This window comes from Pipistrellus hanaki (assembly GCF_964339955.1).
Source record: "Pipistrellus hanaki genome assembly, chromosome: 3".
NCBI classification, from domain to species: Eukaryota; Metazoa; Chordata; class Mammalia; order Chiroptera; family Vespertilionidae; genus Pipistrellus; species Pipistrellus hanaki.
Window position 1 is genome coordinate 85,886,293 of NC_140505.1, and position 144,179 is coordinate 86,030,471.

The 144,179-nt window shown below is 40.2% G+C and overlaps 1 protein-coding gene across 3 annotated transcripts; it reads left to right on the plus strand.

Annotated features, from left to right (window-relative positions):
- Positions 1-45,065: 45,065 nt before the first annotated feature.
- RFC3 (replication factor C subunit 3) lies at positions 45,066-97,862 on the plus strand. 3 transcript variants are annotated; one of them, XM_084879450.1, is made up of 9 exons: positions 45,066-45,087; positions 77,541-77,678; positions 79,829-79,896; positions 83,145-83,242; positions 90,664-90,845; positions 92,795-92,931; positions 93,019-93,117; positions 95,660-95,729; positions 97,573-97,862. In XM_084879450.1, exons 2-9 carry the CDS (start codon positions 77,610-77,612, stop codon positions 97,762-97,764), a joined length of 915 nt encoding a protein of 304 aa, XP_084735576.1. In that variant the 5' UTR covers positions 45,066-45,087; positions 77,541-77,609; the 3' UTR covers positions 97,765-97,862. The 3 variants fall into 3 exon arrangements, with proteins under 3 accessions (XP_084735576.1, XP_084735574.1, XP_084735575.1); XM_084879448.1 differs by lacking the exon at positions 45,066-45,087 and adding an exon at positions 73,752-73,927; XM_084879449.1 differs by lacking the exons at positions 45,066-45,087; positions 77,541-77,678 and adding an exon at positions 73,752-73,927.
- Positions 97,863-144,179: the final 46,317 nt, after the last annotated feature.

Sequence of the window (144,179 nt, forward strand, 5' to 3'; positions counted from 1 at the left end):
AGGCTGTGAGTGAAAGAATAAAGAAAATGACCCTTAAATAACAAAATGAGAGAAAAGACACTGCAAAGTTTTTCTTCTTTTGTTTCGTTTTGTTTTTTGCATTATGTATCATAACTAGAGGCCCAATGCAAGAAATTCGTGCACGGGATCGAGGGGGGGGGGGGGCGGGCGTGGGTATCCCTCAGCCCAGCCTGCACCCTCTCCAATATGGGAACTCTTGAGGGATGTTTAACAGCCTGATTATGCCCGATCGGGATTGAACCTAAACGAGCGGTCAGATATTCCTCTCACAATCCAGGACTGCTGGCTCCCAACCGCTCATCTGCCTCTGCCTGATTGCCCCTAACCACTCCCCTGTCAGCCTGATCAATGCTTAACTGTTCTCTGGCCGGCCTGATTATACCTAACTGCCCTCCCCTCCTGGCCTGGTCATCCCTAACTGCCCTCCCTGCTGGCCTGATCACCCACAACTTCCCTCTCCTGCACACCTGGTCTCCCCCAACTGCCCTCCCCTGCAGGCCTGGGTTCCCCCTACTGGCCTGGTTCTCCCCAACTGCCCTCCCCTGCTGTCCTGGTCTCCCCCAACTGCCCTTGTCTGCTGGCCCAGTTACCCCTAACTGCCCCCCCGCCCCAGCTGCCCACAATTGCCCTTCCCTGCAGGCCATCTTGTGTCCACATGGGGCCAGCCATCTTGTCTTGGAGTGAGGGTCAATTTGCATATTACTCTTTTATTAGATAGGATGTTCTTCCTTGGTGACAAATTGTACTGCAAATTATAGATTTTACAGAGCAGAGGGTGGAAGATTTTTCTACAGCCTTTTCTCTATAGTTGGCAGAGTTAAACCCTGGCACTTGAGGTGAGTTTTCTTCACTCCATATTCAGCCCTTGGCTATGGCATTGAAAGTTAGCATAGTATTAGAGTAGACAGCTAGGAGTTAACAAAAGAGAAAGCTAGACTGGCTGGGACTGATTGAATCTGGAAGTCACACAATCAGGCTTAAGTCTGGAAGTTACAGCTTCAGATACCCCACGGGATAGCTGAAACCCCACCAAGAGGCTTAAATCCCTTCCCGCCCACCCCCATAGGGAGGAAGAATCAACCTGGTAGTTAGAGTAATGGGGAGGAGGAATAAACAATAAAGGGGAAATTCCTTTACTGGGTGCATGCAGAGTAGAAGCCAAAATGGATACATAAAGGGGAGGTATGTAGCCTGGGAAAAGACTGGTTGGATAGGAAGAGAACCCAGCACAAGCCTGCCAAGAATCAGAAGAGATATTCGTTAGTTTTAAAGAAAGCTGTTCCCTTTCCAAGCCCGAGGTAATATAATCAATGTTTAACAAAGGCCGCTCTTCCTTAGACCATTTGTTCACCCATTTGCATGCATTCTCTCTCCACAGCATCAGTGGGGCTCCAAGCACTGTCCATTGCAACCCTGAGGCCCTGGCAGCTGTGCAGGCCTGGGCTGGCTCCAAAGCACAGTCTTGGATGCAGCAGCACGGAGCCAGCTGGAGTTCAGGGAGATGGAGACTGAGCCAGCTGGATGGGAACAGAGACTGAGCTGGACTAAGCTTTGGCGTAGACTAACCTGAACTACAACAGCTTTGGATGCTCTGCCAATGCTGTAATGGCATGATATATCCGGACTCTAGTCCTTCTTCTGGGTTTGGTGAAAACAGCTGGACTTCTTCCACAGTAGGGCAAAACTAAGCCACTTGGTCGTGGATGAGACACTGGAGACAGTCCTTTGTTTTTACTCCAGCTCCAATGGGTCCCTAAAATGCTTTTCGAGAGACTCCATGGAAGAACTGCTTCACTGCAACAATAGTACCTTCCTGACTAAATAGAATCAAATTTATTTCAGAGCACGGCAGGACATTACATACTAATACCTTTCTGGGAAAAAAGATTTAGTCATTTCTATTCACCAGTCCTAACTGAAAGTGCAAATACCTTACCAAGAAAGGAATACACTTCAGAACTTCAACTTTCCTTTATGTTATACATAAATGTTAACCATTGAACCATAGATTTTTCTGGCACATTCTTCTTACACTTTAATTTTTCCCAGTTTTTTTTTTTATTTAGCCTTATTTTTCTCCTCTCTTCCCTGCTCTGTGTCCTTCATCATATAGTGTATATTTGATGTAGCATCTCAGAATTTCTCTAATATGCCACTTCAGTTGAATTTGAAAAACACTGAGGTGATTATTAATTTATCACTGTCTTCTGCTAAGTGCTTAATGCAAGCTTAATAAAAATCAATAACTGTGTGTCTCTTCATTGCAGAAATATGCTTCTGATATATGACTAGGGTGGGTTGTTGTCAGATAATTTATTGAAAATCTTCTAAGATAATCTACCACCTCCATTTTATTGGTATCATGAAAAATGTTAATGGTCATGTAAGTGGAAGTAGAAACAGGGAGCAGATGGGGAAGAGCAGTACTATACACCCTCTTCAAAAGGCTCACTGTGAGCAGAGGCTAATAGTGGGGAATGGGGGCATCTTGCCTGATTTGAATAATATCCCAAAGGAATTAGAATGCTAAATGCATTTCCAACCAAAAGGCCATGGCTCTAACTTATGAAGCCATCAGCATTTATCTCCTACCCCCAAAATCATCACTGGTAACAAAGAAGGACTTGTCATTGGATTCGCCATCTGCAGTACCCACTCAGAACACTTGACTTCCTGCCCCCTGTTGGAAGACAGTCTTCCTCTACAAAAGGGGACCCCTTGTAAGGAATTGTTAAACTGTCTGCTTGCACTGAAAGAACTAGACTCCTTCAACAAAATAATTTCAACGTGTTTTTTTTTCCCCAACTATCCTTCCAAACAGTGTGGCATAATGGAGTCACAAACTGCCTGAGTCAATCTTTTTCTAGATTCAGACAGAATAGTCCCCTGGCAGAGAGTCTCGGCAATCTGCACTCAACACAAGACTGGACATCTCCCTGCTCCAACCCAAAACATCAGCAGAACAGTATGTTATCAGCTAAAGGAAGAATTTCATTTTCTTTACTTCTAGAAATTTTCCAATTCTTCCTAGCCATGCTTTCTCAACTCCAGCTGCTCTGAATTATGAATGCCTAGTAAATTTTCAGTGTTTAATGAGTTTTTTACAGAGAGAGGTTCTTTAACTTGCTATTCTGACCACTATTTCAATGCATTTCTGCTAGTGACTTTCCATATGACACCTCTAAGGTCTCAAGGTCCTGGCAGTGTGTTCTGCTGGCATGCATTTCAGCAATGACAAGGCTGATTTATATTTGAAAAAACATAAGGGAGGTGAAGAGTCTCCTATTTTCAGGGTCAACTTAAGAGAGCACTTGATTTCAGCAGGCATAGTCAGAGATGGGATTCTTTGAGAGAAAATGTTTTGAACAGTTAATCCAAATAATAAATATAGGTTCATAAATCTAAAACTAAATATTATCAAACATTCATAAATACCCATAATAATAAAAGTGTAATTTGCTAATTAGACCAGACAGCCAAACAACCTTCCGATGAAGTCTGGGCTGCGAGGGCTAGGTCTCTTGCATGAATTTCATGTATTGGGCCTCAAGTGTTAAAATAATATCTTATGTTAAAGGAAATCATGTAAGAACTAGAAAATAATCATGAGAATTATTTTATAATCTAGGTATGGGGAAGAGCTTTCTAATTTTGACCAAAATTCCACATACAATAAGATTGGTAAATTCAACTCAAACATTCAATTAATCACAACTAAAACAAATGTTTACATAGCAAAAACTTCATAAGTAATGACAAAAACATATAACAAACTAACAGAAAATATTGGCAGCACATATTACAGATAAAAGACTAATATCCCTAATACATAGAAAACTTTCAAAACTTGAAAGTAGTAAAAGATCAAAACTTGATTTTAAAATGGGGAAAAAGCATGAACAACAATTCACAAATAAACTTAAAATACAAAAGAGCCATTGTACATATGTAAGATGCTCATCTTCACTCATAATAAGAGAATGTAAATTTAAAGTATCTCTTACCACTTACCAGACTAGCTAAATTAAAGTCCTGATCATATATTCAGTTGGTGAGGCTGTAGGGAATAAGCGCTTCCAAATATGGCTAGTGTGGATGGAAAATGGATACAAAGCTTTGGACCAAGCAATACCACTTGTAGAAGTACCACACACACAAAAAAAAATGCATGTGCAAGATCATGAATTTTAACATGATTTGTTTTTACAAAATGTTCAAAATTACCTAAATGTCCCAAACATATGAGATAGGTTTTTTAAACCATGGACTACAGACACAATGGAGTGATATATAGCTATTGAAAAAAAAGATTGAAGATTCTCCTGACACTGATAAGGAGTGTTTTCCAGGAAATATTTATTAAGTGATAGAAGAAAGATTTTTAAAAATGCAAAACAGCATAAATAAAATGTTAAGTTCATGTATAAAAATGATTAAGCCAGGAAATAAAATGTTTGCTTAGTTTGACAAAAACAAACAGGATGAGTTAAACCAGAGAAAGTCAAATAATAAAACAAATGGGGGAAAATGTTAAAAAATAATAAAATATTAAAAATTGCTATGTTCAGGTGACAATTATACAGATAAATATGGATAAAGAGTGTCCTGGAGTTTTTTGTTTGTTTGTTTGGTTGGTTGTTTTTTTTGTTTGTTTGTTTGTTTTTAACTATTTTTGCAATTTTGTTTGTAAGTTGGAAATTTTTTTTAGAAAAACAAGAATTTTATTAATGTTAACATAATCCGATCTAATAAAAGAGTAATATGCAAAATGACCGTCACTCCAAGACACAAGATGGCAACCCCCATGTGGTCAAAAATGGCCACCACAAGATGGCCTGCAGGGGAAGGCAGTTGTGGGCAGTTAGGAATGACCAGGCTAGCAAGGGAGGGCAGTTAGAGGGGTCCAAGGCCTGTAGGGGAGGGCAGTTGTGGGCTATCAAGCCAACAGGGGAGGGCAGTTAGGGGTGACCAGGCCAGCAGAGGAGGGCAATTGGGAGGGCAGGCCTGCAGGGGAGAGCAGTTGGGGGGAACCCAGACCTGCAGGGGAGGGAAATTGGGGGACCAGGTTTGCAGGGGAGGACAGTTTGGGGGGGCAGGGAGGGACCAGGCCTGTAGTGGAGGACAGTTGGGGGTCAGGTCTGCAAGGGAAAGGTCTGCAGTGGAGGGCAGTTGGGAGGGACCCAGGCCTACAGATGAGGGCAGTTGGGGGGTACAGGCTAGCAGGGGAGGGCAGTTGGGGGGAACCAGGCCTGCAGGGGAGGACAGTTGTGGGTGATCAGGCCAGCAGTTAGAGAAGTTAGGGGTGACCAGGCCAGCAGGCGAGGACAGTTAAGGGCGATCCGGCCAGCCAGGGAGCAGTTAGGCATCAATCAGGCTGGGAGAGGGTGATCAGGATGGCAGGCAGAAGTGGTTAGGGGCAATTAGGCAGAGGCAGGAGAGCGGTTGGGAGCCAGCAGTCCTGGATTATGAGAGGGATGTCCTACTGGCCATTTAGGCCCGGTAGGATTAGGCCTAAATGGGTGGTCCCAGATTGGAGAGGGTGCAGGCTGGGCTGAGGGATACTCCACCCCTTGTGCACAAATTTCGTGCACCAGGCCTCTAGTAATAATTATAATAGATTATGACCAATGAAGTTATTCCTAGGTGTGCAGGAATGGTCTAAATCACATGTGTCAAACACAAGGCCCGCGGGCCAAATCCAGCCCGCCAGGCCTTGCAATGTGGCCCACACCGCGCTGTCATCACTGCACTCCGCTGTCAGTTTATGACATTGTCAGTTTATGACTGTTCAGTAAACCATTCGGCCCGCGATTTAGGCTGGATTTTAGATTTTGGCCCCTTCTCTGATTGAGTTCGATACCCCTAGTCTAAATTGTAAAATAAAAATTTAAAAATTATAAAACCAACTAACTAAAGATAAAAATGTTAATATATTAATATATATGAAAGATCATTTGATAAAATGAGAATATGTAACCATTAATTAGTAATTATAGATAAGGTAAGAAAAAAGTCATTAAAATTTGATGAAGACTATCAAAACTTAACAGAACACTTATTCTAAAAAAAGTGAAACACACTTAAATTATTTCAGCCAAATCATAATTTACTTGGGGATTTCTGCAATCCCTAAGTAATGATGATGTTGGGAAATTTGGACAGATATGTGCAATAAAATAAAACTAGACCACTTTCTTACACCACACACATAATAAGCTCAAAATAGATTAAGGACTTAAATGTGAGACTCAGAACTGTAAAAATCCTAGACGGAATCATAGGCAGTAAAATTAGACATTTCTTGTAGCATTATTTTTTCTGATATATGTGCTTGGACAAGAAGGAAAAAAAAAAAAAAGAAAAAAGAAACAAATGGGACTACATCAAACTAAAAATATTTTGCACAGCAAAAGAAATCATCAACAAAATTAAAACAACAAACCACTGAATGGGAGAACATATTCACCAATAATATATCTGCTAAAAGGTTAGTAACTAAAATATACAAAAAACTTATAAAATGCAATGCCATGTAAACAAACAATCTAATTCAACAACAGGAAAAGAATCTGAACAGACACTTCTCCAAAGAGGACATACTGATGGCCAATAAACATATGAAAAGATGCTCAATGTAACTAATCATCAGATAAATGAAAGTCAAAACCACAATGACATTTCACTTTATGCCTGTCAGAATGGCTATCATCAATAAATCAATGAACCACAAGTGTTGGTGAGGATGTGGAGAAAGGGCAACCCTCATGCACTGTTAGTAGGAATGTAGATTGATGCAGCCACCGTGGAAAACAGTATGGAGTTTACTCAAAACATTTAAAATGGAACTGTCTTATGACTCAGCTATTCCACTGCTGAAAATTTATTCAAAGAAACACGAAACCCTAATTCAAAGCATATATGAACCCTATCTGTATTACAGTGTTATTCACAATAGCCAAGATTTGGTACCATCTCAAGGCCATCAGTAGATGATTATATATTCTATCTAATTAAATATATATGCAAATTAACCATCACTCTGCTACACCCACAAGCCATGCCACCAGACAATCAGGAGCAAGTATGCAAATTAACCCCAACCAAGATGGCTGTGGCCACGGAAAGTGCAGGAGGCTTAGGTTTCCCTGGCGATGGAGGAAGCCAAGTTTCCGCAGCCCTGGCCTGCCTTGGCCTCCTCCATTCAAGGCTACAAAGATCCAATTATAGAAAATAAATAAATCACAACGAAAAATGGCTGTGGCCACAGAGCTGGAGAGAGCAGGAGGCTTGATTTTCCCCAGCAATGTAGGAAGCCAAGCTTTCCACACACCCTGGCCAGCCTAGGCCTCCACTCAACACTACAATGTTTTCAATTATAGAAGATACATAAATCCAAGATACCAGGGCTTTCACTTGGGTCACCAAGGGGTGTGGCCAGCCTTCAAACCACCACAGGCCCCTCACCCAGGCTGCCCCACGCCCCAAGGGAATGCCCACCCTGATTTGGGACACCCTTCAGGGCAAACCAGCTGGCCCCCACCCATGCACCAGGCTTCTATCCTATCTAATAAAAGAATAATATGCAAATTGACCGTCATTCCAAAACACAAAATGGTTTCCCCATGTGGACACAATATGGCCACCACAAGAAGGCCAGCAGGGGAGGGCAGTTGGGAGGCACCAGCCCTGCAAAGGAAGGCAGTTGTGGGCAATCAGGCCTGCAGGGAAAGGCAGTTGTGGGGGACCCAGGCCTGCAGGGGAGGGCAGTTAGGGGTGACCAGGACTGCAGGGGATGGTAGTTAGGGGCAAACAGGCTGGCAGGGCAGCAATTAGGCATCAATCAGGCTGGCAGGGGAGTGGTTAGTGGGTGATCAGGCTGGCAGGCAGAAGCAGTTAGGGGCAATCAGGAAGGCAGGCAGGCAAGCAGTTGGGAGCCAGCCCGAGACTACTGGGATTGGGCCTAAACGGGCAGTCAGACATCCCTCAAGGGGTCCCAGATTGGAGAGGGTGCAAGCTGAGCTGAGAGATACACCGCCTTGTGCATGAATTTTGTGCACCAGGTTTCGTGTGTGTGTGTGTGTGTGTGTGTGTGTGTGTGTGTGTGTGTGTTTTAAAGCTGTGATACAGAAGAGAGAAAAAACTGGCAGCCAAACAGGCAGAGGTGTCTCGAACCTTATTCTGGAGCAGATAGAAGGATCATCTAAATTGAATAACATCCACACTGAATTGGCGAAGTAGACACAGATGGTGAGACAATTTGCATTTGGGAAGGGCAGAAGATGCCTGGAAAATGGTAGAATTGGAGATCTGGGCTGGAAAGAGTCACAAGACCTCTAAGCCCAGAGGGTCGGAAGGAAGCTGCACAGCACCAGGGCCGTGTCCTTTGGGGACAAGTGTAACATCAAACTGTGGAAAGGAAGTCCAAGGGCTGCTGGTGGCAGGGGATTCTATATCTAAGTCCGCAGCCATGAGAGCCTGAGCCCAGAGGGGCAGCCTGAAGAACTGCCCGAGCTGCATGGTGCCACAGGGTGGGAGGGAGGAGGGGGAACTAGCAGTACCATGGTTTATTTGTCTCAGTTTGGTCTTTGCTTTTATTTGCTAAATCCAGTTCATAGGACCTTTCAATACAAACACTCACCTGTGGCTGAAGTGCAGGTAAAGGAGCAGATTTGTAGTCTGGGGAGAGGCTGTGGAGGAGAGCAGGTCAGAGAGAAGAGACCAGAAGTGGGGATGCCCGACTGCCCGTTTAGACCCGATCCCACCAAGGGGCCCCAGGTTGGAGAGGGTGCAGGCTGGAGGATGAAGGACACCCCCTCCACCCTGTGCACAAATTTTGTGCATGGGCCTCTAGTAAATAAATAAAAGAGAAATAAAATAAAATAAAATAAAATAAAATAAAATAAAATAAAATAAAATAAAATAAAATAAAATAAAATAAAATAAAATAAAATAAAATAAAATAATGAAGTTTTACCCTCAGAACCTAAGCAGCATTTTTCTCCTGAGGAGACAGCATTTTCCAGTAACCTCAAAGCATTTATTACAGCCACATCAAGACTACACCCTGAGCGGTACAAAGGACACAAAAAACCTGAATAGCCCCAAAGAGCCCTCAGGGACTGAGTTGAAGAGAGACCTTTCAGTCCCAGAATGAGATACAACATCCTCTCTACCTATAGCCCTGTTAGAATAGCCTCCGGAGAGATTAATATTGACAGTAGGCAAACAGGCTAAGGGGGCAGATTGGTCCCACCTGCTTGCAGTCAAGGCTATGGAGATGGACACAACAGGAGAGTGGTGGATTGCTTGGAACTTCAACATGGTGCTGACTACCTGACAAGAAACTGAGAAATGGCAGATAGAACAGAAGAGTGGGATCTTAAGCCCTCATGGGGCATTAAAATTTTGTTGAAACAAACAAATACTTCATTATTTTATTTTATTTTATTTATCTTTCATTTATTTACTAGAGGCCCGGTGCACAAAATTTGTGCACAGGGTGGAGGGGGTGTCCGTCATCCCAGCCTGCACCCTCTCCAATCTGGGGCCCCTTGGTGGGATCGGGTCTAAACAGGCAGTCGGGCATCCCTCTCACATCCCTGCTGGCTCCCAACTGCTCACTGCCTGCCTTCCTCATTGCCCCTAACCGCTTCTGCCTGCCCAGCCTGGCCACCCCTTAACCACACCATGCCAGCCTGATTGATGTCTAACTGCCCTCCCCTGCCACTGTTTGCCCCCAACTTCCCTCCTCTGCCGGCCTGGTCACCCCTAACTGCCCTCCCCTACAGGATTGATCTCTCTTGCAGACCTGGTCCCTCTCAACTGCTCTCCCTTGCAGGCCTGGTGCCTCCCAACTGCCCTCCCCTGCTGGCCTTCTTATGGTGGCCATCTTGTGTCCACATGGGGGCAGGATCTTTGACCACATGAGGCAGCCATCTTGTGTGTTGGAGTGATGATCAATCTGCATATTACTCTTTTATTAGATAGGATAGAGGCCTGGTGCATGGGTGGGGGCCATCTGGTTTGCCCTGAAGGATGTCCCAGATCAGGGTGGGGGTTCCCTTGAGGCATGGGGAGGCCTGGGCAAGGGGCTTGTGGTGGTTTTCTGACCGGCCACACCCCAGCAACCCAAGGGGAGGCCCTGGTATCTGGAATTTATTTACCTTTTACAATTGAAACTTTGTAGCCTGGAGCAGAGCCAAGCCTCCTGCTCACTCAGTGGCTGACAGCCATTTCTGTTTGAATTTGTTTACCTTCTATAACTGAAACTTTGTATCCTTGAGTGGAGGCCTAGGCCAGCCAGGGTGTGTGGAAAGCTTGGCTTCCTCTATTGCTGGGGAAACCCAAGCCTCTGTCTACTGCCCTTTGTGGCTGCAGCCATCTTGGTCAGGGTTAATTTGCATACTCGCTTTGATTGGCTGATGGGCATGGGTGGTGGGCATGGCTTGAGCAGGGTCATGGTTAATTTGCATATTATTCTTTTATAAGGAAGGATTTTTTATTTTCTTTGTTTTATAAAAACGTGTTGCACAAACCGGTTTGGCTCATTGGATAGAGCATCAGCCTGTGGACTAAAAGGTCTCAGTTTCAATTCCAGTCAAGGGCATGTACCTTGGATGTTTCTCTTTCATCAATGTTTCTAACTCTATCCCTCTCCCTTCCTCTCTGTAAAAAATCAATAAAATATCTTTTTTTTAAGTTCAATAATTAAAAAAAAAAAATTTCTTTGCACTATTTTATCTTCAAACTGTTTTTATTTTTTATTGTTATTTTATTTTTTTAGTAGAGGCCTGGTGCACAAAATTTGTGCACTTGGGGGTGTCCCAGTCTGCACCCTTTCCAATTTGGGATCCCTCTCACAATCCAGGACTCCTGGCTCCCAACTACTCACCTGCCTGCCTGCCTGATTGCTCTTAACTGCCTCTTCCTGCCAGCCTGATTGCCCCCAGCTGCCCTCCCCTGCCAACCTGGTCACCCCCAACTGCCCTGCCCTGCAGGCCTGGTTGCCTCTCAGTGTCCTCCCCTGCTGACCTGATTGCCCACAACTGCCCGCCCCTGCTGGCCATCTAGTGATAACCATCTTGTGACCACATTGGAGTGGCATCTTGTGCAAGGTCATGATGGTCAATTTGAATATTACCTCTTTATTATATAGGATTGTTATTTTATTTTTAATATTATTTCTTTCTTTACTTCTTTTTTTTCAATTTTTAAAAATTGATTATGGTATTACATATGTGTCTATATCCACCCATTGCCCCCCCTCCCCCCACCCACTCCCATGCAAGGCCTTACCCCCTGCTGTCTCTGTCCATTGGTTATGTGCATACCAGTCTTTTGGTTGATCTCACCCTCTTACCCCCACCCTCCCCTACCTTCCCTCTGAGATTTGAGCATCTGATCAATGCTTCTCTATCTCTAGATCTGTTTTTGTTCATCAGTTTATGTTGTTCATTATAATCTGCAAATGAGTGAGATCATGTGATATGTATCTTTCTCTGACTGGCTTATTTCATTTAGCATAATGCTCTCCAGCTCCATCCATGCTGTTGCAAATGGTAGGAGTTCCTTCCTTTTTACAGCAGCATAGTATTCCATTGTGTAGATGTGCCACAGTTTTCTAATCCACTCATCTGCTGATGGGCACTTAGGCTGTTTCCAAATCTTAACTATTGTAAATTGTGCTGCTATAAACTTAGGGGTGCTTAAATCCTTTCTGATTGGTGTTTCTGGTTTCTTGGGTTATCAACTCATTTGCTTTCTACCTCTTCTATACTGAACCAAGGTCCTCCCCATAATCATTCAATTCCTTAACCGTACTATCTGTATATAAGCTCTGCCTCTACAAATTCTCCACCCTTTTTTTTCTGGGTGTTTGCTATTTGCATTTTTTTGTTGTTTGTTTATCTGTTTGTTCTGTGGTGTTTTCTCTTCACATATATTTTTCCTTCCTTCTTCTTCTTTTTCTATTCTCTCTTACCTTTTTTTTCTTTTCTTTTCTTGATACCATTTTTTTTCTTTCTTTTATCTCTCCTAAACCTCATTTCCTTGGAGTTATTGGTGTTATAAGTATATTGTGTTTTGTTCCTTTTGTGTTGTGTCTTGTTGAGTTGAATTTTATGATCTTCTATAGAAGTGGTAGAGAGGGAGCCACATAACCAGACACCCTGAGAGGAGACTCCATACAAGAATTGGACAATAAAGCTCAAGACTGAACTAGACTAAGAGAAACCAAATATCCCAAGTAGGGATCATCCCAAGAACACCCAGCTCAGAAGTCCAAAGAGATTGCATCACTGGGTCCCAAAAAATATCTACTATATAAGACAAACTCAAAAATTCTGGGTGGCATAGCAGTTTCAACTAATAGATAGAAATAATCACAAAGTAACAGCAAAAAGGGGAGACAAAGAAACAACTTGCATTGAAAAGAAAAGAGGAGTCATTAGAAAGAAAATATCTGAGACAAAGGCAAGAAATTTGTCAGAGAAAGAATTCAGAACAATGGTTATAAGGGCACTGAAAAGGATGGAAGACAAATATACCATGTGTAAGAATTAAGAGGAAATGAAGTAAAAAAAAAAAAAAAAAAGAGGAAATGAAGAATGACATAGCTGCAATTAATAACCAATGGAAGATTTCAAAAGTAAACTAGAAGAAGCTGAAAACCACATCAGCAATTTTGAACACAAGGTAGAAAAAAACACCCAAGCACAGTAGCAACTGGAAAGAAAATTTAAAGAGCAGGAGGAAAGGCCAGGGGAGCTTTGGAATAACACAAAACAATACAACATCCATACAATGGGGGTGCCATAAAAAAAGCAAGTGGAGCAAGAAATAGAAAACCTGTTTGAAAAAATAATTACAGAAAGCTTCCCTGCTGTTGGGAATAAAAAAGCCACAGAAGTCCAAGAAGCACACAGAATCCCAAACAAGATGAACCCAAAAACAGTGATACTAAAACACATAATAATTAAATTGGCAAACATCAACAACAAAGTAAAAATCTTAAAGGCTGCCAGAGAGAGACAGAATGTTACCTACAAGGGATATCCCATTAGACTATCAACTTATTTCTCAACAGAAACACATCAGGCCACAAATTATAGCGGGAATGTTAGGGAGATATGGGGGAGATAAGAGATCAACTGAAAGACTTGTATGCATGCATATAAGCATAACCAATGGACACAAAACTCTGGGGGCTGAAGGCATGTACAGGAGGGGGGGGGGCAATGGTAAGATATGTATGCATATAATACCTTAATTTTAAAAAATGAAGAAAAAAGAAAGAAAGAAACACATCAGGCCAGACAGGAACACAATGAAATATACAAAGTGAGGCAAAACAATGGACTGAATTTAATAATACTATACCCAGCAAGGCTAGCATTCAAAATCAAAGGTGAAATCAGGAGCATCACAAAAAAAAGGGGAAAAAAAGAAAAAATAATAAAAAAATAAAAGGCTAAGGAAATGTATTAACACCAAGTCAAGAATGCAAAAAATGCTAAAGAAACTGCTGTAAAAAAAAGAAACAAAAAGGAAGGGAGGAAAACTGGCATAAAGAATAAAAATGGTGAAAAACAAGTACTTATCAATAATAACCTTAAAGGTAAATGGGTGAAATGCTCCAATCAAAAGACAGAGAGTACCTGAGTGGATAAGAAAACACGACCCACATATTTGCTGTCTACAAGAAACCCACTTCAGAAAAAAAGGACTCACACAGTCTGATAGTGAAGGGATGGGAAAAAATTTTACAGGCAAATGGAAATGAGAAAAAAGCTGGGGTAACAATACTTATATCAGACAAATTAGACCTCAAATTGAGGCCATAACAAGGGATAAGGAAGGTCACTTCATAATATTAAAGGAAGCAATTCAACAGGAAGCTACAACTCTGGCAAACATATATGCACCCAATATAGGAACACACAAATACATTTAAAAAAAAATAAAACCTTCTGGATTATATCAAGGAAAAGATTGACAGCAAGATAGTCAAAGAAGGGGATTCTAATACCTCATTGTCACCACTGGATAAATCCTGTAAACAAAAATCAGCAAAGAAACAGCATTCCTAAATTACTGATTAGATCAGATGGAACTTCTTGACATCTTCAGAACATATCACCCCAAAGGTACAGAATATACATCCTTCTCAAGTGAACACAAAACATTTTCAAAGAGAGACCACATATTGGGACCCAGGCAAAGTCTCTTCAAATTCAAGAAGATAGAAATCATATCAAACATCTTCTTAGATCACAATGGCATAAAATTAGAAATAAACTACAATAAAAACAATGAAAAAATCAAACACTTGAAGGCTAAATAGCAGGCTATTGAGCAATGATTGGGTTATCAAAAAGATCAAATAAGAAATATAAAGCATCCTGGAAACAAATGACAATGAAAAGAAAACAATCCAAAATCTATAGGACACAGTGAAAGCAGTCTTGTGAGGGGAGTTCATAGCTTTACAGAACTACCTAAAAAACACACACACACACACACACAAAAACACACCAACAAACAAAACATGGTAATGAATTATCTAATCCTACAAATCAAAGAGTTAGAAAAAGAGCAACAAGAAAAGCTCAGATTAAGCAGAGGTAGAAAATAATAAAGATCAGAGTGCAAATAAATGACAGAGACAAACACACACACACACACACACACACACACACACACACACACAAGATTAATAAAAGCAAGAGTAGGTTCTTTGAAAGGATAAATGAGATCGATGAATCTCTAGCCAGGCTAAGTAAGAAACAAAGAGAGAGGACCCAAATAAACAAAATCAGAAATGAAAGAGGTGAAGTAACAACCAACACCACAGACATACAAAGGATTACAAAAAAATATTACAAACAACTCTATTCCAATAAATTGGGAAACCTAGATGAAATGGACAAATTCCTAGAAAAATACAAGCATCCAAAACTCAATCAGGAAGAATTAAAAAACTGAATAGGCTGATAACTACTGACGAAACTGAAATAGTAATTAAAGGACTTCCAGCAAACAAAATCCCTGAGCTGGATGGCTTCAAAGGGGAGTTTTATCAAACATTCAAAGAAGAATGAAAACCCATCCTTCTAAAACTATTTTTAAAAATTCAAGAGGAATGCACAATTCCAAGCTCTTTCTATGAAGCCAGCATTACCCTAATTCCAAAACCAGATAAAGAAACTACAAGGAGAGAGAATTACAGGCCAATATCTCTGATGCACATAGATGCTAAAGTTCTCAACAAAATTCTAGCAAGTCGGATCCAGCATTACATTTGAAAGTTCATACACCATGACCAAGTGGGGTTTATTCCAGGGATGTAAGGCTCATACAATATTTACAAATAAATAAACATTATATATCACATAAACAAGTTGAGAGAAAAATCATATCATATCAATTGTTGCAGAAAAAGCATTTGACAAAATCCAACACTCTTTCCTGATAAAAACTCTCAGCAAACTGGGAATAGAGGGATCATACCTCAACATAATAAAAGCTTTAAATGACCAACCTATAGCCAATATTATACTTGTTGGGCAAAAACTAAAACCAATTCCCCTAAGAACAGGAACAAGACAGGGATGCTCACTTTCACCACTCTTGTTCAACACACTACTGGAAGTGCTAGCCATAGAAATCAGACAAAAAGAAGAAATAAAAGGCATCCAAATTGGAAAAGAAGAAGTAAAACAGACATTATTCGCAGATGACATGATACTGAACATAGAAAACACTACAAACTCCATAAAAAAACTACTAGGCTTAATAAATGAATTTGGCAATGCAGCAGCATACAGAATTGACACCCAGAAATCTATGGCTTTTTTATATATCAACTAGAGGCCTGGCACACAAAATTTGTGCACTGAAGGGCGAGGTATCCCTTAGCCCAGCTTGTACCCTCTCCAATCTGGGATCCCTCTCACAATCCAGGACTGCTGGCTCTTATCCACTCTCTTGCCTGCCTACCTGCCTGATTTTCCCCTAACTGCTTCTACCTGCCAGCCTCATTCCCCCTAACCACTCCCCTGCTGGCCTGATTAATGCCTAACTGCTACCCCGCCAGCCTAATTGGCCCCAACTGCCTGCCCCTGATGGCAGATCACCCCCAACTCTCTCCCCTGCTAGCTTGGTCACCCACAACTGCCCTCCACTACAGGCCTGGTCACCCCAAACTGCTCTCACTTGCTGGCCATCTTGTGGTGGCCATCTTGTGGCAGTCATCTTCGTGGCAACCATCTTATGATGACTTGAGGGCATTGTGTGAGGGCACAAGGGCCACTTAGGCTTTTATTAGTATAGATCAGTATAGATAATGAACTCACAGAAAGAATAACTAAAAAATATTCCCATTTATCATTGTACCAAAAAAATTAAGATTCCTAGGAATAAACTTAATTGAAGTGGTAAAGACCTATACTCAGAAAATTATAGAATGTTAAAAAAAAAAAAAAACATAGAGGAAGACATAAACAAATGGAAGAATATACTTTCTTCATGGATTGGTAGAATCAACATCATTAAAACATCCATACTATCAAAGTATAGATTTAATGCAATCCCATTAAAATGCCAACAGGATATTTAATAGACCTAGAACTCTCCAAAAATTCTAATGGAATTAAAAAAAAAAAAAAAAGGCCTCAAGCAGCAACAGCAATACTGAGAAGGAACAAAGTTGGAGGGATAACAATACCAGATATCAAGCTATATTACAAAGCCTCTGTTCTCAAAATTGCCTGGTTCTGGCATAAGAACAGACATATAAACCAATGGAACAGAACAGAGAACCCAGAAATCAACCCAAGCCATGCCTCCTGTTCACTCAGTGGTTGCTGCCATTTCTGTTGAAATTATTTTTCTTCTATCATTGAAAATTTGTACTCTTGAGTGGAGGCCTGGGCCCACCAGGGTGTGTGGACAGCTTGGCTTCCTACATTACCAGGAAAACCCAAGCAACCCTCCTGCTTGCTCAGTGGCCACAGCTATCTTGGTTGGGGTTAATTTGCATACTTGCTCTGATTGGCTGGTGGGTGTGGCTTGCTGGTGGGTGTGGCAGAGTGATTAATTTGAATATTTCTCTTTTATTAGATAGGATGCTTTCATTTCATCTAGACCAGTGGTTCTCAATCTTTTTAATGCCATGAACCTTTAATACAGTTCCTCATGTTGTGGTGACCCTCAACCATAAAATTATCTTTGTTGCTACTTCATAGCTGTAATTTTGCTACTGTTAATGAATCATAATGTAAATATCTGTGTTTTCTGATGGTCTTAGGCTCTACAGTAGCCAAATAACAACCAAACAGCCAAGCTCTAGGCATGAATGCTGGGGTAGACTGCCAGCAAAGATAGCTACCAATAACTCTACTCTGCCTCCTTTGGGGTAATTTATTGCACAGGAATAGATACATGGGACATATTTATAGTTATGTAAATGTTTGTAAAGAAAAGGGAATGCTGTGAACAAAAACTTACTATTAAAAGTGATTGCTTAGCAGTGGCAGCAAGAATAAGACAGCTTTAAAGCTGATGCTCTCCATCCACCTCCCAGCAGTGAAGGCTGCAGGTTGTTGCAGGTGCTGAAGTGCTTGTTGAAGTCTCCACTCCAGAGCCTCTCACAGCAGTGAGTCCACGTGCCAGGAGGCAGCGCAGTGGAGGCGCCACACTCCTTTCAGAAGAAACTGAGGATTGATTGGAGCCTGCTGGCTGGGGGAGGTACCAGGAGGTCTGCCTCGTGCCCATTTGCCAGTCAGTCCCTGGTCCTGCTCCGCTGCCACCCAGCCTGGTGACCCTTGGTTCTCCATTGGCCATCCAGCAATGGGAGCCTGTGGGCAGAGGGCAGGGAGTGACTGAGAGGTGCTCCATGCACCTCTTGGTGACCAGTCGTTTGGTCATTTTGGTTGTGATGCCTCTGGCCTTTTAGTATTATGATAGTTTTTATGGTGGGGTCTTCTGGGTTTTTGTATACAGAATCATGTCATCTGCAACAGTGACACTTTTACATCTTCCTTCCCAATTTGGATGCCTTTTATTTCTTTCTCTTGCATCATTGCTTTGGTTAGCACTTCCAGAACTATGATGAATAAGAATGGTGTAAGTGGGCATGTGCCTTGTTTCTGATTTTAGAGGAAAAACGTTCAGTTTTTCATCATTGAGAATACTACTAGCTGAGAATTTGTCTCATAAGGCCTTTATTATGTTGAGGTACTTTCCTTCTATACACACTTTATTGAGTGTTTTAATCATAATTGAATGATGTATCTTATCAAATGCTTTTACTACATCTATAGATAAGATCATATGATTTTCATCTTTCTCTTTTTTGTTTGTTAAAATTGTATATTACAGTGATTGATTTGTGTATGTTTAATCATCTCTATGCCCTTGGAATGAACCTCGTTTGTTATTGATGTATTGCTTTTTTTTTGTATTTTATTTGCTAGTATTTTATTTAAGAACTTTGCATCTGTATTCATCAGAGATACTGGTCTGTAGTTTTCTTTTGGTGTGTTGCTCTTGCCAGGTTTTAACATCAGGGTTATATTTCTCTCATAAAATTTGTTAGGATGCATTGCCTCTTCTTCAATTTTTTGAAAGAGTTTGAGAAGAATAAGTATGAAATATTATTTGAATATTTGGTATAATTCATAGTGAAGTCATCTAGTTCTAAACGCTTATTTTGGATGAGCTTTCTGACGGTTGTTTCAATTTTCTCACTGTTTATCAATCTATTTAGATTTCCCGTTTCTTTATGATACAGTCTAGGAAGGTTATATGTTTCTCAGAACTTATCTATTTATTCTGGGTTATTTATTGAATTTGTTGACATGCAGACTTTCATAGTATTCTAGTATGATCCTTTGTATATCTGTGATGTCTATGGTAACTTCTCCTCTTTTATTTCTGATTTTGTTTATATGAGTCTTTTCTCTTTTTTTCCCTAGTTAGTCTAGCCAGCAGTTTGTCAATTTTATTAATATTTTCAAAGAACTAGCTCTTTGTTTTATTAATTTTTGTATAGTCTTTTTGTTCTCTATTTCATTAAATTCTACTCTAATTTTTATTATTTCTTTTATTCTGCTGACTTTGGACTGATTTTGTTCTTTTCTCTAGTTTTTTTAATGGAATATTTGGATTATTTGGGATTTACTAGTATCTTGTTTCTTGATATAGGTCTGCAATCTCTCAGGTGTATTTATGCATTGAACAGGGAATCTTTAAAAAATCAATGTATCTGATAAAGCCTTTTTGTTCCTTATTTACGTTGCTTAGTAAAAAGAACCTAAGCATTAGGTCACACCAGCTATTTTGAACCAGTATGCTAGAAGAGGTATACACTGCCATGCCACAATTTTTTTTTAAATATACTTTATTGATTTTTTACAGAGAGGGATAGAGAGTTAGAAACATTGATGAGAGAGAAACATCGATCAACTGCTTCCTGCACACCCTCTATTGGGTATGTGCTCACAACCAAGGTACATGTCCTTGACCAGAATTGAACCCGGAACCTTTCAGTTCGCAGGCCGATGCTCTATCCACTGAACCAAACCAGTTTGGCCCACAAAAAAAATTTTTTAAACATGCAATACTTGATGATTTAGTCAGGGGCAGACAGCTTTTTCCTTAGATTATTAAATTTAAGAATGACAACAGCCAAAACAACAAGAGTCATTCAGTATTAATGAATCAAAGTTATACTTCCATTTTTTTGTTAGATTGTCAAAAAATATATTTTGGTGTTCTGAAATGAAATGAAAAGGGTAAAAAATCCTTGGGTTAGACAGACTCAACTCCTGTCTTGTTAGATGTCAGCTTTATCACCATTGCCCCTAGAAAGCCTGGTAGCATTGCTGGTAAATGTTTCTGTGGATTCCTTTACTTCCTCTCAAATCATTTGTTTCACATTATTATTAAGATTTATTTAATAGGTAGCTTTTATGTTAAATTGTAAGCTTTATGAGAGCAAAGGTGAGTTCTAATTTACTACCATGCACTTAGCAGTGTCTGAAACAGTGAGTACTCAATAAATCTTTGTTGAATAAACAAGTAAATTCTTGTATCCATGTATTTCTGTACCTATATTTTCCATAAAGCTATCAGTTTTAAGTGACATTTACAGCTACCATACCAAAGAGCAGAAAAGCAATTTTTTTAAAAAGCCAGAAACAATCTAAGATGTCTGCTGATGGGACAGCAGGCTGCAAGATAGTGTGTGAGTGAGATAGTGTGTGGACATATGAGGAGTATCTGTATTTGTGAGTCAGGGACAGCTATATTCCCCAGGATTGTTGGGTACTGGAAGACCAGAATCCTCTGGCCAGGCAGCCTCTACTACTGCTGAAATCTCTCCTGGAATGGCCTGCTTTGCTGCAGAGACCATGCCATAATGAAGGGAAGATCAGCTGTGATTGGAAGTCCAGCCTTACCTATAATTGGGGAGACCTTGGATACATTCCAGGACCCTACAACAATAACACCCAGGGACCAGCTGCCTCAGCTGCAAACCTATGAACACCAGAACTCTACCCTCTCTGACTGAGGGTGCCTAAAAAGTCTGCCCAGCAGGGGACAAAGTGGCACCAAATATGTGTATGGGCCTTGCACCTTCACACAGAGTAGATAAAAGAAACAGCTAAATTGAATAACATCCACCTGGAATTGGTGACTTAAACATAGCTGGTGAGGCAATCCCTGGATGGAAAGATAAGATATTACCTAGAGAAAGTTCTGTCTCCTCAGATTCATCTGGATGTTTGTTTTTTGGGTGTTTGTTTTTTGCATTTTTTTTGGGGGGGGATTAGTTGTTGTTTGGAATTTCTTCCCATATACATATATTTTCCATCCTCTTTTTTCTTCTATTTTTTTTTTCTCTCTTACATTTTTTCCTTTTCTCAATATTAATTTTGGGCTCTTTTCTATCCCCTAATTCTTATTTTTTTTATTTTTATTTTTTGTCACCATAATTTGGGGTTATTAGTATTGTGACTACATTTGTGTTTGGTGCTCTGTGTGTTGTGTCATGTTGTATTTTGTGCCTTTAAGTCAATGCAGGAGAGAAAGAGCTACATAACTAGAAACACTGAGATGAACAATCATGGGGAGACACAGAAACAGCCCACATTCAAAAGAAAAGGATGAATCACCGAAAAGGAAGAAAATGAAATGGAGGCAAGCTATATGTCAGAGAATAAATTCAGAGCAATGGTCATAAGGACACTAAAAAGGATGAAAGACAAATTCAACAATCTGTGTAACAGCCAATAGGAAATGAAGAAGATCCAAGAAGAAATGAAAAATGACATTGCTGCAATAAAGAACTCAATAGAAAGCATTGATAGTAGGCTAGAACAAGTAGAGGACTGCATCACTGAGCTAGAAGACAAAGAAGGAAAAAAATACCCATGCAGAGCAGCATCTAGAAAGAAAAAAAAAACTTAAAAAAACAGGAGGAGAGCCTAAGAGAACTTTGGGACAACACAAAATGAAACAACATCTGCATAATAGGTATACCAGAAGGAGAATGAACCTGAGCAGGGAATAGAAAACCTGTTTGAAGATATAATGATGGAAAACTTCACTGATATTGGAAAGAAGAAATGTCCAAGAAGCTCACATATGTCCAAGAAGCTCACAGAGTCCCAAACAAGATGAACCCAAAAAAATCAACACCAAGACACATTATAATGAAATTGGCAAACACCAACAACAAAGTAAAAAAGCGTAAAGGCTGCCAGAGAGAGACAAAAAGTTACCTATAAGGATTCTCATACTATCAACTGATTTCTCAATAGAAACTCATCAGGCGAGAAGGGAATGGAATGAAATATAAAAAGTTATCCAAAGCAAAGGTCTGAATTCAAAAATACTGTACCCAACAAGGCTATAAATCAACATTGAAGGTGAAATCAGGTGCTTCACAGACAAAAAATGTCTAAGAGAGTTTATTACCACCAAACCAGAAATATAAGAAATGCTAAAGGGTCTGCTAAAAAAAAAGAAGAAATAGAAAAGGAAGAAGAAACTCAGGCATAAAGAATAAAAATGGCAACAAACAAGTACCTATCCTATATAATAAAGATGTAATATGCAAATTTACCTCACACCCTTGTGTCACAAGATGGCCACCCCCACATTGTCAGAAGATGGCTGGCAGGGGAGGGCAGTTTGGGGACCAGGACTGGAGGGAAAGGCAGTTGGGGGTGATCAGGCCTGTAGGAAAGGGCAATTGGAGGTGATCAGGCCAGCAAGGGATCAGTTAGGTGTCAATATGCCAGCAAAGGAGGGGTTAGGTATCAATCGGGTCTGCAGGGGAGCGATTATGGCGCTAGCAGTTTGGCAGGCAGAGTGGTTAGGAGCAATCAGGCAGCCAGGCATGCGAGTGGTTAGGATCCAGCATTCCTGGGTTTTAAGAGAGATTTCCCCCAAGGGGTGACAGATTGCAGGAGGTACAGGCTGGGCTGAGGGACACCACTACCCTCCCCTCCCCCCCCAGTGCATGAATTTCATGTACTGGGCCTCTAGTCAATAATAATTTTAAATATAAGTAGATTAAATGCCCCAATAAAAAACACGACCCATATATCTGCTGTCTACAAGAGACCCACCTCAGAACAAAGGACTCACACAGACTGATGGTGAAGGGATGGGAAAAGATTTTTTTAGGTAAATGGAAATGGAAAAAAAAAAAAAAGCTGTGGTAGCAGTACTTGTATCTGAAAAATTAGACCTCAAAGTGAAGGCCACAACAAGAGATAAGGATGGTCACTTCATAATACTAAGGGGAGCAATTCCACAAGAAGATATAACTTTGATAAATATATATGCAACTAATAGAGGAACACCAAGCTACATTTAAAAATTCTGGAGGATATCAAGGGAGAGATTGACAGAAATACAGTCATAGTAGAGGAACTTAATACACAACTAACACCACTGGACAAATTCTCTAAACAAAAATTCAGCAAAGAGACCTCAATTATAACTCACTAGATAAGATGAAATTGACATCTTTAGAATATTTCACCCCCAATCCAGAGAATATACATTCTTCTTAAGGGCAAATGAGACATTTTCAAATACAGACCACATATGAGGACACAGGCAAAGTCTCTTCAAATTCAAAAAAGATAGAAATCATATCAAGCATCTTCTCAGATTACAAAAGCATAAAATTATAAATCAACAACAATAAGAACAATCAAAAAAATCAAAGATCTAGAGTAGGGGTGTCGAACTCAATCAGAGAAGGGGCCAAAATCTAAAATCCAGCCTAAATCGCGGGCCGAATGGTTGACTGAACAGTCATAAACTGACAATGTCATAAACTGACAGCGGAGTGCAGTGATGACAGCGCGGTGCGGGCCACATTGCAAGGCCTGGCGGGCTGGATTTGGCCCGCGGGCCTTGTGTTTGACACATGTGATCTAGAGGCTAAATAGCATGCAATTAAACAATGATTGGGTTAATCAATTAATCAATGATTGGGTTACCAATGAGATAAAAAAGAAAAGAAATAAAAAGCATCATGGCAAAAAACAACAACAATGAAAACACAACAATCCAAAATCTATAGGACAGGGTGAAAGCAGTCTTGAGAGGGAAGTTCATAGCTCTACTGCAGTTTTTCCCAAAGTGTGGTATGCGTACCCCCAGGGGTACGGGAAGAGTTTGGTGGGGGTACACGTTGCACCGGGGTTTGGTGGGGATATGCACTGCACCGTGCTTAGCTGCGCCTAATTCTACGTTCTCATGAGTACGAGGGGTACTAAGCATTATGAAAATTATAGAAGGGGTACACATATGTCAAAAGTTTGGGAAACACTGCTCTTCAGGTTTACCTCAAAAAACAAGAAAAAATGGTAATAAATTACCTAAGCCAACAACTGAAAGAGTTAGAAAGAGATCAACAAGAACAGCACAGCATTAGCAGAAGGAGGAAATAATAAAGATCAGAGTAGAAATAAATGACATAGAGACCAAAAATATACTACAAAAGATCAACAAAACCAAGAGCTGGTTCTTTGGAAAGATAATCAAGATTAATGAACCTCTAGCCAGGCTCACCAAGAAGCAAAGAGAGAGGACCCAAATAAACAAAATCAGAAATGAAAGAAGTGAAATAACAACTGACCCCACAGAAATACAAACGATTATGAAAAAATACTATGAACAATTTTATTTCAACAAAATGGACAACTTAGATGAAATGGACATATTTTTAGAAAAAATACAAGCTCCCAAAACTCAATCAATAAGAATAAAAAAAAACCTGAATAGACTGGTAACTACCAAAAAAATAAATAAAAAATGAAGCAGCAATAAAAAATCTTCCAGCAGACAAAAGCCCTGGTCCAGATGGCTTTACAGGGGAGTTTTACCAAGCATTCAAAGAACTAAAACCTATTCTGCTCAGATTATTCCAAAAAAATTCAAGAGGAAGACATACTTCCTCTTGTGTGTCCCTCAGCCCAGCCTGCACCCTCTCCATTCTGGGATCCTAGTAGGATCGGGCCTAAATGGGCAGCGGGACATCCCTCTCACAATCCAGGACTGCTGGCTCCCAACCGCTTGTCTGCCTAACTTTCTGATTGTCAGCCTGATCACCCCCTAACCATTTCCCTGCCAGCCGGATTGATGCCTAACTGCGCCCCTACCAGCCTGATTACCCCTAACTGCCCTTCCCTGCAGGTCTGGTCACCTTTAACTGTCCTCCCCTGCAGGCTTGATCACTCCCAATTGCCCTCCCTTGCAGGCCTGGTCCTTCCCAACAGCCCTATGTTGCTGGCCTTATCACCCACAACTGCCCTCCCCTACATGCCTGATCTTTTCCAACTGTTCTCCCCTGTTGGCCATCTAGTGGTGGCCATTTTGTGTCCACATGGGGGCAGCCATCTTGTGTGTTGGAGTGATGGTCAATCTGCATATTACTCTTTTATTAGATAGGATAGAGGCCTGGTGCATGGGTGGGGGTGTCTGGTTTGCCCTGGAGGGTGTCCTGGATCAAGGTGGGTGTTCCCTTGGGGCATGGGGCAGCCTGGGCAAGGAGCCTGTAGTGGTTTGTAGGCTGGCCACACACCCCAGTGACCCAAGCGGAGGCTCTGGGATCTGGAATTTGTCTTCTATAATTGAAACTTTGTAGCCTTAAGCAAAGGCCAGGGCTGGCCAGGAAGTTTGGCTTCCTTCATCACTGCAGAAACCCAAGCCTCCTGCTGGCTCTGTGGCTACAGCCTTTTTGTTGGGATTTATTTATCTTCTATAATTGAAACTTTGTAGCCTTGAGCAGAAGCCTGGGCCAGCCAGGATGTGCAGGAAGCTTGGCTTCCTCTGTTGCTGGGGAACCGCAAGCCTCCCGCTCGCTCTGTGGCCACAGCCATCTTGGTTGGGTTAATTTGCATACTCACTCCTGATTGGCTGGTGGGCATTGCTTTAGGAATAGCCAAGGTACAATCAATTTGCATATTACTCTTTTATTAGATAGGATTATTCAAAAGTTTCTTCATTTCTGTATTTTGTGACAATAAATTTTAAAAATGCTATCCTTGTGGTAATTCTCAAATAATCATTGCTATGTATACATATTAATCCTAAAATATTAAACTTCACTGATATAATAATCATTGACTATTTTCTCCTCTACACAATTAAACCATGACTTAGGATTGCAAACTAATAATCATCCAAAAACCCAAGGGAGCTTTTGAGGTAGATTTTTAGTAATCTTGGAGAAGAGAGAAAAATCCTCACTGGGTTATTTCTATTTGTTCAGTATAACTAATATGTGTGTAGTTTCCAGAAATTAGGAGTTTGACTTTTTTATTTTATCCACATTTGAAGGCCTCCTAAAACCCATTGTACAGTCAGCTATTTAATTAGATGTAGTCTGTCAAGATAAATAAAATAACATAAAGGGCATGTTTCTCTAGAATTACCAAAGCAACATTTCATGACTGTGTCACTAAGCTTTAATTATGTCCTTGTTGAGAAACAACTGAGGACTGAGAAACATTCACCTACCAGAGAGACAAAGACAGCCTATGATTTCTTTTTGGAAAGATTTAAAGAAAGAGGAAAGTGTCCCATCTTGTGTCTGGCATTCAAGGTTCTTCATTACCTGACTCTAATCTCATCACCTTAATTCTCCATCTTCTCCAATAAAGGGCCTATGTCTCTAAAAGCTTGTGCCACCTTATCCCTCAAACAGCAATCCATTCCTCATTCAATCTTTGCTCATTATGTTCCTTATCCCCCTTTTCTCCTCTTGGCCCATTCAAATTGTGACCAAACCTTGAGACACAGATCATAGTGCCTCCCCCACTCCCTGTGGAGATTAGTTAGCTCCATCCCACAGCCATCCTTTCAGCACTAGTATTAATCAGGTGGCATTAAGGACCCATTCTCTTTGCCTGCTCTCTGTACAGATCAATCTCTCAAATCTTACTGAAAATCCCTGGTCACAGGTCTTCCTAACTTTCATTAAAGTGCTCAGCTGCATTTAGTACCATGTATACAATTGGTGTTTAATAAAGAGTGGTTGGATACCTGTGCTCATTTTCCCTAGGGCAGGCACATGCTGAGCATGAGTCCCATACTGATCACAATTCAGCACCTTCTCTTTCAGAGATTGAAGATTAGCAGTGGGGTCAGCATTTGTCCAGTTGACAAGATGGAGAAACTCACATGAGGTAGAAAGTGGTCAGTGCTCTAGATTTCTGAAGTGGGATTCAAAAGAGGAAGACTCTACCCTGTCTTTTCAATTGTGCATTCTTAGTACCTAATGGCTGGCACATAGTGAGTGCTCAAATATTTGTGAACTATATTGTCAAGGAAGGCTTGAAAGAAAGATATTTTATTAAGATTTATAGTTCCCTCTTCCTAATCTTTGTCCAAATTTCATATAAAAAGAGGTTTAAAAATTTCTAAGATATTTACATTTAAGAGATAAAAGACTAAGAAAGGCATTCTTGATTCCAGATCTGAGAAATGAAGGGCCTTCTATCTTTTCATATTCCTATTGCTGGACACAATGATAACTACCATTTATTAGGTCTTAACTATATTCAATGTAGGGAAAGCAAGCATCTGCTTAAATTCGGATCTCAGTTGTTTTGCTTACTATTCTGTGACCTGAAAATTTTATTATATTTTCAGTGTTTCTGCTGTCTCATGGATTAAAATAGGGAATATTAATAGATCCTACTCACAGAGTTTTATTACTTCCCGCTTTATATGTTGGCTCATTTTTTACCCAAGATATTGTCAGAACTTCAGGACATCAGAGTTCTGTGTTATATTTTCTATGAGAGCTATGACTTTCTGATGGGTCAAATACTGCAAAAAACAAAACAAAACAAAACAAAAAAACAAATACAAACAACTTCACCAGAGACCCAACATGAATAGACAAAGAAGAAAGTTAATTCCATGCTGGTGGAAGAACCCAAAATGTCTCTTCCAAATCCCATAATGTGATCCACTGAAGATGGATAAAGAAGTGACAGAATAAAATGTGAGATGTACAAACACAGAGGACTCAGGATGGCACACAGTTCTACTTAACAGGGTGACTTATAAGAAAGCTTTTGCAATCTTCTAATTTTATTTTTCCATAGTTGATTTAGGTATCTTTAACAAATGGCTTCCTTAGGCAAAGTTATCTTTGAAGCAAGTCAATTCCTGTCTCTTCTCATTCATTCATCCATTCATACATCAATATGCAAGCACTATCAAAGCACAAAGAAAACAAAAATAATATATTTTTTGAAAAGCTCTAGTTTAGGAAGAAAAGATCATGTGGACAGATAATATTACACGAAGTAAGCCAAAGAACAAAATGAAACAGAAACACAATCAAAAGAGCAAATTCTGCCTGAGGAAAAGAAGAGTGCATAGATTATATAACTTTTAAACTGAGTTTGGAGGAAAGAATAATAGTTCAGGGAAGAGAACCCCAAAAGCATGAAAGCACAAAAAGAATATAGCATGTTCAAAAAATAGTGAGAATTTTTATCTAACTCCATCTGATGGGGCCTAGGTAATGGCAGTAAATGATGTATGAAGTTAATGGAAGCCTCCAGATAAGAAGCTACATATTAATGAGTTTGACTTTTCTCTGTAGATAACGAAAACCCTGTGAATATTTATTGTATTTTACAACTGAGAATGCTAAAAATGCAGGAACACTATATAAATATCAAAGTTTTAAATATACATAGTCATCAGCATCCCAACAATTATTTGAGCTCAAATCTCCCTAACTTTGATCCCTCCCTTTTACTGTGAATGCTTTATCAATACAATATTTTTACTGTAAAACAGATATAAAAAAGCATACAAAAGAGATGCATGAACTAATGTATTACCCCAAACTGAACAATCTTATAACCACAATTAGATCAAGAAGTAAAGTTTTCCAGAACTTTCCCCCAGTCCACTGTCTCTCCTCTCACCAAACTCCCTCTGTGTACTACATTCTTTTTTTAAAAAATATATTTTATTGATTTTTTTTTTTTTACAAAGAGGAAAGGAGAGGGATAGAGAGTTAGAAACATGGATGAGAGAGAAACATTGATCAGCTGCCTCCTGCACACCCCCTACTGGGGATGTACCTGCAACCAAGGTACATGCCCTTGATCGGAATCGAATCTGGGACCCTTCAGTTTGCTGGCCAAAACCCTATCCACTGAGCCAAACCAGTTAGAGCTGCAATCTCATTCTTTCCATGAGGAAAAATTACCCTTTATAGTAATTATCTCCTTACATTTGTAATACTTGTATTATTCAAATGTATATCTTTAGGTGCTCATTTCCCTTTATTTATAACTTTTGATATATCTTTGAAGTCTCTAAATCTAATTTATTTTACTGCAACTTATCTGTTGAAAACTAAACCCAAGTTTTTCTGTAGTTTTTCACTGAATTTTTTAAATTGCATGTTCAATAGTACATTTCAACTTGTTTGTCTTGTTTTTTTGAAAATCAGTAGTTAAATCATATACACACACACACACACACACACACACACACACACACACACACACACTAGAGGCCTGTTGTAGGTAGATTCCTGCAATAGGGCTTCCTGCTGCGGTCGCCACCCCTTCTGCTTCCCTCCCTTCTCCCCCGCCCCACCTGTTTGCTTCTCAGCAGCTTCACTCCCTTCTGCAGGGCTTGGCTTCTTTTTATGCTGTCTTCAGTCTTTGCTCTGTCCTGGATATGCAAATTAACCACCATCTTGGTTGGGCTAATTTGCATAATCGCCCTGATTGTCTGGTGGGCATGGTTTGTGGGTAGAGTGAAGGTATGGTCAATTTGCATGTTTCTCTTTTATTAGATAGAATATATATATGCAGTAGTTAAATCACTGTGGCATGACTTATAGGTAACATTGAGTACTTCCACAAGCCATTGAGTACTTCCACAAGAGATATATGTCTGATCAACTTCTTTTTTATAACATTAACAGCCATTGGTGCTAAATATCTATATTTATACATGGGGGGAGGGGGCAAGGAGAGGCTGGTTAGAACACAATGACATTGTATTTTTTTAATTTATAAATTACAATATATTTATACAGAGATATTTCCACTCATTTAATACTTGTTTGACTAGTGTTATACAGTTCACATAAAAAAGCAAAGCAGAATAAATGTTTACATCTTTCACTTTATTTATTAGTTAAGATAATGAATTGGTTCCCTAAATCCTCCAAAAGAGATGGATCAGTTAGATTTTTAAAAATCATCATTCTGCACTCAGGATTTAAATATATTTGATGAGTTTCAACCCATTTACATTATACTAATTGAAGTTAAAATTGTCCTATATTTGACCAGTGGGAGCCTTTTCAAAGTGGCTTGTGAGACCCTAGTAATGTTTAATAGTTTCCTTACCACTTTATGACAACCTCTTCTAAGCTCATATTACATATTTCCTCCCCTAAACATAGAATTAGAAATTTCTTCAAGAAAAATAAGCATTGATCAGACTGTCAAACCTCAGAGGGAAGACAGGGAAGGGTGTGGGGAAGGGAGAAAGATCAACCAAAAGACTTGTACGCATGTATATAAGCACAACCAATTGACAAAGACACTAGGGGGGTGGTGAGGGCAAAAGCAGGGGGGTGGGGACAATGGGGGGATAAGGACACATATATAATACCTTAACCAATAAAAAAGAATAATTTGGTTTCTTTTAATGAGGAAACATATTTTAAGAATATGATTTGTATACAAATCAAAACAACAATGCAGTACCATCTCACACCTGTCAAAATGGCTATTATCAACAAGTCAACAACCGACAAGTGCTGGTGTGGATGCGGGGGGAAAAAAGGAACCCTTGTGCACTGCAGGTGGGAATGCAAACTGATGTAGCCACTATGGAGAACAGTATGGAGTTTCCTCAAAAAAACTAAAAATGGAGCTCCCATTTGACCCAGTGATCCCACTTCTAGGACTATATCCCAAGAAACTGGAAACATCATTCAGAAAGGATATATGCACTTCTATGTTCATAGTGCACAATTCACCATAGCTAAAATTTGGAATCAGCCTAAGTGCCCATCAACAGATGAGTGGATTAAAAAATTGTGGTACATCTACACAATAGAATGCTACGCTGTGGTAAAAAAAAAAAAAAAAAAAGGGGGGGGGGGCTCTGACCATTTGCAACAACATGGATGGATATGGAGAAGATTATGCTTAGTAGAATAGCCAGGCAGAGAAAGATAAATATCACAAGATATCACTCATTTGTGGAGTATAATTAACAACATAAACTTATGGGGGGGGGGGGGATAGATCCAGAGACAGAACTTCAAACCTCAGGGAAGAAATTGTGAGGTAACCAGAAACCCAAGAATGCCTGAGAACACCTTTCTAGCATTGCTAGGAATCATTAGATGTATGGTAATATTACCTGGGGCAAATGGAGAAGTATTTTGGACTTATGCTCCTGACCCTTCATGGGTAAGACCCCTTACGTGGGCTGATCCCCTGCCTAATGTAGTCACCAATAATACCAAACACCTTGGTCATCCAGGAGAACCATAGGTAGAGCAAGAAAATATAATTACACAGGGTCTCCACCCAGCTTCCCTTTTGTATGATACAAAATCAAAACACTGTCCTGTTGTGTGTAAAATTACAGAGAGGTTTCTGGCTTGTGTGGACACCAAAGAAAGGGTGTCACTACTAGCATTACTTGCCCCTGGAAGAGGCGCAGAAATGTAACTAAGACCTTGTTTATACAAAAAGAAATTGGCAGCCAGTTTAAAATGGAATTGCCATGGCCTAGAGCAGTGTTTCCCAAAGTGTGGTACGCGTACCCTCAGGGGTACGGGAAGAGTTTGGTGGGGGTACACATTGCACCGGAGTTTGGTGGGAATATGCACTGCACTGTGCTTAGCTGCGCCTAATTCTACGTTCTCATGAGTACGAGAGGTACTCAGCGTTATGAAAATTATAGAAGGGGTACACATACGTCAAAAGTTTGGGAAACACTGGGCTAGAGCGAAGAATACCCTTACATGATATTATTCTACAATGTCATTAAAAATTTTCCCAGATTGTGTTACCCCCATTACTTATTATAGTATCTGGAACCCTTGGGGTTCAATAAAAAATAATCTTTTTGGTGCTTGGAGACAAAGGTAACACATCTCTTGATATTTTAGAATTAAAACAGCAAATATACAGCTATCCAGAGCAAACTTACAAACTAATTCTTTGAATGTCTGGCAGCAATTTTAAAAGGACATGAAAGGATTTAATCCCTTCCATTGTGTAGAAAGCCTCCTGGGAAGGCACAAGATCATTCTATATTGGTCCCTCTTGCCCTTTTGGCCAAGAGGGACCCTCTACTCACAATCCAATTGCCCACAGCTGTTGCCTGAGCTTTCTGTTCATGTCGAGGTTGAAGACTCGTGATGACTGGTACCATGGATGTCTCTCGCCCTGTAGGGCAAGCTGGGCCCTCCCTGGAGAAGAAACCCTGGTTCCCCAAGATATGTGATCAGTACTGGGGCCCTGCCAGCAGGTGAGGGGATCCCAAGGCAGGTGTTGGGCATGAAGGAAATGGGGGCATAGGATACCAAGGAGACAGAACTGAACCTCACATCACCCTGCTTGGCCCCAGTGGATGGCTGGTTAGCCAGAGACCAGTAACATTCCTCAGGGAAGGAACAACCTAATACAGGCACAGTCACAAAGGGGCCATCAGGAGAGATCTTGGGGGTCAACAGAGGTGGGGCACAGACCCTCATCCCCCAACTTTGCAGGGGCCTGAACAGGAGACTTCTAAGGGAAATCTCCTGCCACCATGGCTGCTTAACTTCCCATGCCCAGCTCAAATAGGACCCAGGTAAGAGATAGAGACTTGGCTAACAGCAGCTGCCCTCTCACTGCAACAAGACTTGTTTGAGTTGTCTTGTACCCATCATGTGGGGAAGTGGGTTTTTGATATCTAAATCCAGCCTACCACCAGGAATGCTCAGGGCCTACTCAAGAAGGCAAATAATCCTTTCCACTAATATTTACAGGATAAAATAAGATTGTTGTTAGAGTAATAAATTTGACAGTAAAATAATAGTCAAGTTTTCAGGCTAATTGAAATTAGCTAATTGAAATAAGCGAATATTCTAGAAAAATTAATCATACTGGACAAAAAGCAGTTCCTAAAGTGTTAACTAAAATTTTTATTGGTAGATAATTTCATGATAAAATTGTGTAACATGTAATGAACCTAAAGCAGTCATATTATTGTGCAAAAAAGTAAAATGTAAAAGCTATCAAGACTACATTATAAAATTTCCAAAAGTCTCTTAATATTTAAATTTAAAAAATGGGGGTGATAGAAGAATATCATGTAAGGAAAAATATCCTGTATGTAAATTACATCTAGAAAATTTGTACTTTAGAAAATTAATAGTAATACTAACAGCAAGACACCCATGAAAAACACACAGGGTGTCAAAACAAGCCAAAGGAAAATCATTTGGGCAAAATATGAAAAAAGATCCCAAGTCAAATTTATAGAAAATATTCCTTTATTAACTTTTGGTCAAGAATATGTTTGTATATTTTCAGAAAACAACTCCAAGACCATGTGGATTCCAATAACAGAGAGGAATTGACAGGACTGCTCCAGCCATGAAGACAGAAGAGAAGCAGTACAAAGATGGAAAACGCTGACATTGCCTTGCCATACTAGCAGTCAGCATCTGTGTGTCACTGCAGGTTGGCCAGGACCAAACCAGAGAGGGTTGGACCTGCATTACCATCATTTGTCCACCATCCAGAACTGAAATATCATTGCTGACATGTACACATAAGGAACTGTTTGACATTGAAATTGGGTCTCAAAAGAACTGTTGGCTCAGAAAGAAACTCACTACAGACTGATTCATTTGCCTTTCAGCATAACCATTATTGTTTGTCTCATTTTTGGTTCTTATAAGTGTATTTCTAGTAAGACATAAGCTCACTCATTTAGGGGAAATGATGAACAATATAAACTGATGAACAAGAACAGACCCAGAGACAGGGAGGCATGGATCAGCTGTTGGTCCTCAGAGGGAAGGTAGGGGGGTGGGGACATTAAAGGGGAGAGATAGACTAAAGGACTTGTGTACATACATATGAGTCTAATCAGTGGTCAAGGACAACAGGGGGGTGAGGCATGCATGGGGAGGGGTGTGGGATGGGAATGGGAGGATAAGTACAAATATGTGATAACTTAATCAATAAAGAAATTTAAACAAACAAAAAAAGAATATGATTTGTGACAATCATTGCTACTGGGTTGGTTATTGTTTTCACTTGAGGGAATGTTTCCTTTAAAACCCAGTAACTGTACACTAGAATGTCTTGATATAACCAGCCATCCGGGGTTGATAGTTTTTAGCATTTTCTTCTGGTCCCTAGATTTAATTTTTTTCTTTTTTGATGGCTTGTGCTTTTTTTTTTTTAAGTCCCTTTTTGGAAATTCTTCTATCTCACAGTCATAAGAGCATTCTAAAAGTTTTAAAGCTTTGACTTTATATCTTAACCTATTAATACACCTGGAATTGAGTTTTTTTGTATAATGTGATGTGTAGGAAATTCTTTTCATGAAAACTGATAAATTTATCTTATAGTTTATCAAAAATGTTGTACTTCTCAGCAATTGTTTATTAGTATCTCATGGAATTATGAATTAGTCTAATTCATATCTGGTTCTTGATTCAGACATGAGGAATATAAAAATTTAGCAACAGCCATGCTGGCTTAAGGCAGTAGAGCAGAAAGAGCCATGTTAGGAGCTAACTGTATTTCTACACACAACCAAGCCAAGGAACAAACGGCAAATGGTTCAATCAAGAAGTCTCCTAAAAAGTATTATACTTTGTTGAAGAGATATACTCCAAAGAGAGAGCCACTTAAATGGGTAATGGGACTCCAACGACAATTAAAAAATCTTGGTGAGGTGAACACATTAGTTGCTCTCATCTAAGTATTGGCTGACATTCTAAATGGCCACTCAGAAAAAAAAAAAAAAGACCAGTTGAATAATGTAATTAGAAATTCCAGGCAAGGAATGTAGAGATCCATGAGTGGGGAGAGGTTAACCTGGGAAATTTCTATACATACTAGAGGCCCGATGCATGAAATTCATGCACAGGTGGAGGGGACTGTTCCTCAGCTCAGCCTGCACCTTTTCCAACCCAGGACTCATTGAGGGATGTCCAACGGCTGGTTGGGATCAGGCCTAAACTAGCAGTCAGACATCCTCTTGCAATCTGGGACCTCTGGCTCCTAATCATTCACCTGACTGCCTGATCGCCCCTAATCACTCTGCCTGCAGCCTGATCTCCCTTAACCACCTCTGCCTACCTCCCTGATCACCCTAACTGCTCTTCCCTGCCAGCCTGCTCACCCAACTGTCCTGCCCTGCCAGCCTGCTCACCCCAACTGTCCTGCCCTGCCTGCCTGATCACCCCCAAATGCCCCCTCTGCCGGCCTGCTTGCCCCAATTCCCCCCTCACCCGTCCCCCCCCCCCTTCCCTGCCGACTGGCCTGATCACCCCTAACTGCCTGTGCCTCAGCCCTGCTACCATGACTTTGTCCAGAAGGTCTCCAGTCTAATTAATATATTACCCTTTTATTAGTATAGATTATTTTGGAGTATCAGACTTTTGGAATAAGAGTATATTCTTTGGAATACCACTCAAGTTCAATGAGATGACAAAGCAATGAGATGCTCTGCTATGCGTAAAGTTGCCTCCTAGCAGTGAAAGAGTATTTGCACAAAACAAGGAAAACAGTCAGTAAAAATGATTAGAGAAAAGCATGCAATCTCTTAGAGGGGGCATTTGGGGGTGATCAGGCAGGCAGGGCAGGACAGTTGGGGTGAGCAGGCTGGCAGGGCAGGACAGTTGGGTGAGCAGGCTGGCAGGGAAGAGCAGTTAGGGTGATCAGGGAGGTAGGCAGAGGTGGTTAAGGGAGATCAGGCTGCAGGCAGAGTGATTAGGGGCGATCAGGCAGTCAGGTGAATGATTAGGAGCCAGAGGTCCCAGATTGCAAGAGGATGTCTGACTGCTAGTTTAGGCCTGGATACACATGTAATTCCACAGATAGGCTTTTGCTTTTTTAATTACTTGCCATGTAACTTTTGTTTTAAAGATATTTGAAACCAGATGTCTAATTCTTTTCATGCAGCTTTATGCCTGCATTTTGTGATCTTAGGCATTGTTATTTAGGAGAAAAAGAACATTTTCTTTTTTAATATATTTCATTTATACATAGAATCCACTGTTGAAATGCTACTAAAAATGGTCTTTGGATACCTTCTAAATCTAGTCACTAAATGCCTATTATAATTACTACTAGGGGCCCATTGACAGGAAGATTCTGCCACAGCTGCCGCCCCCCCCCCCCCCCCCCCCCGCCGCGCTTTCCCTCTGGTAGCCTCTTTGCTTTCCCCTTTCCCTCCCTCTTCCTTCTACCCTGTTTCCCCGAAAATAAGACAGTCTCTTATATTAATTTTTGCTCCCAAAGATGCGCTAGGTCTTATTTTCAGGGGATGTCTTATTTTTCCATGAAGAAGAATACGGTACACATTTATTGTTAAATAAAAATAAAGGAAATTTATTACCTGTATATGGTACGGTAGTACGGTAGTTGTCAACACAAACCAGACAAACTGTGAATCCTACAGTATCAAGAATTTACTCATTTATTCAATGACAATCATGTCATCGTCTTCTGGAACATCATCATAACATCCAATTCCTGAATTTCCTGGTGAATTTCTTGTGACTCCATTTCTTTCAGAATCAGTGGACCAAATCTCTCATGTTTAGCCTAGGGGGGCCTTATTTTTGGGGGGATGCCTTATATTTCACTCAGAAGGAAACCTGTAAGTAGGTCTTATTTTCGGAGAATGTCTTATTTTCAGGGAAACACGGTATGCTGTCTTCAGTCTTCACTCCTCCCTCCCTCAGCTTATACAAATTAACCACCATCTTTGTTGGGTTAATTTGCATACTCACTCTGTATGGTCAATTTTTCTCTTTTATTAGTGTAGATAAAGGAAGGAATTGTCTGTTCTAACATATACATGTGTATATATGTGTGCATATATATACATATATACATATATATGTGTGCATATATATATACATATATACGTATATATGTATGTGTACACACACACACACACACACACACACACACATAAAAGGCTAATATGAAAGATGTCCCTGCAGGACTCTGACTGGGAGACTGGGAGTTCTATCGCTCACTATGATGTGCGCTAACCACCAGGAGATGGCGCGGAACAAAGGAAGGCCCTGGCCAGCAGCCAGGGAAAGGAGGCCCCGGCCGGCAGTCAGAAGGCTCTAATCAACCCTGATCGCCAGCTAGGCCTAGGGACCCTACCCGTGCATGAATTTCGTGCACTGGGAGGCCTGATCCATGAGATTTGTACACGAGTAGGCCTTCCTTCCCCAGGCTTCCAGCATCGGCTTTTCCCTCTGGTACCCAGGACCCAGGCTTCTCTTGTAGCCCCGGCTTCATCCAGAAGGACATCTGGTCTAATTAGCATATTACACTTTTATTATTATAGATGTTATTGCATTATATTGTAACTTATGATCTTCTATCATGAAAACTATTCATCACAAATGAAATACTACCCCAAAGAGGGATAGTAGGAAAAACTAACATGACGTATTTTCTTGATGAAAGAAGGCAGTAATTGGAAATTTTAGCCTCAAGTCTTTATGTGAATGTTGATATTGATGATTCAAAAATAGTGTAGCATAGATGATTAAATGCTGATGATTTAAAAACAGTTCAGGAAGAGTTACATCAAATTATTTTTGAACTATAACAATTTCAAATTAATATATTTAAGTAAAAAACAATTCATATTTTAAGTTTTATTACAGAAAACCAAAGGCAATCGATTAAGAATAGTATTTTTTATTAATTTAAAATAGAAATCAAGAAGCATATAATTTAAAGAGAAAATGTCAATTTATGGTTTTAATTTTAAACATAACCCAACATGAATCAAAGAGATGAGACAAAGACATTATCCAAAGTGGGGAAGGGGGTAGTTCTTATCAGTTACTTTGTACTAATTTTGTACTAACATTAATTTTATCATGAACATATAAACTTATATTCTTTCTCTTATCACAAAAGCTCAAGTAAATGCATTCCAGCCCTCAATATGATTATTTGTGTTTTGGGGATAAAAGGAATTCTGCACCCTTATTTATGGCTTCTTCCTTCTCTACAATAGCCCCATTCAGGGAAATAAAAGGCACATTTGTTTCACTGATCTCATCTAAGCACATTCTAAAAAGCTAGATGACTGCCAGTCAAAAAATCTATACTTAAACTTATTGGAATGTAATAGGGCTGAGCAATTCCTTATAGAACACAGAGAGGTCAGATTTAACACTCCAGCTTGACCTTATCATGATCTAGAATAAGAGCATTTAGTGATTTTTAAGACATTAATAGAGCAGGGTTATGGGAAAGGTACTCTAGATTTGACACTTCATTTTTTGGTGTGTGCACAAAAGTGAATTCAACATATGACTGTTTCAAAAGAAATATGTAAAAGTCAAGTTTATCCAGTTACAGAATAGATACAATTAAATGTCAAACCCTAGTGATACAATTAGAAAACTACTAACTCAAAACAAGATGGTGAATAAAGATAGAAATGAATAAGATGACTAAATTGTATTGTCATTACATATTTTAATATCTATATTAATAAAAGTATAATATGCTAATTAGGGCAGATGTCTTCTGAACATCCATCCAGATGTCTATCTGGACAAAGTTACAGTGGCTGCGAGGGCCTAGGGCCATTTCCATGTGAGAGGGGCAGGAGGGTCTGGCGCTCAGTCGCCATGCCTCCCCAGAAGCTGAATGGGGTGCAACCTGCTGTGCCTCAACCTTCCACAGCCCCTCCCCCAGCTGGCCTGGCCCCAGATTGCCTCCCACCCACCAGCTGGCGAGGGGTGGGGCCAGTGCTAAGAAGCCAGGGTTGATGGAGGCAGTGCCTTCCCCTGATCAGCCCAGTCACCTCCCGCAGAGGACATCCCCTGAGGGCTCCTGGACTGTAAGAGGGACAGGCCGGGTTGAGGGACGAATTTTCTTGCACCAGGCCTCTAGTGTATTTATAAAAAAGGAAATAATCAGTGCAATATAATCTGGATCATTTTATGATAAATACTCTGATAATTTATTTTATCTGTTCCAAGCTACATTTGTTCATTCTATCAGTAGGAAAATTAAAACACCAAATAATACAGGAAATGAGCCCTCCAAAACAGAATATTCCATTTTGAAAGGTTTTCTTATCATGGCAGAATTTCTTACTATATCTGAGAATGCTATAAAATTATTCATTGCATATTTACTGCCTGATTATTATGTTCCTTGGTAGGATAGGAATTAGGTAGACATTAGGGAGGTGTATGAGAGTAGACATAATAAGAACTAAAGACAACTGTTTGTATTAGAACAATCAGAAGAGGAGTGTTAAAAGGGAAAAGCTGGCAGATAGTTCTTTTAGTGAATATTTAACTACAAAACAAACTGGTTTTCCTCTTTAAAAAAAGAATAAAGCCCTCTGTCAGCACAACAAACAGAATTTCCCTGTAATGTCTGATAAGAGCATATCTTCCAATCTCTGGACAAGTCATGCTAATTACTAATACCCTACAGCAGAGCTTGGGTTCTATTTTGTTATACAGTCTTTTAAGTGAAGCTGCCTCACTACACTGTTCCATTGGTTTGTTAGTAATAAAAATCCCTTGGAAATCATTCTTATTAGAGCTGTTCTTTATCAAATTTTATTCTAGGTTATTCTATTATAGTAAATTTCATTCTAGGTAACAAACACTATTTCAGGATTTATTAAATAGCAGCAAGAGAACAAAGAACACTATGGTTAATGAAAACTGTTTAGAATAATTCTGACCTTGGTTTTCAATAAAATGGATCAGCTACATCTATATAGCTGTGAGACAAGTTGATTCATTGCTTTTTCATCCTAGTGTATTAAGGTAGTGTTCAGTATTAAATAGGGTCTCAATTCATGTTTATCGAATAAAGAAAACTTTATTTAGAAGAGATCTTGAAATATTATGGGTTCTGAGATACTGTTGCCATGTGAACAAGTTATGGCTGATGCATTTCCCTTGAAGTTAAAATTGCCTTTCTACATAAATAATAGAATCTATCATGGATCAGACACTACAATCTTTTTTAAGCCCAACAACCACTCTGGAAAATAGATATATTTTTTCAAATTAGTGAAACTGAGGCTTAGAAAACGTAAATACCTTGCTCAATTTCACTTATATAAGAAGTAGGATATCAAGTATGATGTCCTGCTCCTTTTGAACTTTCTATAGCACGCCTATGAATGGTGGACAATGTTGTATATACTTACTGCTAAAAATAACAATAAGAAATCAAATCCATTCTGTCTGGGGTGCATGTACTAGTATTTATTGATGTCTATAAAATATAGAAGGATGTATTTCTTCCTGCCTGACTGGAAGATATGCTTATATTATAGAAGTACCAAAGGTGACAGATTGAATTTACAGCTACAGCGTGGTAAGATTTGGTTTGGGTGGAAACAGAACTTTCCTGGTCCCCCAGAAACAGAAGAAGAGGGCACAAAACAAGAACTAAGGGTATTTCTTAGGAACCTATCTGCGGCAAGAGAATATCCCTTCCAAGAGGGCCCAAAGACACCTCCAGAAGTAAGACAGAAAGCCACTGGCATGTCTCCTGGGTTATTTCTGGTGTTTGAGGAAAAGAAGTGGTGACAATGGTATAGGAAAAGGGCACTACCTTTATTAGCAACACTGAGACTCCCATATTAAGAAGGACTTCCATTTTTGTCAATGATGGACTTTTTTTTTTTTTTTTTTTTTTTTTTTTTTTTTGCCTTTTAACTGTGAAGAATTAGAAAAGCTGGGTAAAAACACAAAAAAGATCTTTTTATGTCATCTTGACAGGTAAGATCTGAAGAAAAAGTGCAGAAAAGTTTGCCCATAATCAACTCTGTTTTCCCCCTTGACATATTTGGAAGTTTTCTAGAAGCTGAGCAATCACTCAGAAAGTGGCAGCTAAGAAGCAGTGAAGTCTAAAAGAACTTTCAGGAATCCCACAGTTCACTCACATTGATGTTTCTCTCTCTATGCCTCACTTCCCTTCCACTCTCTCTAAAAATCAATGGAAAAACATCCTCAAGAGAAAATTAACAAAAAAATAAATTACTTGCTACAAGCTTTTTACTTGGGACACATAAAAAGGCCACCCTAGAAATAAGAACAAACCTGAAATAGAATAGATAGAACAGTCTGAAAATCATATAGATTAAGATGCTTTACTCCTGGTCTAGTTTCTCAACAAAAGTAAAATACTTTATTGGAAGTAAAAAAAAAAAAAAAAAGCACTTGTAGCATAATTTTTTCATAAACAAAGAATTTCCATTAAGAATAGCTGGGCCCCGACGCCGGCGCTCCTCCTAGTCCCGTGGCTTCCACCCCCAGGCCCCTCCTTTCCCTCCCACCACAGCCACCTGACCAAGTAAATGGAGGAAGCTTCCAGAACATGAGCCAGAATGCTAGTTCTGCAGGGAATGCGCAACCTCATAAACTGTCCGAGTCCCCAGACCATAAAGCACAGCTCCATTCCTGTCTTTAAAACTGGGGTATGTTCACAATAGCAAACAAAAAGCTACTGTTACATGTTCCAGTAACTTTGTACATACTTTTCTCGTACCAGAGTTATTATGCAGCCCTCATTTGGGCTGGTTTTATCATTTTGCACTGTGAAATAGTTTTACAGTGCATCACTACAGCCAGAACATACATATATATGTATGTTTAAAGATATATTGGATAGTTGTATACAAATGAGTAAGGTATTTGTTGCAACTTACTACATAAACCCAAGATGACTAAAGAAAACAGCTGGCATCAGTGTGCAGCAGGTTTGTTCTTTTGGTTTCATCACTAAGAGAAGTGCCTCATCATAAAAATCTATTTGGTCTTTAGGGTGCCATATTGTTAAAATTAGATGACTTACATGGAACTAATGAGTGCGTTTTAAGGGTAACAAATTTCATTAGATTTACCAGTTTTAACACTGTTAGATACAGAACTTCCATTCTTTAGTCATTCAAGGTGGATCTGTTTTATATTCAAATTTTAATACAGTTTTTGAGTTTTGTGTGATTTGAATTTTTAATCTTTCTGTAAAATACGTAACTTAAATGATCATATAATATGTGTATCTTTTCTTCAGATACCAGATTTGATATAAATGTTGTAACATAGGTGTGTAGATAGTCGCCTGAATGGAACTGTCTTCTTTACTGAGAAGAATATAATTCTGCATGTGGACTTAATGATCCCAACTGTGTCATTCATGCCTGTGTGCATACCCAATTAAACACTGGAAATAAAAATTGTTTTGGTGAGAAAAAAAAAAAAAGAATATCTGGGCATACCAGGATACAGGCATAAGAAAATTACAATAGAAACAAGATCCACAGATGATTTAAATATTGGAGTTATAGGCACAGATTTCAGAAATTCACAAGAGAAGCACAATGTATAAATAACAACCAAATGAAAATTCTAAACTGAAAACTATGATTTAATAAGTTGGAAATTTGAATTTTAAAAATTAATTTATGGCTCTATCTGGGTAGCTAGGTTGGTTAGTGTTATCTCAACAAACAAGGTTGCAGGTTTGATCTCTGGTCAAGGCACATACAAGAGTCAACCAATGAATGAAGCAACAAATTGATGTCTCTCACACATCAATAATTTTTAAAAATTGTTTTTCATTAAAGATGTATTTATAATAAATTAAAAAACATAAAATACTTAGGAATAATTTTAATAATATATATGTAAGACCTGTATGATGAAAATTACAATGAGAAAAAGTTGGATAAGTTGGCATAAGGATAGATATATAATTATCAATAAGCCTGAATAGAGATTCTAAAAACTTGGTAATTTTCAACTAAGGTGCCAAGGTAATTTAATGGAGTAAAAGAGACTTTTCCACAAATGCTGCTGGAATAACTGAATTCTCTTTTTTAAAAAATAGGAATACTAACTCCAAGTGTTATACCATACAGAAAAATTAACCTTCAATGGATTATAGGTCTAAATGTAACACACTGTGAATATTAAAAGGACATAAGAAGATTTTATGTAGGACTTCATGCTAATTAACTTTAAGATGTAGATATGTTCAAATCCCTAGAAAAACCCAACTTAAAAATTGCTCTTCAAAGTATTCAAAGGCCACAAACTTGGAGAAAAATATTTACAACACACACCCTGACTAAAACATGTACATAGGGGAAGGGGAAATGGTATTAGTCAAAAGGTACAAAGTTTGCTCTACAAAATGTATTTGCAGGGAAGTGATTTAACTGCCACTATCTGTGAATACATAAATATGGTATAAATAAATAAACTGTGAAGAGCTATCTTAGTGTAATTTAGTGGTATAATGGTGGTAAAAAAAAAAAGGAACAGAAAATGTATAGAAAGTCAAAATAAGCAGCTAAATGTGATATATCAAGAGCTGAGACATCTAATGATGAAAATAATTTATTCCTTATTCTGCACATTAATTTTGTGGTCTAAAAGCTATTTTTTCTTATATTCCAAATCAGCCTTTCCATCTCAAATTACATCTTTAGCTCTGGCTTCTCTTTCATGTTTTCTAATATCTTCTATTACATTCTTCTCCCTGGAAATCTCACCTCTTGGTCAGTCTAATGATATGACATTGCCTACATTTCCTTCTGGCTTTCACATAAACATATGCAATGGCTTTCAAGGCAGATAACTTCTTAACATTGTACCAAGACCACAACAGGTTTTACAAAAAAACAGTAAAATGCCTTCATTTGGCTACTCCATACCATCTACCTTTCTTCTACAGTACTGCCAGTTCACTTGTTTCTCTTGCTTTAAGTCTATTCCTTTTACTCCTGCTTTCACAAGCAATCAGTTTTTATGTAGGCCACAGACTGGAAAGAACTCTTAAACACAAAAAAAGAGTATTTACCAAGGCTGGAAAAATTTTTTCAGAGAATGTAGCTCCTTGCAGCTGACACTTTTAGAATTACAGCATAAATTAAAAGTGGGTGGATACAGATGCACAGGTTTCATTTTTGCAAGAACTGTTTTGCTTCATGCTGCCATTAAAAACAAAATAAAGCCATTGCACCCTGAGTTCCCTCTATCTTGTAAAAATGGAAAAGGGGCAGAACTTTCCTTTGGAATGTTTTGTACAAGAGGCCTTTCTATGGTTAACAAATTTTTATAAGAACTAAGACCAGACCACACAAAATGTATATTCTGACAAAAACGGTAAAATAAAGTACAGGAACTCCTGAAATTCTTGAGAAGCGTTGCTAAAAAGCCAGACACGCTTCCTTAACTGAAAAATGTTTCGTTCCACAGGAAGTCTATTTGCCCGCGTCCCTTTCCTTGATGACATCCTTAGCGCCTCCGGACTGGAGCTTAGAAACAGGGCGGGTGGAGCCGGTTCAGGGAGATGTTTGGAGGGAAAGGCTGGGACTGGGACGGCGCCCAGCAAGCATTGGGATCCCTATGAGTCAGAGGAAAATACGGCGCGAGCTAGTAGTATCACACACTACTAACTTTCCACAAAGATGTCCAGAAACCTGACTCACAGCCAGGAACTCCAACCCTGTGGGCGGGAAAAAAAGAAAAAAACATACGCCACCATTTCGGCCTTGTGGGGCCTGCAATCACGCAAACAGCGAGCAGACGCGCGGGCGAGCGGCGCTGACGTCGCCAAAGTGCGCGCGCGTGCGCGCGCGCGCGCGCGGCGAGACCCCGCCCCCTCCGCTTCCGCCAACGCGGGGCGCGCGCCCCCGAAACCAGCTCCCCCGGGCACCGTTAGTGGCTTCCGCCCTGAGGCCCAACGGTCGCCATTCGGTTCCGGTTCTAGCTCCACCCTCGCGCGGGAACCCTTCGGAAGTCCGGGACCAGAGGCTGGCGCCAGCGTGCATTTCCGGCGACGGACACGAAGGCAAGCATCTGGTGACGCCTCTTCCTGTCTCCTGGAGCCCGCCAAGGCGCTGACTCTTGGTGCGGCAGCGCCATCTGGTGCCGAGTGAGCCGGGCCTTGCGCTCAGGCCTCCGAGAGGCCCCAGGGCTTTCTTCCCGCCTTGGGGAGAGGAAGGACTCGGGTTCCCGCCCCCAAGAGGGGCTTGGAAGTGGAAGCTGCTTGTACCGCACGGGGCAAAAGTAGGTTTACAGGTGTGAGTGTACGCGCAACACAGAGTTTATTATTGTATTATTATTTATTAATGTGTTATTTTTTTAATAGGAACAACTGTAAATCTACTTTTGCCCCACCCTATAGCTTTCGAGGTTCTGCTGCCTCAATTTTGGCAGAATCCAGTCATGCTGTCTCCTCATGGGGTCTTTTCAGTTACATTCACAAGGTATGTTGAAGTGTTGTGGACACTGACCTACTCTCATCGTTTACTTGCACAATAAAATGAACAACATTTCAGTCAGCGCTATAAAAATTAAAAAGATTAAGACCATTGAGTTCTGGGAAGGATTTATGAATTCCCCCATTCAAGTTGGCAGGAATATGTCTGTTGCAGCCACTTTAGAAAGCCATTTGACAATATCTAGCGGTGCAAAAGTAGTTTTATTGTTGTGAGTTTGCGAAACACAGTTTATTCTTGTATTATTGTTTATTTGTTATTGCATTTTTTCCCCATAGGCATACCCTGTAAACTTACTTTCTCCCCACCCTGAATAAACCCAAATGGAGAGGAAACAGTTCTTTTCTTTTTCTTTTTCTTTTCTTTCTTTTTTTCTTTTCTTTTTTTTTTAATTTTAAGCACAGAAAAAAAAGCAATTCTCACTTTATTTTTTCTTCCTTAGTCTGTCGAGATTGGCAGTGTCCATTCCTCGCTTTGTGGGAAGATGGCATGGGCTTTGTGCCCTAAAAACTTTTGTTTCCTGTCACCTATTAAAGCAGTGTTGTAAAGCATGCAGTGCACATGTTTGGAACTCATGGAGAAGCAGAATTTCGTGGATAAATGGCTTTAAAACAGGCTTAGAAAATTCAGAAAGGTACCTTCGGAAACAGGCTGCAGATTTGTTTGCATGGCATATTTATTTTAGATAACCTGAGAGGGAAAATAATTTCCCCAAAGTCGGCAAAATCAACATAAACTCTTGATAATGAATTATTGCTTGAAAACAGATTTTCTTGGGAGGTTGTAGATATTGACACTACTAGTAAGCTAGCAGTGGATTGTTTTCTGTATTTCTTTGGAATGGTAATTGTCAAACTATATAGTGAAAGTTGGTAAAATGTTTCCCTTGGAATTCATATAACAGTACCTACTAACTTGACTGTTACTCTGGGCATTTCGTCTATAACAGTGATTCTCAAATTTGAACATGTAAGGCTTATTTAAACAAACTGGTCTTAACTGAAAGATTCTAACTGGGAAGATATGGGTAGAACTAGAAAATTATAACTCTCATAAATTCTTTTGACACTTTAAATTGTTAGTGCTAGGACCCCACCTGGAATAATTTAGAGTTCAGGATTGCATTGTCATTGCTCTTTCTTCTTGCAGGAAGGATCCTGATATTATTAAAACTGGGTAAATTAGTATGCCTTCTGACCCCATTGCTGGAAAGTAATAAGCTAAACTCTACATAAATGACCAAGAAAAGTTCTACATAAATTTATATGTATCTTAAAGCAACTAGTACATATAAATGTATTGTGTATATGACCATGTGATGGATAGAGGGTACTGTGATATCAGGCTTGCTAAATATTTCAATTATTCTTCAGTAATTTCTGCCCTTCACATTAGCTGTTAAAGTTAATAAATTAGAAATAATTAGAATTAAGGATAAAGTTATTTCAACATTCTAATTTATCTTTTGATAGACACAAGACTTTTTAAAAGTCCTTTTTTTTACATCTCCCCATATTCCCTTGTTTCTCAGAATCTTCTACCAACTCACCCCCATCCCCACCATTACATTTCCAAATGTACACAATGCTTTCATTTGTAAATAAAAAGGGTCATTTCTTTTATAGAAATGGCTTGCCTAATCTTTTCTGCAGGCCTTTTAAGTAGTCAAATCCTGATGCTGCATTTATTGATCCTGACATGGTGAATAAAGTACACTGCACACTCTGTTTTATCCTTGCCTCTAATTGAATACAAATAGAGATTTGTTATATTCATAGTTGAAATTATTCATAAAACTAATCAAAAGTTCAAAATTTTTGCTCTGGGTTACTGACTTTACTACAGAAGCTGATATACCCTTGATTTGTAAATTAATATATCTAAAAATCAATGAAGACAATAGAAATGCTGCTTTTGTAATTCATTAAAGTTTCTAGTAATCAAAAATAATGCCGCCGAAACTGGTTTGGCTCAGTGGATAGAGCGTCAACCTGCGGAATGAAGGGTCCAGGGTTCGATTCTGGTCAAGGGCATGTACCTGGGTTGCGGGCACATACCCCATGGGAGGTGTGCAGGAAGTGGTTGATCGATGATTCTCTCTCATCGATGTTTCTAACTCTCTATCCCTCTCCTTTCTTCTCTGTAAAAAATCAATAAAATATATTTAAATAATAATAATAATGCCACTGATTAAAGGAATGAATCATTGTGAGCTCTGAGGAATGAATCTAGAAAGTTTAAAATGTAACTATCCATTCACCAGACAAGAACCTTTAGGTCAACAGATAGCATATACAACTGTGGTCCCATAAGATTCTAATGGAGCTGAAAAAATTCCTATCGCCTAGTAATATTATGGCTGTTGTAATGTCATGGTGCAATGCATGACACATGTTTGTAGTGATGCTGATATAAACAAACCTACTGTCAGTCACTCATAAAAAAAGTCTAGCATACATATTTCAGTAGTAGGCTATACATCTAGGTTTGTGTAAGTGTACTCAGTGATGTTTACCCAATGATGTAATTGCTTAATGATACCTTTCTCATTATTTAATTATTCCCATAATTAAGAGGTGTATAACTATAATTTATCACAAAAGTACATCACATCAATGAGATTGAACCTTATATTCTGTATAATAAAAGGGTGATATGCAAATAGACAGAACTGCAGAACAACCGAATAACCAATCAAAGCGTAATATGCTAATGATGTGCTAAGGCTATTCAACTGCTCCCTATGACATGCATGACCACCAGGGGGCAGACAGTCAACTGGTTGATGAGTCGCTATGAAAAGCACTGACCACAAGGGGGAGATGCTCTGACCAGTAGTTTAGCTTGCTGCTGGGATCCGGCCAAATCGGACTGAGCAAGATGGGCTGGACATGCCCTAGAGCAGTGTTTCCCAAACTTTTGACATATGTGTACCCCTTCTATAATTTTCATAACGCCGAGTACCCCTCGTACTCATGAGAACGTAGAATTAGGCACAGCTAAGCACAGTGCAGTGCATATCCCCACCAAACTCCGGTGCAACGCGTACCCCCACCAAACTCTTCCCATACCCCTGGGGGTATGTGTACCAGGACTTCGGGAAACACTGCCTAGAGCCCTCCCTCAGTCCCTCCCTGGCCTGTGTACCAGTGGGGTCCCTCAACCTGGCCTGCCCCCTCTTGCAATCCAGGACCCCTTGGGGGATGTCAGTGCTGATTTCAGCCCGATCCCTCAGGCCACTCCCCTTGGAAGGGTACCAGACACAGGGCTCATGGCTGGTGAGTGCTGCTGCAGCAGCAAGAGCCTCTTCTGGATTGGGACTGATTGGGTGTAAGCCCGTGGCAGGCATAGTGGGGCCGGGATGAGTGGGAGTGGCAGGTAGGAGCTGCAAGCAGCATTGGACTGTGTATTGCAGCCCAACCCCTGCAGGCCACCCGGGGGGACCTCCACCTACGCATGAATTCATGGACCAGGCCTCTAGTGTTTTTATAAAATTATATGTATATATCACCCATATATTTTAGGTCCATCAACTAGATTGTTTTTATCTCTGTGTCAGAAGCTGGGTTCCCTAAATCAGTCTTATTCTAAAGCAAATTTATGGTTTTGAGAGTCCGCGTTATAGGAAAATGCAAGGCTCATTTTTTTTGTACTTAGGTTTTGTTAAAGAGAAATCCATGGGCCCCAAATACTGTCAATCATGCTAAAAGCACATAATACCAAACCTAGATTTAATACTTGATCTAAGTCAAGTTTCAACCTCTCCCAGAAACAATTGTAATTAACAAGTCCGGAGTTTTCTAACCAAGTACCAGTAAAGTAATCTGTCACATAAGCCCTCTCCATTCTTCTCCAACCTACAAAAGAAGAAGCAGTCTTCATGATGAAAACCTTTCCATTCTCTTCCCCCCAAAAAGGTATGTCCAGGCCCATACAAGCCTTCCATTTTATGTACCCCTTCAGAGTGACCTAGTTAATATATGGGATGCTTCCCTATTCATGAATTGATTAATAAAGCCAGTTAGATATCCAAATGTACTCGATTGAATTTTGTTTTTTAACTATGATTGAGCTTGATTTTATAGACTTATTTTTACTGACACTTAAAGGCTTCTTAGTAGTAGCCTGCTGAATAAGTTATTCAAGCTTACAAAATTTGATATTTATAGACTAAAATTATTGCATTACCATAAATAACTGAGGATTATAATTCAGTACTCTCTAGAGTTGTGTGGTGTCACCAGTTAGTGGCAAACTTTCTAAACTCTTGCTCTATAAGCACACATATAGGCAGTTGGAATTCCATAGTATTCAATATAAATATACCATGGATTACTATGCAACAGTAGAAAAGAACACTCTCCTCCCCATTGAGACAGCATGGAAGGACCTGGAGAGTATCATGCTAAGCGAAATAAGTCAGTCAGAGAAAGACAAGTATCACATGATCTTATTCACATGTGGAATCTAAGTAACAAAATCAGCTGATGAGCAGAGTGGATCCAGAGACATGGAAGCATAGAATAGAATGCAGAATCTCAGAGGGAAGGCAGGGGATGGTGGGTGGGTGGGAAGTAATCAAATAAAGACATTGCTTGCATATACCAGTATGCATAACCCACAGACACAGACAATAGGGTGCCAAAGGCCTAGGGTAGGGAGAAGGTGTGTGTGTGTGTGGGGGGGGGGTTGTTGGAGGGGGTCAATGGGGGAATAAAGGGGACATATGTAATACTTTCAACAAAAAATATTATTTTTAAAAAATAATGTTTTCCTGCCAGTGTATAATCAGTGTTATAGTGAGATGTTAGCTATTCATATTCATATTCTTTTAACTACCGTCTTTTTAGAATTATGTGAGGTTTTATATTTATGAATTCTTTTGTACTTTTGTAATTGTCAGATATTATCATTTGGCTATTATTTTCTACTTTTCAATATTTTAAATTCATTATTATTTTGTTAACTGGACTTTAATGTTTTTTTTTTTCTTTTCCATTCTACCATGAATGAGCTTCCATTAGAAAAAGAACACAAAAACAAAAATGGTTGAGTAAAACTGTCCTAAAACCTTGGTATTGCCCTAAAATTCTGACTACTTTGTATCTGAGTAATTATTAACTATTTAAACCAAGAAAATAAAGGTACATGTTTTGTGCTTCTCTTTAAACCAACTTTATAGTAAATTCATTCATAATAAAGTGAGGTATGATATAAAATACGACTACTCATTAGCAATGATAGTTGCTATATTTTGAGAGAATCATTAAGTAACCCTATTTTGTTGACTAGATTTAATTTTACTAGTTTATTATGTTTATTTATTGCTAGTGGCCCAGGGCACAAAATTCATGCACATTAAAAGGGGATTAATTAGAAGAAACATTTTAATATTGCAATTATTCATTTCTCTATAATAGAAGTGATGGAGATGAAAGAAAATTAGTAAAATGTATATGAAAATCTTCCTCCTGTCAGAGTCTGGGGTTTACCATGGGACCCAGAGTCAAGTCCCCATCCACCCATGTGTGCCTCAAAATCACGTGAGATCCTTAAAATCACGCCTCTCCCCCCCCCCCCCCCCATTGGATTAGATCCAGACCTGGCCAGCCCCACCCTTGTCAAGCCCCACAAGGGGCGGGGGCGCACAGTCTCATGTCCCTGCTGATTACTCGTCAAGGCTCATTATGGGAAATCAGCCTCTGCTTTAGGTGCAGCCATCTTGTGTCATGGAAACCCCACCTCTACTGTGGGCCCATCCATCTTATGTTATGAAACCACCTCCCCCCTCCGCTGTGGGCAGCTCCATCTTTGTGGTGGAGTGATGGTCAATTTGCACATTCCCTCTTTATTAATTAGGATGGCTGTTAACATTACCACTTACCTTGATTAATTTTGTCAAGCATTATGTGAGATGATGTAGTTTGGTAGAGTTTAATACAGCAATTAGATTCGGATTCCAATGCTGGATTTGCTTTCAAACATTTTTTTCATTTACTACATAATTTTTTTATTGAATTTATTGGTGTGACATTGGTTCACAATACCATACAGGTTTTAAGTGTACAACTTAGTATTTTATATTATTAATTACTTTGGGGTTAAATTTTCAGATATTTTATCTTGCATCTTATTTTCTAAAAACATAATACAGAAGTGCTGGCGAGGATGTGGAGAAAAACGAACCCTCTTGCACTACTGATGGGAATGCAGACTGGTATAGCCACTGTGGAGAAAAGTATGGAGTTTTCTCAAAAAACTAAAAATGGAATTCCCATTTGACCCTATGATCCCACCACTAGAAATGTATCCCAAGAAACTTGAAACACAAATCAGAAAGGATTTTGCACTCCTATGTTTATAGCAGCACAATTTACAATAGCTAAGATTTGGAAACAGCTTAAGTTCCCATCAGCAGATAAGTGGATTTAAAAACTGTGGTACATCTACACAATGGAATACTACGCTGCAGTAAAAAAGAAGTTCTTACCATTTGCAACAGCATGGATGGACATGGAGAGCATTATGCTAAGTGAAATTACCGTATTTTCCGGCGTATAAAACGACCCCCTAATTTTACAGTTAAAACATAGGTTTAGGCCTATATTCGCTGTATAAGACTACCCCTCACTTCAAAGAATAGACTTACTTTGCCGTCAAGATCTGCAGGTAATTTTTGTGCAATTTTGATCTTTAGCCCCATTTTCGGTTGACTTTTTTTCGTTTCAAAGGTCGTCTTATACGCCGGAAAATACGGCCAGTCAGAGTAAGATAAATATCAGATGATCTTACTTATTTGTGGAATATAATGAACAACATAAACTAATGAGCAAAAACAGATCCAGAGACAGAGAAGCATCAATCAGACCATCAAACCTCGGAGGGAAGGTAGGGGAGGGAAGGTAGGAGAAGGAAGATAGATCAACCAAAGGACTTGTATGCATGCATACTAGTATAAGCCTAACCAATTGACACAGACACCAGGGGTGTGAGGGCATGAGTGGGTGGGGGTAATAGAGGGATAAGGACACATATGCAATACCTTAATTAAAAAATAATAATAATACAAAAATCTAAACATCTGTGGACAGAAGCAAAGGTAAAGTTCATTCAGCTTTTGTGGTGTCTTTATTTTATATATATCTTTTTATCAGTTATTTTGGTTACAAGCAGTGGACTTGTTAATACATTTCATTTTAGTGTAGTAATATTAATATTCACATTTTGCCTCAGTATGGGGATTTATTCTATTCTTTTTGCACTGACTATATAATTCACTTGCAGTTGAATCTGTGTAGCCATAATACTGCTTCTTCATAGATTTTGACTTACAGTTCTCAGACTGTCTAATCTTTTGGCTTCTTATGTTTAAAATTTCATTCAAACTTCCTATCATTTTTGTCAAGTTATTCTTTGGAAATAAGTTGGAATTAATTACTCTGCTGTATTCATTTTTAATGCCTGTTCTCCCTAGTGGTGAGCTACATTTATATTATTAAAATAATAACATTTATTGTTTTCAATGAATTTAAATAGCAAACTAACACATTGCATGTGTTTCAGTAATAATTGATATATTTTGATATAAGGTGAATTAAAAATAACCTTTTAAAGTTGTGAGAATACTGATACAGGTAATATTTTTTATAATACCACATTTAAAGCTCTTAGCATTTGGGTAAAATATTTTAACTAAGTTTGCATATTACTTTGAGCAGGGCCAATTATTTTAATATTGTAGAAAAAGTAAAAATATGAGTATTTTTATATGGGTTTTAAATATTACCATTCAAAATAGCCATTTCCCAGATCTTTTTCTCATATTATGGTATACTGTTTCATTAATAATCTTTCAGCATGTATTGATCAGAATTAGTCATTAACACTCTTGAACTATTAGCTGTTCTTCAGTAGCCTTGGTGTTTTGGTTATATAAATGTAGCCATCGTATCAACCCCATTGTCTTAAATATGCTTCCATACCAGGTTTATCTAAATCTCAGTAAGCAAATTTATATTAAACACATTGTGTCAAGTACTGTAGTGTCTTCCTAACTACAATCCTGTTATACAAATCTAGTGGCCTGGTGCACAAAATTTGTGCACATTAAAAGGGAATTAGAAGAAATATTTTAATTTAATATTAGAGGCCCAGTGCACAAAATTTGTGCATTGAGGTGGGGGGTGTCCTTCAGCCCAGCCTGCACCCTCCCCAATCTGGAAACCCTCTCACAATCTGGGACTTCTGGCTCCCAACCACTTGCCTGCCAGCCTGATCACCCCCTAACCATCCCCTGCCAGCCTGATTGATGCTTAACTGCTCCCTTGCTGGCCTAGTCACCCCCAACTGCCCTCCCCTGCAGGCCTGGTCACCCCCAACTGCTCTCCCCTGCAAGCCTGGTCGCCCTTAACTGCCCTCCCCTGCAAGCCTGTTCGCCCCTAACTGCCCCATGCTGCTGGCCAGGTTGCCCCCAACTGTCTATTCCCTGCCAGACTGGTCAGCCATTACTGCCCCCCTACTGTCCCAGTTGCCCCCAACTGCCCCCCTCTGCTGGCCTGGTTGCCCTAATTGCCATCCCTGCTGGCCTGGTTGCCCCAACACCCCCCCACCACCACCCCCGCTGGCCTGGTTACCTCTTACTGCCACTTGCTGGCCTGGTCACCCCCAACTTCCCCCCCTGCTGGCCTGCTCGCCCCATGCAGCCTGCTGCTCGGTCGTTTGGTTGCCCCTCACTAACCCCCCTGCCATCCTGGTCACCCCACGCAGCCTGCTGCTTGGTCATTTGGTAGTCCCTCACTAATCCCCTGCCGGCCTGGTCATAGGCAACCATCTTGTGAGGGTATGAGACTCAATTTGCATATTACCTCTTTATTATATAGGATTCTATCTCTTTTTCCCCCTCTCATTTTTATTTTATATGCAAGCTGCTGGAAGCTAACATAATGCAGTCGTTAGGTAACAGAATATTTGACGCCACTATGACTGAATTTGAAAAGTTATTACTATAGCCTATGATGGCCACAGTAACTGTTGGGGCTTTGTGCTTCCTCATTTTTGGGAAAAGGAGGAGAGCCTGTTCACTTGTAATACTGATAGCTGTATTTTGTTAGTTGGAAATAGATTTTGTTGCTGTTTCAATAATCAAATGTGTGTAAAGTTTGCGTATGGAAATGAATAATCCAAGGAATGAAATGTGCCAGTTATCAAAATATTGTCCCTCAGTTCTAAACTCCTCTTCCTTTCCTGTTCTATAAAAATGGATTTGGGACCTTCAAATATTTTTTTCCTTTGCTAGCTTTCAATAAGCCTTATTATTAGCAGAGGGTGTTGAAAAGACATTGAAGGGAGAAGGGTTTTCCTTTCTAGTTCCAATGGGCTCAGCTGATAGGCTATGATGCCTATGTTGCGAGCTTCTTTTGTTCCAGCTCCTGCAATGCAGGCATCTTCTTCAGCATCTGGCTGCTGCAGCACTTATGGCTACTTGGTGCCCAGCTCATTTGCTGAGTGTGGCTTTCCAGCACCTAAATCCTGCATGTCATTGCAGTCAGCAGCATCCAGTGGCCTGCAGTTTCCACTGGGCTGTTTTGTAGCAGAGTGCCTCTAGGGCTGAGGTTGGGAATGTCTGTCCCGGGGCTGTAAAAGGCCTGCAAAGTCATTTGGGATGTCCCTGGCAAGGCCTCAGGGGTGAGTTAATTAAATATTTAACCAAATATAGCATGCTAATTTTTAAGTTTATAATTTTGTATGTCCCACAAATGATGTTATAAATGTCCAAATGACCCTTGGCAGAAAAAAAGATTCCCCACCCCTCCTCTAGGGAGATACTAGTACTTCCCTGGGAAGAGATTTTTCCAGCACCATAAAGTGGGATTTCCAGCAAGTGTTGCTGGTGCACCTCCATTGTAACTTCTCTACCATTTAGTTAGCCATGGTTACACCTCTCCAACAAGGTTTATCTCTCAGCCTTAGGCACTTTACTTCAGCCCTAGGGATAATGGCTTCTTATCTCTAGTCATAAATTTTTAAAGAATTCTCTTAATTTTTTAGTAGCCAACTCTTTATTACTTGAAAACCCAGCTATAGGTAGTAATTTTTAGGTAATAATTAAATTTGTTCAAATTACTACATGGTTTCTCTCTTGAGGATATGCAAACTGAAGAACAAAGAAAAATGAACAGTCACAGAGGCCTGTAAGACACATACACATACACACATAATGTGCAGGAAGCCCACAGGAGATAGGAGAGTCCTGGTCTTCAGGACAAAATGGTTGTTTAGGGTTGGAGGGACTGACTGTCTCAGAGCTGATTCCTTTTTGCCTCTCCCTATTTTGCTCCCCAGCTTCCACAAAACCATATTCTTCTGCACCTTAGCCTTGGTGAGTGTTTGTAGTTGAAAGATCCTATGCACTGGGTTTAGCGAGTAAAAGCAAGGAAATTATAAAGTCAGAACAACCGTGCCACTGCACATCTCTCTCCCCCCAGCCCTGCGAGGCCAGTGCAGAACTTTCTGGGCACAGCCATCCACAGCTGTGGGCTTAGGTCTAGAGGCCCCCGCTGTGGACACCCTTCCACAGTTGAGTGCTCACATATCCCCAAGGGACGTGGATTTAGTGCAACGCAGTCTCCCTCTGAGACTCTAGTTCCAGCAACACCTATTTCTTCCTCCAGCCCAGATCACCAATCCCACCTCTCTCTAGGCGACTTCTGACCTTTCCATCTACAGATTGCCTCACCAACTGTGTTTAACTTGTCAATTCGGCTTGGATATTATTTTATCTAGCTGTTTTTCCTATCTGCTCCATGAGAAGGTGCCAGATTCATCTACCTACTTGGCTGCCATATTGTCTTCCCCTAGATAGACAAATATATATATTTCATTGATCTTCCAGAGAGGAAGGGAGAGGGACAGAGAGCCAGAAACATCAATGAGATAGAAACATCGATCAGCCACCTCCTGCACACCTCCCACTGGGGATGTACCCGCAATCAAGGCATATGCCCCCGACTGGAATCAAACCTGGGACCCTTCAGTCTGCAGGCCGACACTCTATTCACTGAGCCAAACTGGCCAGGGCTAGACAGACTTTTTAGGAGCATGGAGCCAGGGAAGCTTGAGTCTTGGTGTTTGTGGGTTCACAGCAGAGGCAGCAAGTCCCTGGCCAGTGTGTCTGTAGGGTCCTAAGTGATGTCCAAGGTGAGGCTGGGCTCCCAGTCACAGCCGCTCACCCCTTCAAAATGACGCAGCCTCTGCAGCTGAGCCAGCCACCCTGGGAGAGATTTCAGTGGCTGCTTGGCTTAGGAGAACCTGGTCTGCCAGTCCCCAATAGTCCTGTGGAATATAACTGTCGCACATGTCACACACACACACACACACACACACACACACACACACACACCACGTCCACACACTTCCCTTTTACTCTCTCACTTACATTCTTTTTCTCACTGCCGTCCTATTGCCTGCTATCTTGGATCTTCTCAATGTTCTCTCTTGACTGGCTAAGTTCACTTAGCATAATGTGTTTATTTATGTTGTAGCATGTACCAGAATTTCCTTATTAAAGATGAGTAATATTTTATTGTATGTACAGAGCATATTTTGTTTTTCCTTTCATCTGTTAGTAGACACTTGGGTTGTTTCTACCATTTGGCTATCCTATCTAATAAAGAATATGCTAATTGACCATCTCACCCTCACAAAGATGGCAATGCCCACAGCTAATAAGGAGGGAATATGCTAATTGACCACCACATCCTCAACAATGGTGGCGCTCATAGCCTCAAGATGGTGGCGCTCAGTCCCCTCAGTTCTGCCAGGGCGGCAGGCATATGGCACCACCAGGCCTGCCCTCAGGTGGGACTGGCTACTCCGCACACCTGCCTCCGGAGTCCCCCAGTTCCCTCAGCTGCCCAGCCACCCAGAGCCGGCCTGAGGTGCAGACAGGCCTCAGATGGTGGCTGCCCAGGGCCACCCAAAGGTCAGGTAACCAGGGCCAGCTGAGGCTTGCACTGCTGACTGTGGCAGCAGCAGAAGTGTGATGGGGTGTCGCCTTCACCTGACCACTAGATTGCCTTCCACCCCTGAGGGCTCCCAGACTGTGAGAGCGGTCAGGCCAGGCTGAGGGACACACCTCCAGTACATGAATTTTCATACACCATGCCTCTAGTTATGAATAATACTACTGGGAACATGTATGTCAAAGTATGTATTCAAGTCCTTGCTCCCAATTTTTTTAGAATAAGCCAAGAAGTGCAATTGCTGGATCATATAGTAATTCTATGTTTATTTTTTTAAGGAACTTCTATGCTGTTTTAGAATTATTTTTGAAATATGACATTGAACTATAATATCTTGCCATTCTTTTCTCTTCATATAAATGTACTAAAGGAATAAAAATAAAATTAATTTGAATATATATTCAAATATATATGCACACACACTATATATATATATATATATATATATATATATATAGTTTCTCTTCATATAAATGTACTAAAGGAATAAAAATAAAATTAATTTGAATATATATTCAAATATATATGCACACACACTATATATATATATATATATATATTGTATTTATAAGATATATATATATATATATATATATATATATATATATATATATATATATCTTATTGGATAGAGTTTTTCTACTTTCTATTTGACTCTCCTGCACTTTTATTTGCCCAAACTTCAACACACACACACACACACACATTATATATATATTAGATTTTAAATCCCAGTGATTTAATCATACCTGAACATACTCTTCTAAAAATTGTTACAGCATTGCTCTATTAAATAGCTTTTAATTGGGTTTTTGCAAATTGTGGTGAAATTTACCATTAGATTGCATTTATCTCTGGATGTGTGGCCTGAGTTTAAAATTAGATGTTTTTCTAGATATTAATCCAGCAATGGACTAAAGTCCAAGGACTATCAGTTAATCGTTATAAAATTTGTGAATTTGATAGTTTGTTATAAGTAATGATTTATTAAGCTGATGGTTACTCTTATTATTCAGGATTTCTTATACTTAGAAACAGCATGCATTCAGAAGAAAAAACTAAAAAAATATTTTTATTTCAATCATCTACTTTAAAAGGCTAATTGTTGGAGTTTTCATCATTCTTATTATGGTTGAAGAGCCCCAAGTAAATGGGTTAATTTATCAAATTATATTTACAATCTTTTAAAAGTAACTTATTCTATTAGATTTGATTATATCATAATTTAGTCCCTAAACCCACACAGTGATATACATGGCATAATGGAATACCTGATTATATATCCTATCTAATAAAAGAATAATATGCAAATTGACCATCACTCCAACACACAAGATGGCTACCCCCATGTGGTCAAAGATGGTTGCCCCATGTGGACACAAGATGGCCCCCACAAGATGGCCAGCAGGGGAGGGAAGTTGGGAGGGACCAGGTCTGCAAGGGAGGGCAGTTCGGGGTGACCAGGCCATCAGAAGAGGGACATTGGGGGCAACCAGGCCTGCAGGAAGGGCAGTTGGGGTTGGGGGGATCCAGGCCTACAGGGGAGAACAGTTGGGGGGAACCAGGCCTACAGGAGAGGCAGTTAGGGGTGACCAGGCCTGCAGGGGAGGGCAGTTGGGGGAGGACCAGGCCAGCAGGTGACCAGGCCAGTTAGGGGCAATCAGGCTTGCAGGGGAGCAATTAGACATCAATCAGGCCAACAGGGGAGTGGTTATGGGTTGATCAGGCTAGCAGGCAGAAGCAGTTAGGGGCAATCAGGAAGGCAGGCAGGTGAGCAGTTGGGAGCCAGCAGTCCTGGTTTGTGAAAGGGGTGTCCGACTGCCCGTATAGGCCCATTCCTTGTAGGATCGGGCATAAACGAGCAGTCGGACATCCCTCAAGGGGTCCCAGATTGGAGAGGGTGCAGGCTAGGATGAGGGAGACTACTCCCTCCCTCTCCCCGCCCCGTGCACAAATTTTGTGCACCAGGCCTCTAGTCCTATATACTAAAAGCCTAATATGCAAATTGACCATCACTCCAACACACAAGATGGCTGCCCCCATGTGGTCAAAGATGGCCATCCCATGTGGACACAAGATGGCCAACAGGGAGAGCAGTGTTGGGTGTCAGTGAAGCCGCCAGGCCTGGCAGACAGAGCACACTGCAGGGCATTGGGCTTCCTTTACATGGCACATGGTAGAGGCAGGCAGAGAGCGGAGAGCAGGGCTAATCTCCATGGCTGCAGCGAAATCTCTAGGCCCACAGAAAGCAGAGAACCACAGGGACTGGACCTAATATCATTAGTAGGACATCCCCTGAGAGCTCCTGGATTGTAGAGGATGCAGGTTGGGCTGAGGGCCTCTGTGCACGAATTTTGTGCACCGGGCCTCTAGTATATAATAAAAGCACAACATGCTAATTAGACTGGACAACCTTCTAGATGACCTTCTGTACTACCTTTTGGATGAAGCCATGGCAGCAGGGGCCAAGGCAAAGGCATCCACAGTGGCAACAGGTCGTGCACCGGGCCTCTAGTGTGTGTGTGTGTGTATGCCTAAGCAATTTTGGAATGACCAGAATGACCAGAACCACCATTTTCTATGACACGCACTGACCACCAGGGGGCAGACACTCATTGCAGGAACTTCCCCCAGTCCACAGGCCCCAATCACTGATGAGGCCTGCCAGCCAACTCCTGGTCACTCCCCCCAGCCAGCAGGCCTCGATTGCCTGATCAGGGTTTGGTCCCTGTGCTGCAGATTTTTTTCTTTGTTGCTAGGAAACCTGGAAGGCTCTTTTAGTCCTCAAAAGGAAATTGTGTTTAAAGCTGTTATTTTGACTGATCCTTTATTGGCTCTTTGGTTTGATGCCAATTCAAGGAAGGTTCACTTCAAAACCTTGCAAGGTGAAGTAGTACTGGAAAATTGCACCAAATATATATATATATATATATATATATATATATATATATATATATATATATATATACACACACACACATATATATATGAAGAGGGAGGCGGTGCACAAAATTCGTGCACGGAGTGGGGGGGTTGTTTCTCAGCCCATCCTGCACCCTCTCTCTGGCGCCCCTTGGGACCCCTTGGGGTCAGTCTGAGATATCTTTCACAGTCCAGGACTGCTGGCTCCCAACTGCTTGCCTACCTGCCTTCCTGATTGCCCCTAACCACTTCTGCCTGCCAGCCTGATAACCCCTTAACCACTATCCTACCAGTCTGATTGATGCCTAACTATTCCCCTGCCAGCCTGTTTGCCCCTAACTGCCCTCCCTTGCAGGCCTGGATCCCCCCAACTTCCCTTCCCTGCAGATCCAGTCATCCCCAACTTTCCTCCTCTGCAGTCCCTCCCAACTGCCCTCCCCTGCTGGCCTGATCGCCCCCAGCTGTCCTCCCTTGCAGGCCTGGTCCCTCTCAATTTCCCTCCGCTGCTGGCCATCTTGTGGTGGCCATCTTGTGTCCACATGGGGACAGGATCTTTGACCACATGGGGCAGCCATCGTGTGTGTTGAAGTGATATTCAGTCTGCATATTACTCTTTTATTAGATAGGATAGGAGCCTGGTGCATGGGTGGGGGCCAGCTGGTTTTCCCTGAAGGGTGTCCCAGATCAGGGTGGGCATTCCCTTGGGGAATGGGGCAGCCTGAGTGAGGAGCCTGTGGTGGTTTCCAGGCTGGCCATGGCTGACAGTGACCCAAGCGGAGGCTCTGGTATCTGGAACTTATTTATCTTCTACAATTGAAACTTTGTAGCCTGGAGCAGAGGCCTAGGCTGGCCAGGGCTACAGAAACTTGTCTTCCTTTATTGGAGGGGAGGGGCGGGGGGCAAATTTAGCCTCTTGCTCTCTGCATCTTCATGGCTGCCACTATTTCTGTTGGAATTTATTTATCTCCTATTTATTGAAACTTTGTAGCCTTGAGTGGAGGCCTGGGCCAGGGTGTATGGAAAGCTTGGCTTCCTCCATCTCCAGGGAATCCCAAACCTCCCTCCTGCTGGCTCAGTGGCTGCAGCCATCTTGGTTGGGGTTAATTTGCATACTTGCTCTGATTGGCTGGTGGGCATGGCTGGTGAGCGAGGCTTGTGGGTGTAGCAAAGTGGTGGTTAATTTGCATATTACTCTTTTATTAGATAGGATACACACACACATACATACACTGAATGACCAGATTATTATGCATTAATAGATCATAATAATCTGCCCACTCAGTGTATAATTTATATGTTTTAAAACACACAGTATAATTTCTATTTTTATTGTATGAATAAAAACATGTGGTAAAAATCCTAAAAAACAACAGCATGGAAATGATTCAACCAATGTAATGAGGTACCCTCTGGAAGGGTATGATGAAAAAGAGGCTCTACTGCATCTTCAAAATGTATTTCTTAAAAAAAAAAAGTTCTGTTTCCAATAATAGTAATACCTAACTATATTGGTAAAGGGTACATAAATGTCATATAATTTTTGTACTTGGAGTGTTTTATTGTTAAAAAGAAAAATTACTCTTGTGATTTTGCTTTTAAAAAAGAAGAAACAGAAAGTGACAAATCGGGACGAATTGGGGACACAGCACTGAACTCAGAGTCAGTTCTCTGAGCCTTAGGCCAGCTGCTGAGCCTGTGCTGAGCTCATAGTTTTCACCAGGACCTGGATAAATCTGGTCATTAGCTGGCAATGGGCTGCAAGCCACTCTGTCTTCAACTTAAAACTGACTTTCCAGCTGAAACCTGTTTGGCTCAGTGGATAGAGCATTGGTCTGCAGACTGAAGGGTCCCAGGTTCGATTCCGGTCAAGGGCATGTACATTGATTGCGGGCACATCCCCAGTGTGGGGTGTGCAGGAGGCAGCTGGTCAATGTTTCTAGCTCTCTATCCCTCTTCCTTCCTCTCTGTAAAAAAAATCAATAAAATATATTAAATAGATAGATAGATAGATAGATAGATAAAACTGACTTTCCAGAGGCCAGCCTGGGACAGTAAATAGCAAACATCCCAAGAGCTTTACCTGCTGGGGTACTCATTGCAGCTTTTGATAGCTAGAAAATCCATGGGTTTTGTTTTTGTTTCTTTTTATCTTCTCCTTTGGGTCAAGAGAGAAACACAGAGGATGTTGAGCAGTGTGTCCATCATGGAGCTTTGCACAGAGTACCTGTTGGAGGGTGCTACTGAGTCCTCTGCTTCTCTTGGCAGCTCAGGGGACACTGGAAGGCCTGATGGTTGTGTGAATGAAAGGACACAGGGGTGGCAAAAACATCTGTGGCCAGATAACAATACCACAGATAACACAGGTGGTTGTAAGAGAAAAATCATTTTTTCAACTCTACTCATTGACCTTTTGTGGATGAGCTTTCAGTGAAACAGAAATATCTGACCGCTTAGAAAGGTGGCTTTGTAACTTAAGACACTGCTTCTAAATATATTTGATGTGGCTTTCCTGACTTAATTTTCTATCCATTTTCCACCACATAATCTTCCTATTGTCCAAATTGATTCCTGTTGGTTTGGCAGGGTTAGCTGTTGGCAAGCTTCCTCAGTGCTGAATTCTCCATGCTGCTCTGGGCAGGGAGTACTGACATAACAAGCTTTCAATCACTCTCTGAAACATGAGCCAAGTGTGACATAAATTGTGAAATTTGTTTCTGACTACTTAGAAAAACTTAAAAAAAATTCAATGAAGCCAAAAGGTCAACAAAATTCTTTCCAAATTTAAACAAAAAAAGGTATTTGAGGTGATCTTATATTTATGAAAGCCAATATTCCAATCCCAGACAAGCTTTCAACCCTCCTATTCTTTACACTATATTATTTAAATACACTGCTATTAACTTTAGTTGCTCTAATAACAGATCCATATTGTGCAAGACAGCCATGGTCTGCTGACCTTTTTGAATCTGAAAGGCAGAAGTTCCATTTCTGGCCCATAAACTTGAATTAGGACTATGTTGAGCATGCCAATAATGTCCACATTTTGACAGTTAAGACAAGCTAGTCATTTATTTGGAAAACCCAAATTCCTCCCCAGAATAAAATGCAGTCTTTTCTTACCCAGCAAGCTTGAAATAAAAGCATCTAAACTGACTTGATCAGTTTTCTGAATTTCAGGGTATAGGAAAGCATTTCCGGTATCTTGGAAATGGAGGAAGGATGGAAAATCTGGGCCTGGAAAGAACCTTGAGTTCCTGCCATGGTATTTTCTAGTTTGTGTGTTAAGTGAGGGCTTATATTGTTTGTTGAAAATATTATCTTCTTGTGATAAGATCCCAAGTCTGGGAAGAAAACAAAAAAGTAATAAAGAGAAAATAGAATATATGAAGCCTCCTGGATAAAATTTATAAAACCCATAGGCATCAATCAGCCAACCAGATTTTCTCATTAGATATCATGCACCACAGGTCCTTTACTATGTGCTAAGAGATAACTATGACTGAGATAGCCTGGCTGGTGTGGTTAAGCATTGACCTATGAATGGGGAGGTCACTGTTCAATTCCCTATCCCATGCCTGGGTTCTGGTTTGATCCCCAGTGAGGGGCATGCAGAATGCACCTGATCAATTATTCTCTCTCATCATTGATGTTTCTATCTCTCCCTCTCCCTTCCTCTCTGAAATCAATAAAAATAATTTTTAAAAATATGACTAAGGCAGTCCTTGCCTTAAAAAATTTGTGGTAGGAGGAGGGCGTGTAGGCTAGATGGTAAGAAAGTAGTGATGATCCAGTAGTTGTAGTCTCAGCCGTGTCAGGGCAGAGAAGGCAAGCCAACTAGACTGGACTTGGGAACCTTCACACACCCACAGACCCTGCTTCTGCTGTGCTCTGCTTACTGCCCACAGGCCTCAATCAGTCACTTCTGTACCACTGGGCTCTGGTGCTTTTTTCTATTCTGACCAGTAGGGAAACTCGTACTTCCTGAGACCAGTTTTTTTTTTTTTTTTTTTTTTTTTGTGTGTGTGTGTGTGTGTGTGTGTGGTTTTTTGTTTGTTTGTTTGTTTTTTCAGAGTTATCTTTAAAAAGAACTATTGGTTTCTTCTTTTTTTCTTTTAGCAATATTTAAGATTAACTTTTTAGTTTAAGTATACATCATATAAAAGTTTTATCTCATTAAAATATACCCCATGTTGAATAGTTTTAAAGATACATAATTTTTCTATAAAATATTTTCAACCTAATTATTTATTATAATGAATACTTTTGGTCCTTGGACCTGCCTTTATTTCCTCTGTTAAGGCTGGATGCATAATATAACTACCCCTGTTGAGAGGAGCAAGAATGGAGGGTACTAGGAAGACCAGTTTCAGTTATCATTGATGATAAGAGGTACTCAGCACCATGAACATTTATTCAAATATAAATAAGAAAATAAGCTATGAGTGACTTTCATGAGGTTTTTCACATAAAGTCTAGTTCACATCACTGAAGATTTAACTCCTAACAAGATGCACTAAGCGACTTAACTGCTTCTCAGTCCTTTGAGGTCACATCAATATCCAATTTCCATTCATTAAAATATTTCTCCATTGAGTTTTTAGGTTTCAAAGTGCCAACATTAATGCTAGATGTAATTTTCTAGGGTTTCAGCCACTGAACAAAATGTTTCATTTCTAGGTAGCTGCTGTGTTCACTATATTGAATTCCATATATTGAAATCTTCCCTAGGAGGAAAGACAAAAAGAGGCAGTGTGGGGAATCATATTAATCATTTCAACATAGCAAAAGAGGATTTGACAACATTAATACCCATTTATGATTTAAAATCAACTAACTAAGACTAGATATATTTTTTCTTGACCTGATAGAGTATTTGTTTTTGATATTTTTTGGATTATTTTTTAAATTTTTAAAAATTTCTTTACTGATTAAGGTATCACATATTTGTCCTTAACCCCCCCCCCCATTCCAATCCCCCATCCCCCCACACATGCCCCCACCCCCCTATTGTCCTTGACCACTGGTTAGGCTACAAAGTTTCAATTATAGAAGATAAATAAATCCAACAAAAATAGCTGCGGCCAGGGAGCAAGCAAGAGTCTTGGCTCTGCTCCAAGTTAAAAAGTTTCAATTATAAAAGATAAATAAATCCCAGATACCAGGGCCTCTGCTTGGGTTGCTGGGGGAGCATGGCCAGCCTGCAAACCATCACATGACCCTCTCCCAGCCACCCCATGCCCCAAGGGAACCCCCACCCTGATCAGGGACACCCCTCAGGGCAAACCAGCTGGCCCCCACCAGCATGGCATAGTTGTTCTTTATTCAGTAGTTTTGTAGTATTTTTCATTTAATGTGTAATGTGAAACTTGTACTTCAAATTACAGCAAAAATAAACAATAGTAGATTAGGAGTGAGGGTGAAAGTCTGTGTTCTTCAGTGTTTACAACATCCACTAAGAACATGGGCTATAATATTAAATTTATTAAATACATGGTAAAAGTTTAGGAGCGATTCTATCTCTTTAAAATGCATTTGAACTTTTCACAATTCAGAAAATAACTTTATTATTATTCAATCATTCAAACAAGAAATTTTAGAAACATTCTTAACAGCCGAGCCAGTGTCTTCAGTTGGTTGAGTACCCTCCTCCCGCCTCCATCCTCCCATGTACCAAGAGGTCATGGTTCGATTCCTGATTAGCGCACATTCCCTGAGTTGTGGGCTGGATCCCCCCATTAGGGGGTGTGCAGGGAGCTGCAGCTCAATGTTTCTTTTTCTCTCTCCCTCTTCCTTCTTCTCTCTTTAAAAAAAAAATCAATAAAAGCATACTACCGGAAAAAAAACACACCAACATTTTTGACAACTACATCTCTCCATCCTCATTCTCCAATTCCCATCTAAATATCGTCCAAACATCTGTCCTTATTGCACTGCCTTAAGAAAGGCTCCGGTAGCCGGGACCGGTTTGGCTCAGTGGATAGAGCGTCGGCTTGGGGACTGAAGGGTCCCAGGTTCGATTCCGGTCAAGGGCATGTACCTTGGTTGCGGGCATATCCCAGGTTCGATTCCAGTCAAGGGCATGTACCTTGGTTGCGGGCATATCCCCAGTAGGGGGTGTGCAAGAGGCAGCTGATCGATGACTCTCTCTCATCAATGTTTCTAACTCTCTATCTCTCTCCCTTCCTCTCTGTATAAAATCAATAAAAAATATATTTATAAAAAAAAAAAAAAAAAAAAAAAGAAAGGCTCCTGTAACCCCACGACTTCGCAGCTTCATTTTCTATTTGTTCTAATCCACACTGCTCTGGGGCTGTATTTTTTTTTTTATACAACCTCATGATGTGGATACAAATTATTCAACATTACACAAAATACCTTTTCTTACCTGACACCTGCCTAGTTCTAATTCATTTCTCCTGAATCTCCCAACCTTCATTGTAGGCACATGCTGGTAGTTTCCTACTGAATATCTAATTTCCCTCATTTTCTAATTCTTAGAACTCCAATTTATTTTGGAGTATCAATGTGCCCAGTTTAAGACAATGTGTTTTTGAGCCTCCTTTCAGCCAAGATTCTGGCAGAGATATTTATTGAAACAGTGCCTCCATTTTGTCTTTGCTAGTTCTGTTTTCTTTTCACCTGAATAAATGGACTGAGCCTGGAGTTAGAGCAGCCTTTTCTCACCATGAGACAAGCAAGGATGACAGCTACCAGTGACAGATGATGGAATAGAGAGATGAGAAGAGCATGGGTTACAGATGACTCATGATGCTGCTGCATTAGCCCTGGGTTCCCTGCGTGTGTGTGTGTGTGTGTGTGTGTGTGTGTGTGTGAGAGAGAGAGAGAGAGAGAGAGAGAGAGAGAGAGAGAGAGAGAGATCCCTATGCCACCAATTCAGATCACTTTAACGTGTAAGCAAATGCAATCCTAGCAGACAGCCATTGACAATATACCATTGAATATGGGTATATCACTTGAATAAATCTTTGCTATCAAGCCTATGTGCCTAAGTAGATTCCTCTCATGGCCTGGAAAATTCCCATTTACCATATAGGACCCAATAGGTGGTGCAACCTCATAAATTCATTTCACAACTTCTATTTCAATTACTATTTTATCTCAATTTTCCAACCTGTAGATAGTATTTCCTAAAATAAATAGGCACTATTCAGACATGATTCTGTGAGAAATGCCACTTCCCACATAGGGCTATTTGGAATCTAAACTTTACCTGAAAATGTCAGTGAGTCCACCTGATTGAAGCACTCTTCCTTTAGAATAGTCAGAAGAAAAAAAAAAACCTAATAGTCTATAAAGTTAAAGAAAGAAAATAATATTTTGAAAAGCTGCTTTCACACCAACAAAATAATAATATCTATAATAATAATAGGGTAATATGCAAATTGGTTGGGACACTGTCACAGTAACAACTGATCAGCAGGTGGCATGCGCAGCAGGTGCGGGTGGATGGGAACTTGCAATATTGGGGATGGGGGCAGGGTTGCAGCAGAGAGGCCTCTCCACCATGGCCCCGGCCAGGGTCCACAGGTGCACCCAGAGGCCTCCATCCTGGGCCTGGCCCCAGCCGGGGGTCTGCAAGTGCACGAGGTCCATAGGTCTCCGCCACAGCCAGGCCTAGGGATTTGCAGGCCTCTCCCAGCTCCAGCCTACTTCTTTTGGACAATCCATCGAGGAGCCCTGGATGGGTGGGTGGGGCCTACCTCTTTAGGGTGATGGATTTCAGAGCTCTCACATGTGACTGGGCACAGGCCAGGCTGGGAGACCCCTCTCCCCAGCCCCGAGTGCATGAATTTTGTGTGCCGGGCCACTAGTATAGTTTTAATTAACATAAGCATATATACATTTATTACATAAATATGTACACATCCTGCAACACAGCATGTAGAGTTTGTCTAGATAAGTTATAAAATATATAGCTATGCATGCAAAAGTATAAATTCTATACAAATAGAAAAAGAATTCTGAACTAACACATGACTTCTTAATTGATAATAGGCTAGTACCAAACTTTAATGTTAAAAATCATTTGGGGATCTTATTAAAATGCAGACCAGGAGGACTTGGATAGATCCTGAGAGTCTGCATTTCTAACAAGCTCCCAGGTGTGGCAGATATTGTAGGTTCTTTTACCACCCCTGAGTAGTAAGGGATAGAGTGAAGCCTTAAGTTAATTGTACTGAAAGTAAGTATCCCTATCTTGATATAGGTGCTAATCCTCTTCTATTTGTTTCTCTGCCATCTATTCCTCTGAAAGCCCACCTAGGAGAGTACAATCCTTGAATACAATGACCATATCTCCTTCCTTCTTGAATCCATTCCCAGGAGGTGGTGCCAAGCCTCTCATCAAGCAGTCATGCCATAAACTATCTTCAACTACAACGGGGGTAGGGAACCTTTTTTCTCCTAAGGGCCATTTGGATATTTATAATACCATTCACAGACCACACAAATTATCAACTTAAAAATTAGCCTTCTATATTTGGTCCAACATTTTACTAATTCACCCCCAATGCCTTAGCAGCGCCAGAACAAATAATTATCCTGGCCTTATATGGCCCAGAGGCCAAATGTTCCCCACCCCTGAACTACAATAACACTTAAATGAATTAAGTATCATAGGGGCCACAGAGACATAGTGCTAAGGAGCTTCACATGAAAAGGTGCTGGCAAAAGGGGAACAGTTTTATGGAAAAAAACAAACAAAACTTTTTGCTCTGGTCCTTAATAAATAGATGGTATTTTGAGCACAGCAAAAATTGGGAAAATTCCATTGCAGCCAGAGGCAGAAAATTCTGAACATGTAGAGAGGCAGAAAATTCTAAATATGTTCAGAGAGCAGTATCATTTGAGATAGTAAGAATAATCCCAAGTATAAAAAATTAGGTAGGTAATAAGAGAGGCCTGAAGTAGAGTGGAAAAGGAAAGGAGGTGGTAGGCATAAGAAAATCAAATATCTCCTGCACATTAAGCCAGCACTGGCAGGTAGAAAAGGTAAGGCAGTCCATTTGGAGGGAGTAGAAGGAGCTGCAAACAGGAGTAATTCGGGGGAAGTAATTCCTGGTAACTCTGTGCTGCCTTCTTCTCTCTCACGAGGTTGAACATCCAGCAAGACTGAGAACAAAACAACTTTTTAAAAAATTGTTCAAACTCTTAAATAAATTGGATTTTTAAATGTTTCATTATTCTACTTTTTCTTAAAAAATATGGGATTATTTACTTAGAAGAAAAATACAAAAGACTAAATTCTGCCTTTAGATCCATGAAGGTGAGACAAGAAAGGAAAGTGAGAAGCAAGACCAGGAGAGCACTGAAGAGTGAGATATTCACCTTGTCGCTTGGCCTGACTTTGGAGAATATGTTTTAGGCACCCATTTGACATGACACTCATATAGTGTTGTGTGGCCAGAGAGGGATTTCCAAGGGAGCCACTCTGAAAATAAAAAACACATACATTTGGATTTAATAAACATTATGAGCTTTTCCTCTATCTCCCTGCCCCCCACCATAATTCTTGCCTTGGCTTCCTTCTACCCTACTATTACCTCAACAGAGAATGTTTTTTTTCTATCTGGCTAACCCGGAACCTTAAGGCAATGATGACAAAAAAAATTATTGTTTACATATATGTGGATACGAATGATCAAGAAAATAAAGCAAAGGGGTGTCTCTAGAGCACCTGAAAATGGAGTATTATGCTAATAGAATGGAATAAATATTCCTGTGAGTGAGTACATGTCTGAATTGAATTTACAAGATAATATAGCATGGTGGTTAAATGCCTGAGAACTGAAGGCAGATGAACCTTAGTTTGAAAAAGACACTTGTCAGAATGACTACCATCAACAAATCAACAAATGACAAGTGCTGGCAGGGATGTGGAAAAAAGATAACCCTTGTGCTAAGGCAGCCACTATGAAAAACAGGATGGAGTTTCCTCAAAAAAATACGTAACTGCCAATTGACCCAGTGATCCCCTTTCAGGAATATGTGCTCAGAAACCCTAAATACCAATCAGAAAGAATATATGCACACCTATGTTCATAACAGCGTAATTTACTAGTAAAATAGCTAAGATCTGGAAACAGCCCAAGTGCCCACCAGTAGATGAGTGGATAAAAAACTGTAGTACATTTATACCATGGAATACTGTGTAGGAGTGAAAAGGAAGGCTCTCTTACCCTATGAGACAGCATAGAGGGATTTGGAGAATATTATGCTCAGCAAAAACGCCAGTCAGAAAAAGACATGATCTCACTCTAAAGAAAAAAATAAACTGATGGACAAAATAGATCCAGAGACATAAAAGCATGGAAGAGACTGTTGAATCTCAGAAGGAAGGCAGTGGTGAGTGGATGGGAAAAGACTAACTGAAATATATGGATACTCCATGGACATGGACAGTGATGAGGTAAAGGCCTGGGATGGGGAGCAGGTGCAGGGAGGAGGATGTCAGTAAGAGAAAAATGGGACATCTGTAATACTTTCAACAATAAAGATAGATTGGTAGGTAGATAGATGGATAGATAGATAGATAGATGATAGATAGATAATAGACATAGATAGATAGATAGATAGATAGATAGATAGATAGAACAGAGTTCCAGTTTGGGAAGATGCAAAAGTTTTGGAGATGGATGGTGGTGATGGTTGCACAATAATGTGAATGTACTTAGTACCTGCTGAATTATGCACTTGTAAATGGTTCAAATGTAAATTTTATGTTATGTATATTTTACCATAATAAAAAAAGAAAAGAGGATTTCTTTTATTCTTTAGTGATACGTGTGTACTAGTAAATTGGTACAAATATTTTGGAAAGCTCTTGTCAGTATCTACTGCAGCTGAACATCTGCCTACCTTTATCATCCAGCAACTTTGATTCCTAGATGTACATAGTCAATAGAAATTAGTACATATCTCAAACATATGTACAAGAATGTTTAACAATATATTTCTTTTTTGTTGTCTAAAGTTTTACATATGTCTCTTTCCACCCCCTGCCCTGATTGAACCCCTCCCCCTGCCATTCCCACCTTGGAGGGCAAGCCCCCACCACCCCAGTGTCCGTGTCCATTGGCTATACTAATACAAGTCCTTTGGTTGATCTCTAACCACCCCCATCTCCCCTGCTATTTGTCTCTGGATCTATTTTTGTTCATCAGTTTATGTTGATCATTATATCCTACATATGGGTGAGATCATGTGATATTTATCTTTCTCCAACTGGCTTAGCAATGTAATTCTTATGAGCTAAATATGAAAACACCCAAATGTTCACCAATAGTACAATGCAAAAATAAATTGAGATATACTATTTATCATGACTATCATGATAATATACAGGGTTCAGTGCAAAATGAAAATTTAGCTGCCTTGTTAAGAAATCATTAAGAATTTCAAGATATCAACAGCATAAAATTAAACCAAGCAAGAGGCTATGTAGCACTGCATTGCTAACATTCTCATGAAGACTGCTCTAATATTGATGCAATGGAACACTACATAGCAATAAAAAGAAACAACCTACTGCTACATATAATAAGTGGATGAATTTTGTAGATATATGATGAGTAAAACAAGTAATTTATGTGAAGATTATCACTTCTTGGCTTTTTGGCTAAGATCAAGTATAGTATCTGTTCTTATCAAGTTTAATTTACATGAAGATAAAGACCAAAGAAAATAACATACAATGATAAAATGTAGAATTGTAGCTACTCCAGGGACTTATTGAATGAAATGGGGTATGGGAGAGCCATCTTGGATTGTTAAAATGTTCTATATCTTGATCTGGATTGTGGATACACAGCTACGTGCATGTGTAAAAACATAAATAACAATATCTGTCATATAGAATATAAAAGCACCAGGTATGAGCTTCTCTACCCTCCAGTCCCTTTTATCCAGGAATCTTGTGCTTTTAGTCGATTTGGATGGGTGCCGTTGCATGGCCCAATGGCTCAGAGAACAGTGGAAGAAGACCCTTCGTGCTCTCTGATTTATGGCACCCACATATCCATTGTCCACTACCAATGCTTGCCATCCTGAGACCCTTCTGAGAGCCAGGATACCAGCAATGCCAGTTCATACCCAACAGATGCAGAGGTCTATCTAAGATACTTAGGTCATGAGCTAAACTACCTCACATGACTAACAAAACATGTTATAGCGCATCACAGCTGTACTTTGCCTTCATTTTTACAATATGTTATTGCAGAGGTCCTCCTTTTTTATTGCAATATAATTAATAGAGTTACCATGAGAAAAATAAAATAATACAATTTAGAAAGGAAACAATTTTTAAGTAAAAATTAAAAATCAGAAGAAAATTTACTCTGGTAATAGAAGTCATCCAGAAAGCACATATTTTTGACTGGTACAATTGGTTGAAGGAGCCTGGACATATAATAGCACCTCAGTATTTGAATTTCTGGATTTCCTTTTTGAAGCAATACATATGTCAACTGAAAAATGGTAAAATAACATTAGTCAAAAAACTGTCTGCCTCTTCATTGAACTTGAGGAACCATGGGATTTTCATGAAGTGCCATTTGTTTTTTATGTGAAAGATACTTCTTTGCTATGCATCAACCTCTCTGATAAATCATAGTTAATATTTCTATTATTTTTATTAATAATAAAAGTTATCTTTATTATCCTGGAATATTTTAATGTTGTGTGAAAATTTAATATAAAAAGTACAAACCCAGTATTACCTATTTTATAAAAGAATGGATGAATAAATAGATAAGGAAATGAATGCTAGATAGGAAGAAAAAATGGTTGGACTTTGATGGAATGTGCACCAGCAGGATCCTGCTCAGCATTCAGGCTCTTTACAGAGTGGTGCGTGTGTGTGTGTGTGTGTGTGTGTGTGTGTGTGAAGTACCATCTTCAGGGGAAGTCCTTAGCCAATAGAGTGTGGAAGCTGGTGGAAGAATATTTTCTCTTTGGTAGCCAATTCAAAGAAATATTCTATATTTTCTTCAGGATGTGTACAGAGGTATCAACCTTAGTTGCCCACAGAAGTGACCTCTATAACACCCTCTTCCTTTGACTTTACTTCCTCCCCTATTTTACTTTCCTCAGTCAATCTCTGCTGATCCATGAGGCCATCTACCAAATAAATTACCTTATTTGCTTTGGGGAGTGGGTGCTGGGTGGGGAAAGCAATAAGGATGAAGAAGCAAGGACTCAGGTTACTTTCATCTAGTGTTTCAACTGTCCCCTAGAACCTCTGTGCCCTCCACTGGATTCTCTGCAATAAACTGGCCAATGAGCGAATAGCGTGCAGAGTGCAATAGGAGTGGAAATGGTGCCCATCACTGGACACTTTTTTCCATCAAGTGAGGAAAGCCACAACCCAGACATATTCTAGTGTCAAGAACAGAGCTCAACGTGGCAAATATTTTGTAAGTTTCTGTAGAAAGCATGAATGAATAAATAACGAAATGGATCAAGGAGAGCAGCTTCTCTAAGGTACCCAGAGATTTGACGCTTAGAATATCACAACCAAATTTCAAATTTTGCTGGATTGTTCCTGAACTATCACAGAACAAAGGAAAAATGATTAGAATGAACACGATGACGTCAACGGGATCGAGGCGGCGGCCAATTCAGTCTGCCCTGGGCTTCCGTAGAAAGGAAGGCCCTGAAGTCGCCCCCGCGGCCGGTGGTGACGTCAGGAGACGTGGGTGGGGCGCCGCCTTTGCCGGGCAGCTGCGTGCGGAGCGCGCGCGCGGGACTTTCGAGCGTCCGACCCGGGAACTCCGGCCGCCATGAGCCTTTGGGCCGACAAGTACCGGCCCTGCTCGCTGGCGCGGCTGGACTACCACCGGGAGCAGGCGGCCGGGCTGCGCAGCCTGGTGAGGCGCCGGCGGGGCGCGGGGAGGGGCCGCCCCGGCGGGGGCCGCCGCTGCTGTGGGGGTCAATGCCGCAGTGAGGGCGGAGGGCGCGGGAAGGGCGAAGGCTGTGCCTGTGCGCAGGCTGGGCGGGCTGAGCGCCGGCCTCTGAGCCCGGCGAGTCCGGACGGAGTGGAAAGCCCGGTGCGGTGCGGGGGTGGAACTGGCGGGGGAACAGCACAGAGTCCCGGGGACCGGCGTGTGTGCCGCCTCCGGGGCCCGCCAGCCCGTGTCGCCGGTGATAGTGGGCCTGAGGGAAGAGAGAGGAAATGGGATAGTGTGTTTGGGATGGGGTGCCAAGTCAGTAAATTCCAGAGGTGGGGGGGAAGCCTTAGGAAGGGTTGGAGCAGAGAAGTGACGTCATCGGGCGGATTTTTTAAAAACCAGCTTTCTTAAAATTTCCTGGTGTCATTGTCCTCCTTTACAGATGGGAAGGTATTTGGCTTATAAATTTCTAAGGTCATTTATAATTCTAAAATAAGTTAATTAGGTTGTCCTTGAGTGTAATTCCATGTGGAAAACCCTCTCCCTCTCCCCCATTCTGATGCCTGTTTTTATGTTATCGTTTATAAAATGCTGATGGGAATGTTTATGAGAAGCGAACTAAATTTTGTAGGGAGTGGACAGGGAAAAGGGTTTTCAGAAAAATCTTGTGTCTCTGGAAGCCATTTATCCACCCCTTTCAAGGACCTAAAACTACCTCGTGCTGATAAGAGTGTTTTTGCTCACCAATTACAGGTACTATTAAGTACTTTTTAAAAACGAGAACTAATAAAAAAAAAAAAAAAAAAGGGAACTCCATCCGTTTATATGATGGTCATTAGAAGAGTTGATAGTGTTGTGAGATAGGTTTTTTCTTCTTCGTTAATTACTGGTATTCCATCTGTGCTAATTAAAAATAAACCTGTTATATCTGTATACTTTATTTATAGAAAAATAGCACTTTCTCACAATAGCTTTCACTTCATTTTTCTTAGATGAAAGATACATTTTACATAATCTGTGGCATTTTTACAAAATTTGGAATAAATGTTTTGGACAAAAACTTAATATACTCAGGAGTTTACAGATTTGCTTTTAAAAATGTTTATCTGTTTATTGTTGAGTCTACAGTTTAATAAAACTATGAAACATTTAAAGCATAACCATTATTTTTTTATTAGATTGAAGATTAAAAAAACAAAAGCAGCTAGTATTTGAGGAGCATGCATTATTAGTTGAATAGTCTCTTTCCTTGAGACATTTTTTTTTTCAGTGCCAGAGTTAGATGAGTTTACAAAGTGTTAAAATTTACTGTAAAAGTACTTCTCTTATTATACTTATTTTTCTATAATGCTTTTACAAAACTTGCTCCACAAGATTTTATACACTGAGTGGTCAGATTGTTATCTCTGAGTACATAATAATCTGGACACTAAATGTATATCCTATATAAAGATCATAATAATCTGGCCACTCAGTGTATATCCGAGGCACAGATGTGTTTTCATCTTTATAGCCTTCATATTATAAATTCTAAACCAGATTGATCATCAGTGTCACCTGGGAAACATTATAAAAAACAGTCTTGTACTGGAATGCAGCACTATTAGTGCTCTTTTCCCCCTTGTTCTTTCTTGTAAGTGCACAAAGACTGACTTTCACCTCCCTGTATTTGCACTTCCTGAGGCTTTCCCTTGCTGACACCCCTAAATTGACTTGAAATACCTGTGAATGTTCACTACTCCCCCCTCCACTTTTCCAGTCTAGCTTTATCAAAGGATTGATGAGAGAGAGCATGTCAGACTCCATCTTCTGTACCCTTGAGGGGTAAGACTGTGGTGTATTTTAACTTTAGCTTCAAGATCCCCAGCAAGATCAAGTCTCAGGTGCTCAGAATGATATTTAAGTTGATAATACACTCTGCCTTCTTTTCCTTTTGCTTCCCTACAAAATTTTTCTTTACTTGACTAATAGTCCAAATGCACTCAGTTCTTATCAAAGGGACTATGTGTGGAAACCCAAACTGTGACAGATATTAATTTTAGTTACTGAATCATAATTTGATGGAATGAATCTAATAACCAATCAGTCTTTTAATTTAAAAAGTTCCCTAGGAGATTCTGACAGTCAGCCAGGTTTGGGAGTTCTTACTTTCTAGCACATGGTATTGTATCATGCATGTATGCTAGGTATATAATTACATAAAATTAATGCCAGGTAACTGCCAGGCTGGGAGCGGCCAGGCCCGGAGCAGCCGCGTCTGGTGCGGCCAGGCCTGAAGCAGCGGTTGCCAGGCCGGGAGCGGCCATGCCCGGAGCAGCAGCTGCCAGGCTGGGAGCGGCCAGGCCCGGAACAGCCGGGTCTGGTGCGGCCAGGCCTGAAGCAGCGGTTGCCAGGCTGGGAGCGGCCAGGCCCGGAGCAGCCGGGTCTGGTGGGGCCAGGCCCGAAGCAGCGGTTGCCAGGCTGGGAGCGGCCAGGCCTGGAACAGCCGGGTCGGGTGCGGCCAGGCCTGGAGCAGCAGCTGCCAGGCTGGGAGCGGCCAGGCCCGGAGCAGCCGGGTCTGGTGTGGCCAGGCCCGGAGCAGCAGCTGCCAGGCTGGGAGCGACCAGGCCCGGAGCAGCCGGGTCTGGTGCGGCCAGGCCTGAAGCAACGGCTCCCAGGCTGGGAGCGGCCAGGTCTGGAGCAGCCGGGTTAGGTGCGGCCAGGCCCGGAGCAGCAGCTGCCAGGCTGGGAGTGACCAGGCCCGGAGCGGCAGCAGCCAAGTCCAGAGCAACTAGGTCGGGAGCGGCAGTGACCAGACCCGGAGCAGCTGGTTGTGGAACGAACCAGAGCAACAGAGGCCAGGCCCGGAGCAGCCAGGCCCGGAACAGCTCGCTCCTCGCCTGCCCCTGCCCCACGGCTGCCTCTCAGACATGGCTGGAAACTTTTGTGGGAACTTGAGGGTCTGCTGAATCAAGTGATGAAGGCTTAGATCTGGATGTGTTGAGTTAGTATAGCGCTAGGGTGTTGATCTGTGAGTGCCTTGTGTGGGGTCTGGATGAGGCTGGTTGACATATTTGGAAATGTCTTTTGTGTGAAATGTATCAATGGGCATGTGGAGGTATTATTGATATGAGAAAATGCTAAGTAACTGATTTACTATCTGAAAAGGGATTTACTATCGGGGAAAGGGAGGGAGGAAGAGACTGAACATAAACTGCACCTATGGATGAGGACAATGGGGGATGGGGAGGGGGCGGAGGGTGGGGTGGGAACCTGGTGGAGGGGGAAAGAAATGAGGAACCTTTGTAATAATATGAACAGTAAAGATTGATTTAAAAAAAAATAATAGGTAAAAACCAATTGTAACAAGGAAAATAATAAATTTTAGATAAAGCTGGCATTTAAATTAAAAAAAAAAAAAATTAATGCCAGGGAATAAACATTCCATAATTTTAAAAAATCTCTATATGTACATTCATACACACACACATACATATATATATTTGAAGTTTCATAGTTTCAAAATACTGATACTTAAAAAAAGTTTAATTCTACCCAGAACAATTGTGTGATTAGGAAAATGTGTCATTGTTTGATTTTTTTCTTTTCCCAGGTACAGTGTGGTGACTTTCCTCATTTGTTAGTGTATGGTCCATCAGGTGCTGGTAAAAAGACAAGAATTATGTGTATTTTACGTGAACTTTATGGTGTTGGAGTGGAAAAACTGAGAATTGAACATCAGACCATCACAGTAAGCATTTCATGTTGAGGCCCTTCAAATATTTATAGTGGGGATTTTCAGTCCTCATCATTAATACATTGCCCTCTCCCATTGCTGCCCCATATATGATTTAAGTAAGAATTTCACAGGTAATCCTGGCATTCAGGATTGAGAGCTACTGATTTATAGACTTTATTATAACCAGCCCAGAGTCAGTTATGTTAGAAAAATCGAGCAAATTCTTTATTGGGAACCTATTGCCATGGAAGTGAAAGCAGTGCAAGAGACATGTGCAAGGATGTTAATTATGGAATTGTTTGAAATGGCAAAAAGCAAAAATTAAAATACCCATCAATATGACTAGTTTTTGAGATACCCATGTTATAGATTCAAGTGCAAATCTTAACACCCTATTCCACTTTGTCTGAGACGAATTGCCTAGTTCTATGGTCAGCAAACTGCAGCTCGCGAGCCACTTGTGGCTCTTGGGCCCCTTGAGAGTGTGGCTCTTCCATAAAATACCACGGCCTGGGCAAGTCTATTTTAAAGAAGTGGAGTTAGAAGAAATTTAAGTTTAAAAAATTTGGCTCTCAAAAGACATTTCAATCATTGTACTGTTGATATTTGGCCCTGTTGACTAATGAGTTTGCTGACCACTGGCCTAGTTGTGTTGTTAAGTAAGAAAAGCAAAACAGCGAAATATGTTTGCCTCTTTTATTTTTGACAAGAATCACTGGTGTGTGTGTGTGTGTGTGTGTTATTTATTTTTGTGTGTGATGGGAAAGGCTGTAACAGGACATATAGGTTGTGTACAAAGATGATCTGATAACAAAATGGTTTGGAGATTTCTGGAGGTAGAGGAAAAATGTAATCTCAATAAAAACAGACTGACGTAATTTGTATAAAAATGTTTATCTGCAGAGTAATAAAAGAATGGTATTAATGAAGTTAAAATATTATTGGTGGTTCTTGAAAATTTTAGTGAGCATTATTTATAAAATCCTACCTAATAAAAGAGTAATATGCAAATTAACTATCACTTCAGCCACGCCCATAAGCCAATCAGAGTGAGTATGCAGATAAACCCAACCAAGATGGCTATAGCCACAGAGCAGGAGGGAGGCTTGCGTTTCCCAGCAAAGGAAGAAGCCAAGCTTTCAGCTTTCCACCGGCCCTAGTCGGCCTAAGCCTCCACTCAGGCTACAAAGTTTCAATTGTAGAAGGCAAATAAACCCCACATACCAGGGCCTCTGCTTGAGTCGCCACGAGGCGTTGCCAGCCTGCAAACCACCACAGGCCCCTCGTCCAGGCCACCCCACACCCCAAGGGAACCCCCACCCTGATCTGGGACACCCTTCAAGGCAACCCAGTTGGCCCCCGCCTGTGCACCAGGCCTCTATCCTATCTAATAAAAGGATATTATGCAGATAGACCATCACTCCAACACAATATGGCTGCCCCCATGTGGTCAAAGATCCTGCCCCCATGTGGACACAAGATGGCCTGCAGGGGAGGGGTAGTTGGGAAGGATCAGGCCTTCAAGGGAGGGAAGTTGGAGGCAATCAAGCCTGCATGGGAGGTTGGGGGTGACCAGGCCGGCAGAGGAGAGAAGTTGGGGGCAAATGGGTTGACAGGGAAGCAGTTAGACATCAAACAGGCTGGCATGGGAGGGATTAGGGGGTTATCAGGTGGGCAGGCAGAAACAGTTAGGGGCAATCAGGAAGGCAGACAGATGAGCAGTTGGGAGCCAGCAGTCCTGGATTGTGAGGGATTCCAGATTAGAGAGGGTACAGGCTGGGCTGATGGACACCCCTCTGCCCCTGTGCACGAATTCCTTGCTCCAGGCCTCTAGTAAAAGCATAATATGATAATTAGACCAGACAGCTGAACAACCATCTGGATGTCCTGGTAGAAGCTGCGGCAGGGGTCAAGGCCGAGGCAGTTAGGGGTGATCAGACAGACGGAGCTGTTAGGGGAGATTAGGCAGGCAGGCAAGTGGTTAGGAGCCATCAGTTCCGGATTGTGAGAGGGTGCAGACCAGTCTGAAAGACACCCCCCTTTGCATGAATTTATGCACTGGGCCTCCAGTATAATAATACAAAACAAAACAGTGAAATACAGGAAAGAGGAGAGCTAGCTAATAAATGAATGTTAAAAACATCTGTTTTCTTTGTCCACAGACTCCATCTAAAAAGAAAATTGAAATTAGCACTATTGCAAGCAATTACCACCTTGAAGTTAATCCCAGGTAAGCTGCTACTGTATAAAAATAACTTTTATTATTTTTTGTTAATCCTCACCCGAGGATATTTTTCCCATTGATTTTTAGAGAGAGTGGAAAGGAGGGAGGGAAGGAGAGAGAAGGAAAGAAAGTACTATTGATGTGAGAGAGACACATCAATTGGTTGCTTCCTGCACATGCCCCAACCAGGGCAGGGCAATGAACCTATAATCCAGGTACATGCCCTAGACCTGTCATTGAACCTGAGACTGATACTCTACCACTGAACCACACCAGCCAGGGCTAAATAAGGATTTTTAGTATAGTGATGTTCAGACCTTTATTTAAAGAGTAGAATCCTTTCTTAAATTAAAATCATGTATGAAATCACAGTATATAAACAGATAAAAGTGAAGCTGCCTAGTGTGGTTAGCCTAGACCCTCTCACTTTGCCTTTTCTCTGAGAACCCCTCATTCAGATAATTTTGATAATTAAGTTTTCTTACTTTACAGAGCTTGGTGTTTTATACAAAGTATTTAGTAAGTTAAAATAATAACTCATTCAGAACTAATGAGTAAGATTGAATGGAGTAGAAGGAATCCTATCTAATTAAAGAGTAATATGCAAATTGAGCATCACTCCCAGTAGAGGAGATGGCTGGCCCTATGTGGTCAAAGTTGGCTGCCCCCATGTGGACACAAAATGGCCAGTAGGGGAGGGCAGTTGGGAGGGACCAGGCCTGTAGGGGAGGGCAGTTAGGGGTAACCAGGTTGGCAGGGAAGGGCAGTTAGGAGTTACTGGGTCAGCAGGGGAGGGCAGTTGGGGGTGACCAGGCCAGCAGGGGAGGACAGTTAGGGTTGACCAGGCTGGCAGGGGAGGGCAGTTAGGGGCAGTTGAGCTGGCAGGGGGGGCCGTTAGGCATCAATCAGGCTGGCAGGGCAGTGGTTAGGGGGTGATCAGGCTGGCAGGCAGAAGCAGTTAGGGAAAATCAGTCAGGCGAGCGGTTGGGAGCCAGCAGTCCTAGATTGTGCCTAAATGGGTAGTCTGACATCCCTCAGGGGTCCAAGATTGGAGAGGATACAGGGTGGTCTCAGGGACACTACCACCCTGTTCATGAATTTTGTGCATTGGGCCTCTGGTAGGATTATAAGCTAACTAGAGGCCCAGTGCATGAAAATTTGTATTATACACTAGGGGCCAGGAGCTTCCCTCAGCCCAGCCTGCACCCTCTCACAATCTGGGACCACTCAGGTGGGGTCGCTAGGCCTGGCCTGAGATCAGGGCCTAGTGGGGCTTTACTTCCCCTGGCTGCAGGCAGCTGGCCCCACGCCCTCCACTGCCACTGCTTGCCATCTGTGCAGTGCTGTCCTCCCTCCCCTGCCACTGTTGTCCTCCCTCTGCAGGCTGGGATGCGATGGCTTGGCTGGCCTGGGCCTCCCTCTTTCTTTGCTAAATGGCGGGGCCTGATCTCCATAACCACTCTGCCTGCCTGCCTGCCTGCCTGCCTGATCACCCCTAACTGCTTGCTGGGCGGCAGGGCCAGCCCTGTGAGGGGCCGTCTGCCTACCTGATCGCCGCTAAATACTTGCCTGCCTACCTGATCACCCCTAACCACTCTGCTTGCTTACCTGATCTCCCCTAACAGCTCTGCCTGCCTGCCTGCCTGATTGCCACTAACCGCTTGCTTGGGGGTAGGACCTGCCCGGCAAGGGACCGTCTGCCTACCTGATCTCCCCTAATCATTCTGCCTGCCTGCCTGCTTGATTGCTCCTAATCACTTGCTTGGGTGGTGGTCTGCTGTCTCTGGTAATTCCTTTCATGATGCCTGGCCTTTTATTAGTAGAGATATGTATTCAGTATAAGGCTCCCTGAGAAAAGTTTTACATGGATATTATATTTAGCCCTCAAAACAATCCTGATAGGTATTACTAGAGGCTCTGCACAAAGTTTGTGCACTGGGGGTGGAGGGTCCCTCGATCTGGACTGTGGATGTCTGACTGACAGCTTAGGCCTGCTCCCCCGTCAGACGGACATCTTTAACGCTGCTGCGGAGGCGGGAGAGGCTCCTACCACTATCGCTGTACTCACCAGCCATGAGCCTGGCTCAGGGCTTCTGGCTGAACTGACTCCCCCTATGGAAGCACACTGACCACCAGGGGGCAGTTCCTGCATTGAGCATCTTCCCCCTGGTGGTCAGTGCACATCATAGCAACCGGTTGTTCCGCTGTTTGGTTGATTTGCATATTAGCCTTTTATTATATAGGATTTTCCCTGGTTATGACAAAGGAAATTAGATTAGAGAAATAAGGTTGGTGGGAAGGATCTGATCATAAATGTAGAAAAAGTTTTAATTCCATAGACCAAAGGAAAATGGTTTAGATTCTTGACTAGAAAATTATCATAAAAAGACACTGTAGGTATTTTGACGTAATAATAGTGAATTCGGAAAGATTTTTATGACTGGGAAAATAAAGCTGAGAGCTTTGCTCTCTTTTTCTCATTGTGAGTTCCTCTGTAGCAAGAATAGTCAATGAGAGAGTAAGCTGATTGTTTTTCAGGTGTTTGAAATTGACATTCAGCCTAAATTAACCTGGTAACAGGTTGGTTTGTGAGGCACATGACTTAAATGCTAAAGCAATATATGGATATAAATGACAGATAATGCCTATAATAAGTCAACAGCTTATGGAATTCTGACTTTGTATCTTAAATTTCATTTGCTTATCTCATTCCCTTGCTAAGGGAATCAGCTCCATGCTAGTGCAGGGAGCAGGTGTGTCTGGAGTTGTTCTTTCTCAGATCTTTGCTGTTTTGATGATGGGGAAGAAGAATGGAAGTTAAATTTGTTTCAAATAGTTATTTCTATATTTTGAGTAATTCTAGATAATCAAGAAAAATAGTTGTAACTAATAGTAATTCTAGTGTATACAGAAGTGCTAAAGTAATTGTCACTGTTATTACTTATTGCTCTTTTTAAGTAACAGTAAATTTAGTGTTTTCAGTGATTAATTAATTGTAATTAAATATGGAATATTGTTAGTATTTTTTAGTAACCCTAATATATCTCAGTTTTAAAATCTTGTGAATGTAATTTAAGTTTTATTAATTTTTATTAAAATTGTAACTACTTAATATCTTCAACATTTTTCTTATATTAACAATAAGGGCATAATACTTTCAAGTTGTGTGTGTGTGTGTGTGTGTGTATTTTTTTAATCATTATTTTCGTATAATGATATGTGTGTGTGTTTAATCATTATTTCTGTTTATATAGTGATGCTGGAAATAGTGACCGGGTAGTAATTCAGGAGATGTTGAAAACAGTGGCACAATCACAGCAACTTGAAACAAACTCTCAAAGAGACTTTAAAGGTATGGTAAAAAATAAAATAAAATAAAATTCTTTTTTTTAGACAGACACTCAAATTGTAAGAAATGCATATGAGAGAAAATGTAGTGGGAATTTGTAAATTTCATCCATTTAACAAATATTTATTAACTATTCTTGTCAAGGATTATGCTACTTTTGGGGGTAGGAAATATAAAAGTAAGAGAATTGTGATCTCTGTTCTCATGGGAGTTTACATACAGTTCCATGGAACTAGATTTTGGTGGAAAGAGGGTTATGTATTTGTACTGCTAAGATTACAGGATTTAGAAAAAATAACTGGTCTTAAATGGGAGATATTTGTAATACTATCAACAATAAAAAATATATTGGGGGGGAAAATGTTAGGACCAAAGTTATATGTTTGTTATCAAATATCTAAATAGACAAAAAGAAAATTAAATAAGCAATAATCCCACCATTGAATTAAAATTATTGTGGTGCATTTGTCATTAACTTGCATTATCATTTATATGTATGTATATATGTACATATTTATTTATTTTTAAAATATTTTTTATTGATTTTTTAAAGAGAGGAAGAGAGAGGGATAGAGAGTTCGAAACATCGATGAGAGAGAATCATCGATCAGCTGCCTCTTGCACACCCCCTACTGGGGATGTGCCCGCAACCAAGGTATTATACATGCCCTTGACCTGAATTGAATCTGGGACCTTTCAGTCCGCAGGCCAACTCTCTATCCATTGAGCCAAACCGGTTTCGGCTACACATGATTTTTTTAAAAATCTATGTTGTTGAAAGTATTACATACGTCCCATTTACCCCCCTCCCCCTATTGACCCCTGCCAGCCGTATCTGCCTACCACCCTAGGCCTTTACCACCCTGTTGTCCATGGATAATGAATATATGCATACATCTTATTTGGTTGATCTGTACCACTTATCTCCACCTTCCCTCTGAGGTTCCACAGTCTTTTCCAAGCTTCTATATCTCTGGATTATTTTCTTCATCAGTTATTTTGTTCATTATTTTGTTCACACATATGACTGAGACCATGTGATACTTCTCTTTTTCTAACTGGCTTATTTCGCTTAGCACAATACTCTTCGGGTCCATCCAGGATGTCTCAGAGGGTAAGAGATGCTTCTTTTTTACTGTTGCATAGTATTCCATGGTATAAATGTACCATAGCTTTTTTTATCCACTCATCCACTTGATGGACATTTGGTCTGTTTGCAAATCTTAGCTATTGTAAATTACCCTATAATGAAAATAGTGGGCATACTGTTTGGTGTTTCGGGTTTCTTAGGATATATTCCTAGAAGTGGAGTCACTAGGTCAAATGGCAGTTACATAATTTAATTCTTTTGAGGAAACTCCATACTGTTTTCCGTAGTGGCTGCATCAGTTTGCATTCCTACTAGCAGTGTACTAAGGATCTCTTTTTGCAACATCCTTGCCAGCACTTGCCATTTGTTGATGGTAGTCATTCTGACAGGTGGGAGGTGATAACTCATTACCCTTCTGATTTGCATCTTTTTGATGATCAGTGACTTTGAGCATTTTTCATGTCTCTTATTAAATGTCTTATTTTCATGTCTCTTATTAAATGTCTTATTTTCATGTCTCTTATCTGAATGTCCTTTTGGAGAAGTGTCTATTTAGTTTCTTTGCCCATTTTTTAATTGAATTGTTCATCTTCCTTTGTTAAGTTGTATGAGTTCCTTATATATTTTGGATATTAACCATTTATCAGATGTATCATTGCCAAATATATTTTCCCATACAGTGGGCTCTCTTTTCATTTTGTTGATCATTTATTTCACTGTGCAGAAGCTTTTTCTTTTGTTGTAGTCCCATTTGTTTATTTTCTCCGTAGTTTCCTTTGCCCTAGGAGATGTATCTGTAAACATATTGCTACGAGAGATGTCTGAGATTGTGCTGCCTATGGTTTCTTCTAGGATTTTTATGATTTCCAACTTACATTTCAGTCTTTTATTCATTTTGAGTTTATTTTTGTGTATGGTATAAGTTGGTGGTTTAGCCTCATTTTTGTGCATGTATCTAATTTTCCCAACACCGTTTATTATAGAGACTGTCTTGATTCTATTGTATGCTCTTGCCTCCTTTGTCAAATATTAATTGAGCATAGTGACTTGGTGTGATTTTGGGGGTCTCTGTTCGGTTCCATTGATCTTTATGCCTGTTCTTGTGATAGTATCAAGCTGTTTTGAGCAAAGTGGCTTTGTAATACAACTTGATATCTGGTATTGTAATACCTTCAACTTTTTTCTTTCTTAAGATTGCTGCAGCTATTCGGGGTCCTTTTTGGTTCCATATTAGTTTTTTGGAGTATGTATTTGTTCTAGATATGTGAAATAAGCTGTTGGTATTTTAAAAGGGATTGCATTGAATCTATATGTTGCTTTAGGTAGTATAGACATTTTAATGATGTTAATTCTACCAATCATTGAATATGGTATATTCTTCCACTTGCTTTTGTCTTCTTCTACCTCTTTTTTCAATGTCTTATAGTTTTCTGAGTACAAGTCTTTACCTCCTTGGTTAAATTTCTAAGTATCTTAATTTTTTTTTTAATGTTAATAATAAATGGGATTGTTTGGTTTCTCTTTCTGAGAATTTATTTTTAGTGTATAGAAATGCCATCTATTTCTGGCATTTAAATACACTAAATAATAATAGCAGGATTTTGTATCCTGCTATGTTGCTGAATTCATTTATTAAATCCAGTAGCGTTTTTGATGGTGTCTCTAGGATTTTCCATGTACAATATCATGTCATCTGTGAATAATTAGAGTTTTACTTACTCCTTTTCAATTTACTTACTCCTTTTCAACTTCCCACTTTTTTTTCTTGTTAATTACTGTGGCTAAGACTTCCAGTACTATGTTGAATAAGAGTGGTGAAAGTCGACATCACTGTCTTGTGCCTCTTCTTAGGGGGAATGCTTTTAGTTTTTGCCCATTGAGTACGATGTTGGCTGTAGGTTTGTCATATATGGCCTTTATTATGTAAGTGTATTTTCCCTCTATTCCCACTTTGCTGGGAGTTTTTATCATCCTATCTTCTCTTCCTACTGGTCTGCTTGCCCCCAACTGCCCCCCTGCTGGCCTGCTACTCCAAACTGCCCCTCCCCCGCCTATCCTGATCACCTCCAACTGACCCCCACTGACGTCCTGCTCACCCCCAACTGGCCCCCATGCTGATCAGCTTACCTCCAACTGCTTCGCCCCCATCAGCCTGATCACCCACAACTGCCCTCCCTCTTGGCCTCTAACTAACTCAATCTCAGCCCCACCACCATGGCTTTGTCCAGAAGAACATCGGGAAGGTCTCCCAGTCTAATTAGCATATTACCCTTTTATTAGTATAGATAGAGGCCTGGTGCATGGGTGGGGGCCGGCTGAATTGCCCTGAAAGGTGTCCTGGATCAGGGTGGGGGTTCCCTTGGGCCCTGGGGCAGCCTGGGTGTGGGGCTGAGGGCCCTTTTCAAGCTGGCCACGCCCCCCCGGTGATCCAGGATCCCAGCCCCTCCATTTTTTTTAAGCACCTCCTTGAGCGGAGGCCAGGGCTGGCTAGAAGCAGGTATCTAGGATTTATTTATCTTCTATAATTAAAACTTTGTAGCCTTGAGCAGAGGCGAAGGCTGGCCAGGGTGGGTGGGAAGCTTGGCTTCCTCCATCCTGGGGTCAGCCCAAGCCGCCTACTCACTCCAGCTCTATGGCTGCCACCATCTTTGTTTGGTTAATTTGCATACTGGCTTCTGATTGACTGGTGGGTGTGGTGGAGGTATGGTCAGTTTGCATGTTTCTCTCTTATTAGTGTAGATTACTGGTTCTCCTAATGAAACTGCTTTGCATTTCTAGACTAAAACTCATTTGGTCATGCTTTAATTTTATAGATGTGCTTCTGTTTTCCTACTACCAGATTTATTTTTGTATCAGTTGGGTTTTCCTCCTTTTTTTTTAATATATATATTTTATTGACTTTTTACAGAGAGGAAGAAAGAGGGATAGAGAGTTAGAAACATCGATGTGAGAGAATCATCGATCAGCTCCCTCTTGAACACCCCCTACTGGGGATGTGCCCGCAACCAAGGTACATGCCCTTGACCGGAATTGAACCTGGGACTTTTCAGTCCACAGATTGACGCTCTATCTACTGAGCCAAACTGGTTTCGGCAAGGGTTTTCCTACTTTCTGTTTGGTTCTATTTTGGTCACATTTTGGGATCAATCTTTTTGTCTCTCTTTTTCCTATTCTGTTCAATTATTTGGATTCTCTGTCCAGAATTTCTTCTCATTGTGAAACATTGTCTTAGAGGGGCACTTCCATTTTGTTATTTTCAGTCTAGTGCTCTGTCAAACCTTATTACATCAAGGTTCCTTTGTTCTCAGCCATGAGCTCACCCTATAGATGCTGTTCTCATCTTAGCCCTTGATGCTTTCTATAATTTTCTTGTGGGTGATTTTGGGTTCTCCTGCCCTAACAGCCATCAGAAACCTTCTAGATCCTAGCCACTTCCACTCATGCAGTTGTTTACCAGTATTTTCATTTTCTAGTATTTGGGGTTCTTACGTAAAGCTTATTACTATATTTTGGTATAAAAGTTGTTCATGGGTCTTTGGTCTTGGAATATTTAGTTCTGTCTGTTTATATAAGAGAGATTGGAATGCTACAATGCTACCACTGCCATCTTCTAGACAAAAATTGGTATGATGAATAATACAGCAGTTGGATTCAGTCTGTACCTACATATTATTCTTGAAAAATTTTAAGGCCTAATCTTAAGACTAATTATGGCCAGGTAGAAACTTACTATACAAGTAACCAGATGTCTTTTTGTCTTGTTTGCTACATCTCTGTGCCAGTTGTTTTCCAAAGCATCCTTAGAATGCTATGATTTATGACAGCAGTGAGAAATCTTTTTTCTGCTAACGTCCATATGCATATTTATATTGTAACAGCATTTGTGGGCCATACAAAATTATCAACTTAAAATTAGCCTGCTATATTTGGTCAAACAGTTAATTAACTCACTGCTAATACCTTGGCAGGACCAGACAAAATGATTTCATGGGTCTTATATAGCCTGTGGGCTGGACGTTCCCCACCCCTGATAAAAAGATGTTCCATGATCATTATGCTATTGAGATAGTAAAATATTTTTGGAAAATGTAGCACTATACACCCTTGTTTTGGTGATTCTCTTTCTAGTGCATATACTAAATAATCCCATATAATGAAAACATAATACAGTGGTGCTTCGCATAAAGAACGCCTCGCACAGCGAACACTGCACACAACGAACTTCATTTTATGATTCATACAACGAACTTCGTTTCACACAACGAAGTCGCCCGAGCTTCCACGACCGCTTTGCCCAAGCTTCGACGACTGCTTCGCCCGGGCTTCCACGATCGCTGCCGATGTATTGCATCCTTCCGCGCAGGCACTGCAGGCAGTCGTTAGTCACTGCGCTTAACTTAAGCACGTATCGCGGCAATCGTTCTTCATTACGAATTAAATCACGCACGTATCACGGCAGTCGTCCTTTTAAGTTAAACTCAATATTTTTTTTATATCATGGCTTCTAAAAAAAGCAGGAAGGTGATTTCTGTTGAAATGAAACAGGAAATAATTAGAAGGAGTGAATGTGGGGTAAAACAGTGTGACCTCGTCAAAGAGTTTGGCCTCAGCAAGACCACCATTTTCACCATTTTGACAAATAAGGATGCAATCAAATCAGCCAAAGTAGCCAAAGGAGTATCAAAACTATTTCATGAAAAACATAGGTCTTCAATCCACGAGGAAATGGAGAGGCTATTAGCGATTTGGATTAAGGACAGGCAGGTGAAAGGTGACGTAACAACCCAAGATATTATCTGTCATAAAGCCAAGAGAATTTATGACGATCTAAAGAAAAACGTCCCTGGAAGTAGCAGCAATCAAGATAATGAAGAAGAATTCAAAGCCAGCAGGGGGTGGTTTTTTAGATTTAAGAAAAGGTGTGGAATCCACAGCGTTACTATGCATGGTGAGGCTGGCAGTGCTGACAAGAAAGAAGCAGAAAAGTTCTCTATTAACTTTCAAAAATGTATTAAGGATGAAGGATACTGCCCACAACAAGTGTTCAATGCCGATGAAACGGGTCTTTTCTGGAAAAGAATGCCGAGCAGAACCTTCATTACAAAAGAGGAGAAGAAATTGCCAGGACACAAAGCACTTCTGGTCCAGCAACAGGACAATGCTCAAAGGGAAGCGTCATCTGATAACGAGGAGCAACAATCAAACAATCAACCAATCCCAACTGCTGACATCAAGAACATCCTGGTCAAATGGAAAGCAGTTCAGGAGTTTACCAATGCCCACTCTCTGGATTCAGCTGAAGCAAACAGGATCAATGATCTTTACTCCAATACTCTTGTCCGTTATTTCCGGCAGATGTTGGAGAAAAGAGAAAAACAAACGACTTTGGACAGGTTTTTCATGAAACCATCGGCCAAAAAGCAGAAAATGGATGAAGATGTGCAAGATTCGGTAGACTCTACTTAGTCTGTCTTAAAATTAAAAAAATGTGTGTTTTTTTTTTTTAAAATTATGTTTTTAGATGTATCTAAATAAAAATAATAACAAAAAATTTATCTTTTTTATGTCATCTTAGCATATTTTATGCTACAGAACGAATTATTTTTTTTAACATGTATTGTTATGGGAAAACGCGTTTCACATAACGAACTTTTCGCATAACAAACTTGCTCCTGGAACGAATTAAGTTCGTTGTGTGAGGCACCACTGTATGCACATCGACTGAAAGGAAGAATGACTTGGTCCCTATGATGCACACTGACCACCGGGGGCAGACACTCAATGCATGAGCTGCCCCTGGTGGTCAGTGTGCTCTTATAGGGGAGAACTGCTCAGGCAGAAGTGGTGGGAGCCTCTCCCATGTCCGCTGCAGGCAGGTGGTAAAGCAGCGAGGGGTCTCAGACTGTGAAAGCCCTAGGCTGTGAAAAGGATGTCTGGGGGGATCAGGCCTAAGCCAGCAGGCGGACATCCCCTGGTTCCAGACTGCAAGAGGACGCAGTCTGGGCTGAAGGACCCTCCCCACCACCCAGTGCATGAATCTTGTGCACCAGGCATCCAGTAAATATTATAAAGGCTAGAATGAATTCTATATCAAATTAACCTCTTTAACTTCATTTAGCCTAGAATTTCTTAGGCTTATTATAGAATTTTAAAAATAAAAATAAATTATTCTTACTGTACCTGTAACTTTCATACGTATGTTCTTGTCAAAGGGAAGAGCAATATATCAGGATTACTATTTAGGATTTCATGCTGAATGAATAATGAAGAGGAAGAAGAAAAGATTGATCCTAAAATGTGCAAGTAAAGTTTATTTTGTTTCTCCTTCTCTCAGTGGTTTTGTTGACAGAGGTTGACAAACTCACCAGAGATGCTCAACATGCCTTGCGTAGAACCATGGAAAAGTATATGTCTACCTGCAGATTGATCTTGTGTTGCAATTCTACATCTAAAGTGATACCACCCATTCGTAGTAGGTGTCTGGCAGTTCGTGTGCCTGCTCCCAGCATTGAGGAAGTAAGTCAATTATTTGTTTTCACTTGCAGTGAAGTGTGTCAGTAATTCAGGAACATCTGTGATCTGGATACTAATCATTAGTAGATGCAAAAAACAATATATAGTAGTAAATACCTGATACCAATATAGGAAAAGTGTTCTTTGCTTTAAATTATCCTTTACCTTAAACAAGTAGGTACAGTCAAACCTTGGTTCTCAAATGTCTCCTATTTCTAACAATTGGGTTCTCAACCAAGTAGATGTTAAAAAAAAAAATCTCACTTGTTGAACATCCCTTTTATACTGATGCCTCAGCATGAGAAATAGCCATAAACAAAGGAGAGAATGCTAGTCAGTTTACCCCTAAACCTCACATTGTTAACATTTCAGGAAATTGTGCTGTGAATATTTTTGTGGTTTTATTTATTTTATCTTTTTGTTTTTGTTGCTGGTAAAATGGATGATTAATACAATTTTAAAACATAAAGAGGTCATCAAGAGTGCTAATGTTTCTAAGGGTGTGAAAGAAACAGTGATCACAGGCAGTTGAAGAGGTAGAAAAACTGTTGATTTGGACAAAGGAAAACCAGTTAGTCTGTGACAGCATTTCCAAGGCAGTGATATGTGAAAAAGCAAAGACAATGCATGCTGACTTCTGAAAGACGCCCCTGAATGAGCGGTAAAAGTGATTTCTTTAAGGTTAGTAGGGAGAGGTTTGATAAATTTAAGAAAAACAGTTTGTTTATAGATTAAACAGTATATTAGACATGTACTGTATATAAACAAGGTTAATACAAGGAATCATTTGGAGGTCTGGAATGAATTCAGTTTACATTATTTCTGATGGGAAAAAATTGTTCCATTTTCGAACAAATTGCTTCTTGAACAGTCTTCCAGAATGAATTCAGTTTGAGGACCGATGTTTAATTATATTATGAATTTTACTAAACTATGGAGAGGTTAGGTACTTAGTATCTTTTACCTCAACCTGACTTATTTGGCTTTGGAGGAGACTTGAGTATGGAAGTAATAGGCGTTGCCAGGATATAATGTGAGAATACCAACTGTGTAGGTAGGGGACCAACATTATATACAGGAATGAGCAAAATAGATTTATAGTTGTTTATATGGAAAAAAAAATACAGGTTATAATTATTATAGTAGCTTTCTTAACTCAGAATGTCACTTACAACTGTAAACCTATTTTGCCCACCTGTGTGTGTGTGATAGTCTTAATAGCTATCAATAAAATTTTTAATTCTCACAATAAGCAGTTTTCCTGCCATTAATAATTTGGGTCAATTTTATGCAAAGTATAGATAATGTGTGACATTGTATTAGTTGCAAAGTAGTAAAATACCTTTATTTTATGTTTCAGTTATACAAATTTTGGGAGTAATACAGTTAAAAGGGTTTATAAAGTAGGCAGGATTACCAGTTTTACCACTCCCATGGATAACATTCTTATCTTAGTCCATGCAAATAAGGCTTTCTTAGTTGTGGGATTCAGGACAGGTGGCTCAACTTGGCAGCCCTATTTTTGCCACCAACCTGGGACCCTGTGTCTCCTCCCAGCTACCCTGAGGAGGCTGGAAGGCTTTGTTGACTTAAACTAAGACTCGGGTAGTTTAAGTCAACAAAGTTGACCACAGCAGAGCCATGATTTAAGCACAGATCTCTCTTACTCCAAAGTCCATACCCTTCCAATGTCTGACAGGTATTTCTCTAACTCAGGGTGGGGAACATCTGACCCTTGGACCTGGCACCAGGTCTTTCCCCAGTTGCAGGGCCATCTGCTGCCTCTTCCTGATAGCTAGGCAAGAACCCTGGCTTCCTGCTGAAGGAGAATGCAGGTTAGGGTAGGATAGTGACCAAAAAAAAGGGGGATCTATGAAGATGTTATCAACAAATCATTTCAATATAGGTACTGTTTGACACATTGCTCATTTTAAAAAATTATTTCATTGTAGATTTGCAATGTTTTATCTACTGTGTGCAAGAAGGAAGGTCTGAATCTCCCTTCACAGCTGGCTCGTAGACTTGCAGAGAAGTCCTGCAGAAATCTCAGAAAAGCATTACTCATGTGTGAAGCCTGCAGAGTGCAACAGTGAGTTAGAGGCAGTTAGCACCAAAAACATTTTAGAAAATAAGCATGCTTCCGTTTAGCTTATTGTGTTTTCTTTTTGTCATATAGATATCCTTTTACTGAAGATCAAGAAGTCCCTGAAACAGATTGGGAGGTGTATCTGAGAGAGACTGCCAATGCTATTGTCAGTCAGCAGACTCCACAGAGGTAACCAGTATAAAAAATGATTGTAAAAGTTTGGTCATCAAGGTAGTACAGCTATTCTGAGTTTTAGGATAGTGGTTTTTTATTAGCACCATGCAATTTAGAATTATAATTAAATATTGATTATTAAATCTAAAGATTAAACTTTTAAAGAAAAGGGAGAATAAAATTTTAGAAATTTAATGATTTAGAATACAGTGAAATCTCAGTTCTGGAACTTAATTTGTTCCGGAAGGCTATTCGAAAAGCAATTTGTTTTAAAACTTAATTATTTTCCTATTAGAAATAATGTAATTTGAGTAAATCCATTATAGACCCCCCCAGATGTTTCTGTTTTTACCTTCAGTTGCCTGTGAAAATTGTTTCGTAGGCACTTTCACTTAAAGTCAGCACTCTTAATGGCCTCTTTTTGTTTTAAAATTGTGTTAATTGTCCAGTCCCCTTACCATACGCAGTAGCCAGATTAGACATGTAAACACCTTTATTATACTTGGCACTTTTTAAGCTCTGATTTTTATTTTTACAACTTCAGTTTCCACTTTGCTGCTCTCACTAACTTTAGGACCCATGGTGTCTTACTGTACGTATTTAATAATAATAGGAAGCAACAAAAGCAAAAACAAAACAAAAAACAAAGGAGAGAATTCATGAGACAATTTACTGCTAAACTTTTTTCATCTAAAAATAGATGGAGATAATGCCCACTCACGGCTGGTTTGACGACTGATTTTTAAATTATTAGTTATAGTATCTTTCACATAGCAAGTGCTTAAAACATGCTGGGTTTAAAAGCAAAAACAAAAACAACTTTTATTAAGCTTCATAGTCCTGGATTCCCAGAATGGGGTTTGAACTTCTACTTTTAAGAAATCTTTCATAAATCACTATCCTGATTAATCTGAAATAATATAACATCTATGATATTATTTTAATGACAATTCAGAAAATTTTTTTCCCTTTAGGGTAGGTAATTTATATATCTATACTAATAAAAGGGTAACATGCTAATTAGACCGGATCGACCAGACATCTTTCCAATTGTCCGGTCTTCCTTCTGGACAAAGCCACAGTGGTGGGGGCCAAGGCAGAGGCAGTTAGGGGCAGTCAGCCCAGCAGGGGAGCAATTAGGGGCGATCATCAGGCCAGCAGGGGAGGGCGGTTAAGGGCGATCAGGCCAGTGGAAGAGGGTAGTTAGGGGAGATCAGGCCAGTAGGCATAGGGGTTAGGGGTGATCAGGCAGGCAGGTGAGTGGTTAGGAGCCAGCAGTCCCAGATCGTGAGAGGGATGTCTGGTTACTGATTTGGGCCTAAACTGTCAATCGGACATCCCCCGAGGGGTGCAGGCCAGACTGAGGGACACCTCCTCCCCCCCCAACCCCCGTGCACAAATTTCATGCACCAGGCCTCCAGTATATATGGAGAGAGAGATAGACAGACAGATAGACATATTCTTGTGTTTAGAATTTTAATAGTCACTGTTTTCCTTACTGTTTTAAAATGCCTTGTATATTTCCATTTTTGTGAAGGAGAGAAATGTTATGAGAGGGGTCTAGAATTAAAGGCTCAGGTGGAGATGCTCATGTTGACTTATGCAGCCTGTTTTTACACTTACCTATAATGACAGGACATCTTTGTTTCCTTGCCGTATTGCTTTTCACTTTGCACCATAGACAGTAACATTGTATTATATTAGAGGCCCAGTGCACGAAATTCATGCACGGGGGAGGGGAGGTTTGCAGAGGGAGGTCCCTCAGCCTGCTCTGCACCCGTCATGGGATGTCTGACTGCCGGTTTAGGCCCAATCCCTGGATTGAGTCTAACTGGCAGTCAGACATCCCTCTCACAATCTGGGACTGCTGGCTTCTACCACTTGCCTGCCTGCCTGCCTGATCGCCCCTAACTGGCTCTGCCTGCCTGCCTGATAGTCTCTAACCACTTACCTGCCTGCCTCACCACCCCTAACTGCCTCTGCCTGATCATCCCTAACTGTTTGCCTGCCTGATTGCCCCTAACCTCCTCTGCCTCGGCCCCCTCCAGCTGCAACCCCTGCCTTTACTGCTTCTTCAGAAAGGTTGTCTAGAAGGACATCCGGAAAATCATTCGGCTGTCCGGTCTAAGTAGCATATTATGTTTTTATTATCAGAAGTGTAATTTATCAGTGATTCTTCAATCTTTTTATGATTATTTTCTACCTGTTCTAGATATCATTTATTTGGGGGTAAAATAAACATATTACTTGATGTGTCATGAAAGTATGCTAAAGTCCATGGTGTGAAATAAATTCAACCTTCACTGTTCAGGAAGTCTTAATATTATATAAGACTGAATATAAGTCCTGTCTACCTTTAAAAGAGTTCTGTAAATTTTCTTTTAAAAAAAATGAACTGAAATTAGAAAAAGCTTCTATATGTATATGCTAATTATGATAAGTCATTTAAGAAAACGTTTGTATTAGATTGTTTAATTCATAAATTTAAACAGCACAGTGGGTACTTGGAAAAATTACCTCTTATTTTTAAAACAAAATATTGCTGTGTTTTTTGTAGGCTCCTTGAAGTTCGCGGCAGACTCTATGAGCTTTTAACTCATTGTATTCCTCCTGAAATAATAATGAAGGTAACCTGATTTCACATCTTAAGTTCTTTATAAGCATAAAATTTGCAATCATAGGAAAACGCTGTCACTTCTTATCCAGTTCATTAATTCAGCAAATATTTATTGAGTTTCTACTGTATGTCAAGCACCATAAGGGGGATGACGAAGAAGAGAGGAGAGGCCCTGCCTTCAGATAAGTTACATTTTAGTAGGGTAAGATTAGAAATAAGTAAACAAGCAGAAGGATTTCAGAATGCTATGTGTTAAGAAGTACCAACGTAAAATAAAGGAGAGTGGATCTATGGAAGGTCAACAATAGCTTCTCTGAGGAAGGTTATGCTTAAACTAAGACTTACAGGATTAAAAGAAGGGAATTATGTAAATGGCTGGGGAACCAGTATTTCAGACTACTAAGTTCATTGAACAGGGGGAATGGGGTTAAATGTGTAGACAGAATCTGAACTATGGTATATTGTAAGGCACAGCTTTAGAGTTGGTCTGTTAGCTACCTGCCTAACTATTGATAGATTGATTTGTTAGGAAATGCAGGGTTTTTTGTTGTTGTTTATTTGTATTTAAATGGTAATATTTACATGAAAAAATTCAAATGACCCAACATATAAAAAAAAATATATGAAGGTCTACCCTTTCATTTCTATAAGGATAACTAGTTTTAATAGACCTCTATTCTGTTCACGTAGAAATTAAACTCATATTGTGTGTGTGTGTGTGTGGTTTCACAAACCTTGACAGTGTTCTGCACAGTGTTTCTCATTCAACATTGTAACATGGATGTTGGTTCCTGACAGCCCATATTTACCAAACTCTCTTTTAAAAAAAAAAAAAAAAATATATATATATATATATATATATTTTTTTTTTTTTTTTTTTTTAAATATATTTTATTGATTTTGTACAGAGAGGAAGGGAGAGAGATTGAGAGTTAGAAACATCGATGAGAGAGAGTCATCGATCAGCTGCCTCTTGCACACCCCCTACTGGGGATATGCCCGCAACCAAGGTACATGCCCTTGACCGAATCGAACCCGGGACCCTTCAGTCCCCAAGCCGATGCTCTATCCATTGAGCCAAACCGGTTTCGGCTAAAAAATATATTTTTATTATTGATTTCAGAGAGGAAAGGAGAGGGAAAGATAGAAATATCAATGATGAAAGAGAATCATTGACCAGCTGCTTCCTGTACACCCCACACTGGGTCATAGGTCAACTCTCAACCACTGAGCCATGCTGGCCGGGCTATATAATATGCTAAGTGTCAGACCATTCATTTGACCAATCACTATGATGTGCACTGACTACCAGGGGTAGATGCTCTGACTGGTAGGTTAGCTTGCTACTGTGGTCCGGCCGATTGGGACTGGGCGAGATGGGCTGGACATGCCCTGGAGCCCTCCCGCAGTCCTGATTGTGCACTGGTGCACCCTCTCACAAGCCAGGACCCCTCAGGATGTCAGAGAGCTGGTTTTAGCCCGATCCCGGCAGGCCACGCTAAGGGGCCCCACTGGTGCACGAATCTGTGCATTGGGCTTCTAGTAATTAATGTTATAATAAGCATCTTTGTACTTATATCTTTGCATCCTCATACATTTAAGTATTGAATTTGGAATCTGCTAAGTGCCACTTTTTTTTTTTTTTTTTTTTTTTTTGCTTTTGGCTGAAGACTGTCAGTCCATATAAAAGAATTCAGGATTTCACAAATAAGAAAAGAATATTTCACTTGAAGCATGTTTTCAGAGACTTGTGTTAGAGACTTGAAGAATATGCATCATGTAGTTCTTAACATATTTAACTTAAGATTTACTTCTGTTTTGAATGAGAAATAAACCTTGTTATCTTTCTTTAGGGCCTTCTCTCAGAACTTTTACATAATTGTGATGGACAACTGAAAGGAGAAGTGGCCCAGATGGCAGCTTACTATGAACATCGTCTGCAGCTGGGTAGTAAAGCCATTTATCACTTGGAAGCATTTGTGGCCAAATTTATGGCACTTTATAAGAAGTTCATGGAAGATGGCTTGGAAGGCATGATGTTCTGACATTTATCAGTAGTTCTTCTTTATATGTCTCACTATCAGTATTTACATTCAGTTTATATTGCAGAAGCTGTAGGTAAAATAAACTTTACTTAATCATGTCCTTTTTTAATTTCTCTGAACCATTAACCATTACTCTCTAAGTTAAATAATTATTCCTATGCTATTGAAGTATATTTAAAGGACACAACTAGGAATTTCAGAGTCCGTGATTTTATTTTAAAAATTTGCTGTCCAAGTATGCAATGTTGATCCTCCCATTTTTCATTTAATCTCTCACCTGCTGAAGGAAATTTGCACATAGAAAAACAAAGATTAGCGCAAATCTTTGGGCTCAGTGGATAGAGCATCTGCCTGCAGACTGAAGAGTCTCAGGTTCTATTCTGGTTAAGGCACATGTGTCAAACACAAGGCCCACGGGCCAAATCCAGCCCGCCAGGCCTTGCAATGTGGCCCGCACCGCGCTGTCATCACTGCACTCCGCTGTCAGTTTATGACATTGTCAGTTTATGACTGTTAAACCATTCGGCCCGCGATTTAGGCTGGATTTTAGATTTTGGCCCCTTCTCTGATTGAGTTCGACACCCCTAGGTTAAGGTCACATCTCTCTGTTGCAAGCTCTATCCCTGGCCCCCTTTGGGTGTATGCAGTCATTAACCAATCAATGTGTCTCTCTCACATTGATGTTTCTGTGTCTCTTCCCCTCCCTTACACTCTCTCTAAAGATCAATGGGAAAATATTCTCAGGTGAGGATTAACAAAAATAAAAACATTAATAAATAAAGCAAATACTATTTTCTATCCTCCAGATGAGTATTTTTGGACACAGGTACATAGCAATTTGGTAAGTCTTCACCTTTATTCATATTTTCCTCAACCAAGAATTATATTTTTGCAGAAAATATAAGAATTTTGAAACACAACTAACATGGGTGTGGAAAATATTGAGACTACAAAATCCAACCTTTATTTCAGTGATTCAGATTTGGTATTAGATTGACTAATAAGTAACAAGCATGTTTTCATTAAGTGTTTGAGACTTGAAGAATATGCATCATGTAGTTCTGAAGCAAAGGTATATATATTACTGTAGAAGTTACTTTTTAAAGAAGTGTATATTATGTTATTGGTTTTGTCCTTTGGAACCTTTTTTTTTATTTGTTTATTTCCAAGTAATTTTATTCAGAAGTTTGTTTGTTTCCTGAATCAATAAATACCATACAAAACAATATAAAAATGGCTACTACTTATTTCTCCGCTGTTTCCTCAACATGGTGACAATCTCCTGGGCTACCTAACTCAGGGGTTCTCTCTCCAGATTTGGCTCAGTAAATGATGTTGAGTAACATTATAATCCCTTTGAGTCATTTTCAGAGGAATTTGGCTGGAGCAGGGAGTCTCTGGGGCTTGGAGGTTGACTAGGTTAGGGAAGTGGATTAGTATTTTTGGGAGAAGAGACAACAACTGGGGCGTGAGCCTACTGCCCTCCCCAAAAAGGTAAGTTGTTCACAGTTCCTTCTTTGCCTCAAAAAGTGACATTTATTAAAAGGGAAGAAAAAAAAAGGACAAGATGTTTATCCCTTGGCTCTCTTCCCTTCCCCCTCCTGCTCCTCTGCCTGTCAAGGACATCTCATTCCTTTTGGTCCATATCTCCATAGGTGTGCATCTTCTCAGTGAGCCAACCAACCTTTGTTTTGTGTTGATGAAAATGACTGCCTGGGTGATGGTAAGGGTTTCATATAAGTCAATGTGTCCAGCTTCCACTCCTCTCATTCCACAATAATACAGAATTGGCAGATACCCTTGAGAGTCAACTCTTCCTTCTTGACAAGAATCCGAAGGCATTGTAGCTGACAACAATACCACCTGAGTGTTGCTGTTGAACTCTTGGAATATGTCATATATCTGGTCCTTGGACCCACAGCTTAATATTTCATCAGCTTCATCCAGTACAAACATCTTGGATGTATTTGGGAGACAAGTATCTGTGATTAAGCATGTCAAACATATCCTGATGTGCCCACTATGATATGGGGAGCTTCCATCTGCAGCACACCTCAGCATGCACGTTGGTACCTACAATGCAGTCATGGCAGGAGGCACCAATGTAACTAAAGCCATGACTACCTTCTGTATCTGCTGTGCAAAGGTGCCAGGACCAAGGCCTGAGTGGCCTTTAAATCCAATCCAATCTGTTGCAGAACCAATATGGCAAAAGTGGCTGTCTTTCTCCTAGATTGGGCTTGAGCTATCACATCATAACTCTCTTGCAACCAGGACCACTGGCTCCTAACCGCTCACCTGCCTGCTGGCCTGATCCCCTTAACTGCTTTCCCCTGCCAGCCTGTTCACTCCTAACCATGTCTGCCTCAGCCCCCCCACCATGGCTTTTCTGAAGGTCATCTGGAAGATGTTTTGTCTAATTAGCATATTACCCTTTTATTATTACAGATAGCTGCCATGTATATATTTGTGTATGTTTTTATTGATTTCAAAGAGAAAAAGGAGGAGAGAGGTAGAAACATTAATGATAATCATCAATTGGTTGCCTCCTGTATGCTCTCCACTGGGGCTTGAGCCTGCAATCCTGGGCATGTAATAAAGACAAATATATACACACTAGAGGCCTGGTGCATGAAAATTCATGCACTGGAGGGGGAGTCCCTTAGCCTGGCCTGCCCCCTGACAGTCTGAGAGCCCTCAGGGGCAGGAGGCGACCCAGCGATCAGGGGAAGGTGACACCCCCATCACACCTCTGCTGCTGCCACTGCTGACAGCACAAGCTTCAGCTGGCCCTGGTTACCTGTGCCTCAGACAGCCCTGGGCGGTGGAGGGCTGAGAAAACTGGGGGACTTAAGAGGCAGGCACACAGAGTAGCCAGAGCCACCTGGGGCAGACCTGGCTGTGCTGTGGGCCTGCTACTCCCCTGGGCTGAGGGGACTGGGTGCTGCCATCTTGTGACTGTGGGCACTGCCATCTTTAAGGGTATGGCAGTCAATTAGCATATTCCCTCCTTATAGGCTGTAGGCACCACCATCTTTGTGAGGGCATGATGCTTAGTTAGCTTATTTCCTCTTTATGAGATAGGATATGTATATTTAATGTGAAACTTAAAAGTACATGGTACACACACACACACAAAGTATATGCAAGATATCAGGTAGGAAGGAACATGCTGAGCCAATGGTTAGGCAAAATAGGGAAGTGGTAAAAACGTCAGAAATGTGTTGGGCAGGCATGGAGTGGTATAGACCAGATAGGGTAATGGTGCTGGTAAATGTTTAAGCTTTACTGGCCCTCTGGTGAGTGTGGGGTGGTAATTAATAATAAAAGATACTGATTTGTAGCATTTGCCAATTTCTCTGCTCTAAGTATTCCTACCATGGCCAATTTCAAGCTACCAACATGAGTGTGGATGAGTGAGTTGAAGAATGGTATAGCAGGGGATAAATGTTGATGTGGAAAAAATAAAGAGAGGAAAAACAACCGAGTTGCTGCAAAGTTGAATCTCCAAAGCTGTTTAAAAAACAAAAACATTAGACACAAATATATATTCCAATGTACTTACTGATTCTGATTACTTAGCAGGGAATAATCTGGCCTAAAATTGTATGGAAAATAAATTTCAAGACATTTCAATAACAGACCTAATAACTATGAATACATACCTCAAATTGTGGAATTGGAAGTCCTAGCCACAGTAATCAGACAAAAATAAAAAATGCATCCAAATTGGAAAGGAGGAAGTAAAACTCATTATTTGCAGCTGTCATAATATTGAACGTAGAAAACCCTAAAGACGTCACCAAAAAACTAGATTTATAAAATGAGTTTGGCAGTGTAGCAGGATACAAAATGACACCCAGAAATCAATGGCATTTTTATTCTCCAATAATGAATGTTCAGAGAAACTAAACAAATAACCTAATTTACCATTTCAACAAAAAATGTAAGATACTTAGGAATAAACTTAACCAAGGATGTGGAAGACTTGTATTCAGAAACCTGTACAGGACATTGAAAAAAGAGATAGAAGAGGATATAAATAAATGGAAGAATATACCCTGTTCATGGGTTGGTAGAATTAACATCACTAAAATGTCCATACTACCCAAAGCAATCTATAGATTCAATGCAATTCTTATTAAAATACCAACAGCATATTTCACAGATCTAGAACAAATACTCCAAAAATTTACATGGAACCAAAAACAAACAAACAAACAAAAAAACACACCCTGAATAGCTACAGCAATCTTGAGAAAGAACAACAACTTGGATTGGAGAGATCATAATACCAGATATCAAGTTATATTACAAAGCAACTATAATCCAAACAGCCTGATACTGGCACAAGAACAGACATAGATCAATGGAATTAAACAGAGACCCCCAGAAATCAATCCAAGCCATTATGCTCAATATTTGGCAAAGGAGACAAGAATATACAATGGAATCAAGATAGTCTCTTTAATAGTGTTGGGAAAATCGGACAGATACATGCAACAAAATGAAACTAGACCACCAACTTGCACCATATACAAAAATAATCTAAAAATGGATAAAAGACTTAAATGTAAAATGTGAAACCATAAAAATCCTACCAGAAACCATAGGCAGCAAAATCTTAGACATCTGTTATAGCAATGTATTTACAGACATCACCCGGGGCAAAGAAAACTAGAAAGAAACTAAACAAATGGAACTATATCAAAATAAGCTTCTGCACAGCAAGATAAACCATCAACAAAATGAAAAGGGAGCCCATTGTAGGGGAGAACATATTTGCCTCCGATACATATGATAAAGGTTTAATATCCAAATACATAGGGAACTCAAACAACTTAACAAAAGTAAGAAAATCCAATTAAAAAATGGGCAAAGGACTTAAATAGACACTTCTCCAAAGTAGACACATGGATGGGCAATAGACTTATTAAAAAAAAAGTCAGTGATTTGAAAATTAAAACAACAATGAAGTATCACCTCACACTTGTCACAATGGCTACCATCTACAAATCAACAAAGGACAAGTGTTGACAAGGATGTGAAGGAAAGGGAACTCTTGTGCACTGTTGGTGGGAATGCAGGCTGCTGCAGCCACTATAGAAAACAGTATGGAGTTTCCTCACAAAATTAAATATGGAAATTCCATTTGACCCAGTAACCCCACTTCTAGGAATATATCCTAAGAAACCCAAAACACCAACTAGAAAGAATATATGCACCATTATATTCATAGCAGCACAATTTATAATAGCTAAGATCTGGAAACAGCCCAAGTGTCCATTAGTAATTGAGTGGGTAAAAAAGCTGTGGTACATTTATGCCATGGAATACTAAGCAGTGGTAAAAAAGTATTTATTACCATTGAGATAGCATGGAGGGACCTTGAGAGTATTATGCTAAGTAAAATAAGCCAGTCAGAGGAAGACAAGTATCTCATAATCTCACTCATATGTGGAATCTGATGAACAAAATAAACCAATTAACAAAATAGATTCAGAGACATAAAAGCATAGAACAGAAGGTGGAATCTTAGAGGTCAGGGGAGGGTAGTGGGTGGGAAGAGATCAACCAAAGAACTTGTATGCATATATGCATAATTCATGGGCACAGACAATAAGATGGTGAAGGCCTGGGGCTGGTGGTGGGGGCTGTATAGAAGGGGTCCATGGGGAGGAGGGAAGGGACATATGTAACATTTTCAACAATTAAGATTTAATTAAAAAGTAAATTAAAAAACTTAAAATTGACTTTTTGGTATCATGTTTTATGTACATGCATTAACCTTGATATTGTGAAATTGATATTCATGATAGGATTTATTAAATTGTAGTGCATTATGGTTAGGAACACTAAATATGAGGGTATTACACTGTTAGAATTACACAAATATCTTGAGAAAAGTTACTCTAAATACAAAAAGCAATAAGCAAAGATTTTAACTATGTTTACAAGTATTGTTAGCAGGAGGTCTTATCCAATTCTAGCACTACTCCACCTCCACCAAAAAAGTCATGTCCGGCAGCCTGTCCTCTCAGTAACAGGTGGGATTTTGGACTGTGACTTTTCTGATTTGTTGTACTTACAATAAAAATAGAAAATTTTAAGAGGAAAATTTTGGGAATTTTTTTTTTTTTTTTTTTTTTTTTTTTTTTTTTTTTTTTTTTTAATCCAAGGCCCACAACTGGGGACTTGGACTTAGTTTGGAGAAGAAATCTATTGGGGGAAGGGAGGATCTGTCATTCCAGGCTTTTGGTAATATTAAAAGAAAAATATTGAGAGTCTGGGCAAGGTCAGTGGGTGAAGGTCTGTCTTCCATAGCTACTTCCTGCTGAGAGGGGGCATTGTCAGGGGTGTCTCAAAGATTCTGGAGACCTAGGTGTCTCTAGGTTCTGAATTCAAGGCCACATATTATAGATCTCTCCCACATTCTGATTGGCAAACGCCTGCATTCTGTTCTGCAAAAAACTAGTGAAACAGCACATGAGACAGGTGCCAAAGAACAAAATTAAAAGAATAAATACCAGAGGGCCTAATAGAGGGAGGAGCCACGAGGTAAGTGAGTGAAAAACAGGTAGTGTTTTCTGTGCTGGACGAAGGGTGCTGCAGCATGATTTCCCCAAGGGACTGGTTGGTGAAGTCTTGAGAGTGATCCTGTTGAGTCACTTGGGAGGTAAAAGCTGGTCCTGAGGCTGCCACAGTGTCACTTGTCTGGTTTTGCTGCTTTTCTGGGCCTGGAACTGAAATACAACTGAGATCTAGATGTTATTTTTAGGGGGGGAAAGAGTAGGGTGTCAGTTGCCTCATATGAAAGGGGGGAATGGGTTATTCTGGGGGTGATGTTCTTGTTTTCCCAGTTTTGCCCCTTGCTGGACATCCACATGTTTCTTGTAAGTCCTGAGACAGGGTTTTAAAATATGGGTAAAGCAGTGGTTAAGCTCCCTATGGCAGTTCCAACCCCTGCTGTGATGCCGAGGATTAGGAGGAGAGGGATTATCTGGACCCCTCTTTTGTGTCAGATATGATGGGTTATGGGGACAGGTAAAGACTTATCATTGGGGGCTACATCTACATTGGGAAAGGTAGATAGGAGTACAGGTTCCTGTCCAGCTGATGGGGAGACAGATGTATGTGTTCTCCCCACATACAGAGGAAGAAAAATCCATGATCACAGAGACAAGCTGATAGGTGTAAGGAGAAGAGGTGGATTAAAGGGTATAAGATTCCTTTTTCTAGTTTCATATTCCAAGCTGAGAGGATAGTTGCCATGGCGCTACCAATAAGAGGTGACAGATGAGTGATTGAGATTGTATTGCAGTGAAAGTGGGAGGGAATGTTAGAATGGGCTGTTACCTAAGGGAAAAGAGAAAGGGAAGGGAAGGAGCAGTGGAAGATGAAGCTGGAGAAAAGGCAGGAGGAGGAGGGAATAGGCCCTGCACCTGTTTCCAGGTCTCTAGCCACCTGGATTTTAAAACTGCCTCATTTTCCCTAGAGATAAAGATCTGTTTCTGATAAGCCTGTGCAGTCAAGAAAATTGTTCTTTGGGAAGGGTGGGTAGGGGGAGGGGGCGAGGTGAGAAGGCTGAGGTGAGAGCAATTTTCAGAGTATTAAAGGGGTGAGAATGTTGGCCTTGGGATCTAAAGGCTCAGTGAGGGAGTCCCTTCGCCATAGAGGAGCTTTGCAAGAAGACTAAAGTTGTGAACCCGGAAGGCAAGAGTACCCAGTAAGCATGAGAAAGGAGAAAATTTCTTGATCAGAGGAGGGGACAGTCTTAGAGGCGATAAAGCATTTATAGTCCCAGGAATGACTTGGCCTTGTGGGTCGAGAGAGTGAAACTGAGGTAGGTGACTGTGATTTGGGACAAGTGGGCTTTATGAGGGGATACATGGTAGCCCTGGGTGGGCACCGAGGTAGAGTGAGAAAAGAGGGAATGAGGGAATTTAGTAAGATGCAGTGTAGAGGTGAGGTGGCTAATGGCTGTGAGACTCATCCGTCAACCCCCATAACAGAGACTGAGGAGTGGAAAAGGATCCCAGAGGGCAGAATAAGTGGCCACCGTGTTGATTAAAAGATCGGCTTAGCTGTTGTTACCCAGGCTCTGTCCTGGTAATGTAAGTCTGTGGGGCCCTGTCAGGGCCTGGGCAGCTTCTTCGGTGGCCAGTCCCAGGAGGTCTGGGAGTTCCAAACCAGATCCAGAGGCTGGCCATGCTGGATTGGCTAAGGCCAGACCCAGAGGAGCCAGACTACGGCCTGATTTCTAGTGGCCCAGGCAGGGGTCTCGGGTTTGAGTAGGACTTGGCTCACTGTCTTTCCTTGCTACATTTGAAGCATAGGCCTGGAGGAGGCTTAGCCCCTGGTTGGAGGACTGGCACTTCGTTTGAGGTTTGAAAGCGGTGGCTAGGAGCTGCAAGGCCTCCTACTGGGCCTCAGCCTTGGCCTGATCTCGCCTTTGATTTTGGATTTTGGTCTCCTGTCTCTATTATTAAAGACCATAAAGATCAGGTTAACGAGGTCTTTTTGTGGGGTTTGTGGACCTGTATCTATTTTTGAAGTTTGCGTCATATGTCGGGGAAGTAACGGTGGTCAGGTCAGTGGAAAAGGAAACCTGAGATGCCTCTCAGTCTGTGAGGCTGGACACAGAAGATGGGACGTGGACTCAGACTATGCCCTCAGCTCCTGCTGCCTCCCTCAGGGGTAGAGTGGACATGGGAATAGAAGAGGCTGGTGAGGAAGGCAGTCTTTGTGCCTGAGAATGAGTGTGAGATGGGAAAGGCTATTTTGGAGCTCACGTTCTCAGGATTTGGCTCTCAGGAAGATCAGAAAGTGAGAGGGAATGGCCAGCCACCTGTGAATTCGGTTGCTGGTGGTCATGGGAGCAGAGATTTGGTGGAGAGCACACAGGGGAAGTCAGGCGATTAGAGTTCTCAAAGGTAGAGCGTGGGTTGTGGATTCTGTGGCAGGGTTGTAAGGAGTGGTGGGAGCGGGCGAGGTGAAGATCAGTGATTGGCTGGGTAGAAAAAGTCAGAAGACAGAGAAAAAGGCTGAGGACTGATCTGAGAGGGAAAAGAGGACTTTGTGAGGAAGATCTGATGGATGGAACATGAGGATAAAGTGAGGGTTAAGAAGGGGAGGAAGGTGGAGGAGGGGGCGAGAGAGGGAGGGTCTGGAAAGCCTGTTCGTAGCAATGTCTGAGGCCTTTCTGTCTGGTGGCAAAAATTACCTAGGTCTTGGAGGATATTGGAATTGGAAGTGCCGTTTTTGGGTCACAGAGAGACATTGTTGAGTTCATATTGTGGACAAGTAGAGCTTCTTCGGTTTGATGTAACCAGAAAGACCAAGGGTTGAGAGATTGCCAGGAGACACCCTAAGGGTGTGTAGCGGGGGTTTGGACTGAGAGGCCCCCATTACCAGAGGGAAGGGCTCCGGAAGTTGGGGAGGGAACAAGAAGCATCCTCCTTTTCTCTCAGCCAACCTGGAGAGAGAGACGAGAGAAAGTTCCAAGGTCACCGTCCGGAGACCTTTTCCATGGAGTAGAGCAGAGTTTCCCAGCCAGGCGCCTGGGCTTTCATAGAACATAGAACACGTAGCTGAGTAGACAGGAAATTTTGACCAGGCCCCCTTTTCAAGTTCTTAAAATTTCAAACAGAAGTTTTTATATAAGATGAATGCTTCAATAGTATAGATAAAATGCCATAAATACATAAAAAATTTATTAGATACACAAAGTCAAGCTTTTAAGACTCAAAATAACTTTTCTTATCCTTACTGTGAGTTTTAAAAGTCTCCTCTAACCCTAACCCCCCCCGCCCCCCCCCAGTCTGCAGGCCAACACTCTATCCACTGAGCCAAACTGGTTTCGGCCCCTTCACTCTTTTTTTTTTTTTTTTTAATATATTTTATTGATTTTACACAGAGAGGAATTGAGAGGGACAGAGAGTTAGAAAGGTCGATGAGAGAGAAACACCGACCAGCTGCCTCCTGCACACCCACAACTGGGGATGTGCCTGCAACCAAGGTACATGCCCTTGACCGGAATCGAACCCGGGACCTTTCAGTCCGCAACAGCCCCTTCACTCTTCAGGGCAAACCAGCTAGCCCCCACCTGTGCACCAGGCTTCATCTATACTATCGATAATAAAAGGGTAATATGTTAATTAGACTGGGAGATCTTCCGGATGTTCTTCTGGACAAAGCCATGGTGGCGGGGCTGATGTAGAGGCGATTAGAGGCCAAGAGGGGAGGGCAGTTGTGGGTGATTAGATGGTAGAGGCAGGGCCGTTGGGGGTAAGCAGAACAGCAGGGGGGCCAGCTGGGGATGAGCAGGCCATCAGTGGGGGATCAGTTGGTCGTGATTGGGACAGTGGGGGGGAGGGGGGGAGGGCAGTTAGGAGAAGCAAGTAAGCAGGGAGGTAGTTGGGGGTGAGCAGGCCAGTGGGAAGGAAAGGTGGGGGCGACCAGGCCAGCAGGGGGGCAGTTGGGGGTGAGCAGGCTGGCAGGGGAGGAAGTTGGGGGCTAGCACACTGGCTCAGAGGGGCAGTTGGGGTTATCAGGCTGGTGGGGGCAATTGGGGGTGAGCAAGCCAGCAGGCAGAGTGTTTAGGGACAATCAGGCAGGCAGGCAGGTGAGTGATTAGGAACCAGAAATCCCAGATTGCAAGAGGGATGTTAGACTTCTGGTTTAGGCCCAATCCCTGTTAACCAGCAGTAGGACATCCTTCAAGGGGTCCCAGATTAGAGAGGGTGCAGGCTGGGCTGAGGAACACCCATTCATGAATTTTGTGTACTGGGCCACTAATACACACACACACACACACACACACACACACACACACACTCACACACCGAGTGGCCAGATTACTATGCATTCAGAGATCATAATAATCTGGCCAATCAGTATAAATCCCACTTGGTCATGCTGTATGATCATTCTAATGTAATGCTGGATGGGATTTGTTAGAATTTTGTTCAGGATTTTAGCATCTATGTTCATCAGGGACATTGCCTATAATTCTCTTTCTTTGTAGTGTCTTTATCTGGTTTTGGAATTAGGGTAATGCTAGCTTCATAGAAATAACTTGGAAGCATTCCTTCCTCTTGAATTTTTTGGAAAAGTCTGAGGAGGATAGGTTTTAGTTCTTCGAATGTTCAGTAAAACTCTCCTGTAAAGCCATCCTCCTTTTGTTTGCTGGAAGATTTTTTATTACTGCTTCAATTTCATGGGTTGTTATTGGCCTATTCTGTTTTTTTTTTTATTCTTCTTGATTGGGTTTTAGAAGCTTGTATTTTTTTTTTAAGAATATGTACATTTTGTCTAGGTTTTTCAATTTGTTGGAGTAGAGTTGTTTGTAATCTCTCTCTTTTTTTTGTTGTTGTTTGTTTATTTGGTTTTTGGTAAACCTGGCAAGAGGTTCATCAATCTTGTTTAACCTTTTCAAGAACCAGCTCTTGGTTTTATAGATCTTTGCTACTGCCTCTCTCTCTCTCTCTCTCTCTCTCTCTCTCTCTCTCTCTCTCTCTCTCTCTCTTTTCATTTATTTCTAATCTGAACTTTATTATTTTCTTTCTTCTGCATGCTCTGAGTTTTCCTTGTTGCTCTCTTTCTAATTCCTTAAGGTGTAGGTTTAGCTAATTTATTACTATTTTTTTAAAAAATAAATCTTTATTGTTCAGATTATTACAGGTGTTCCTCCCCTCCTTCCCATAGCTCCCCTCCACCTGATTCCCAACCCCACCCCACACCCTTACCCCCACCACTGTCTTTATTCATAGGTGTAAGATTTTTGTCCAATCTCTTCCTGCACCCCTCAGGCCCCTTTCCCCCTGTGAATTGTTAGTCCAATCCCTTTTATGTCCCTGATTCTATTATATTCACCAGTCCATTTTGTTCTTCAGATTTTTTTTATTCTCTTGATTTTTAGATTCACTTGTTGGTAGGTATGTATTTGATGCCTTTTTATTGTTCATAATTTTTTACCCTTACCTTCTTCTTCTTCTTCCTCTTCTTAAAGAATACCCTTCAATGTTTTATGTAATCCTGGTTTGGTGTTGATGAACTCCTTTAACTTTTTCTTGTCTTTGAAGCTCTTTATCTGACCTTCAATTCTGAATGATAGCTTTGCTGGGTAGAGTAATCTTGGTTGTAGGTTCTTGTTGTTCATCATTTTGAATATTTCTTGCCACTCCCTTCTGGCCTGCATAGTTTCTGTTGAGAAAGCAGCTGACAGTCATATGGGTACTCCCTTGTAGGTAACTAGCTGTTTTTCTCTTGCTGCTTGTAAGATTTTCTCTTTGTCTTTTGCTCTTGGCATTTTAATTATGATGTGTCTTGGTGTGTTCCTCTTTGGATTCCTCTTGTTTGGGGTCCTGTGCACTTCCTGAACTTGTAGGTCTATTTCTTTCACCAGGTGGGGGGAGTTTTCTGTCATTATTTCATCCATTAAGCCTTCAATATCCTGCTCTCTCTCTTCTTCTGGCACCCCAAAAATCCAGATGTGTTGGTATGCTTTAAGCCGTCCTAGAGTCTCCTCACACTATCCTCACACTTTTGGATATATTTTATTGATATTTTACAGAGAGGAAGAGAGAGGGATAGAGAGTTAGAAACATCAATGAGAGAGAATCATCAATTAGCTGCCTCTTGCACACCCCCTACTGGGGATGTCCCTGCAATCAAGGTACATGCCCTTGACCAGAATCGAACCAGGGACCTTTCAGTCCGCAGACCGACGCTCTATCCACTGATCCAAACCGGTTTCGGCTGAGTGTTCGTAATTTAAAGGTCCTAGCAAATAAAAGCCAGGAAAATATAAAGGCAAAACAATGGCACCACTGCAAGTTTCCCTCCCCTCAGTACTATGTGGCTTGAGCACTTCTTCAGGCTCCTTTCTGGGCATAGACTCTCATGACTGTGGACTTAGATCTAGGTTACCTAGTTGTCAGCAGCACTGTGGACCCCTTTCCACAGTCGAGACTTACCATGTCCCTCAGGGACCCAGACTTGGTGCAGCACAGGTTCCTTCTGACCCCCTCGTCCTGGTGCTTGGCTTTTCTCTCTCCATCCCAGAACCCTGCTCCGACTGTTCTCCAGGTTTCCTCTACCCTTTCCAGCTGACATTGTCTCACCAGCTGTGTTTAATTCACCAATTCCAGGTGGATGTTATTAAATTTAGTTGTTCCTTCTATCTACTATGTAAGAAGCTTCAGTACATATCCGCCTATTTGGCCACCCTTTTGAGAAAACCTTGTCATATGTTTTTCTCAGTTAAAGGCTACATGCTAATTTCAAGATTTATTATAGCAATAATAATCAACTTGATTTTAGTGTGACATTGAATTAACAATATCAGTATAGTGATCTTTCTTCCAACAAGCATGTTAATTGTTGATTGTAGGATGGCTTTGCAAAGGGAAGAATTATGAAATTTTCATGTTTAACATAACAAATTATTGCAGTTCATTGCAATGGAGGCAATTTATTTTGTAAGGACAAATACAACTCCGTTTAGAAACTCCAACAGTGTCTTGCCAACTCAAGCTGTGCTATAAAATAATACTGTACCAATTACACTAGGTGACCTTTGCAGTAAAACTTACCTGGAAAATGTAAGAAATTGTTTTTAAGAGCAATAAAAATGCCTATTATGGGGGCTTTAAAAAACATTAAATTTTAGGTATAGAAAGACACCCACAAAACTGTGCTTTTTGTTATTTCATGTTATAGTATGAAAAGATAACCCACAAGCTTATTGAGAAAGTGTTATTCAACAATCCTATATAATAAAAGGCTAATATGCAAATAGACCAAACAGTGGAATGACTGGTTGCTATGATGCATACTGACCACCAAGAGGCAGATACTCAATTCAGGAGCTGCCTCCTGGTGGTCAGTGTGCTCCCACAGGGGGAGCACCACTCAGCCAGAAGCGAGGCTCACAGCTGGCAAGCACAGCAGCGGTGGCGGGAGCCTCTTTCACCTCCACAGCAGTCAGACATCTCCCAAGGGCTTCCGGACTGTGAGAGGGCCCAGGCCAGGCTGAGGGACCCCTCCTGGTGCATGAATTTTGTGTACTGGGCCTCTAATGTTATATATTTATTTAGTTACACATGTCTAATTTTTAGATATTTTAAGATAAAGTGTTAGTCTTTTTAATCAAAATTTTTGTTCCCTTCCAGTTAGCTAGGGCATTCAAGGTCTCTATTTAGTCAGCATTTTCACTCAGTTTGGCTGATTTTCATTACTGAAGAATTAGATCTGGTAATTAAATCCGATCTCAGCAAAGTTTATTTTAGGCAGCTTATTTAGGTTCTATGCAAAATGGAATCTCACAGGGACAGAGAATTAACATCATTTGAAGTACAATTGCAGTGAAATATATTTAACAGCTATTTTTGAAAAAAAGAGCTTAGAAACTTCCCTGGAATTGACTCAGCTTCAGTGTCTTCATGTACCCTTTTCCCATTCTTTATAATTAGACATGTTCCTATATTTCTTGCTGGTTTTCTACATCAATAATCTGCTTTTGTCAATAATTTTACATAACTCAGTATATCTTCCAGTGATTGATACACATACATACACACATACACATTAAGAAGTGATGCCAAAATATAAAAAGTTACAAAAATATACATAAAAATATATAATACATAATATTTATACTTATATATTATACTAGAGGCCCAGTGCATAGATTTGTGCACCAGTGGGGTCTCCCGGCATGGTCTGTGGAGAATGGGCAGAAACCGGCAGTCCAATGCCACCTGCCTCTCCTGCTCATCCCAGCCCCACTGCACCTGCTGCCACTTCTGCTGCCATTCAGTAGGCTCACTGCCTCTCCATTGCGGTTTCCAGGTTGCAGTGGTCTGCCGTGAGCCCTGTATCTGTGCCTGTAGGTCAGTTGAGTGGCACTCCCAGTGTGGGAGCACACTGACCACCAGGGTTGAGCGTATTTCCCCTGGTGGTCAGTGTGAGTCATAGCGACTGGTTGAATGGTTGCTTAGGCATATATATATATATATATATATATATATATATATATATATATATATATATATATTTATATATATATATAATATTTATATTATATATGATATTAAATATTATATATATATATAAATATACATATTTATGTATTTTAACATTCTGTATTTATTTTTCTTAAGTATATTTTTATTGATTTCAGAGAGGAAGGGGAGAGGGAGAGACAGCATACAGTGATTGGGGCTGGCGCCATCAGTGCATGGGAGTGATAGTGGCAAAGTGGGGCTGCCTACAAAGAAGGGACTGGGGGCCACAGTGGGAGGGGCTGGGTGGGGGCATGGAGGATGGGCCAAGACCTGTCCCTGTGCCCACCACAGCCTCATGGCTCACAGTTCTTTTCATGGTGCACAAATTCATGCACTGGGCCCCTAGTTTAAAATTATGTTTCTTCCAGTCACAAATTCCTTTTACTGAGATTATTTTTTTCACCATTTTATAACCACATTGCGATGGCCTAAATGATTGTGTGCCCCAAACATTCATGTGTTGAAACCTAATTCTCAGAGTGATAATATTTTGGGATTAGGCTGTTGGGAGGTGATTAAGTCATAAGGGTGGAGCCTTCAAGAATGAGATTAATGATGTTTTAGAAGAGACCTAAGAGAGTCCCCTTGCCCTTCCTTCACATGTGAATACAGAGTGAGAAGACTGCTGTTTATGAACCAGGAAGTGAGCCCTTACCAGACAAGGAATCTGTCGGTGCTTTGATCTTAGACTTCCTAGACTTCAGAACTGTGGAAATAAATTTTCTGTTGTTTATAAACCACCTAGTCTATGGCATTTTGTTATAACTTCCCAAATGGACTAATAAACATATTAATGATCTATGACTTTTTGAAAAATGTATATATACATAATATGCGGATATAGGTAAGAAATTACTTTTTAAAACTTTTTGCAACTGAGTTTAATTTCTGTTCAGAGTTCCCTCTCTGCTAGCTAGCAGATTTTACATCTTCATCAATTTAGCACCCTTCTTCTCCCCTACTCAGGCAAAGTTCCTGGGAGGAGTGATGGGGCTGAGAGAAGGTAGAGTACGTGGCTTTATATGATATTCAGGCCCTGAGAAAGGCCATATGCTATGTGGATCTTTGTCATTGAACCACCCTAGCATCATATGAGGTTTCCTTTTCCCCTGGTCTTGGGCCATTTTAATCAGGTAATTGTTGTATCTTTTTTGTTCACACTATAAGAATGCTGTCAACCACTAAAGGGCTGTCGGTACCAAATCATCTCTTCCATGCTGTTTGCTTTTGAAATGCTCTTTGGCACTATAAAATCATTCTCTTGTTTGATATTGAACGTGCATTCAAGACCTCTATGAGACCACTTAAGGCTCTTGTTCTGGAATCCAACTTTACTGCTATGTCTGTTCTCCCATACACATTGAGGTTGGGGACACTGGGATCTTGGCAATTTTCAGGGTTTTACTGGGCACAGGGCACAGATTCCCTCTGCTTAAATCTCCCAGATATCTAACCAGAGGTTTTTGTCATTTTCTTTCCCTCCTTATCCCTGTTACTTACTAAAGGAGATGGCGAAGCATAGGATACCCTGTCAAGGACATTATGATCTAATTGTTGCATCCTCACACTCTGGGCCTTTTATTTATCCTTAAATTCTGGGTTCTTTACACATCCAACTGAGAGGGGAGGGTTTGGAGTTGCAAGGAGGGAATAGCATGACCAGAGATGATGAAATCAATTAATGAAGGGTGAATATGAGAAATAATAGGCACTGAGATTTCATTGAAGTCATCAGATAAACTGAAAATCTATTTTAGAGAGTGATGGGGCTAGAAAAAGAGTCAGTAGATCACTAGTAGCCTAAAATTTTAAACTCTAGAGATTTTTTTCTCAAGGCAGTGGGAAGCCTTTGAAATGTTTTAGCAAAAATTACATAATGCCGAAACCGGTTTGGCTCAGCGGATAGAGCGTCGGTCTGGGGACTGAAAGGTCCCAGGTTCGATTCTGGTCAAGGGCACGTACCTTGGTTGTGGGCACATCCCCAGTAGGTGGTGTGCAAGAGGCAGCTGATCGATGATGATTCTCTCTCATCGATGTTTCTAACTCTCTATTCCTCTCTCTTCCTCTCTGTGAGAAATCAATAAAATATATTTAAAAAATTAATATATAAGGAAATAAGATGGATTCTAGAAACTTTATGGTGATATTTAGAAGAAAATGGCATAGAGGGAGTGTATGAGGGAGAACAACTCAAATAGGATTACAAGAACATAACCTGGCTGATGCTGAGCTTGTTTTGTGGGAAGAAGGGGGGGCGGGTTTTCAATCTTAGAGGCATTAGGTTGCAGTGGTAACTTTGAGATGTCTGGCATGCAGCTGGAAATATAGGAATGGAGTTTAAAAGAGAGATAAAGGCTAAGCATGTAGCTATAAATGAAAAAAACACACAACAACTATTGATGAAACTATGAAAGAAAAGAAAGAAGATAAAGAAGGCAAAAGGCCATCTTGGAATAGTGAGGAATGGTCAGAAACTGAGGAAGAAAAGCAAAATTAGGAGAATGAAATGACCCAGAAGCATAGAAGGAGGGAGGTTTCCACATAGGGAAGAGGTTACTGAATCAAATGTTACAGAACAGTTTCTAGGAATATAATGGTTTTGCAGTCCAGGGTCATCCTCTCAATTCAGAGGACCTGAAAATTCTGTAAAAATAAAAAATATGCCCAGCCAGTGTCACTCAGTGGGTGGGCATTGACCTATGAATTAGGAGGTTATGGTTTGCTTCCTAGTCAGGGCATATGCCTAGGTTGTGGGCTTGATCCCCAGTGGGTGGCATGCAGGAGGCAGCCAATCAATGATTCTCTCTCATCATTGATGTTTCTCTCTCTCCCTTCTCTCTGAAATCAATAAAAACATATTTTTAAAATATGCAAAAATATTTCTATAAGCATTTTGGATTGCAGAAAACAAGGGGAGGGCTTCCAATCAAGATAGTGGTGTAGGTGAACATGATACTAAAATCCTCCCACATCTATATAAAAATACAACTAATCTTCAGAACCTCCTGAAATCTAACTGAATGGAATTTCTACTTACAGGGAAATTAAAAAAAGCCATACTGAGACTGGTAGGAGGGGCAGAGGTACAGAATGGTCCTACACCCATGTGTGGTGTGTTTTAATAGGGATGGATATCTTGCCTACAAGGTGGCCCCTGAGAAGCAAAGGGCTCCTAGCCCCACATTAGATCCCTCAGCCCAGGGTTTTAGTGCCTGGAAGAGAATTCACCATAATTTTGGGCTGTAAAACCTAGCAGGCATTGAGGCTTAGGGAGACAGAAGGCTTCTGGAGGCCAATGCAGTTCCTCTTAAAAGGCTGGACTTATTTGGACTCACTCCCTCTGAGCTCCAGCACTGAAGCAGAAGCTTGAAAAGCACCAGGAACATACAAGAAGGAACTGAATTGTCCAGCATCAGGGCTGGTTTTCTGCCATCAAAAATTCTGGGAGACACCATTGTTCCTTTGATGAGCCCTCCCCCACAGAGCTGGCAGGATGGAGTCATATCTGAGTCTTCATCAACCTGGCTCACACAGTTTACCTGGTGATTGCCTGAGACCCTGACTCACCCAACTTGCAGACTCATCCAAGCCCTTTCCACTATTTTTTTTTTTTTTAATACAACTGGCCTTTCTTGCCTCATGCTTCAGACTTTACTAAAATATCTCAAGTAAGCAACAACTAGCCTCAGCAAGCTCTGTACCTTTTGCTAGGTACTTGTGGCCACCTGCCTTGGTCCATGGCTTGGCCTCTCCTGGACATATCCATACCCATCATAAATAGCAGCTGTCTGCAGATATTTTACTAGCTTTTACTGGCCCTAGCAGGGCATGACCCCAAGCAGGACACAGGCAGCAGCTAACTTTGTATCTCCCAGGAGGCCCTAGAGCCAGTGCACCTGGTGAAGATATTCAGGTTATGCTGGATTACAATCCTACCACATCAATAAGCAACACAACAATTGATGGACTCTATGAGCACCAAAGCCCCTCTGAAGTAAGTCCTGCTCCATAGGGCCGACACCTGCACACAGCTCTTCAGTTGTAGTTGCAGCTGATTAGTCTGGGGATCAATTATTCCCAGTGATGTCAATAGCAATTAAAGTTCAACTACAATAGGACAGTGCAGACAGCCACACCCGCGTACATCTGGTACATCCAACTCAAATGACTGGTGAGACTGCACCACTGGGCCCTTCATGACACCTACTATACAAGGCCATTCTATCAAGTATGGGAGATGTAGCAGCTCTACCTCATATATAGAAACAAACACAGGGAAGCAGCCAAAATGTGGAGACAAAGAAACATGTCACAAATAAAAGAAAAGGAGAAATCTCCAGAAAAAGAACTAAATGAAATGGAAGCAAGAAAACTACCAGACATAGAGTTCACAACAAGGAACTTAGTGATAACTTCAAGGAGCTTAGTGGGAACTTTAACAGCATGAAAAAAGACTTAGGAACCATGAAAAAGAACCAGTCAGAAATGAAGGCTACATCAACTGAAATGAAGAATAATTTATACAGAATCAATAGTTGAGTAGAAGACACCAAGAATAAGATCAGTGATTTGGAATATGAGGAAACATAAAACACCCAATTAGAACAGAAAAAAAAAAAAAAAGAATCCAAAAAATGAAGAGAGTGTAAGAAGCCTTTGGAACAACTTTAAGCATACCAACATTCGCATCACAGGGTTGCCAGAAGAACAAGAGAAGGAGCAATAAATGGAAAACATATTTTAAAAAATAAAGATGAATCCTAGTTGGTTTTGCTAAGTGGTTAAAATGTCAGCCTGCAGACTGGAGGGTCGTGGGTTAGATTCTAGTCAAGGGCATATACCTGGGTTGCAGGATTGATCCCCACCCTGGTCAGGCACTATGGGAGGCAACCATTTGATGTGTCTCTCTCACATCGATGTTTCTGTCTTTCCCCCTTCCTTCTGTTCTCTCTTTAAAAACAAACAAGCAAGTAAATAAAGTCATAAAACTTTCCTTACATGATGAAAGAAATAGACATTAAAGTCCAGGAAATTCAGGAAAAATAGCATGAACCCAAGAAGCTCACACCAAGACACATCATAATTAAAATACCATAGGTTAAAGACAAAGAGAGAATCTTAAAAACCGTAAGAGAAAAGCAGTTAGGGACCTCCCATAAGACTGTCAGATTTCTTGACAGAAACTTTGAAGATCAGAAGGGAATGGCAAGAAATATTCAAAGTGATGAATAGCAAGAAGCTACAACCAAGATTACTTTACCTATCATTTAGAATTGATGTCAAATAAAGAGTTTCACATATAAGAAAAAGCTAAAGGAGTTCATCACCACCAAACCAATATTACATGCAATGTTAAAGGTTCTTATGTAATAATAAGAAGAAAAGGATGAAAATATGAACAATAAAATGCAATAAACACATATCTATCAACAATTGAATCTAAAAATAAACTTACAAGCAGAACAGAAACTGACTCGTAGACACAGAGACAGTTGCTAGATGGGAGGAGGGTTGGAGGAATGGGTGAAAAAAGTAAAGGGATTTAGAAGTATAATTTAGTAGTTATAGTATAGTCATGGGGGTGTAAATTACAGCATAATGAATATAATCAATAATAAGATAATAACCAGGTATGGTATCACATGTGCATAAAATTTTGGGGGATGATCACTTAGTAAGTGTTATAGTGTCTAATCACTGGGGTGTACACTTGAAACTAATATGATATTATATGTCAACTATAATTGATAAATGAAAAATGATTTAAGAAATGAAAAAAGGGGAAATTTATTTCATAGTACCTTTGTTTCACCACCCTAGTGATGTTGCTAAGGCTGGAACCAGATTGCATGTTATGAGTATGGATGATAGAGAAGTAGGTGCTTGGGAAATTACAAAGGCAAACCTAGTATAAGGTGATGTATGATAAGAACTATAGTCTTTTGCTAATTTATGTCAGCATAATCTGCTGGGAAATGATTTCTAAAGAAGCTCTCTCAAGAAGAGAGAGCGTAATTACAGATCAGATTGAAAGTATCAATGCAGGCCCACACCCCAGAGATTCTGGATCCTGTGACCTGAATCCAGTGGCTAGAAACAATTCTAAATAACTTGCCCATTGAATGAAAACTTGTTTCCACAGGGGTCTAGAGTAAATAGACTTTATCTGTCAGAAAATAATAAAGTGTGACTCCTATAAATATACCCTCTGAGAGGTCTCAGGAGAAACTTTCTTTACCAAGGCCTTGAATAATACATTGAAGAGGTGAGCACCTTTGCGAAGTGGTTTAGGGTTTTGTAGGTTCAAATTACAATGGGAAGTGTTTCAGGGGGAATGGTTTTATAAACTCTGTGGGGATAGGAAATACCCAGATGCCTAAGCCAAGTAATGGCATTTGATTGGCACAGGTAAAGTGGTATGGTTGCCTTCATGGGAATCTGGGATCATGGTCAGTTGGAAGAGTGTGACAATACAGATTTTGGAAGTGTATAATTGATCATGGAATCCCTAATTGGGAGCAGATATGTTTTTTGTCTTTGTGTATTTAAGTAAAAAACAAAAATATCTCTAAGTGTGGTGGTAAGAGGCCTGGCTTGAGTTTGTAAGTCATCGCTCCTTACCCAGTTCCCATACTACTTTATATACAGTGAATCCCTTGAATGAAGGCAGATCTGGGACCACTAAGAAAAGCAATAGTTTTCCTTTAAGGGCCATAGCCATTTACCATGGTAGTGGACCCTGCGGAAAGAGACATACCTAGATATTCCAGGGAATACTTCACAAAGGTTCTAACTCAGGCTAATTTCTGGTGACCCCAAATTCCACTGAGGTCTACTAGGAAGACTGAAGATTCAAAAAAGCCAGATAATAGAGTTTTGACCCAGATCTATCTTACAGTAGGTCCAGTATGTTTCTGGACATGCTTATTTACCAGGATCCTATATAGATAGATGATAGATAGATGATAGATAGATAGGTAGGTAGATAGATAGATATATGTATTTTCTACAGTCAGGATAAGTATTCTAAATAATTAGCAGATATATTCATTAGTTTTATGAGTCATGAAGCAAGGACTATTATGTAGGAAGGGCAAATTGGATGTTAAGCTACAGTAAAATAAATGAGGCAATGGTTGATGCCCATGGAATTTACTGAATTTATAGCTTCAGCACTAGAAGCAGTTAGCTTTATAGCATGGTGCAATGGACTCTGTTATATTCAATTTTAGTGCTAAAACCTTCTGAATTTGGCAACTATCTTACAAAATTCAAAATGCTATCTGAACTGGCAAGTGAAATATGCTGCTCTTTCCTCCTTAGCCAAAATGTGTATATCTGTGAATGATGAATTGGAAGAAGGGTGGATTCACTGCCTTGTATAATACATCTAATGACCCATTTAAAAAACTTTCTCATTGTGGCTCTAATTCTGTCAGTTTAATGATTTTAGTACCCTGTGGAGAAATGCTTTTTCCAGAGGGTATAACAATAGGTTTAAGTTTAATTGGAAGTTAAGGTTGATCACTTTAAGCCACTCATGCTTCTGGCAGAACAGAGGAAAAGGAAGAGCATGGTTGTAATTGGAATGATGGGTTCTGACTATCAAGGAGATAGATTTTTCTCCAGCAAGGGCTGGAAAATACATATTATTGCCTGTTAGAAATGGCTAAGGGCATTTCCCCAAACCTGAAAAGGTTTCACTTACTCAAAAGGAAGAGATAAGTGTAGATAATTTCTGGAACAGCATTCTACTTTTATGCTATTGGGTAGTAAAATTTAATGAAAAACTACAGTGCTCTCACACCCTCCCCAGGCTAACCCACAGGGCCGAGACCCTCCAGAAGGAAAAAAGAAGGTTCGATTTATCCATTTAATTAAAGAGTCCACACCAGTTACAGTGCTGGCTGAAGACAAAAGGAAAGTGAACAGAATATAAAATCTACCCCTCTGTAAGACTGAACTTTCTATTTCATCTGATAGAGGGGAGAAATCTTAATTATCTATATATCTCATTACTAGTATTTTCTTCCTTGCCATGTTATGGATGGATTTATATATTTTAACTAATTTTTTTCTTTCCTATCTCTTTCCCATGTCATTTTAAAATAAATTTTGTTGGTTAACTGCTGCAGTCTTTCGCAGCAAGAGTTCAAGGATCTGGAGAAAGGGCTGCACATAAATGGATACGCTAGACAAGAATTATAAATTTGGAAGACATTGGGGGAAACCAGGCAGAGGCTTCACTCTAGTGGCAAAGCTCCCTGACTTTTCCATCCCCTTTGTGCTGGAAGCTAATTCCAGCAGGACATAAATGCAAGAAGTTCATCAAAAGGTTGATGGAACTTGAGCCTCCAGCAAGGGCTGGAAAATACATATTATTGCCTGTTAGAAATGGCTAAGGGCATTTCCCCAAACCTGAAAGGATGCATAAATGATTGCTTGCTGCCAAACAGCTGAGGGCATTTCAATCTACATGTTATTGCCTCCTACTGGCCAAACACCTGAACAGCCATAGGCAGTTCCTCTAATCTGACAATGGATTCTGTATACTAAACTTTGCCTTTGATATGTATATCTACTTTACTTTAGGACAATCTTACCTAATAATAGACAAATATGTAAATTGACCATATCTTCCCTATGCCCACAGCCAATCAGAGTATGTAAATTAACCCACCAAAGATGGCAGTTAATTTGCATAAGCAGGGCAGGCAGCACCATGGCCCGCTTCTGGGGTGTACAGGTCCATGGAGGCAGAGGAAGCCCTGTGGCGGCACCAGACACCACTCACAATGTACAAGTCCATCGGCTGGGGAGGCGGCTGGGCAGTGCCAGACACCACAGGAGGTGTCCGGTTCATCGCAGGCCCCAGGAGGGGCAGCGGCCTGCCTAGCCGCTCCAGGGGGCCCTGGAACATCTGCGCGGGGAGGCAAGGCCAGGACCACCTAGCCGCTCCTGTGCGGCCCTGGGGAACGTTGCAGGCTTGGGGCTGCTGAGACCTAGGCAGGGAGGGCCTCTGGCCACAGATTCACAGCTTTGGGGAGACTGAGGGCAGGGATCTGCCTCACCTGCAGAGAGACAGAGGTTCTGCAGTGGCCCCAAGACGCAGGTGGGCCCAGCCAGGGATCAAGGGTCATGGAAGGACTCCCGGGCAGAGGGGCAAGGATTCTCACCTCTAAGTGGGTGTTTTGAGGGGTGGTGCCACCTCAGTGGAGAGGTGCTGCACTGCAGGGTACTGGACTGTCTGATGTGATTCAGAGAAGCTCCCAGTGCTAACCTGCCTAGGACTCACCCAGGCGGCCTTTACACTTCAGAGGCAGCGACTCCTGCTCCTGCCTTGACCCAAAAACAAGCCCACGCTGTCCTGCTCCAGGGCAGAGCACGCCTAGGCGGTGAGTGCTTAGCCATCCACCTGCTCCGGAGAAGCGGGGGCAGTAAAGAATGGGGGCAGGAGACCGGACTGGGGAGAGAAAAGAATGTGGAGTGTCCGCAATGAAGAGGTGCTTGAGAAAGAGGCTCGGAAGCCTGACTGGAAGGTTTGTTCTGTTTGCCCCGCGGCTGCCCCTTAGGAAGGGCAGAGAGCATGGCTCTGAGGGCTCCTGTGCACTGAGTCAAGTTCCACAGCCAACTGGAATTGGCCTCTGTTTCCTGGATGTAAAATGGATGAAGTGTGACCCAGTGCCTTCACTGAGCTTTGATGGCCAATTGAGATACTATTTATATAAAGAAAACGAGGGAAGAAGTGAAAAAGAAAAGGAAAGGTGAACAACACAAAAGAAAGACTGGGAGGTACCTGTAAATCCATTGTCACTTAAATAGGGAATATAGTCAATAGTGTTGTAATGATGGTATAATGCCAGGTGGGTACTGGAAATATCAGGGGACACTTTGTAAAGTATATGATTGTCTAACCACTATTCTGTACCTAATATAAAACCTGAAACCAATACAAAATAATATTGAATGTAAAGAAATGAAAATTGGAGTGAAATTTTTATAAATTTCAAAGTTTAAATAAAAGCTGTAAAGGAAGGAAGGGGAGAATAAAAATAGTGTTTTTCATTTTACCACTTCATTATCTTTTCAATACATGAAAAAGACAGTTGTCTTTATATGGTGCATTTATACTTTTCTAAGTCATTATCTCATTTTAATTTCTGGGCAACTTAAAGACAAGATTATTATTCCTTCCACTATTCAAAGAAAGGAAACCTTGGTGTCTGGTCCTAATGATTCAATCATCAAGCCCTTATTATAAAGCAGGGTTAGTAACATTTTCTGTGCAGGGTCATATCAATACTAATAAAAACCTTGGGGGATGATCAGCCCAGGAGGGGAGGATAGTTAGGGGCAATCAAGCCAGCAGAGGAGCAGTTAGGTGTCAATCAGGCTGACAAGGAAGCAGTTAGGAGGCAATCAGGCAGGCAGGTGAGCAGTTAGGAGCCAGTGGTCCCAGATTGTGAGAGAGATGTCTAATTGCAGGATGTCCAACCTACATTTGCACACCCCCAAGGGGTCCCATATTGGAGAGGGTGCAAACTGGGCTGAGGGACACCCTCCCCAGTGCACGAATTTCATGCACCAGGCCTTTAATTTGTATTAATAAAAAGCTCTGGGTCCAGAGAGACAAGAAGACTTGGTTTCTTTAGGCAAGTCTCTCTGGATCCCCAAAATGCCTTCCAAAATTATATTTCATCTCTGGACTCTTTATTAATTTACCACAGCCCCATTTCCAGTTTTCTGAACCCTTCTAGATATTGGACAAGACTCCCGGCATCTTTGCTTTTATTTACTAGAATATATGTATGGCCTTTAGCAAAGCAAACACACATCACTAGTAAGGTTTGGTAAACAATAAAGGATTATCAGATTAGGGGAATTGCCTTCAGCTGTTCAGTCCTGCTGAATATCAAAGTCCATTAGCCTTCTGACGGACTTCTCCAATTTATTTAATAGAAACCAAGGAAAAAACATTATGCAGAGATTTTAGACTTTGATCTAATGGCAATAACTGGCAAGGCTGAGGGTCGCCTTCCTCTGCTGGAAGGGGATGAGAATCTCCTAACTGGGGCACACTGCATTATACCAGGCAGGAGTATTTTCAAGTGAAGAGTATATGTAGATATCAGGAAGAGTCCTGGACTTTGTTAGACATCTGCTATTGTTTGGCTACTCGGCCTCCAAACACCCTTTTTGTTGTGGGAAATCCCCAAAGTGTAAATAGGCCTCACTTCCTATTATAGAAGCTGAAATGGCCAGACACTTCTCCCTCTCCCCTGGTGCTGTGGTGTATGTTTCCATGACCGAGGCTTAAACATTTCAATGTTCCTGGAAGCATGACACAAAGTCACAGACCCTGTGAAAAATGCTTTCTGGTGCTACTTTGATAATTTTGCAGAGCTTAGAAATAGCAGTGGTTAATGTTAAAATTCTAGAAGAAAGGACATGAAGTGTCAGGTGGTAGCACTGTGAGTTATTGTTAGTGGTGGTGATAATCCTGGTGGCATCCTGACAGAATATTTCTGGTTCCCTGCTGTTCACTCTACTCTGGTTCTGCACATTTTCTCAGCCTGGGCTACATAGTCTTCCTGTTGATAGAGTTAGTAACACAATATTCTCTCAATAAATGCCTTTCTGCTTTACTAAGTTTGTGATATTTGGTCCCATTGCTTGCAACCAAGAGCCTTGACTTTTAGAAGACTTATTCACGGATAACATTTGATTTCTAGCTAGGAACAGTGAGCCAGAAAAAATGAAGGCTACATGAAAAACACTGTAGATTTTTTATTTGTATGATTGTTGTTGTTTTTTGACTCATCTACTTTCATGGGAAGTAAAAAATATAAAAAAGAATAACTCCCACTAGTAGAAAATGAAAAACTTCTTAGTGAGATAAGAAGGATATAACTAAGTTTATCTAGTGCTTCTGCCTGCAGAATTCTGCCTTTGGGCCTCCAATGTGGGCCATTTGTCCTTCTCATCTTTATATAGTTCCACTGCTGGGCACAGCCTGCCTGCTGGTATAGGAGAGGGAAAGTAAGGAGGGAGAAATGGATGTCATTATAATTTGACCTTCAGGAGAACAGTCTCAAGATTTGACCTTTTCACACACTGTGAAGGTTAATAGTTTTCTAGCATATCTCTAGTTCTTAATACGCAAAATAATTTCTATTACCTTCTTAACAGTACATTTTAAAAGGCTCCCATTTTATGATGCAAGCTTTCTCTCAAGATAACCAGTATATAAAATTTACCCCTCTGTAAAACTGAAACAAAGGAGTATAAATATCCAACTCTCTATTCTTATATCTGCCAGCTTCACAAAGGGAAGGATCAATTTCTTGTCAAGTTGAAAAAATACAGTGAGCACTCTCATGACAGAATTAAGTACATGCAATCTGCTTCTTAAATGAATACTCAGAATATTTTGGTTTCTATTTTTATTTTGGCAAAAGTGTCCTCACTTAATTTGGCAGGTTGAATGAAAATTAAAGCTCAGTTTCAGATAGAAAAAATCCTTTTCACAAGGTGAATGAGGAATAAAGCATCACCTAGCTGTTCTTAGCTCATTTCCAGTGGCAGGTGTGTGGGTGGGCTTATTTATTTTGAAGAAAATGAAACACAGATAAAGCAGTGGGATTCCTTTAACCTGTTAGTCTTGTGAGTGTCTAGAATAAGGGAGTGATGCCAAATGGAATCTATTTTGCTGGAAAATCCAAGTCACATGACATCTCAAAGAGTGAGAAATAAGAAATAACTGACATCATGTTTCTAAATAAACATCATTTTGCAACAGCTACCTGGAGGGCAAGCAGAAAGGTTATGAAGACAAAATAATGACTTTAGTTACTGGAAGGCATCTGTGTTCAACAGTATGCAAGGAAGACAGGTGGGGCTGGCTTACCACCTAGGATGAGGGCTGGTACAGGACTTTTATTAAAATTACTATACATTGATGGAGAAAATAAACACTTAGTAGATGCTGAATAACTGCCAGGCCATATGTTTGACCAAAACTAAGAATCCCTGTTACAAAATAAACCTACCTGAAACAGGCACCATGTTTTTTTTTGTTTTTGTTTTTAAATCAGTGTATTAGGCAAATTTGGAAAGACATTTTATCTCTTGCTATGTCTGGGATTTATGATCTGGCCATAAAGTCACTTATTGATGGGGAAAAATAAGACATTTTTGGGGGGCTAGCAATCCATATCTGTGCCAGTAACATAATGTGCATTCTTATTAGCCTAGTCTAGTCACTGCTCTTCTTTAATTATCTGGTCATGCAAGACCTGTTTACTTAAGTACTACTCCCATTTTAGAGAGGCCATAAACCATGAATAATACACAACCCCAGACAGGGTTATCAGCATTGATGCCAGGCCAGACCTTAAGGTGTGGTCTCATGGCCCCCCTCCCAACACACAGGACTTTTTGCAAAGCCCGTGAAAGGTCCGGAAGTATGATCCATATTTGGGGGACAAAGAAATCAAAGGGTATAAAGGGAGAGCTTCCTCCATATTGGCTTGCTCGGGATTTGGAGAGAAACAGTCTCTCCTGTGTCACTGTACCAATACATGCGAACCATCTGAAAATAAATGTTTTTTTTTCCTGTGTCTCCAAGTACTCCTATGTGTTCTTTGGTCGCCTGATAAATTCTGTAACAGTATGACATGGCAAGGAGAATGTAAACACAACTTTAGAATATCATCAGGAGGACAAAGAGGATGTTAAGTGGTTCTGTACACTTAGCAATGTGACCATCCTAGACTCTGAGAGCTAGAAGGGACTATGGAGTTAAACAGAGTTAAACTCTCTGGTGTATGGGTAGATTAAGGTCCTGAAAGGAAATGGGAATTGTTTAGGATCCCACAGCTATTAGTGAAAAACTTAAAACCAGAACCAAAGTCTTCTGATATTTACTCCTTTGCTCTTTTTAATTAGCAAATATAGCTCATCATTTGTATTAGTTTCACATGGCTGCTATAACAAATTACCGCAAATTTAGTGGCTTAAAACAATGCACATTTATTTTTCTTGCTATTCTGGAGGCCAGAAACCCAAAGACATTTTATTTGCTGATGCCAAGTTGTTAGCTGGGCTGGGTCCTTTGGGACACTCTGAGGGAGAATCTGCTTCTGTGCCTTTAGCAGCTCCTAGAATCTCTTGCACTCCTTGACTTGGAGCCCCACCCGAGAATCATTCCAACTTCTTGCTTTCATAATCCCATTTTATACTACTGACTCCAACCCTCTGACCTCCCTCTGATAAGGACACTTGTTACATTAGTCCTAGCCAATTACTCCAGGATAATCTCCCATTTCCAGATGCTTAACTTAATTACATCTGCACAGTCCATTTTTCCATGTAAGGTTTCCAGGAATTAGAAAGAGGACATTTTGGGGGCATTATTCTGCCCACCACTTCATTCTACCTCCCCTTATACCATTTCCAATTCTCTGAAATCAAATATATAGAAGGCAGAAGAGATTTCTGGAGTCAAAACCATGTAGGAAAACTTAGAACAGTGGATAGTTCTCTTCATTTAACACAGCACTTTTGCTTCAGTCAATTTCCTTGAACCCTCAGATGAAAGGAAGGGCCAGTATACTTCTATTTTACAGATTAGTAAAAGAGGGGAAAGTTAAGGACTTTTTTCAAGCATAGATTGGTTCTTAAGACATATCTGCTTGTACCAAGTAATATTGAACTGCACTTAGTACTTAAGTATTTTAAATCCTTATGTTTCTATTTTTTTTGGTTAATATTTAGAGAAGGTGGATTCATTTGTTCCTTCAATCAATTTTTCCTAATACCTGCTTGTTTGTTTGACTTCATGTCCTTGGCTTAGGCCAATGGAAAGAGCATTGGTAAAGAAAACTTATTCATAATCCTAAACACATCATATAAGTGGCTGGATCAAAACAGGGAGATGCCTGTTACCAAAGCAATCCAGTGAGGAACCCCTGGGAGAGGAGGAAGCCTCATTAGCAAGGGCTGGATGGCCCTTGAAGAGGTCAGTGATTTCTGTGCCATTTGAACAGGACGATTGCTCTTTGAGTTTCTTTCTTGCAGATTGATGGAGAGGGAATAAATATATTTACATTAACATGAACTTTACCAGTTTCCCAATATTCTGAACACCTGGCATTTTTAATTTAAAAAAATATAGTAGATACTCAATAAACGTTTACAAAGTATCGAGTAAATTAATCTCATTGTTCTAGTATTCTAGGGCAGAAGGGAGAGATAAACTGAAACAAGAAAGTTAGAACAAGGTCAACAGTATAGGTAAATTTGCAACCAGCTTGTAACTAACAAGCTGTTATCTTTCCCAGCTAAGGACACTTGATAGCAAAAGTTTAAAATCTTTCTAAAAAAATGCAGAGGGGGAAAAAAAGGAAGTTTTACCCCCTAAGCAAAAAGGCCAGCAGTCTCAAGGTTTGGCTAGATAAAGTTGTCAGGTGCTTCTCATCATTTCTGGGAAGATCACAACAAAGTAAAAGGGGATCTTGAGAATTAATCTGCACTAAAATATTCAGAAGAGGAATTTTGAAGCCTATAGACAGGAGGGTATATAATGCCTCAGACCCCCACCCAACTTGCTCTTCAGATTAGCTGAGAGCCTGTCTGCACTTCATAAGCCAGATGCATAGGTTTACTTGCTTTGCCTTTTCAGTAAATGTGCATGGTTTAATAAATTGGCTTTTTATAACACAGTTAAGGTCTCTCATATTAATTTATTTATATGAGAAGACAAGGATTGAGGTTGGGGACAGCCCTCTCCCACTGACTCAGGGGGCTGTCTGTTAACACATCTCTGGTGTTGGTGAGAGGTGACTCTAACATCATCATTTGTTAATTGACTTCCTGAAAAATAAATGGATGTTTTCATTTGGGCTTGTTTGCTTCTTCTATTGTACATTCAAGGATGACTAAGAGTCATTTATCTTTTAAAATTGAAACAAACATAGACCTGATCAGAAAATTGCTAGATTTGGTTTACTTGGAGAAAAATAGAGGGAAAATATATTATTGGATGAGGCAGGGCCTTCAAGGGTGTTAAAAAATGGTCACAATGAACTTCCTTCTATCATTCCAATGGTTCACTGACCAACTCTTTACATCCTGGAGGAGTCACTGCCAATTTCAGAGTATTGTGGAACCTAAGAACAATCATTGAGCCAAAGTCAGCAAATATTTGAGCCCCAACCATGACCCATGCCTTTTTCAAATATATTACTTCATTAAATTCTCTCAACAACTTTGTGAAATAGGTGTTGCTTCCATTTTACAGATTAAGAAAATTTGAAGGAGGTTAAGTCAGCTGGTAAAGAAAAAGATCCAAGTATTCCAAAGCTCTTAATTTTCAACTCCAAGTCTAGTGCTGCTTAGACCTCACTGTGGCTTTTTATTGTGCCAAAAATTTCCGTTAAGTGAAAAGACTAAGAAAACATCCATGGAATGTTTGAAAAGTGAGGTCATAAACTTAATACATCTCCCAAAGAAGAACTTAGAGTGACAAACTGATAGAAAGCAAGGGCTGAATTTCTGGTTTTGCCAAGGGACATAAAAGCATCTTGTATCTCAGGTCTGCCATTACTCATGGGATTTTGAACAAGAATCCTTAACCTTCCTCTGCTCTGCCTCTTCAGTTTTAAGACAGAATTAATGATGACACCTACTCTAGGGTGGTTGTGAGAGCAATGGCATAAGACATGTAAATTCAGTTTATGCCATATAGGAAGTTCTTTAATAAGTGTTAGTGCTCGTTACTTTTGGGAAGTCAAAACCTTTTTCACCACTTATTTGTTCTGTTAAATCAGAGCTAATCTTCCTTTAAGCCTCATTTGTCTTTAAATGGTCCAAGATTCTAAAATTTTAGATTATTATTTTTAGAATAATTACACTTGTAATTTTAATATCTATACAGAACTTTAATGTCATTATTCTTTTTCTGAAACATTTTTAAAGCCATCCCATTTTGGGCATTGCTTTAATTTATGTGTCACCATCCTTTTCTAGATCACTCATAGAGAGAGGAGTTACATACTGTAACTTCTGCCAAAAGAAATATATCTGCCAAAAAGTATTTCTCTTGGTTAACTGGACCTAAATTTATAACTAGAGGCTGGCAGCCATTGCTGCCTTTCACACCCTCTGCATTTCAGGAAAAGCCACAGACTAAATTTTCTTTTTCTTTTTTCTTTTTTTATTGTTTAAATATTACATATAGTAGTACATATATCTCCTTTTTCTCTCCCATTGACCTCCCCCCAGCCTCCCCCAACCCCTGTCCCATGCCCTCATCCTACCTCCCAGTGTCTTGTGTCCACTAGTTGTGCTTATATAATATGCATGCATACAAGTCCTTTGGTTGATCTCTTTCCTCTGCTCCCCAACACTCCTCAAACTTCCTGCTGTAATTTGACAGTCTGTTTGGTGTTTTACTGCTTCTGTATCTACCTTTTTGTTCATCAGGTTATAACGTTCTTTATTTTCCTTAAATGAGTGAGATCATGTGGTATTTTTCTTTCATTGACTTGCTTATTTCACTTAACATAATGCTCTTCAGGTCCACCCAAGCTGCTGCAAATGGTAAGAGTTCCTTCTTTTATATAGCAGCATAGATTCCATGTGTAGATGTACTGTAGTTTTCTAATCCACTCATCTGCTGATGGGCATTTAGGCTGTTTTCAGATCTTAGCTATGGTGAATTGTGCTGCTATTAACATAGGGGTGCATATATCCTTTCAGATTGGTATTTCTGATTTCTTGGGATATATTCCTAGAAGTGGGATCACTGGGTTAAATGGGAGTTCCATTTTTACTTTTTTGAGGAAACTCCATACCATTCTCCACAGTGGCTGCACCAGTCTACATTCCCAGTAGGAGTGCACTAGGGTTCCTTTTTCTCCACATTCTCACCAGCTCTTAACTTTGGTGATTTGTTGATGATTGCCATTCTGACAGGTGTGAGATGGTATTGCATTGTCATTTTGATTTGCATCTTTTGGATAATTATTGACTTTGAGCATGTTTGCATACATCTCTTGGCTTTCCTTCTGTCTTCTTTTGAAAAGATTCTATTTAGTTCGTTGCCCATTTTTTTTTTAATTAGATCATTATCTTCATTTTATTAAGTTGTATAAGTTCCTTGTAGATGTTGGAGATTAAACCTTTATCAGTGCTAACATTTGCGAATATGTTCACCCATACAGTGGGCTTTCTTGTTGTTTTGTTGATGGTTTCTTTTGCTGTGAAAAAGCTTTTTATTTTGATGTAGTACCATTTGTTTATTTTCTCTTTAGCTTCCATTGCCCTAGGAGTGGTATCGGTGAAGAAACTGTTTCGGCATATGTTCTGAGATTTCTCTGCTTGTGGATTCCTCTAGTATTTTTATGGTTTCCCATCTTATGTTTAAGTCCTTTACCCATTTTGAGTTTATTTTTGTGTATGGTGTAAGTTGATGATCTAGTTTAAATTTTTTGCATGTATCTGTCCAATTTTCCCAACACCATTTATTGAAGAGACTGTCTGACTACATTGTATGCTCATACCTCCTTTGTCAAATATTAATTGAGTTGTTCATAGTATTTCTTAACAATCCTTTGTATTTCGGTGGGGTCTATTGTTATTTCTCCTCTTTCATTTTTAATTTTGTTTATTTGGGTCCTCTCTCTTTGTTCCTTGGTGAGCCTGGCTAGAGGTTCACCAATCTTGTTCATCCTTTCAAAGAACCAACTCTTGGTTTTGTTGATTTTTGTAATTTTTTTTTTGGGGGGGTGGTCTCTATGTCATTTATCTCCACTGTGATCTTTATTATTTCCTTCCTTCTGCTTATACGGGGCTTTTCTTGTTGCTCTCTTTCTAACTCTTTGAGTTGTAAGGTTAGGTAAGTTATTACCTTTGTTTCTTGTTTTTTTGCAGTAGGCTTGTAGAGCTATGAACTTTCCTCTCAAGACTTACTTTCGCTATGTCCCATAGGTTTTGGATTGTTGTGTTTTCATTGTTGTTCATTGCCAGGATGTTTTTTATTTCTTCCTTGATCTTTTTAGTAATCCAGTCATGTTTAATAGCATGCTATTTAGTTTCCATTTGTTTGATTTTTTTGGATTGTTTTATTGTAGTTGATTTCTAGTTTTATGCCACTATGATCTGAGAAGATACTTGATATGATTTCTATCCTCTTGAATTTGAAGACACTTTGCCTGTGACCCAAAATATGGTCTATCTTTGAAAATGACCCATGTGCACTTGAGAAGAATGTATATTCTGTGGCTTTAGGGTGAAATGTTCTGAAGATGTCAATTAATTCTATGTGGTCTAGTGAGTCATTTAGGATTGATGTTTCTTTGCTGATTTTTTGTTTAGATGATTTGTCCAATAGTGTTAGTGGGGTATTAAAGTCTCATACTATGATTGTATTGCTGTCAATCACTCCCTTGATATGTTCCAGGAATTTTTTTAAAAATGTATTTGGGTGCAATTGTATTGGTTGTGTACATGTTTACCAGAATTATTTCTTCTTATTGGATTGCTCCCTTTAGTATTATGAAGTGGCCTTCCTTATCTCTTGTTGTGTCCTTCACTTTGAGGACTATTTTGTCAGATATAATTATTGCTGCACTAGCTCTTTTTTTCATTTCCATTTGCCTGATAAAATTTTTTTCCATCCCTTCACCCTTAGTTTGTGTGCGTCTTTTTTTTCTGAGGTGGGTTTCTTGTAGACAGCAGATATATGGGTCATGTTTTCTCTTATTCAATTCTTTACCCTATGTCTTTTGATTGGGGCATTTAATCCATTTACATTTAAAGTTATTATTGATAGGTACTTGTTTGTTGTCATTTTTATTCTATACCCCTGTGGTCCTTCTTTGCTTCCTATTTCTTTCTTTTTTCTTTCTTTCTTTCTTTCTTTCTTTCTTTCTTTCTTTCTTCTTTTTTTTTTTTTTTTTTTTACAGTAGACCCTTTAGCATTTCTTGCATTACTGGTTTGGTGGTAATAAACTCCCTTAGTACTTTCTTGTCTGTGAAGCTCCTGATTTCACCTTCAGTTTTGATTAATAGTCTTGCTAGGCACAATATTCTTGGATTCAGACCCTTCCTTTGTATGACTTTGTATATTTCATTCCATTCCATTCTGGCCTGATGTGTTTCTGTTGATAAATCAGTTGCTAGTTTGATGAGGGGTTCTTTGTAGGTACCTTTCTGTCTGTCTCTGGTGCTTTTAAGATTCTTACTTTGTCTTTGGTATTTGCCAGTTTAATTATAATGTGCCTCGAAGTCAATCTTTTGGGGTTCATTTTGCTTGAGACTGTGTGAGCTTCTTGGATTTGTGTGGGTTTTTTCTTCCTTATATCTTGGAAGTTTTCTGTCATTATTTCTTCAAACAGGTTTTCTATTCCTTGCTTAGTTTCCTCTACTTCTGGCACCCCTATAATGCAGATGTTGTTTTGTTTTGTGTTGTCCCAAATTACCCTAGACTCTCCTCCTCCTTTTTAATTTTTTTTTTTTCTAGAAGCTGTTCTACTTGGGTATTTTTTTTTCTACCTTGTCTTCTAGCTCACTGATGTGGTCCTCTGCTTCAAAATGGATTGCATTTTAGAGTTCCCTTCTGATAGTAGTTCTGTGGACCCCCTTCTACTTTCACTGATCATGCCAGCCCAACAACCACGGATTTTCCTAAGTGCAAACTTCCCCTGGTCTCTGGCTCCCATGTGCGCATTTCTCTCTCCTGCTGAGACCACATACCTCACCTTATCTCAGGTGAAATCTGACCTTTCCGTGGGGTAGTGTAGAGCTCCTCTGAATCCATGTGCTTGTGCCAATTGGGGACCGGTGTTCTCGGGTTCACAGCTGTTTGGTGGGTGCCGTAGCTGTAGATTCCCCAGGCTTTTCAGGCTCCCAATAACATCCACTTTCCTCTTTAAGATGGCGCATCCAAGCCAGTTGCTCCAGGAGGGAACCCAGCAGCAGTGGGGGCTGTCCGGTCAGAAGAGCCCTGATAGACAGTCCCCCACAGTCTCCTGGAGTATAGTTGTCTCTCAACTCACCAACAAACACTCCCCGTGCAACCACACACTCTCCCTTTGTTTTCTCACTCACACACTATCTTGCAGTCCGCCTGCTCATCGGCAGCCATCTTCCACAGACTGAACTTTCAACCTCCAGTGCTGTGCTCTGCTGTTTGAGTCAACTATAATAAGGGAGTTAGTTCCTGGTTTTGTCTTTCAACCACGGGACTGAGACTGCCCTATCTAATCAGAAGTTCATTATATCCTCATCTGTATCTATACCAACCAATCAGGACTGTGAGAATTTAGATATCTCATTTGCATAAAAGTGCACCAGTGGGAAACCTGGGCAGGCACTTTATGAAAGGTGGCCTCTCCTTTGTCTTGGAAAGTGCATTTTCAGTTTCCAATGGAGGCTGCATTTCCATTTTTGCAAACTACTCACCTGAATAAAGTTTCTCCTTTTTCATACCTCAAATTGGGGGTTTTTGTTGAAAATACTAATTATGATGAGTCCATAGAAAAAAGTCATTATTCTATTTCACAGGCACAGAAACTAATCACTGTTAAATTGTTAACAAATCCAATTCTGGTTTAACAGAGGCAGCATGACACCAGACAAGCATTAGCTGGTTTGGGTTCTGGCCTGGCATTGCCACTCACTTACTGGGTGCTTTTTTTGTTTGAAATACCTCCTCTTTTGTTCCAGCTGAGGTGTTAAGATTCTAAAAAGATGTGGATTTGACTGAGAATGACTCAGTCATGAGGAAATACATGCTTGGAAAATGTTCTTTCAGATGACAAGCCTGTATAAAATCCTTTGCTTTAAAAATGTAAGTAACAAGGTGACTTGTTTGTTTGGTTTGGGTGACATTTTACATCTGTTTACATCTTTACTCTCAGGTTTACTCCATTTCAAATATTTATTCTGCTTTCTGTCAACTATAGGAGGAAATATTGACCTAACAGGTGAGATTTCACTTTTACTTTAATTTCCTTCAATGTCTGGAAGCAAGTATTGTGAGTGCCCACCTATGCTTTTGGTATTGAAAACACAGCAGGGTATTATGACTTACTGGAGTCTTCCAAAGGACCACAAGATGGGGATATTACTCCACTAAACTTAGATCTTCTCATTCATTCTAAAATGATTATATGTTTGGCAGTGGAGCAGGCTCTGAGATTACAATAATGAATAAAATATAGATGTTTGAATGTGGATTTAGCAGTTCATTTAGTACTATGGTGAGAGAAATGCAGGGAGCTATGGTTATGCATGGTAGGGACCCTAAATGTAAGTCGAAAAGACCTGGGTGATGCTCTTGGAAGCTTCCCTGGAGAAAACAATGTCTAAGCTGAGACCTGGAGAATAACTAAGCATTACCTAGGAGCAGAGTTCTAATCTAGACAGCAGAAGGGCATTCCCAGAGTCCCATCTCACATGTCAGAATGGCTATCATCAACAAATCAACAAAGGACAAGTGTTGGTGAGGATGCGGAGAAAAAGGAACCTTCATGCACTGCTGGTGGGAATGCAGACTGGTGTAGTCACTGTGGAGAACAGTATGGAGTTCCCTAAAAAAACTAAAAATGGAACTCCCATTTAACCCTGTGATCCCACTTCTAGGAATATATCCCAAGAAGCTAGAAATACCAATCAGAAAGGACATATGCACCCCTGTGTTCATAGCAGCACAATTCACCATAGCTAAGATTTGGAAACAGCCTAAGTGCCCATCAGCAGATGAGTGGATTAGAAGCTGTGGTACATCTACACAATGAAATACTATGCTGCAGTAAAAAATACGGAATTTTTACCATTTGCAACAGCATGAATGGAACTGGAAAGGAATATGCTAAGTAAAATAAGCCAGGCAGAGAAAGATAAATATCACATAATCTCACTCATTTATATAATAAAATAAACAACATAAATTGATAAACAAAAACAGATCCAGAGACAGAGAAACATCGATCAGACTGTCAAACCTCAGAGTTAAGTTAGGGGAGGGTGAGGGTTAAGGGGAGAGATCAATCCATATGTATTCATGAATATAAGCCTAAGCAATAGACACAGGCACCAGGGGAGATGGGGAGGTGGGGGTGGTTGGGAGAGGTAATGGGGCTGAGGACCTTAATCAATGAAGAAAATTTAAAAATAAATAAATAAATAAACAAACAAACAAACAAACAAATAAATAAATAAATTCAGAAAGCAACAGAGATTGATTAAAGTTAGGACTGTCAACAGAAACCTCAAAAATCAACTAAGGATATAAAAATCCTGATTCTGGCATGTTTCTACCCTTAGGGATCCCAGTTCATGTTAAGGAAAATCACAGAGGAGCTTCATCACAGTCTTCAATTGTATCTTCTTTGAGTTAATAAACACAATGAATATCCTCAGACATGTGATTAAGAAACTATAATCCAAGATAGAATAATGGCCATCAGCAACTAACATTTAGAATAGTGGATATCAGTAGCTAATAATTATTCTATGAATAATATATGCCAAGAAATATACTGAGCACTTGCAAGTCATTTTACAAAACCCTGTTAGATGGTTGCTACCATTAGCCTCATTTCCAAATCAGGAATCTGAGGCCAGGAATTTACTAGAAATTAGAGGAGGTAGGACTAAAATCCTAGTCAGCTGAGTCCAAGTCATGTCTGTTTATAATGTCAATTACTACAAAAGTGATAGATGCAATGGAGCTTACAGGTGAGGCTCCCAACCCAGCTCTGGTGGATCAGGGACCATTTCCCAGAGTCCCAACATGGAAGTGAACTTGGAAGGAGTCTTTAAAGAAACTGAAAAAATGTCAAATTATAGTCGAAGCCATAGGAGTAGAGAGTGATGAGAGACAGGGCTGGACCATATCATGAAGAGTCTTTTTAGGGCAATTGGAAGGCAGTTCTTTATATACTGGTTTGTTCACCTCAAAGGTCTTTCTTGTTCTTTCTAACTGGCACAATCCTTATCATATCTGTTGTTTTGATTACATCTCTCAGATAATTAGTGACTTTGAACAGGTGTTCATATGTCTCTTGGCCTTCCTTCTGTCTTCTTTCAAAAAGTATTTATTTACGTCCGTTGCCCATTTTTTTGATTGGATTGTTATCTTCCTTTTGTTAAGTAAATGTTGGAGATTAAACCCTTATTGGTGATAACATTGGCAAATGTGTTCTCCCATGCAGTGGGCCTTCTTGTTGTTTTGTTGGTGGTTTATTTTGCTGTGAAAAGCTTTTTATTTTAATGTAGTCCCATTTGTTTATTTTCTCTTTGGTTTCCTAAGAGCAGTATCAGTGAAGAAATTGCTTCAGCATATGCTGAGATTTCTCTGCCTGTGAATTCCTCTAGTATTTTGATGGTTTCCAGTCTTATGTTTAAGTCCTTTATCTATTTTATTTTTGTGTATGGTGTAAGTTGGTGGTCTAGTTTAATCTTTTTGAATGTATCTATCCAATTTTTCAATACCATTTATTGAAGAGACTGTCTGACTCCATTGTATGTTCATGCTTCCTTTGTTGACTATTAATTGGGCATAGTGGTTTGGGTCAATTTCTGGGTTCTCTGTTCTTTTCCATTGATCTATATGTCTGTTCTTATGCCAGTACCAGGCTGTTTTGAGAACAGTGGCTTTGTAATACAGCTTGATATATGGTATTGAGATCCCACCTACTTTGTTCTTCTTTCTCAGGATTGCTGCAGCTTTTTGTGATCTTTTTTAAAATTCCAGATGAAATTTTGGAAATTTTGTTCTAGGTCTGTGAAATATGCCATTGGTATTTTAATGGGGATTGCATTGAATCTATAGATTGCTTTGGGTAGTATGGACATTTTGATGATGTTTATTCTACCAATTTATGAACATGGTATGTTCTTCCATCTGTTTATATCTCCTCTATATATTTTTCAGTGTCCTGTTGTTTTTTGCATATAGGTCTTTTTACCTCCTTAGTTACGGTTACTCCTAAGTATCTTAATTTTTTTTTTTTTTTTTTTTTTGGTGCAATGGTAAATGGGCTTGCTTTTTTAGTCCCTCTTTCTGTAAGTTAACTATTGGTGTATGCTTTCTGTATTTAATGTGATTTTTTATAAAACTCATTTAACCTGGATGGAATCAAAGATGGGGGTTGACACGACAGCACTGATGGAGAGAGTGTGAGTGAGTGAGAGAGCAAAAGGGGAGTGTGTGGATGTAGTGTGTGTGTGTGTGTGTGTGTGTGTGTGACAGTTATACTCCACAAGGCTTTTGGGGGCTGGAAGACCAGAGTCCCCTATCCAGGCAGCCTCTGCCATTGTTGAAATCTCTCCCCGGGCACTGGCTCTGCTGCAGAGGCCATGACATTTTGAAGGGGAGAGCTGCTGTGACTGGGAGCCCAGCCTCACCTACACCCGGGGAGACCTCAGACACCACCCGGGACCCCACAGCCACACTGGTCAGGGACCTGCTGCCTTGGCTGTGAACCCATGAACACCAAGACTTCAGCCTCCCTGGCTGCAAGCTCTTAAAAAATTTGTCTGGGGGGGAGATAAAATGGTGGCCAAATAGGCAGTTGTGTCCTTTGCCTTCTCATGAAGCAGATAGAAGAAAAAATTAAATCAAGTAACATCCACTTGGAATTGATGAATTAAACACAGAAGGTGAGACAATCCAAGGCCAGAAAAGACAAAGGACACCTGGAGAATGGTAGGATCAGGGATTTGGGCTGGAGAGAGAGAGATGTGCAACCAACCTGGAGTAGAGGGTCAAAAGGAAACTTCATTGCACCAAGTCTGCATCCCTTGGAGATACTATAGCACTCGATTGTGGAATGGGTCCACAGGGCTGCTGACAACTGCAGACTCTAGATCTAAGTCCAAACCATCGGAGGCTGTACTCAGAAAGGCATCCTGAAGTTCTGTACTGGTTGTGCAGTGCCAGGGGAGAGAATCATGCAGTGGTGTAGTTGCTCTGTCTTTATATTTTCCTTGCTTTTATTAACTAATCCCAGTATATAAGATCTTTCAATTACAAACACTCACCAAGGCTGTGGTGCAGGTGAAGGTAATTTTGTGGAGGTTGGAGAGCAAAGCAGTGAGAGGTGATCAGGATTCCAGCTCTGTGGCAGTCTGGTCCCTCCAATCTAAACTGCCATTTTTCTCTTAAAAAATCAGTCCCTCCTAGCAGCATAGCCACACCTAGCCTTGAGCTCCACAGAGAAACAAGGAATCTGAATACCCACAGGGAGCCTTCTAGGACTGGGTTCAGGGGCCATTTGGTTCCAGAAACTAATATAGCAATACCTCCCCTCCCCTGCCCCTGCCAAGAGCCTGTGTCAGAAATAGATGCTTTTGCAAATATGACTGAAAGCAGGCAGACAAACGAAGAAGGCAGATTGATCCCACCTGCCTGAAACCAAGGATGGGAACACAGACAGGGAGGAGCAGTGTATAGCTGGGAACTTCAACACGGTGCTGACTTCCTAACAGGAAGCTGATGGATGGCAGAGCAATAGAGAGGGGTCTTAATCCAGCTCGCGGGACATTAAAACACAGCTAAAGCGAATGACACTTCACTTTTTTATTTTTTATCTTTTACCTAGAAAGAAAAGGAAAGAAATTTCTTTTTTCTTTATTTTATTTTTAAATTTTTTTTATTATTATTATTATTATTAACTTTTAAAAAAATATTCCCCTAGATTAGTGTTCTACCTTTTATTTTTATTTTTTATCATTATCTTTATCTCATTTGTATCTTTTTGCCAATATTTTCTTCCTCACTTTTTCCTTTTTCAGCCTGTTTCTCTTCTCCTGTTCCTGTTACAGTTTTTCTCTCTTTTTTTCTTTTTACCCCTGGTTAAAAATTGATCTTCTTTATCTGCTTTATTGATGCTTTCTTCTTCTAATCACTTAATTTCACTCACCAAATTCAAGCCTATTTGATCTCTACTGTATTCTCCTTTTCCAAAAATAAATGACTATATAGATAGATAGATTAAAGAAAGGAAAAATGATTTTAATCATTTCTTTTATTATTATTTTTTATTTGATTATTTTGTGTGTGTGGTGTTATTTTTAATTTTTTAAATTTTTATTTATTTATTTTTTTACTTTTCTTCTTATCCACTCATTCTCTTTCTACCTTCTCTATACTGAACTGTGGCCATTACCCTACTCATTCAATTTTTTTACCTTACCTTCTGGAAATAAGCTCTGCCTCTTCATATTCCGTTTCCCCCTTTTTTTCTGTGTGTTCGTTGTTTGCATTTTTTGGTTTATTTGTTTGTTTTGTGGAGTTTTTTTCCCCCCTCATACATGTATATTTCCTCCCTCCTTCTTGCTTATTTTTCTTTTCTCTCTTACCTTTTTTTCCTTTTCTCAATATAATTTTTATGTTCTTTTACCTCCCCTAATTCTTTTTTCTCTGAGGTAACGGTGTTATGAATACTTACATGTTTTGTTGCCTCTGTGTTGTGTCTTGTTGAGTTGTATTTTGTACCTTTTGGTCAATGTGGTAGAGAATGGGACACATAACTAGACACCTTTAGAGCAGCAAAAGTTGGGAGACAAAGAAACAGCCCTCATACAAAAGAAAAGGAGGAATCACCAGAAAAGAAAGTAAACAAAATGGAGAAAAGCAATTTGTCAGAGAAAGAATTCAGAACAATGGTCATAAGGACACTGAAAAGGATGAAAGACAAATTCAACAACATGTTTAAGAATCAAGAGGAAATGAAGAAGAACCAAGGAGAAATGAAGAATGATACAGCTGTAATAAACAACACAATAGAAAGCATCAACAGTAGACTAAAAGAAGCTGAGGACTGCATCAGCAAGCTAGAGGACAAGATAGGAAAAAACACCCAAGCAGGGCAGCAACTGGAAAAACGAACAAAACAACAACAACAACAACAACAACAACAACAACAACAAACCCAGGAGGAGAGCCTAAGGGAGCTTTGGGACAACATAAAAAGAAACAACATCCACATAATAGGGGTGCCATAAGAAGAGGAAACTGAGGAAGGAATAGAAAACCTGTTTTAAGCAATAATGACAGAAACCTTCCCTGATAATGGGAAGAAAAAACCCACACAGTTCAAGAAGCACACAGAGCCCCAAACAAGATGAACCCTAAAAGACCACCACCAAGACACATCATCATTAAATTGGCAAACACCAAAGACAAAGTAAGAATCTTAGAGGCTGCCAGAGAGAGACAGAAAGTTACCTATAAGGGAACTCCCATTAGACTATCAACTGATTTCTCAACAGAAACACATCAGACCAGATGGGAATGGAATTAAATATATAAAGTAATGCAAAGCAAGGGATTGAATCCAAGAATACTATACCCATCAAGGCTATCATTCAAAATCAAAGGTGAAATCAGGAGGATCATAGACAAAAAAAGGGTTAAGGAAGTTTATTACTACCAAGCCACCAATGCTGAAAGGACTGTTGTAAAAAGAAGAAATAGAAAGGGAAGAAGGAACACAGGCATAAAAAATAAAAATGGCAACAAACAAGTACCTATCAATAATAACCTTAAATGTAAATGGATTAAATTCTCCAATCAAAAGACATAGGGTAGCTGAATAGATAAGAAAACATGACCCATATATCTGTGCTGTCTACAAGAGACCCACTTCAGAACAAAGGACTCACACAGATTGATAGTGAAGGAATGGAAAAAAAATTCAGGCAAATGAAAATGAACAAAAAGCTGGGTAGCAATACTTAAATCTGACAAATTAGACCTCAAAGTAAAGGCCATAACAAGAGATAAGAAAAGCCACTTGATAATACTAAAGAGAGCAATTCAACAAGAGGATATAAGTCTTGTAAACATATGTGTACCCAATACAAGAGCACCCAAATACATTTAAAAAACAAACAAACAAACAAACAAACAAAAAAACACACACAAAACACAACTTCTGGAAAATATCCAGTGAGAGGTAGATAGCAATACAGTCATAATAGGGGACTTTAATATCCCATTGACACTATTGGATAAATCCTCTCAACAAAAAATCAGCAAAGAAACATCATTCCTAAAAGATTCACTAGATCAGATGGAATTAATTGACATCGTCAGGTCATTTCACCCCAAGCTAGAGACTATATATTGGGTCGGCAGCTAAGTAATTGCGGGTTTCACACATATATGGCTTCAGTTGAATTTTTAGGTTTGCAGACGTAGTACAAATGTAAAACACATTTTGTTATTTGATAGTTGGCTATTCAGCTGTTAATCAGTAAAAAAAGTTTTTTGATCTGTTTTGTAGTTTTCATTTGGCGTTCGTTGAAAAATGGAAAATCAAAAGGAACATTTTCGTCATATTTTGCTTTTTTATTTCCACAAAGGGAAAAACGCATCACAAGCTCATAAAAAGTTATGTGCTGTTTATGGTGACGAAGCCTTAAAAGAACGGCAGTGTCAAAATTGGTTTGCCAAATTTCGTTCTGGTGATTTTTCACTCAAAGATGAAAGACGCTCTGGTCGTCCAGTTGAAGTTGATGACGCCCTAATCAAAGCAATAATCAATTCGGACTGTCACAGTACAACACGTGAGATTGCAGAGAAGCTTCATGTATCACATACATGCATTGAAAATCACTTAAAACAACTTGGCTATGTTCAAATCACTTAAACTAGACAAATTTTTATTTACAAGACACAACACAGAGGCAACAAAACATGTAAGTATTCATAACACCGTTACCTCAGAGAAAAAAGAATTAGGGGAGGTAAAAGAACATAAAAATTATATTGAGAAAAGGAAAAAAAGGTAAGAGAGAAAAGAAAAATAAGCAAGAAGGAGGGAGGAAATATACATGTATGAGGGGGGGGGAAAACTCCACAAAACAAATTTGCTCTATCCACTGAGTCAAATCACTTAAAACAACTTGGCTCGATACATGGGTTCCTCACGAACTGAAAGAATCACAGTTAACGCAACGCATTAGCAGCTGCGATTTGCTAAAGAAACGTAATGAAAATGATCCATTTTTAAAACGACTGATAACTGGCGATGAAAAATGGGTTGTTTACAACAATATCAAGCGGAAAAGATCGTGGAGCAGGCCAGGTGAACCAACTCAAACAACATCAAAAGCTGATATTCATCAAAAGAAGGTTTTGTTATCAGTTTGGTGGGATTACAAAGGAATTGTCTACTTTGAACTCTTACCACCCAACCGAACGATCAATTCTGATGTCTACATTGAACAACTAATGAAATTAAACAATGCAGTTGAAGAAAAGCGGCCCGAATTGACAAATCGAAAAGGTGTTGTATTCCATCATGACAATGCAAGGCCACACACATCTTTGGTCACTCGGCAAAAATTAATGGAGCTTGGTTGGGATGTTTTGCCACATCCACCATATAGTCCTGACCTTGCACCATCTGATTACTTTTTGTTTCAATCTTTACAAAACTCCTTGAATGGTAAAAATTTCAATAATGATGATGATGTCAAATCGTACCTGATTCAGTTTTTTGCTAATAAAAACCAGAAGTTTTTTGAACGTGGGATTATGATGCTGCCTGAAAGATGACAAAAGGTCATTGATCAAAATGGGCAATACATTACAGAATAAAGTTATTTAGTTCCATGAAAAAATTGTCTTTGATTTTCTTTAAAAAATCCGCAATTACTTAGTTGCCGACCCAATAATACATTCTTTTCAAGGGTACATGGGATATTTTCAAAGAATGACGGCATGTTGGTACACAGGCATAGTCTCTTCAAATTTAAGAAGATTAAAGTCATATCAAGCATCTGCTCAGATCACAATGGCATAAAATTAGAAGTCAACTACAATAAAAACAATGAAAAAAACAAAACAAACAAACACTTGGAGGCTAAATAGCATGCTATTAAACAATGATTAGGTTACCCTGACCAAAGTGAGCTTACTTTGGGGAAAGCCTATTTTTACTTATCTATTAGCTAATTCCTTATGTTGGAAAATAAGGTCAAGTAAAAACACTCAGCCATAGTCTAGAATTATAGCTGTAAACACTGGGAGCTTCTTAGAAATGATCCTGATTTAGAAGAGCAGACTTTGAAATCCCCAGAATGAAATGACCCAGTTACACTGATTTCTACTATTTCTTCAGAGGCACCATTTTTTGAATTATCCTTGACTGTCAGAATAATGTTCAAAATGAGTTTTATAAGGGTGCCGAGACTGTTTTGCTCAGAAAAAAAAATCTTTCTATAATCCATCCAATCAAACCTTATAATAATAACCAGAGCTTTGCTCACCATGGTGACTATGAAAGTGCTATTGAAGGTTTAGTCTATTGATCCTGAACAGAGAGT

What these genes read in the sequence shown, in the direction of transcription:
- RFC3 (XM_084879448.1), top strand. Translation starts at nt 73,841, where the DNA reads ATGAGCCTTTGGGCCGACAAGTACCGGCCCTGCTCGCTGGCGCGGCTG. An exon ending in CGGCCGGGCTGCGCAGCCTG is followed by an intron (nt 73,928 to 77,540) that starts GTGAGGCGCCGG and finishes TTCTTTTCCCAG; the next exon opens with GTACAGTGTGGTGACTTTCC. An exon ending in CTCCTGAAATAATAATGAAG is followed by an intron (nt 95,730 to 97,572) that starts GTAACCTGATTT and finishes ATCTTTCTTTAG; the next exon opens with GGCCTTCTCTCAGAACTTTT.